General features: G+C 40.5%; 1 protein-coding gene across 4 annotated transcripts; it reads left to right on the top strand.

Moving 5' to 3' along the window:
* The first annotated feature begins 78,532 nt into the window (after positions 1–78,532).
* MAP3K1 (mitogen-activated protein kinase kinase kinase 1) lies at positions 78,533–143,592 on the top strand. 4 transcript variants are annotated; one of them, XM_052777500.1, is made up of 20 exons: positions 78,533–78,790; positions 117,757–117,907; positions 120,386–120,592; positions 122,340–122,540; positions 123,378–123,494; positions 124,060–124,208; positions 126,629–126,750; positions 127,509–127,590; positions 127,721–127,898; positions 128,687–128,977; positions 129,428–129,549; positions 130,608–130,699; positions 130,947–131,136; positions 131,452–132,730; positions 133,656–133,808; positions 135,204–135,366; positions 137,695–137,826; positions 138,823–138,965; positions 139,442–139,573; positions 140,919–143,592. In XM_052777500.1, the coding sequence occupies exons 1-20, from the start codon at positions 78,783–78,785 to the stop codon at positions 141,066–141,068; spliced, it is 4,062 nt and encodes a 1,353-aa protein (XP_052633460.1). In that variant the 5' UTR covers positions 78,533–78,782; the 3' UTR covers positions 141,069–143,592. The 4 variants fall into 4 exon arrangements, with proteins under 4 accessions (XP_052633460.1, XP_052633458.1, XP_052633459.1 ...); XM_052777498.1 differs by lacking the exon at positions 78,533–78,790 and adding an exon at positions 79,495–80,031; XM_052777501.1 differs by lacking the exon at positions 78,533–78,790 and adding an exon at positions 99,580–99,700.
* Positions 143,593–144,179: the final 587 nt, after the last annotated feature.

The raw sequence follows: 144,179 nt of genomic DNA, 5'->3' as shown, positions 1-144,179 counted from the left end.
AGAAAGTCAAAAAGTAAACATGTAGAGGTGGAAATGCGTTCTAATGCAATTTATGCTTCCTCAGAAATGGCTTACGTGAGGTAATTTCACTTTTAGCAGTCAGTACCCACGTACTCAAAGTTTTAGTGTGTTGATGTTTATGGACCTTATTCAGCCTCATTGATTCTGATGGTCTTAATTACACTGGAGAAAAGTGAACTAATAAGAGCTCAACGATTGGCTTCTACTGTGGCAAAGCTGAATTCAAAACGTTAGTCTTTCATAAGTTAATTTAGGGTAGATCTGTTTTCATCCCCTCTTTGTGCTAGTGAGGAAAGATGTGGGGAGGAGAGGCTGGATGTGAGACTGGCTGCTCATTTGCATCTTACCAAGCCCATTGACAAGCCCTGGGCTCACCCAAGGCCAGAAGGCCAGTGTCCTGCAGAACCAAGCCATTCCTGTCCTGCTGCCCCTGATCTGAGTCCAACCCAAACCACTGTCATACCAGTGGAGTATCACATGTTGTTAAGGGAAGACCCATGTATCTGGGCTATGATAATAACTTCAAAGATAAGAGAGAGTAATTTTTCATCACTAATCAAGAAGATCCACAAGATTACACAAGGCTTACTGTCAGCAGCCAGCATTATGGTTTAAAACATAACATATTCTCTGCACAATTTCTATGCCTTAGGAGACGACAGAGAAGCTCTCTAGCCACCCACCACTCTAACTCCCGTGGCATGCAGTAAACTAGTTAACTTTAGAAATCCCAGCTCACCACACCACTTCACCTCAGAGGCTCCACACCCAAAAGACTCCCAGGCTCCACAATCATCATGAATACTTGTAATGAGGAGCTTTTGCTGTACCTTTTGTTTACACAAACTTACTGCTTCAGTGTCAGAGCTTGCTCCTGCTTCCATTCAAATCAATGGGAGTTTTGCCATTCTCTCGAATGAAAGTAGCCTCTAGCACCATGTTACATTTGATGATGATGGATCACTACTCCTTCCTTGCAAGAACAATAGTTTAGGAACCATGCCAACAAATATGCATGTGCTTAGCTGTAAGCACCTGAATAGTCTTATTGGTTCCAGTGGAATTACATAAATTCTTGAATTTAAATGCTTTTTTTATTTGTTTAATCTAGCCAGCCCCTGGAATCCTCCTCCATCAAGTAAACATGTCTTCCACTAGAATACCTACAAACTTGGTATAATCGAGATACTATCAGCAAGCACATGGCTGATCTGGCTTAATACTACAAGTCCTGTAACTGATTATGTGAAATATAAAAATGCAAACATATTCAGTCAATTTGCAGTACACCTAGGTTTATGTTTTCAGGCTTTTACAGCAGAAAAAAAGTAAAGCTAGTGGTGTTTATATGGAATATCATTCTGGAGGGAAGTGAAATGTATTGGGTCATCTACCAAATATAGGAAACATATGTTATTCAACATGGTGATTCACACAATGAGTAATGTAGTCTAGAGAGTATATACTCCCCTGTGAACAGACATAACTCTCAGTAATGCTAATAATCCCATAAATCCCAAAGGGCCTCATCAAGCTGAAAGTATCTGCAGCCTTGTGAACTGTACAGTCTGCACAGGGCCACAGATGTCAGCTCCTCATCAACAGGCCAGCCCAGCCCAGCCCTCCCTACCCCTACTTGCCCTACGAGAGCAGTGGCAAGCAGTTGCAGAGCTGCCCAAGAGCAGAGCCTGTGCTGAAGCTTCCCTCGTATGACTGCACAGGAGGCTTGATGTCACTGGTTCCTGTACTCCGACTCCATAATTCTCCTTGAGGCTGTGACAGCAATGGGGACATTGACTACAAAGCCAGTCTGAAGATGATCTGTCTGCTGAAGAAATCTGGTCTGCTTGGTGTGGAGAGCTTCCAGCTTCTTGCCATATTTGAGGAGGAGACATGTGTTTGTCATTGTCATTGTGGATAATGCTGGATAATAAGGAGTGACTTTCTGGGACTATACTGGCCTCCTCAGACTTTGCTGGAGCTATATTTTTGACTGAAGCTTCTCACTGAGGAAAGCAGAACTATATGTATGTACCAGGGAGCACCAAACTTCAGCAAGTTACTGATGGACCTACTTGGAACTGGGCTGGGTGCTTGGGAAAGGGACAACTTGTGGTACATGCCATAAGGTGGGCAATGACTTCTAGAAAAGGGAATATTTTCCCTTTTGAAATACAGAATAACTACAGCCCCTGTTCTGGAGTGGTAGAAGACTATAAGCCGCAGTGTGCAGCCGAAGCTGATAGGTAGGAATCAAGGAAATCCTACAGTGTTGAGCTCTGCACTCTCCCTGAGCTATAGGATACAGTGATGTCATATTCTTCTGGGCCAGAAGTGCTCAGGGCTTATAGCACTCCTGTAAAAAACAGAAAGTGGAGTTGGTGTGATCTGTTTTTAGCCACATTTCCCTGCAAAAGGATGCATGTGTTCATACCACTCCCATATACACACTTCCCTGGAGCTGTCTCTTAGTCCGATCTCAGTAACCTTTGAACCAATCTTGACAAAATACTGAATGTATCCAAAAAGCCCTGCGAGTTCTGTGAAATTAGGTCTTTGGGTAGAGAGGGGAAAGGCTTATTAGTGCCTCAGCTGTGAGCTTTTATGAGATATCTGGAAAGCTACATGGGTGACACATGCTCACTGCATCCATACTGCTAAAAGAGGTCCATGAAGGGAGCTTAGCCTCTGGATACCTGCTCATGCACACAGCTCGTTTCTTTGTTCACCCCTTAACTTTGCTTTACATGGCCCCAACCAGCTTTCTCCAATACAATGCCTAGCCTTGACTTGGGAAATAGTTTGGCCAGGGGCTGTTCCCAGGAGGTGACATTAATGACCTTTTCTCACTAGACTTGGTTCCTCCCAGCCTATGAGTCCTTCAACACCATCCCAAAGGCATTGAACCATCACTGTCTATATGCTTTACCCTAGGGCATGCAACACATATACTTGGTTTTATATTGTAAAAAACCCATTTATGTGAGCTGCAACAAAGTCTGACTTTTATTTTCAAACACTTTAAAAAACCCCTAGAACACACTAAGAACAATAATTGTTTCTTAGGGACCCCATGCTATGCTGGCATGACAATTCTGCTGCAGAAGCAGCCAGTGGTGTTGAGTGAGTCATTTTGCTTTACTTGTCCTCAGGATGAGGAATCAATCACTGGCTCCCTTTACTCAGCAGCATAGACCTATACACAAAAAGCTAACCCCCATCAGCTCTGTTGCTTGTGGGAGTCATTGGTTTGTTTTGGTTTTTCAGAAGACCTTCATGTTATCCCAAGGAAGTCACACAACTGGTGGAGAAATCTCTTGCCAACCTTGGACTCAGCATTGTTAGCAGCAGCTGGCAATTTTCAAGGTTTACTGTCTGTAGAAAGAGCTAGAATCTTCATCCCGAATGCTGAAATTAAGTCAATGCTGAAGGAATCCCTCTGAAACCAAGATGTGCTGGGACCTGTTGGGTGCCTTTCAGCTCAACCTCTCGTTCAGAGTTAGCATCAAGTATTCCCAGGAGTCCCTGCCTCACACACAATACAAATCATTTGATCAAATAAAGGCAATGTTGGGCAATAATTGGACAGTTAATTGAAACTCTTTCCTTCCCATGGCCTCCCCAACACCCTGACCCTGTTGAGAGACATCTCAAGCCTGTGACATGCTGCTGCTTGGGAGCCTCCACTGAACTGGTGATGCAGCTGCAGTGCCCTGGTGGGGATATGTGGCCAGCTCTGAGGACAGCTTTCATTCTGGGTGTTTTGGGGAGCAAAAATGCCTGGGAAGGTGGGTTCTGATGTTTGTTTTAACTTTTCAAGGACTTAAAAGAGCCATTCCAGCATTAGCAAGAATATTGATTATAAACCTACAATTTTCTGTAATTGGGCCTCATTAATAAATTCCTCAAGTGTTCCCAAAGGCAGGAGAGGTAGAACAAGAGCCACAGGGATCAGAGCAATAGGGAACTGTGAGGATTCCCGACCGTGTTGTTAATTCCACTTAATCAGCTCAGAGAAGCTCTGTATTCAAAAGAAAATAACCATGACTCACAAAATACCCCTGCCAGCAGGGAATGGGATTCTCTCCATTTATAGTAATAATTTCCCCAATTTTTGTCCTGTCTTTCATTCGGGTTTTGAGCAAGGAAAACAACCATTCCTCAGGACAACCTGAGCACCCTCCATGTTCCTGGGCCTTGGTGCAGGCTGGAAGAGCTGTGCTCCCAGGGAAAGTCCAGCACGGGTCCCTCGGGGTTCTGGGAGACCCATTCTGCAATCCAAATGTGCCAGAGGGTTTTTCCATCAGACCCAGACTGAAAAAAGTTTGAAGCAGTCTCAGAGGCACAGTGAGGCAGATTCAAGATTTATTGCTGTTTAAAGAGGATGCAGATAGTAGCAAGTTTCCAGAGACAGAGCAAGTCCCGTTCCCTGCTCTAAACTGCTTGCCACGAGAGGTAGATAAGTCAAACAAAGACAAGACAAATTACAGGGATAATAATTCAGGTCATGAGAAAAGTAGGGATTATGGAGCATGAGAAGGCAGGAGGGTTTGCCAGGAGAAGGGAGTTTTCTGAAGGGGCATGAAGGAGCATCTGAAGGGGCAGATTCCCCAGTGCTATAGGGAGACCCTTAAGTGCTGGCCTTTAAAAACAAGAAAGGCAGAATGGGGGTTGAGAAAGGGAGTAGAAAGCTTTTGAGAAAAAAAGTAGGGAAGAAAAGATTTGGTGGGAGAAGGTTTGCACAGGACTTGGAAGATGCTTGAAAATTGGAGAGCATGAGTCTGCAAGGAGCTGAAAAGCAAGGGAGGTTTGTGAAGCCATCAGAGCCACTGCTCAGGCTGCTTGTAACCTTGTATCTGCACTCCTTCTTCCCCTTCCTTCTCAAAATGGAAGGCTGAGTGTGAAGGTACTGGGTACTGCATGTATGGGCTGAAGGAACGCCTGAATGTGCCTGTGTATGGCCTGATAACTGGGCATGTTTAGCTAACTAAGGATCACATGCAGAGGTGGCTGCGTATCTGCAAGGGAAGGTCCTTGGTTCCCTTAGCAGTTCTGTGTGTGATTCATGTAGTAAACACATCGCAAGGAGTCATTAGGGCAGCCTGCAAGGGGGAAAATCCTCGCTCAAAACACACACTATCTCTTCTGCAGCCAGCATGACTAAGGAAAATGTGCGCTACCACGGGCAACAGGTTTTTCTCTTTAGGCACGCCACTTGAGGTTTTCCGGCATAAAAATCTTCCTTGAAATGTGCAGTTTTGATGTCCTGACAAGAAGGAGGAGGGGAAATAGATATTACAAATGAAAACCACTGACCCCTATTTCTTTCTCTTTCCCACTTGCAGACTTGGTCCCTTACTTGATATTTGGGAATCCTCTAGTCTCAGCATCTATTATTTACTTTATTTTATTTTATGAGTGTCCTTGAATGTAATGGAAGAATAAACATTTTGGTTTTCACAGCCCTGTGGCTTTTCATGGGAGCTTAGCTGCATCCACTCTGTTTACAAAACAGAGCTGCGTCATTGCGTTTGTTAATTTGATGATTCTTGGACTATCTGTATTTTTGGCTGCCAAGCTCCCATTTAAATGTAGAGTTTGTTATGTTTTCATAGGCCCCAAGAGGAATTTCTTGGTCAAAGTTTTAGAGTCAAACAGGACCAGCCAGTTTCATAGCTCACAGAATTACCAAGTTGTCAATGGTTGTAGACCACTGGTGGGAACTCTGTCACAGCAAGGAGCCAGCCCTGCACGTCCCCTCCTGAACCCACACCAGCCTCATGGGGGTTGCACTCCCGCAGGGGAAATGCCAGCAGGCTGAAGCCCTTACCCTTTGTGCAGGTGTGTCTGTGTTGGGATCAGGAGAAGAGCCATGAGTGTGGTTGGGGTGGAAGTCCCTCTTCCCAATCTTCATCATGAGAGGCAGAATCTTGGAGGAGGAGTGATGACAATACAGACCTAACTCTCCAAAAAAACGGAGTGGTGAATTAAGATAACACAAATTTCAACTTTGGGTAAGCAGGAAATATGAAGGTAGGTAGGACATACAGCACCTCTAAGTTGTGGGGAATGAGGGGATGGCTGCACTGGCATGGGGAGGAAGACATGTTGGTCTGTGGTGAGGGGAGAGCAGGTGGACCATGGATATGGCTAAGAAAACTTGGCTGGAGACTCAGGAGGAGAGTATTTGGCCCAGTGCACAGCTCAGCCAAGGAAAACAAAGGAGTGTTTCTCTCCAACTGCCATTTATATACGTATAAGCAAAAGCAAGCAAGCAGTCTTGTATATACTGTGGCTTCTAGAGAGTTAATGGCTTACAGAGGAGTTAAGATGAAAATTATGGTAGTGAATGTATGTTGCAAGATGTGGTGGGGGCAGGACTGATGAGAAGGAGAGATCTGTGTCTTACTATTGTATGAGAGATACTGTGACCATCAAGAATGTCGCTGTCAAGGTTTTTTTGTTAAAAAACCCTACTTAACAGCTTCTGCTTTGCCAGCTGCTGTGCCCTGTAAATAAAATTTGTTTCAGTCCTGTGAAGTAGAAAGCAAAACTGGAAGATCTCTGCAGAATTTCAGCAGGTCCTTTACCTACAACTAGACACAAAAACATGCCACCTGCACAACCTGGGAGTAACGACAGCTGCCTAAATGCATATTAAGGAGAAAATTGCTTCTTCTTTTAATGTCTGAGAAATTTACTGGGAAAGATATGCATTAATGCAGTGCCAAGATTGCGCACTTCAGAGTACTGAGCTCAGCAAAACTTAAAACTTCTGAAAACCAGGACACATGCTAAGCATCTGAGCTCTGTCCCCTTTGAGCAATGCCCCAACTTGCCCGTTGAGCACATCCTGCCTTTGCACCATTGCCAAGCTCCTGAGCCATGACCACGGGAGGCAAAGAGAGGAGAGCTGTGTCTTGATGGGAGGTACCCACACCTGTCCTGTCCTCAAGCACTGAACCTGCTTCCCTGAAACCATATCAAACCTATTGCATTTTATAACCCATCTCTGCTTATGAAAGAAAACCCACAACAAAAAAACAACCATAAAGATGTCCAAGACCATACTCTCAGTTAAATGTCTTTAACTCACAGGTTTCTGTAATATCCCTCCTTGCTCCTGATTCTCTCCATGACAAGAAGCCCTTTGTACATCACAAAGTGGTAAAATGATGTTGTTATACTTTCATTTTTTCCCTTTAACCACTCCCATGGCAGAGGCCTAGAGCAAGATTTGGTTCCTTCACACAGATCTGCCCAGCTACTCTGCAACCATGGCTGCTGCTCAGGGCACCCCCATCACACCACCAGCACTTACTCTGTAAGCCCTTTGCTTCCTGCGTGCTCTGCTTCTAAAGAAAGCTTTTAGAAGACTGAGAACAGAGAAGAGAAAGAGGGACTAGCTTTAGACAATGAACTGGACATTATATTTATGTCTAAATGTGCCAGAAGCAGAAAAGGGATAGAGAAGGATCAGGGTGGATCTCCCTCGTGTTAATAATCACCCTGAAGTGGGCTGAAGTCAATATCTGAGTTAAGGCATATCCACATGAAATGGGGTTTTGACAGATTTTTGAGGGCTAAATATTTAAACTCAACTGATGGTCAGGTAGTACATGGTCCAGAAAGAGTGTCTGAAGACATGGTGGGGAAGGGAAATTGCCTAATGATATCTCCTGTGTGCAAGTGGAGTGCATGAGCATGGGAAGCCTTGAACAAGACCTAAGACCAGAGCTGCACTAATTGCATCAAATGGGAGGGAAAAAAGGGGTACACAAACGGTGGAACAAGAGGAAAGTATGCAGTTTATTTTGAGAAAGAGTGATGAAAGAAGTCCTGCTCTCCACAAGCTCCAACAGGTCTGTGCGTTACTCCTGTCATGCGAGACTCAGCATTTCCTTACGCTCTTCCCCAGGCAGCACAGCTGGGGGCTGTTTGCCATCTGGTCCTCTTCCTTAAGCCACTGAGGAGGCTATTTAAGTAAGGGGCAGGGGGAAAGCAGGAAGAAATGTGGTTTCCTTTGTTCTAAGCAAACCTGACAACCCAGGCTGAGTCTCTTTGAGCTTAGGACATGGCCTGCCAGCCCTACTGGCATATCTTCACTGGAAGCGTACGACCCTCCGCAGATGCCCAGCCATCATCAGCGAGTGGAGACACAGCGGTGCCATTGAGGAGCCCTGAGAGCACTGTTAGCTGCCCCTCTTCCGTCCTCTCCTGTGAATGCATCATTGATGGAGATCATGGAGCTGAGGAGCTTGCAGCCTGCCTCATGCATGGAGTCGCTAGCTGCAGCTTTCCTGGGATGTTACTGCTGGCACCAGCCATCCTCCCAGTGTAGCAGGAGGGAGAGGGGGAAAGGGGAGGGACTTTTGTATGAGGCTTGCACTGCATTGCACTTACAGCTCAATTTTCCTTTGGGATTGCAAACCACAGCCCCAAGCTTCCCAGGGGTTTCAGCACCCAGGCTTTAGTCTCCCTCTTGGCCACCTCAGGGTGGGTAAATCTGCCACCTGCAGCGTGCAGTGTCATCCTGCCTGGTGGAGAGGCTATCTGTCTGCCTTGTTGACCGTGCCTGGGAGGAAAGAGGGGCTGACAGTGGGCCTCCTGTGTGTTGCTGTCATCCTGCCCAGCTTCTAGACACATGTAGCAGGGATGGCCCTGGGAGGCACGATGGGACAGAGCAGAGAAACCCTGAACAGCAGTTGTGGAAGGACCTGGAGAGCAGAGGCCTTGCTTCAGTGGACTCACACCTGAGCCTTGAAGATGATGGAGAAAACCTGGCTTTTCTAGGGACCGGGAGAGGACAGTGTGGACTTTGCTGCAGCCCAGGAAGCCACTGAAAATTGCTGCGCCTGAAGTGGGGCTTAAATCTCTCTGCAAAGAGAAAAATGTGTTTTAGTCTATCTCACACAGCAGGTCCAAGTTTTCCCATGTAAAGACATCTTCCTTTGGTTTAAAATGGGATGTTCTGATAAAGCTAACCCAAAAGACTGGAAACCTGTGGTAGCTTTTGACATGCTGTGCTGTGTGACAGCCATACCTCAAGGCTCTGGCCAATGCAGTGTCCCATTGCATCTTGTGCTCTCCCACCTTTAGCATTGCCCAGACCAAAGTGTTGCTGAGCTCTTTGGTCTCAGAAATAACCAGCAGCAGAGGAACCACCAGGGCGTAACTTAGTCCCTGTCTTGCTCCAACATGAAGCAGTGTGTCCTTACTCCACATTGTAATGGCTTGGCATGATAGTGCACCCTTATGCTTTGGAGAAAAGGGCATTCTTCCTGAATCCCAATGAACAGCTTATAGAATAAGGAAAGAATAAGGAAATTTCATTTTTGTTTCTTTTACCACAATACAAAAGTGCATAGCCATCAATCTGTCCCCTTCACCTATTTCTCTGTTATTAAAAAATAACAAAAATCCATTGGTAGTTAACTAGGAACTGCAGAGTAACAGAAAGTACCACCTAGAAATTTGTTCTTCTCATTCAAGCTAAGATTACCAGTACATTAGCTAGGAAAAGACACAAAATCCATAGTAAATTGTGTAAGGAGTCAGATAAGACACAGAACTCAAAGAATTAAAGATGTCTCCCCAAAGCACGGGATTAGTACCATATTTATTTGACAAATTTAGTGCTTGCTTTAATCTGCAAGTTCTTGGTATATGTCTGCCTTTTAAAAATGCTCAGGGCTGCTGTGCCTTAAAATGAGAGGTGACAGTGAAAAGTGATGGAAAAACGGAGGATACGTTGTCCAGGTCAGAAGAAGGACGGTTTCTAAATCAAGTTCCTGCCTTATCTGCAGGGATGATGTCTCTTCTTAACTGTTAAAAATATTTTCTGCCTCCTGGTTTTACATGGAGGAGAGTGCATTGGTCAGATTGACCGAGATGCAGTTCTCAGGCTCCATTCTTTCCCCACTCTTTCCCAGAGGCAGGTATGTGCTACACCCAACCTGTAATTAGTGCCTTCTCTGGGCCTCTTGTGGAGGAGGTTTGCAGTTTGCCAGCATATTTGAAAGAGCTCTCCATGTCATTGGGAGTGCTCCCATGAAAGCATTCTGGCTTGTTAAAACATCCAAAATCAAATATGTGCCTGCCAGATAGAGGATCATCCCAGCTACAGATGAAAAATGCCTTAGATCAGAGAGTCCATCCCCATGCTAAGGTAAGATATAGCTCTCAACAGACTCACATCTCTCTGTTATGCTTCTTGATTTCCCTGCAGGATGCATGCCAAAGGCTTTTATCATCAATCCAGAGGAGGATCTACACAAGAGAAATTCCAAAACAGCATCAGGGAACTGTATGCTTTTTTCCTTCCCTCTCTTGTTACTTCCTAACATTAAACAATTCATTGACTTTAATTGTGCTTGCCTTGGGCAAAGAAGCCTGGCAAATTTGAAGACCATTTTTATTATTAGTTAGGTGAGTTTACTTGCCAAGCATACTTTCCCAAGTTCTCTGAACATCCTACTCATCAGTAGCTAACAAAGGCCCCATTCACATGAGGGCTACCAAACGGGTTTGCAGCATGGTTCACAACTGGCCCAGGGTGAGAGTTTTCAGACCCCTGCTCTGTCTGCTGCTGTGTCATTCGAGGTCATCTACCATTAAGGAGGGCACTTAAGCCTCAGTAAAGGGAGAGCTCACCTAAAGGAAGTCTTAAGTGGAATTGTGATGCCTTGAAACAGAATTGCAATCCAAAAAGTCCCTGTTCTTAAACACAGCTGCCTCTGTTGTGTAGCTGAGCTCTCCCAAGGTATGCCAAACTCTGCTCCTTCAGGTGTCCAGATCTGATGCATACTGAGCAGTCCCTTCTGTGTGCAGCTAGTAGCTGTTCCTTCCCTAATTTAATAGCTCTCAAAATAGGAGACACAGGTTCAGCTCCATCTTCAGCCCAAGGAGGTTTATTGTCTGTTTCCCATTTTCCCAGGGAGTGCCCCAAGCACCAGAGCATGGAGGGCAGGAAGACATTGTCCTACCTTCTGGCTGAAGCAGGTTCCAAGAGCTGAAAATAAGGTTAAGTCCAAGAATTTTATAAAAGAGAGAGGGTGTGTCCATAGTGGTTAGGAGACAAGGCTTAAATAAGGCTTTTCAGGGTGAAGGAGGAATTCAGCCTGGGTCTGAGTGCTGCTACCGCAGCGATGGCTGTGGGCCCGTTACCAGGAAAAGCCCTCAATTTGTCCTCTAAGGCTTTGAGCTTACACTGGGGCCCTGGCAGTGCTGCGGAGGCAGAGTGTCTGCCAGGCAGCCACAAGGCTCTGCTGGAAATTACCCCCGGGGCAGGGAGCGGGGGTGCTGGGGAGTGCCACAGGGACACACCGACACCTCCGCTCTTCCCAGCAACAGGCAGACGTGCTCGGAGAAGCTGTTTGAAGTTGGGTGCAAGTTACCTTGTTGGTAACCTGTGCCAGAGGAAAATCTTTGCCTCGCTTTTTGATCTGTAATGGTCCAAGGAGGAATTGGGGCTGAAGCGCATGGATCCATGTCTGTCTGTAGCTGGCACAGTCCTGCACAGGCAAGTGATAAGAGACTGCTGCTGAAGCAGCCTAGCAGAGGTGATGTGGCTGCCAGGCAATGTCCTGGTAGGGCCTTGGAGTGGAGGCAGAGAAGAGGTGGAGAGAAGAAGGTAGCTGAAACCTTGCAAGGTGGTGAAGTCTCTCTTCCACTTTGCGCAAGTGTGGAAGTAAAGCTGCAAACTCGACACCAGACTGCTGTCTGTGCCATGTCCTCTCTGTTACCGGGGTTAAAAGATCTGCTTCGTGCTGAAGGGCATGTGGGACTGCTCCCAGGGCCTGAAGCACCAGGCTTGTGAGGAATCTGAGCTAACAAACCTGCTTGGAAACAAGGGTAATGGGGAATGCAGAACCTGACAGGAGGGCCATAAGCCTTCACTGACTCTGTGCTAAGTCACAGGGATCTCTGCAACAGACCACCCAGAAATCCTGCACGTCCCATGTTATCTTGTATTGCCATGAACAGGAGGGTCCCAGACACGAGCCTTCATAACAAGAGTGCATATTTTTAATTAAATGCTGCTGGAAGGAATTTTGCTGAGATTTTCTATGACAACCAGTTGGAATTTTTGGTGTTTTCTGCCCCGGGAAAGTCCAGTTTGACTCTTCAGAGAGAGTGGACTGTGCAGTCTGCCCCTTATGCAACCTCCTCCCCATAACGCAGACTGCGCCTTAAAACCCGCACTCTACCCTTTTATCTGAATATAATGCACGGAGAAATGTGAGATGGAGCTGCTGTTGGAAGAGGTCATGAAGTTCCACTGCACTAGCATTTTGAAATAGAACCATGTAAAAATAAATAGCCTGTGACACGGCTGCGGAGGAAGATCCTGCACTCTGTCAGTGTCTTGGCATGAAGTTAGCAGAGAGTATGGGACTGGACACAAGTGGTGAGTGGGCTTTTCTTGGCATTGGCCACAATGAGTGTGGTTGTCCAAGGAAAGTTTGTGGGGGAGGCTGAGGGGATAGAAGAAGACAGACATGTTAAAGGGAAGTGTGTTCCTACATAATGAGACATTGTAACATATGTTAAAAAAAAAAAAAAAAAAACCCACAAAACAAAAACAGAGAGAAAGAAGTCCCAGGCAGTGAAAGGATTTCCCCAGCAAGGGGGTTGTGCAGAACATAGTTTTGGCTTACCATTATGAGCTATTGTGTCTTTGTAGGCACGGGGCTCTTACACTGGACCAGCCTTTGTGTCAAATCTAGCTGCAATGCTTGAGTTCCCCAAGCTGCCTCTCATCTGTGAATCAGCTTTGGTTTGTTTCTACCCATGCAGCTGCTATTTTTTATTTAGTCTAATTTTAGCATATGTACCAGCAGCTGCAAAAGTAAAGGGTCCCATCTGGTATCCAGTGTGTCCGAACAGAGAAGTGGCCCACATGAGGTATGTTGGGTTCCCTCTCTCTGCATAACTTAAGAAATAGACAAGTAATAAACAGTTTCTGCAAAGTATGATATGACAAATTGTATTGCACAAGTTCATGGGGTTTTATGACAAATTCTGGATATAAATTGTAAAGTTCACAAACAAATTTTTCCTTGCAGAATTGGGAAACAAAGGACTTTGTCCCTGAGCTGCAACACTAGACCTGGAGACTGAAGCTTACTGGAAGCACAGAAATGGGGCAGAAGAGCAGACTTCCTGCTGTGAGTGGTATTTTCACATAGCAGTGTGTTTGTTTCTGGGGAAAGGAAACAAACCATCTGGGAGGAAAAAAGGGATGATCCAAAAAAAATCAGGTAGAGATAGTAATAAAGTGATGGAAAATATTAAATTTCTATCAGCAAGTACTGGTCTGCCAGGTTCAAGACAATTTTTAGGAAAACCACTGAGCTGTCTGGGGCAATTGATATGTCACTAGGATTTTTATATATTTTGATACATTTTGAGATATATGCTTTGTTTTCTCTGCTGGGTCTCCTGCTACCCTGCCTGCAGCTGCCCCCAGCACCCGCTTCCTCCCACAGCGGCCACCTCGCATGTGAGAACCAGGGTGAGTTTGGCTCCTGCATGTGTCAGTATGTGGTTTGTGGCCTGCCAAGGTTTCACACACATCAGGTGAGTGCTACACCAAAACCAGGCCAAGAAAATTGAGACAAGAAGCTTGCATCCATTCTTTAATCACTGTATCTCCATCAGAAAAGGAAAAGCACTTTTATTCCCCTTGCTGATACAGCAGGCTGGTCCTTCCCCACCATGCTGTTTGCTGCTCTGCACATGCTATGAAAGAAATTCAGAGGTGGATACCTTTTTTGCTCAGCCAAATTCAGTTGTTTTAGTTGCTGAACACAAGGTCTCTGACTTAGATTGTCCTTTCCTGTTCTTTCAATAGAACAAAATGAGAAATGTAGGCTCATAATCTCAAGGTTATGCAGCAAAAGGCTTAATGTTTACTTATTCGGGGACATACTTTGAGGTCTTGAGTTCTCCCAAATACGTTTCTGTTTTCTAGCCAGGGACTAGGCAGTGTGTGATGACTGTACAGATCCTCAGATCAGCCCTATCCTGTCCGGGTAGTGTTCTCCCCATCCTGTTATTGTCTTGTGTATCAAAAGAGAGGCCATACTGGTTTCTGTTTGTTTTTATCTATATGCCATGAGACAGACAAATTGGGTGGGAGTTTAAGAATAATAATTATTTAAAAGTCAATACAATAAAATTATTTTGTACCTTTTCTCCTTACTGAACTTTAAAGTTTCATGTTGAGTATTTCAAATCAGCAATCCAGATGTGATCTCCCAGACGACTGGCAGTCTTTGCTCATTAATCTTGCTGAATGAGAAGTGAAGATCTGTTCCAGTCATTGACTAAGGCCTAACATTGATTCTTGCAAGGCTGAAGACTGTGCCTGGAAAAGACTCTGTCAGTTGAGGGAAGCAATGACAAAAATGTATGTTAGGTGAGTAGATGGGGAATTCAGTACCCTTGCCTGAGCACTGAGTTGGCAATGTTGAACAATGTTGTGTTCAGCCATCACTTTTGGTACTCTTACTGCCTGCCTCCTTGTTTTCCATCATGAACACGCTACACACTCCACCTACTTCTCCAAAATGTACTGGTGCCAGGATTAACCCAGATCAGCTTTGGTGGTCCTCACGCACTTAAGCAGCAGGCTGACTTTTGAATGTAGTAGTTTTCCTTTTTGATTCAAGTTTCAACATCATTACAGGGTTGTCAATACCTGTCAATACCAGAATGACCATACTGAAAACAGGGTAAGTACGGCTCTGAAAATCAGCACAGCAGAATCAGGCCTTCAGGTGTAAATTCTTCAGCTCTATCACCTTGTCTTGCATATCACACTATTTATACAATGGAAATAATAACCAGGTAACGAATATTATAACCCAAATATTTTGCACTCTCATTGAGAAGAGGCAATGCAGGTCATTGGCAGTGGTGCACCGCCCACTTTGTTGTCATCACCATAAAATTCTGACATAAATAAGTGTTGATATAAATCCTCCCTGTCATGGCAGCCACCAGCTAGCCACAGCTTCTCACATCCGTGCTACCAGGGTGTCCAAAGGCAGCTGAGAAACAGCACCTTCACGCATTGCGGGGACAGGCACCTTGCTGGCTTTGCCCCTATGACAGACATGCTGCAGCAGGGATGGAGGAGCCTGTGGGGCATCTCTCTGCTGCCTCCTGACTCAAACAGCCGCTCGAGCTGCAGCATCTCCGTGGAAGAGTTTCTTATCAAAGGTGCGGGTTTATTTCAGAAGCACAAGGGTCTCGTGCTATTACTCAGAGCACAGCAAATAAAATTCAAAGCACTGGGACTTTGTGTCTGAATTGCCTACCAGTCATTCTTGGTCAGCAGTCAAGAGATGACGTCCCTTGGTTTGGATGAGTCTCTGGTTTTACACTGAGATCTCTTTAGCCATTTCAAACACTCCTGTTCCCCGTGGTTGTGCTTATTTTCCACCTGACCATTCATTTTAAATACACCCAGCTAAAATGTATCTTCATGCTGGTTGGAATTATTAGTGGTTCCTAGTCTTCAAACACTGAAAATGTTATGTTATTGCTGGCCTGACTACTGCTGCATGTTTACACATAGGAATTTTTTTGAAATATGACTTGTTGCAAGCATTTGTCATTAGAGATATGCAATATCCGCATGTATTTAGATTTGTTCTGTGAATATTTACATGACTATAAACATTGAGTGCAATTTGGGGTGGCAGGATCATATCATTCTTTATTTGTGACTGTTTCACATTTTTAAAATCTGTGAATATAACTCTGTTTCTTGGCTTATAGCAAAAACAAAGTTATACTGAAAATGCATATCAAAAAGCACCATATTTGTTATATATCATTCTCTCTTTATAAAAGTTTCAGTCAAGCAGAAACGCAGAACACACTGGATACTGCATGGTTTATAGGACTGATAGCAAATGGTTAATTATAACAGCTTGTTATTCAGCCGTACATCAACATTGCTTCCATATGCTATCACGCAATTACCTAAAAATAATTCTACCTGTTAAAATCAGATCACTAATAAATAGGGAAAAGTACTCACAATGACATTGTGAAATATTCACAGTCATTTTACTAATTCCATGCTAACATGATAACTGAGACAAAGTTGAATTAATCTACTTTTCCAACATAATGTGCTATATATATAATTGGCCATTTTTCTGTCCTGATGGAAAATTTAATACAATTGGAATAAAAGACAGTGGACAAAAACACTAAACATCTGCAGAGATGGATATACTACTCTGTATCCCTCCATTACCTTACTTGAAAACAGGGACAGGGAAATAAATGTGAAAAAAAAAATCAAGATCAATAGTTTGCTATTTTTAGCAAAATTTAGGAGTTTAATATCCCTTTTATTAGACATATAATCCTATTAGCTAAATCCTACTGAGCCTTGTTCAGCCTTTGCTGGGGAGCAGCCCCTTGCTGAGGCCCCTGCCCCACCAGCCGTCAGCCCCACTCTGCCCAAGAGCAGTTTGGGTTTGGGAGAGGGGAACCATCGAGTCTGGAAATCACTTCTGATGGCAAAGTCACCTCTTGCTTAGGCTAAAAACTTCCACCCTGTCGTCTTCTCAAATTTGGAGAGTAGCTGCCCCCACCCCTTCCAGCTCTCTTTGTGCTGCAGAGGCCATCCTGCCTGGGCGCTGACCTCCCAGCCCAGGTTCTTAACTGCCTAGGCTGCATTTTATTCTCAGGCATCACCCAAAGCCCAGGCTTCAGGCAAGTCAGGCTCAGCTGGCTGGCAGGCTGGTGGCTCCACAGCTCTTATAGCTAGCCTGAAAGGCCTTAGGATTTCGTCTGAAGAGTGATGGACCTCAACAAAGCTCTCTTGTCATTTTTGATTCCCCATCCCCTCCTTCATCTTTGCTGACGGAGCTCCCACATGGGTGGGATCCGAGGGCAGTGCCCTGCCCTGTCAGCGCAGAGGGTTTGTCTGGGGGCAGCACGGATGGGGCTCGGTGCCTCATCTCTCCTGCAGGATTCATCCTTCCCTTCCGCGCCTCCCCAGAAGCTGAAAGGGCAAAGTATGCTCATGGGTGCTTGGCCTGGCTGGAGCCCTGTGGCTCACCCTGCATTGCCCCGCACCTGCACCATACTATCTGGACATACCCACAGCATCACAGTGGGGGCACCCAAAATTGCATTCGCGATATTCAACTGTACTCTCCCTGCCTCAGTTTCCCCCCATTTTAAATGGTGTTACTACCTCCCACAATGGGCTGTTATGATTAATGTGTGAACATCTCTGACATGTTTTGCAAAGGAAAGGTGCTGCATGCCTTCAGCCCTCAGTATATTAATTCGTTAGAACAAAGCTGCTGTAAGAACACAGAACTAGCACCATGTACAGTACACATTTCTGGCATAGCTTTTATTGAGGTTAATATAATATTCATAACACTGCTAAAGGACTATTTGTTGGACAAAAGGATTTTGCTACTGGCATTTATCTATAGAAAAGTTTTTCTGTTTTATGCCCACATACTAGCATATAATTATAGTAATAAAGTCTAGTCCCTCTCTTGAAGTGACTGCTGCCAGTATTATGAAATCATGGCAATGGTTGTAAAAATAAAAGAGGTCATAACCCTTCCACACCCCCCCCCCCCCCCCTCTGTAGCTGACATCAAATAACTTTGGTGGGAAAATGCAGACCTTTAAACTTTCTCTACCAAACTCAATGCATTCTGTATTTAACTTATCCTCTAAAACAGTTTGTGTTATAGGAATTTGAAAACTGCATATAACCATGGAAAAAGTCTGTACTTAATTAGCTACTGAGACTAGCTTGATTTAAGCAAAATAACAACCATTTCTTTGTGCTAACTATTTTTAATGATATGCATTACATGCATCAGCCTGTCCTTATGCCAAGGCTATTCGAGCATCAACTCCTGCTTCACTGTTCTAGTTTTGGCAAAGATAAGTATCAGGAAACGTCTGTATGGAGATGCTTTTTCATGTCTACCAGGGCAAGAACATTTCTTTTGCAGGAATAAAGCCAATTATCTTAGAATTGTAGTGGCATCAAGCACAATATGTTACAAGCTCCCAGGTGCCTCCTGGGAAAGCAGCGCAGGGAGCTGGAGGAAAGGCAAGAGCAGGTAGGAAAGGCTGCTGCCTGTATTCTTTGCAGATGATTTTCAAGGGACTTCTGCAGCAAATACCCCCTTTTCCCCATTATAAATACAAGCAGCAGAAAAAAGGTGTTAGGGGACTTGTGTTAGTCATTCAAGAAGGAAAAGCAGAGCAGGCACAACCTGGCCCCCATGTGTCACAGCAAAATGTAGAAGGCAGCACCCATGTGCAGCACCCAGGATGGAGCAAGGCTGGCTCTGGCTGCTGAGCATGTCTGGATGCAAAGCTGCACATAGGGCTTTTTTGGTGCCTTCCTTTTGAGACACTTGCACTGAGGCACTGATTTCACAAAGTGTTTGAGCTGCCCTGCTGAAGGAGCTTGAACTTTCTCAAGTGTCCAGAGCAAATCTCCAAAAATCATGCCCTGCATGTGAGTCTCGCTTGGGCACCTGACATCACTCGTTACTCAAAAAATCGCACATTCAGATTTGGCTCTGGCTAAAAGAAGACAGAATTGAAGGTGTAGTCAGAGAGTAAGAAGAGGTATTAAAGACAAATCAAACAAGTACAACACTGCTGCATTTGACAGCCTCTTTCTGTTCCCTAAACTCTTCATAGTCTGAAGAGTGTCAGAGGCATACAGTGGAGACAGTTGAAAAGTACAATTCCCAGCACGGCCCTCAGTGAGCTGTCTTGTTTTGTTTTCTTAGCTGAGGCCTTTGGAGCCAGTGGGAAAAGAAAAACAACAACAAAATTCTCCGTTGTTCACTCTTCTTTACTGGAAGTGAAAAGTAAAGAAGAATAAGCAATGTAGAGGGGGAGGAAGGTAGCAGGGGTAATTTACACATTGCCAAAGGGAGAAGAGATGCTCAGAGCGATACAGGACAGAGGTTTTTGAAGAATGCTAAGAACAATGAAAAACTGGAGAATTCTTTAGATTTTCCCTCCTGCTCCTGTGTCTCATTCAGGAAGAGGAAAATTCAGAAAATGAGTGCAAGCTGGACACAAACAAGTTAAGCTTAGAGAACAAAGCAGTAAAGACAAAAATACGTTGACAGATCCTACTCTTGTTTATCCTGGGGTAAATCTTGAATTGTCCCATTGGGACAGCTCTGGGTTTGCCTCAACACAACTGAAAGCAGAATGTGGCCCTTGCACAATATGACCAGATGTTCCTTTTTTCTATGATGAAAATCTGAGAGATTCAAAGAGATATCTCAGACTGATGAAATTCACAGCCTCCACCCTCTCCCCATGTAGCTCTACTTAATTCTGCTGAGTTACACAGGAGACAGCTAGACTTTTGGCTCACGGAATATTTTTTTTTCAATGTTTTACATTGCAAACCTACTATACAGGTTTGTTGGTGCCTGCAATTTAGCAAATCAAAGGCATCATGGTGCTTTTACAAAGAGGGCTGATCCAAGGGAAACCTTTCTGATGTCTAGGACAGCAAAATTTTTTTTGATTCTTACCTTATCTGCAGTCTGCAGAGGCTACCAACAAGCTGCAGAAGGAAATGTTCCCCTTGTCCCTCTTGGGCGTCATGCCAGCAGCAGATAATCAGCAGGCAGAGAGGTAATTATTCATTATTTGCTGCTGAACTGCCTCATGCAGGTATATATCCTTTACTTCAGCTGTCTCTGACACTGTCTTTGGCTGAGTGATCTCATTTTGCACAGATTCCCTGCACTTTGTAAAGAAGCCCAGAGATACAGAAGGAATCCATCATTTTACACTCCTATGCCAAATTCTGGCAGTGTATAAGCAGGTGCTCAGACATGCTGGAGATCCAGAAAATCAAGGATAGTGGGTTTGACTCACTGCACTTCCATGGATGTGCTCATGCTTATCGCAGGAGCCAAATACTGCCCCAATGAAACAACACACAGGATCTGGGGAGAGCAAAGGCCAGGGGAGAAGTTGGAGGGGTAAATGTGTACCACCCTGCCATTTTCCTTCCCCAGAAAACCTTCAATATTGTGAGGCTGAGGGGGTCATGGGTAGGGAGCAAAGGTGCCCTGTCCTGCCTGGCAGTGCAGGCAGATGCCTTCTCTACCTTGTAGTTAAATGCAGTCCAATGGCTCTGCCTGAGGCCAGCTGGACCTGCCCATGACTCAGAACTCATCTGCTGTGGTGGGGCTGGCTGGGGAGACAGCACGGCTGGGTGGCTGTATGATATTCACAATCAGCCTTTACCTCCTTCCTCCAACAGTACCTCATTGACAGTCCCCAGCGGGTAAGTCAAATCTGACATGCAAGATGCAATTTTGTCTGGGCAGCAGAGGGTGCTTCACTGCCACCTTCAAAAGAAGACGAGCTGTGTGTGCTTTGTCCCTCATGAGTCCAGCTGCAGAAAGAGAGGAATTACTCAGTCATCATGGCCAGGGAGCCACCTTCTCTTTGTCTCTATCTTCACCCAAATTACACAACTGCTGGCATCATGCTGGTAGAGTCCCCTTTGCTCTCTCACCTCTTTTAGCCATGCAAACTTCCCTGCACTTGGTCATCTGCTATTGCAGCTGTTGGGCCTGATCCTGTCATATCTGGGGTCCTTTATGGCCCACAAAATGCCTTTGCATTCAACAGGCAGCCCCAGGACTGGTCATACTACCCCAAGATTTGGGCAAGTGAAGACAAAATGCACAGATGATCTGTGGCCATAAGGTTCAGCCCCACTCCTGTGAAAGTCCACAACAGACTACCGTCATTTCACTGGGTGCCAGTGCAGGCTGCTTCCAGTTCTCACGACAAAAGGCATCTTCCACAAAGGTTTAACCTCAGCAAGCCAGGGCATTTTTTTAAGCCAATAATAATTGGGAAAAAATAAAGCATGGTGATGCATTAGTGAAATAATTTACCTTTTTTCTACTGCTGAAACAAGAGTCCTTGCAGATTCTCTGGTGGGTCCTTTCCTGGAGCACCACAACATCCCCTCCTGCAGCTGATAGAGTGTCCCTTTGGTTTGCCATGGTGGACCTGGGCTGAAGCACAGTTGCTTTGCCATCTGCAAGCTGGGCTGCCTGGAGGAGTGGGGCAGGCAGCAGGGCTCCCTGCAGGATTTCCCCCTACCACACCAAACCCCACCAGGAGATGGAGGCATTGCTGGGCCAGTAGGACCAGGGGGCCAGGGAGAACCTGGACAAGGGCTTGTGGGCTTGGGCTAGTGTCACACCTCATCACTCAACATGTGTCCCTTGTTCATGGAGAACCTTCTGTCAGCTGATGAGCTTGGGCACGGTAAGCTGGACGTCAAACTGGATGCTCTGCTGGAACCAGTGTTCCTCTATTCAGGGTCTCTGTCTTAACCTCCCACCCCACCCTGCCAGGGCAGTGGTCTTACATCAGCCCAACATGGCCTGGCAAACATGACGTCATCTGGGACTGCCATTCTGAGACTCATGCTTTGGGCTAAATTCACTTAAACCAGCACTTCTCTGAGCATGCTTCAGCTCCTGCCTCTGCAGAACCAAAGATCCTCAGGACAAGTACCCTTTCTGGTTGTGTGCTTGCATGGTGCCCACCACAATGGTTTTGGGTCTATAGAGGTTTCCCTAACACACTTGAGCAGACTGACCAAGAGAGCTCCCCAGTGAGCATGCAGGCAGCTGAAATAAATCCTCTGTGCCATTGCTACCCCCTTTTTAGCTGCCTAATCAGGGCATAGCAGCAGCAAAGTCAGAATCGTTTAATACCTTTTGCCCAGCATGAAAGGCAGAGAGAAATACCCAGGGAGAAAGAAGTTGCCCGTGGGCACAGACTTTAGATACACAACAATGAGACACAGGAGGGGGGACGACACATGACATTGCCTCTGGCCAAAATCTATTTCTCGGGGAAGTGTTCAGCAAAACAACAACCATCACCACCACAGAGCTCTCTGGGTCGTCACAGGAGATGATTACACTGATTAGCCTTGAAGTTAAAATCGGGAAAAAAATGTTTGGATCGATTCTTGCTAGCAGCTGAAGAGAGAGACTCATACTGCCCTATATGGTAAAAGTGCAGCTCACATTCATTGGGAAAATGTGGATTTTATTTTCTTCAGTTACAGTGGTTAATCCTGTCAGCTCATTTTAATAATGCTTTTTATAAACCCACTCTGATCCAGATGTGGTATGTTATTGTGTTCTTTTCGAGGATGCTGGGCATTTAGTCCGCATTTATAACACATTAATGATGCTCACATAAAAAGAAGGGATCCAAAAGCTATGGTCCGATAATTATTTCTAACGTTTTCCAGCACCTTTTTCAAAATTCCTAAATTCGCTTTATCTCTACAGGATAAGGCTTGTCTGCATACCAGGTTTGAAAAAAGATAAAAGATCCTGGCTTGACCCGAGGTTGACCTTTCTGTACACAAGCTCCGCTATTGTAGAGGAACCGAAAGCAGCAGTGCTTAGCAAAACCAAATCAAACAAGCCCTGAGAAGCAGGCGGAGGGGGGGGACGGGGGGTGCTGGAGCGGTGGCCCTGCAGAGAGGTGCAGCGCAGTGCCAGCCCCGCCCTCCGTGCACCCACCGCCCGCGCCCGGCTGCCTGAGAGCCAAGTGTCAGCGCAGACCTCGGAGAACATTTGCCTCAGAGAGCAGTGAACCCCAACGGGCCACGTTCCTCCCCGGCTTCGGAAAGCCTCCAGACGACTGTGGCGTTTGCTCGCATCCACTGTTCTGAAGGAAAGTGCTTTTTTTGTTGTTGTTTGAGGCAAATTTGCTGTAAGCCTCCTTGGTTTCATCATCCTGAGCAAGGCACGTTCAAAGCAGGCTGCAACTGCTCAGAGATTGCTGAGGAATGTGGACTTGCAATTACTTGCAGGAATTTGGATTATTACTCATCCTTTAAATCTGAGACATTCTATACCCATGCAACTCCTAATTACAGAGCTGCATCAAATTTGTGATTCCCTGTAGGTGGTTTTTAATGGGTCCTGTTATGTGATATGAGGAATTTTCACAAGGACATGGGAATATACTTCTGGCTTCCTGGCCTAGTTCCCACATTTGAACTATGGGTGCTTTGACTTCACTGCAGGAAGCTGCTGACCACGCTTCTGCTCTGCAGATCTCTGCTGTGCTCTGCACATCTCTGCTGCTTAGCAGAACAAATCAGGAAGTGATATTTCCCTTAAGAGAAAATTTCCTCCAACTGAAAAACAAACCACTTTTTAAAGAACTGCTTTGTCAATAACTGGTCAGGTTTTTGCTGGAAAAATCTGAGAAGCGAGTCTCTGTATAAAAACTTAGAGATGAGGGAGTCACAGCTTAGGTGGATACTCTGCGGTAAGGGCAACTTCAGGACTGACTTTGAGATGAGATTCATCTCCCTTCTTCAGTGCTGTGAGCCTCCTAAAAAGGCTGGATGATGCCCTCTGGGGTGCATGGGTCGGGCAGCATTTTGCGGTGCCCCCCCCACTGCCCAGGGCTGGCTTGCCCACAGGGGCTGAGACACCCCCCACACCTCCGCAAGAAGCCCAAGAGGGCATCTTGCTCCAGGGCACCCAGGGGCCACCCTTTCCCAGGGCTCTGCAAGTAGCTGGACAGTCTCACTGATTTTAGTGCAGTCACTCACATGAGTGACATGGTCAGGTCAGGCCAGAGTAGTCCCATTCCTACTGCTGGCTATATAAAGATCCCTGTGTCAAAACCAGTTTTCCTTACAATATTCAGTGCTTCCTTTCCCAGTGCTCGCCAACCCCTGGGCTCCCAAGGTACCTACAAATTACAGATAAAGAGGCTGAGAGGAACAACCTGACCCTCTCAGGGCTCACAAGAGCTGCAGCTCAGCTTGTGCTCTGGAGGAAAGAGGTGGTCTTACTGTATCAGAAATAGTGCACTCACCCAAGCCACTCAAATATTAACATGCTGCATCAATTTATGTGCTTCCTGAATGAACTATATTTTGCTTTTATCAGCCATCTGTTTTTCAGACTTGACATTGGCGGTTTCAGTTCTGCTGCTAAAATGCACCTTGCGCTCAAGAAAATATTTCCTGTTCTGGTTCCTTCCCGGTGGGTTGCAGAAACTGCGAGAGATCAGACAGCGATGGAAACTGTGACCACGTCCTCCTGCAGCTGCTCAGCAGCAGAAAACCAGATGCAGCTGGCTACTGCTGCTGAGAGGAGGCACACACGGTGAAACCACCACCTGCCCGGTCCCTCTGCTGAGAGGGAGCCTGTACGAGAGCCTGGCCTACGTGGAGGAGGGAGTGAGACCTGCCTCCATGAGACTTTGGTAAAACCATGTCCCTTACCCTCAGGGTTGCTCTCCGGCACCCTCTCTCTAAGCATTCAGCAGCAGGGCCAGCAGGAGCACGCCTGCCATCCAGGATGTGTCCCCCCAGGCACGGCTGGACCTGGGATGTCCTCCGGTGCCTTGGCCCCAGCACGTGCCCTCGCTGTGCCCTGACCTAGCAGCGCAGTCCGTGGGGACACCCTGCTCCAGGGCACAGCATCCTGCCCCAGCCCCATGCCCTCCTCTGCTTCCTGGCGTCCCCTGAGCAAACCCAGCTTCCCCCAAGGCAGGGGCTGCAGCGCTTAGGAAGAGATGGGGTGTCCTGCAGGAGGAAGACCTCTGGATAAATGCAGAGAGAAGCCTATTGAAAGCACAGGGACGTTTCCCTTCCCCTAAAGAAACCAAGCTGATTTAAGCCGTAGCAGGCAGTTTCACACTTTAAATTGGCCTGCGATTAGACTGTCTTGTTGTGATCAGGCTTTAAGTAAACTGTGCGTAATTTCACACTTATATCACATTTAGTTCTTGCTAATATTTAGGTCATGTGTAAAATCTCATAAATGAGTACAGAAAACAACAACGTTGCTCATAAGGCACTAATTACAAACCAGGGAAGGGGAAGTCGAAGAAGTCAGTGCACTTGTCAACAGGGCCACCAGCGGGTATGTCATGAATCAAATACCATTAGAAAAAAGTGCATCAAATGGGACTGGGTCATGTATAGTACGCTGCTGCAATACCAATGGGAGCAAAGTTAGTCAGACCAACACTTCAGGTGCTTTATTAAGGCTGAGTGAATAATGTAGAAATAACCATCAATAATTTAACCAGCGATTCCCTGAAACACCGAGGGATTTAAATTATTAAACAAAAGCTCTTTGACTAATTTATAGACATGGATCTATAACATGAAAAATTATTACTCAAGCTATTTGAGTGACAAATTATGGATATTATTTGACCACAGTTAAACAGTACACAAATGTGTCACTTGTTTCTTAGATGTATTTATGCCCAGTGCTGAACCTCTTCTGCTGTGGGCATGTTCATGGCTGTCAAATGCATGTGCCTGCCCTGCAGACACCAGCATGTGTACATGCCATCCCTATAACAAGGCATTCGGGTTAAGCTGTCACTGTCTGCTCCGACACTTCTGGGAAGGCACGGGCCTGGGTGCAGGCAGGTACTACCAGGTTGCTCAATAGCGTACTGGATTACGATCTTCTCTTACGTACATTTTTCCTTAAGTGTTGGGCATCTAATTGCAACTAGAAGACTGAAGAAATTCTTCTTTGAAGTCTCTGCAATTACTTGGTCTGGACTGTAGCGTATACCTATTTTTTTAATTTTGTCAAGCACAGGCTGCTTGCTATTGATACAGAAAGAAGGGAAGAAGGAGAAGATAAAAGGGAGGAAAACCAGCATGGTAAGGTGACTGGAGCACAAACTAAGCTTTTGGATATGTGAAGAACATCCAGCATGAGAAAGCATTCATCTCTTCATATGACTTTTAGATGTTTTTCCAATACAAACACTGATAATCACAACAAACCAACAATGATTAATCAAGGTAGCCAAGCTATTTCCTCCTTACTCATTTGTAAAGTGCAACATAGCTGTTTACACGGCACTCTGAAAAAATACAGATAGCAAGGACGCATTGAAAAAGCAGCACTTTCATGGCATTCACCTAGTTTGCTCTTGAACAGACAGCATTCTTTATAAAACAGCAAACTAAGCAACATGGGAATCTACAAATTGTAACAGACTCTTGCAAAAGAACTGACGCTCTATCTTAATGTACATCTGCAATTATAAAGGTTGTGAGAAAGCCACAAAATAAATTGCAACCCTGGAGGACCTGGTTCTGCACTTCTAACTGAGGGGAGCTGACAAAAAGCTCTTCATATGAAGCTCAGAGAGCACTGAAAATTGAAAAACAAACAACTCGTATGTTCTTCGTGTATCCAAGCAATTTCCCAGAAAGGTTTCAAGTTTTACAGTTAGTTTTCGTACTGAAAAGAAAAAAAAGTAACCTTTACAGTGAGTGACAGCTCTGTGAAAACATAATACTGTGAGAAAACATGTTATATTACATATTGCATCATGAGGTGGTTTAATTAATTAGACAATATTAGTTTCTGTTGACATCAAGTATTTTTACTTTACCAAATCAAATCATAGACAGTTTCACAATCAGAACAACACGTTTTTCACCAGAGGAAAAAAATAGATAAGTATGTTTTAACACTGTGGTCCCAATTCTCAGGTTGTATTAACCTGCATTCTGCAAGAGATTTGTGGAACGGATTTTACCGTGGACCTCCACCAGCCAGGACTTCCTCCGCATTCAGAGAATTATGGTTTCTTTATGTTACGGGAAAAAACAAGCTGTGTCAGAACTGCTAACTGGGTACTCCATTTTCATGAGCATAATTTGTTGGATAAATAATGTGGTCTGGCAGCCAGGGAAAGGCCTGGGAGACATGTCTCCTGGGTTATGTGCCCATTTTTGCTACCAGTGTACTTTATGAACACTCAGCAGTCCCATAACCTTCCTGTACCTCTGTCTCCTGCTTTATGAATAAGGTCAATAATAACTTCAGCTTTGTAAGGAGCTTGGAGAGCCATGGGTAAAAAGTGTTAGCTTCATCCTATAGATTATCATTGTTATTACTAAAAAAAATGGTTGCAATATATGCAGGAAGAAAACTTTCTAAATAGAAGGTTTAGTAGATGGAAGTGTTCTGGATCACATGACAGAGGAGGTTTTGCACAGTAACAGTTCAGTTGACATAAAATCATAGAGAAGTAGATCTGGAGAGGACTCCAGTTACATTCCATGCTATAAAGCCTTATCAAGCATAACCACAGTGTCCCAGATAGTATTTGCACAGGGACAAGGACATAGGGATAGGGAAGACATGGTTGCCAAAATGATCCTAAGCAATCTATTCAGACACTGACTACCTCTGTGATTAGAAAAGTTTTCCTCCTGTCTAACTGTGCTGACCTTTAGTTAACTTAATTATATCTTATCCCACTCTTGCTGACTTTGGCAAGCAATTTATTCTTGTCTTTTGTTCCCAGTATAGCTAGTATATCCCTTTTCAGTCCTCTTTTTTTGAGTCAGAGTATACCCAGCTCCTCATAAGCTGCATTTTCTCTCATTGTTATGTCTGAGCTACTTTGGACTTTCTCTTATTTGTTCATGTCTTTAAGCGCTAAGTCGAAGTGTAGAAAATTCACTCCAGCTGAGAAGACTCACCCAAGCAAATACAGCAGTTACCTCCCATGACTTTCACATGATGGTCCTGCTGATATTTAATGGCATAACATTTGCCATTTTTGCAACAGCCTTGCACTGTTGGCTTCACTACAACCCTGGTGTCCTGTAGCAGGACCACTGCCTACCCAATTTGCATTTCACACTGACCTCTGCTTCGTAACTATAGTGTATCATATCTGTCTTCATTAAATGTTATTTGCTCATTTTTAGTCCTTTTCCCAGTCTAGAAAGGCCTTCCTTTTTTCTTATTCTGTCCTCCAAAAACCAGGCAATCTTCTTCAGCCAATTTTGTAGGTGCACCCCTTATTTCCTCATCAAAATTTTAACTGAAAATATTATATATAGCAAGTACTCAAGTATAGACCACTGTAGGCATCAACAGAACATCAAATTATTGATGGCACCTTTCTGAATACAACTTTTTGGCTAATTATGATAGTTCTTTAAATGAAAGCCTATTACCATGTTGAAAATAAGGACTATTTTCATTATATTTTCATCACATTTTAACCTTAAAGAAAGGCAGAAGTAAACAGAGTTGAAGTAATCCATTACTGTTTGAATACTCAATTGCAAAGCTCTCGTACTGTAGCAGCTAGTACTTCCACAGCCATTGGGTTTTTAAGTTCATTTTCATGAATGTGAGTGTGTTCCAATGAATTTTAAATATAACATTCCCCTGGATTCAGGCTGGCCCCAGTTCAGGGCTAGCTGTGTCTTTAACTTCTTTCAATCTCTCCTGGAGTGTTTAGGTGACCAGTCTCCCATCTCTACCCCCTTACAGCAAAACCTTGAAGCTCATCCCTCATTCTCAGGGCAGCAGCCTCTCCCCTGCCAATGCATTTGCCTCAGGGGCTCAGCCTGGCACAGGTGCCTTGCAAGATGTTCCTTTGGGAGCTGTGACCACATTGATCCCAAAATACGCTTTTCAGAATACCATCATTAACTTCTATAGAGGTTACTGGAGCAAACAGCCCACACTCCCAGAGGCAGGAAGGCTTCTCTAGTTCTGCATCCTGGGGAGGGGGTGGGAGGTTGTTGGGTGCCCCATTCACTCAGGAGCTGGGTGCCAGGGCTGGGCAGGGAGCAAAATGCCTTCCACGTCTGCACCCCCCTTCAGTGGGACTCAGGCATGTCTGGCCCTGCTTGAGCACAAACAGCACGATAACCCCAGCATCTTCAGCAGCTGCAGGTGGAGCTTCACATTGTCCAAAAGGGGAGCCCAAGTTAAACTTCCCAGTCCAGTCCCATTTCCAAAAGCTGTGGGTACCTTGTTGCTCCCACTGGCTGCACTTTGCATTACAGACCCATGATCATACAGCATGGCAGTGTTGGAGCTGGAGACAACTGCTGGCACTGGGGCACATACTGTACCAACTAACCTGGCCCATCCTTGCAAGTGCAGGAATTACATGTCTGTACAAACAGAGGAACTTCCACTGGTGACAGAGACACAGGCAGAGAAAGTCTGTTAGTACAGGCCTTTCCCCTTTGTAGTGCTAATGTAGTTTGTGCCTGCATCCAGCTGCCCTAAAATCCATCTAAAACCATCCGCTTGCCTTTCACTTTTTGACATTAAGTGTGTAAAACAACTAAATGGCAGAATCTGATTCCTGTTTTGCACTGATTTAACAACGGATGGAGGCACTGGAGAATCAGGGTGTCCTCCAAAAATGTACCATCTGACAACAGTGCTGATGTTACAACCTTAATGTGGTAGGTACAGAGTGGTTTATAACATACAAAGTGCATCACATTTCCATGCTGAGCTGCTAGTGCTAGACAAGTGGATATTCAGCTCCCCCAGTCCTTCCCTGGTAACAAAGGAAAAAGACACACCTAGAGAAAACAACAGAGCAAGCTGTTTTTGGATACCACATTAAGGCTAAATGCCGCCCTGCCTCTGCTGAAGACCTTCTGAACATTGCAGCTGAGTCAATAATGCCTTTTCAAATCAGCTTATTCTTTTGCAGGCATTTGCCCAAGCCAACGCTTGGAGTAATCAATCCCAGCTCATGGAACCTGGCTTCTGCAGGCTGCTCGCTCCTAGCCACAAGGTAAAACGCAGCTGGCTCCATGTCTGCATAAAAAGTGAGCACCCTGCAGCAGACATGCTAGAGACTCCCCTTGGAAGGACAACTTCAGGACAGAGGAGCAGCTGCTTTTCACAGTTGTCATGTGGAACTGCTGAAACCCTCATGGGCTGTAGCCTCAACCTTCCCGCACCGCAGCAGTCCCCTACGCTCACACGGTACATTAATGCAAAGTCTGCTCTCAAAGACCCCGTCTGCTCCGCAGGCACTTCACCTCGGATGCTGCCACAGATCAAAGATCTCGCAAGGACCAGGGGAACAGCAGAAGTGTTTTCAAGTGGTTTGCTAGTTGTGGATGTGCAAAATTTGCCTTTAGTACAAGCAAATCCCACATGCAAGCCAGCCAGTTGACCAGGGAAGTGCCAGTCGGTAGGTGCAAACATTTAGCTCTATGTGAAACTCACCATTAGGCTGCTCCAAAAACTTCTCTTGAATGTGTTTTCTCCTTTAGCCCTATTGCTGCAAAGAGCATCTTGTGCATTTCCCTAGCTTTCAGTCAACCTCCACATGGCAGTTAAGCCTGTAGTGCGCAATTAATTTCACTCACTAAGAGACACCTAGAAGAGCTGAAAGCTCACTATGCCCTGGAAGTAGTTTACGGTAAGGATAACAAGCTTTTGGTTTTGCTACTTGTGCTTCTTGCAAACCTGCTCTCCTTTTCAGATGTTTTAGTTATTATAGCTGTTTAATCAAGGTAGAGGAAAATAAAAGCACTTGCCCATCAATCACAGCTAGTGTATCACACCCATTTTAAGCCAATTTTTTTGCCATTGGTGGAGACGATTGACCCTTTGAAAATGTTGAGACATCTCTGGCAGACCAAGAGAACAGATATCTCTCAGGCTCCTTCCAGCCTCAGTGATCTCCAATGCTGTGAATAACAAAGTAACTTTCTAAAGGCAGTTGTGCTGCATGCACTTATAGATGTGGTTAATTCATGAGATTGCCCATTAAATAATAAAGCAGAACATCGCTATGGAGAGAATATTGTACTTATTACCAACAACTCCCCAGAGATCTGTGGGGTGCAGGATTCTGCTTCTCTTAATAAATAATATATAACTCTGTTATTTCTATAATATTATGCCACTAAAGAAGATCTCATTTAACCAGTTCTGCTCATCATCTTTCACCTGCTTTATAATTATTGTGGTTTCTTTAGAGATGATTACTTATCTCCTCTTGCCTTCTCCATAAAACAATCTATTTTCGCTTGACTGTTATAAAACTCCTTTTTCCAAGGCAAAAACATTTATATTGCACCTGATATTATATCCAATATCCAAATGAAGGCTGAACTTGGGCAACACATCTCCACAGATCATTCATCACAATCCTGAATGCTTGTACATATCCATACGGAAATTAATAGTTTAAGTTGCTTTGTATTAACACACTGCACTGTTTCCTCTCTCCCATAGGAGAATTAGCAATGTTTAAGGAGGCAAACCAGAGCCATTGCCCTTTTTAGCTGCTCACACTTGAAAAGGTGGTAGCATACAAAGATGATGTAAGGTAAAAATAGGAAATTTCAGAAAGCTAAATTCTCTTCTGCTTTAACCCTGCGCAGACTTTTTCAATTTGAGGTGAGGAAGGCAGAGGTATATGAGATACGTTCAGGAGTAATTTGGCCCATGCTGTACAGTGCAATCTCATTCGGATTTGGATATCTGGGAATGCAAGACCACTATGTTGCCATGCAAAAAACAGTGGCAAATCTTACCTTGTGACACTTACCTGACATGAAGAGGATAGACACATGTCTGGAGTAGGACCCTGATAATTTGCTTCCTTGAAAAAGGAGTATATCTTTAAACCACTGATATGCTCTGACATGATGTCAGATTATATCAGGGCATTTTCCATAAACCAATTTCACATATGTGTGAGATGCTGTCCATGACAGGCTCACAACAGAACTAGATAAATATTTTGATTATTTAAATGTTTATTTTATGGGTTGTTCACAAATATCAATTTCAATTCTCTTGGCTTTCCCCGGGTAATCCGGTGTGTCTCCTCCTCTTCCCCATGACTAATTGTCTGCAGCCTAAATATATAGAGAAGGTCTGTATTCTGTGCACTTAGCCCCAAGGGCATTATCAACAAAGAAAAGTCTCCTGTTTGGTTTTCACCAATGCTGGTCAACACGAAGATAGAGTACACTTTAAAATCATAGCCATGCTGTTATTTGAAAAGTGCTGTTAGAAAACCTAAACATAAAAAATGTGTTCTCTCTCATCTAGGAGCTGATCTTGATCCCCCTTCAGGCAGTGGAAAAACTTCTGTTAGTGTAAGTGGGGCAGAATCAACACTTTTGGGATAGATGTGGGTTTTTCTCCATCTCTGATTTCTGTCTGTATGGCAGGGCTCCCCTTTTCTCCTGACTTCTACTTAAGATAATGAGGGGTTCCTCTGAGTTTCACTCAATGAGATTTTAAACATCCCTCGTAACTGAGACATCTGGGGGAGAGAAACCTGGGGGGAAAGATTATCTGAACAAAACCCTTCGTGGCATATAATAGTGTATTTAAAACCACACATCATGAATTTATAAGTAGATGTTGACAATATTCAAACCAATCAGACATTTTACAATGGGGTCCAGGAATCATGAAAACTGTATAAGTCAAGAATCAACTGCGGTGAAAAAGTCTGCGTATAGGTAAAATAGCATGTCATGCTAACAGTTCACAAGATTTCTGAGATTTATTTAGTTCTGCCCTTGTGAAAAGCCATGAGCCCAATCTGGTCACAGCTAGCAACTGGATGAAGTGATGTAAACCATAACAGCAGCAATTGCTTTATGAATCTGCAGGTGGGGATGCCCAGTGAGCTCTGTCCTGCAAACGTGGCCACACTAGTGCAGAGAGGGGATGGATCAGGCCCAGAGACTCCCTGCTGCTGCAGAGCTTGCCATGGATATTTTGGGAAAGCTCACTTACTGCCCATTTCAGCAGCATGCAGACCCGCTCTACTGATTCCCTCACTTCTTGCAAGGGACAAAACAGGCACCAGTTTAATGCCACCATGGCAGACAAGCTGCCAACATGCCAGGCCAGCACTGGGTGGGAAACACACTGCAAGCAGAATTTCAAGCTAGGTCTAAATGTCAACTGATCAATCCGTTAAACAAAGATACCCAAACCAGACCCAAAATAGTGCTGAGGAGCTTCAGGGCTGCATACACGGGTTTCAGGTGCCTATCTGTAAGAAAACAATTTTTCAAAAAACCTGTCTAACCTGCTGAGGCACTTGAAATACCAAAAGTGAATGTTTCTGGCGAAAACATCCTCTAGGCAACAGTAACTGTGCTATCTTGCATGCCCAATAGCACCCTTCTTTTGGCTGGTGTGACTATCTAGGTACCTATCTCCTTGCCTATGGCTCTTTAGGTTTCAGAAATTAAGTGCTCCTGTGCCTAAATCCCCTGAAGAGCATGATTTTTTATGCATACCAGAACACACCTAAGAGAAACCGAGAAGCTACCTCTATTCTAGTAAAGAAAATGGTTTCTCTAGCCCTCAGGGCTGCTAGCATAGCACAGCGTGCACTCATATGGCTTCACCTCGCTTGCCTCCAAAGATGGGTGGCCTTGTTCAAGCTGTTCCCTGGGAAAGTGGCCGGCACAGGCTAAACTTGAGCTGCTCCTGCCCCTCTCCTGCTGCAGCCTGGGCTTTCAAGGGCCAAAACCCTGCCAGGGCTCTGCTAATCGCTCAACATTATGGACAGTTGCAAGCTGCTGCTGAGGACTGTGTCTGGCCCTGTTTAGTTTGTTAGTACAGACCCCCTTTCCTGAATGACTCATACATTAGGATGCTTCTGTCTTTGCTCCAGACTGTGGGTTGGGGCATTTGACTAGGAGGACTCTATAGGGGTGTGGAGAAATATAGTTTCATTTCAGATCCTGTTTCCCTGATCTCAAATATAAACAGAAAAAATAAATGGTCATATCTCAGATAGAAACAAGATTCACATTTTGATTTTTGCAGTGCAGATGGAAGTACATGGAGGACAGCATTTGCGACAGGTAAACTGTTCCTGCAGTTCCCTGCCTAGCTTCTTGTTGCCTCCTGTCAAGGCTAGCACTGTTGCTCGGTGGTAATTTCATCTGTTAAATTTGTTTTTGGGTTTTTTCCATTCAAAGACAGATTAGAATGACAAGAATATGCTGAAATGGGCTGTGCTCATTCCCCACAGGACGTAGCAAAAGTCCTTCTTCTCAAAGCTATTGCAAGCTACCAGCTCCCACAGCCTCCAGAAGGCACCTCTGTTTCCTAAGCTTAGGAAAGAGGAGTATGAAATGGGATCCTGTCTAGAAAGGATTTTGATTTCCTGATCTGCTCTGAGGATGGAGGGCCTGCTCTGGAAGTCCTTGCCCTTCACACTATGCCTGGGAAGGCCCATGAGCACTGTGAACCCTGCAGAGATCGGACACTCCCTGGGCTGCTCGAATGACAAACTGCTCGAGGGTCCAGCCTGAGGGATGGGGAGGGGTTCATAGTAACATCTTTTGGTGCTGCTGTGTTTCACGCTGTTCTGCGTAGCGGTTATGACAGAGAAAACTTCCCAGAGCTTCTTCAGCTCTTCCCAGAGCTGGATTAATGAATAACCTCAGTCTGGGCAGAGATACGGAAATCCACCCTTGTGAGCTCTGCTCTCAGCCATTCGAGTTGAGGAGCAACAACAGCGATATTTTGGCTGGGTAGGTTTAAGGAGGGAGTGGAAGGATAAGAAAACAAGAGGATGGGAACAAGAAGGAGGAAGAGTAACTTCCTCGTGATTAGGAATGATTGGTGATGAGAAGCAGGCTTGCAGATGGCTTCCTTTGTGGGAGCAGGGCATGCAAGAGTGAGGAAAGAAAGAAGCCGGAGCCAAGTGGGCTTGCACATTCGTGAAGAAAAAGCTTCTTTATGCAGGTATTATTTTACTATTTAATGGCATGTTCTGCAGCTAGAGCGGGCCACCCTTTGCGTTTTGCCGATGAAGTCCCACTCCTGGCTTGCAGCAAGAGTGGAGAGGCAACCTAGCCCTTCTTAAAGGATGCACTTGATCAGCTGGCTGAAAGAGAGGGAGAAAGCAAAAAAGAAGTATGTTCTCAGAAGGACAGAATGAGAAAGGGAAGTCATCAGACAAATGGCAGACACGAACCAAAGCTTATGTGTCTGTGTTTTAAGATCCTGGCTAGGAGATAAGGTCAAAAGGCAGATGGAAAGGAAAGATGCTTGAGGATGCTTGAGGTGAAGAAAAAACCCCTGCCAAAGGTGAAAAGCAGAAGAGGCAGAAGTGACGAGAGGAGCTAGAAACAGGAGAGGGAACAAACGTGAGTGACACACCTGGGAAATTCATAGCATTCCTGCCAGGTGCTCAGCCAAGCGAGACTGTCAGCAAGAGGGGATGGGGCTGAGGATGAAGGGGGAAAAGCAGTGAGGGGCGAGCACAGCAAAACAGCTGAGCATGCAGCTCCTGGGGACAAAAGAGAGGCCAGTGCCCTCATCTGCAGAAGAAAGCTGCACCGATGAGTGCAGAGGCAAAATGCGCTCATGCGTGCATGCCTGTGCATTAGGCTAGAGCTCCGGCAGCCACCTCTCTGTGCCAGCCCTATTTATGCCTTGTTTCAAGATAAAGCGAGTTGTGCAATGTCGGCATGGGCTGATCTCCATGTAAGGGCCCGGGAAGGAGCCAGCACTGGCAGCCGGGGCGGTGGGGCTGCCCACGGCTCAGGTGCCGCTGCTGGCAGGCACGGCACAAGGGTGGCTGCTGCTTCTCCCTGGGCTTAGCAGTTAAGCAGGGAAAGACTGCCAAGTCTGAGGCCAAAGCTGAAAGGAGGGTAGGTTGCCAAACCGAGCACTAAGGTTGTTAGGGAAAAAAAATTGTCAGCAGTTCTTAAACAAATAACTTTCATAAACACGATGCCACTGGGACTGCACTGCTGGGAGGATGCGTGTGTTGCTGCCATTAGCTCACATACTTGCCTTTCAGAGATTCAGGGATATGTGTGCTACATGGGCCTGAACTTGAAAGATGGTAAGTGCTCTCATCCCAGGGTTGGCAGCTCCACTATGTACTGCATCCTCTGCAGCATCAGGCCGCTGCCAGGGACTGGCCTCACCAGGAGTGGAGTCACACCTTTTGAGAGGGTTGAATGACACTCTCCAAAGAGCCATGTGCCTATATGTGGCCAGTGAGCGATTTGGAGTCATTAAGAGTATTCACAAGTCACTGTTTTGTTATACAGAGTCCTAAATCACAAAACAGAGCCCCCCAAATTTTAGGTGAATTAGGCCATGGAGAGGTTTGGCATTTCTAGAACAGCCTACCTCCATTCCCTCACATACTGAGTGCCTCACTCCCTGACGACTTACATACCCTCAAATGAATACATCTAAATATATAGGTAGCAATATAGCCTCTGCTCTGACATGGCCCTTGGAGCACATAGTCACCAGACACATGATTTGAGCTACTCTAAAAATGACTCACTCCCCTTTGTCAGCTAGCTCTATGCTTTACTGATGTGTCATATTATATATTAAAATGGAACGTAGTTAAGAGGGATAATGGTAGCGATCTTTTTCCTTCTATCCTTCAGGACATTCCTTTCACCCTTACAATCAGATTACCCCTGTTTGCTGGTCACCGAGTCCTCTGTACCGTGTGCTGCTGAGCCTCTTTTCCCCTTGTCTTGGCCAGAGTCACGCACCCTAATTCGGTCACACCACGCCAGTGCTAGCGCAGGTCAGCTGAGGTACCGGTGGCTCTGCACAGTGCAGCTCTCCGGGGTGCGTTTCGGGGAGGCAGTGCTGCCCCGGCACGCCGGCAGCCTCACTAAGGCGAGAGATCTGAGAGTGTTGCCTAAGAGCTGTAGGTTCTTCTGGTGAACTAAGGCTTTTCCTGGAGGTCTTTGTTGCGCAACCCACAGTGATTAAGGCTTCCATGTTCTCAAAAGGAAATGAATATTTTGCAGGCTATGTAAGGAAGAATTTGGGAACTTAGGAGGCTAGGAGGGAAAGAATACACAAGCATGTAATTGGATGAAAGATGAAACACTTAAAAAATGGCTTCAAATGTCAGAGAATGAGAGGGGTGAAATCTTTACTGTTAACAGCAAATTCACTGAAAGTTGTAGTAGCAAGAAGAAACAATTTGCAAATTTTGACTGGATTCACCAATCAATCACCTTCATTTAGAAAACAGAAAGAAATTTATAAAAAAGTTAAAGTGTTTTGAAGGTTTTGAATTGCTATGATTCATTCTGAAAAAGTCAAGTGCTGCTTTTTCAAATCATGGAAGCTTTGTTTTTCCACTTTTTATTTTGTAAAGGCCCTTTTAAAATAGACCTAAGCACTAAGGGAAAGATCAAGGAATAAATATGTATCTTGAAACAAAATGAAACATTCTGGGTGAAAACAAAGAAAGCATTTTGTGGAGATTACTTTTTCATGAAAAATGAAAAATTCCATTTCAGGTTGACCTGCCTTACATCTATTCCTCTCCATTTATCAGTGTGATCATCAAGGCAAAACCTCATAATACACATAGCTCTAATGAGTTATAGTGAGCTCCAACTTCTTCTCAAGAATAGTCTATATAAAAGATGGATCTGTTGCGTGAAACTCCGTTACTACTGTGAAGTGTGCTCAGTACCAAGGTATTTAGCATACCTTATTATCCTTGGCAGCTCTGGTGCACATCGTTGTGCCAATAACGTTACTGAAAACAAAGAGAAGGCAACTTGGCCAATTGTTTGGTAACCAAAACTAATTGCTGAGATTTGAGTCCAATAGTGGGGTATGGGAAAGCTTCCCATAACACTAATGCTTTAGAAAATGTTTATCTCATTGTTCCTTTTTTGAACAAACTATACTTGAAGCATAGCTTAACTTTGTAAGATTTTCAGAGCACGTGCAATGCTTACAATCTTTCAACAGGTCAATTCTCATGTGTCACATTAGAAACACAAACTGAAAATCCTGTTCTTCATCCTTTTACACCCTTTGTAAAAGGTATACTTGTATACTCCCAGTGGAGTACAGGAACACAACACGTAATTCAGACTGTGTAATTTCTGACTGTGCTGCAGAGGTAGTTTAGGTGCAGTAACAGCTCCCTTCTTAAAATAGTCCATAATATATTGGCTAGAAAGTCCAAGGAGGAGGAGCTCAAGCATTTGGTTCAAATTCTTCATAATAACTACCATTGTACTGCTCAAAGTTTAACAAGCTTTAATAGTATCACTTGAAGGAAGGGTGTTTCCTTCCTCTACAGAAACTGCCTTGTGACTATGTACAGAAGTGTCCTATTCTTCCTTCAGTGAACTAAGGCTTTGGTTAAGATCAGTTTCAGTGGTGAATTTCAGGAATGAAAAAAAAAAAACCTAGCACATTTTTTTGCTGCTGAACACACTGGGAAAATTTTGCTGAAAGATCTCCTTCTGTGATGGTACTTCTGTAGCTGCACATGAAAATCTTATTAAAATGCATTTTATTTATTAACTCCTATTTTGAAATAGAGGAGATTTGGGACCAACAAGCTAATTTATTAAATGATAGCAGGAGGGAGTACTTGTTCTTCGATAAGCTCAGATTGCCTTTAAGTTTGGTTATATAGTAGGTAGTGTAATCACGGGAGCAATATACATAACAGTAATGGGTGCACTGAAACTGCATTTAAATTAATATCTAATTCATCAGAAATATTAGTCAGAGAGAACAGAGGTAATATATTGAAAACAAAAAAAATCTTCAAAGGCAAGTGGGAGTTTAAGGCAAGTAAGACATGTCTGAAAGATTACAGTTAATTTAAAGGCGAGAAACTCAAAATGTATATAAATAGCTGCCTGTTGACCGGTCTTATAATGGAAGTCATACCTAAGAAATGAAAGGGCAACCAATTTTAAATGTAGGAACGGGAAATTTTCCTTAGTGTTATCCTGTGACACTCACAGCTGGAAGATAGTTTTGTGGTCAAGAGCTAGCAGGAATTTAGTATTTCTTATTTATCTAGGAAAAAGCATATGAAGAGAGGCGAACTACTGAAGCTTCATGGTACAAATCATCAGCTAAGAATACAAGGGGTAGTTAGTTTGTAGACATATTTTTAATTTGCAAGGTTTCTTGCTTCTTCCTTTGCAGTACTTACCCCTAGCCTCTCTCAGAGGCAGGATGCTGGACATGAAAGGACATCCAACTGACCCCGTGTCGGTTCCTGTTGCCCTCCCTCTAGAAAGAGCCCGTGGATATGGAACACTTCTGAGTGGGAAAAAGAGCCAAGATAACTTAGAAAATGTTGGCCTGCTGTATGTGTGAGATATAAATATTCCCTTGTCATGGATGGAGGTTTGGGAGGCCTCAGACTGACTGGAGACACTGTGTTGTCACATGCCAGCGCATTGGAAAACATCCGGGAAGTCACCACAGAACAAATTATTATTCATGGGGCAAAACCCTAAAACAAAGCCTGTCCTTCAAGTCCTGGTGGCCCAGTAGGATTCAGCATGGTTTAGGATGCTGAGGCATCAGCTGCACAGCCGGAGGACCTTGGTGGCATATTGCCAAGAGCCCAATGGCCTTGTCTCATTTGCATGTGCAGGGTTGGATTTTAAGCAGAGTTCAGTGCACACAGTTAGATTCCTGCCAGTAAACACAGCAATTCTTCAAACCCATAGAGAGAAAAGGTGTGCACGGCGATTTGAGCAGCAGGGGGATGAGATGTACCAAATGAGAGATGGGCACAACACGCAGTCTCTGAAGCCATGGCCAGCTTTGTTTCTGACATGATACATGGTAGTTTCAAACTGCTAGGTGATTATATTCCTTGGTCTTCTTTAGACCTGTGATAGGAAATGCCTGCTCACAAATATATCAGTATTTCCAAAGAGCCTTGTACAAACAGCAGTCCTCACATATAACCATCACCAACCAGGCAGCTATAGAAATTCACCTTGGCAAAGCCTGGGCTACAGCACTGTTACTTTGTCAATTCTACTTCAGCTTTTGTCTCAGCTTCTTCCAGAGTCTTTCCAAGTTGCGGATGCCTCTTTCCCTCCCAGGGTAGGAAGACTCTAACTGACACATGTTCTGAGCTGTCCCATCCACTCCTTCTGCAGCTAGACAACAAGGATTAGGCATGCTCAAACAGTTGCATCTGCTGAGCCAAGAAACGCTGTGACTTCTTGTTGTTGATTTGGAGCCATCTGGACTTTCTTTCTGCACAGAGTACCTGAGCCTTCCCAGCCAGGGGCTAGTGTGTCAGTGAAGCAACGTAAATGAGACATCAGGCATGCTGTTTCTACTGGCAGCTCATGTGCAAGGCTTAATGAAGATAGCAACAAGCAGAGGAAGGCTAGTAGCAGGAATATGGCTTAGAGAAACAGGAGGGTGAGTCCCTGCTTGAGCACCTCCAGTTCTGCACGTTGACCAACCGAATCCAAGAGGTCCCTTCAGCAGACACCTGCAAGTGCAGGCTCAGTGTTATCACTGAGAGAGCACAGAGGATCCTGGGCAGTTGCTGGCCCAGCCCTCTGCCTCCTATGCAAGGAGATATGATGGATGCTAGGGAGGAAATCGTCATGTGCCCATGGGAGGATTATAAAGGCATAATGAAAAGGGTCACACAGGACCTTAAGGATGTTGTCTCGATTACCTCAGGGTCATCTGGTCAAAGATACTCCTAGGTAAGCCAAGGAGAAGAATTGCCAAACTAACTACAGGGGATAGAAGGAGGAGTTAGCATGCATATTGCTGCAAAGGAGGATTCAATGGTTCTCATCAATAAACAAACACACTAGGAATATTTAGGCAAAGATATCCTAGGGTCAGATATACTAGTAGAGGATCTTGGAGTAGGGATGGCTTTCTTCTTAGATGCTCTGCTGGGGAAGACTAGGTACTGAGGAGACTGATGTTCTTGCAGTGGGTGGGTTAAAGTAAAAAGAATTTGCTGTCTGACACACTCAGCTGCTGGAGAAGGGGCCTGAAGTGTGACATTGCCCAGAGTTTCCTTTGAGGTCTCATACAGTGTATACTCTTCTGATCTTATTTCTCATGCAGTGTGGAAAAGATGGAGCATGTTGGAATTGAACATCCCTTGCCTACCTGTGCTCTTGATCTTGTCCTTAGCCCTGGTGAGCCCAGGAGGACTTATGTTCAGCAATGTTCCTCCTGAGATAATTCTCCAAACTGTTTGGGGACCAGCAGCCCGTGGGCTAATTTCAGCCTCTGGTATGTCTTCTTGTTTACCTGCACAAATCAATGGCTCTGCAAAGAACTTGAACAGCTGAAAAAATGTCATCTTAGAAGAAAGATACAAAGCTATTTCATTCTCAATCCTGAGGTTACAGATTGAGTTAATGTAGATACACAATCAATTTAGCTGGTAGGATCAGAGTTGCTCCTATTATTATTGCCAACAGAGCAATTCTTCTCACATGTATATCAAAGTGCTGAGAGAGGTAGTGTACTGGCTAAAACCTGATGCTTAACTACATGGTTCTAGCAGAAACTCACTTAGGGATCATATTATCCTTTCTGTGCCTCCAAAGCTCAATGTCGTTTTGGGATAGTTATTGGTTTGTTGCTCCAGTTGGGACACTTTCTGACCTGCAGCAGCTGATGTTTTATTTCATCCAAATTCCAAACATGAAGCAGTATGGTAATTTGCTATTGTTGGTTATGAATCTTAAAAAAAACCACAGAAGAGCTATCATTGCCTTGATTCTCACAGTTTCTCATTGCCATTTATGGTTGATGCTATCTCCACTTGCAAACAAGGCAACACATTTTCTTGACTGAATTTAATTTGTGACCTAACTACGCTCATTTTAAGCTTGCTCGACTTCCTTCATAGCAGAGTCACTTACCATTACTGTCACATGCAGATGCGTCTTTCCTAAATGGGTTCACCTGCAAGATTTTATGGAGATTTTTTTCCTACATAATTTAGAACTCTTGAAAAATAAAAAACATATAGGCTAAAAAAAGAACACGGAAAGCTTAGAGAGCATTTCAGTGCACGGAAAGCACTGGGGGAAGCTCCAAACTGCTACAGGAGTGCTATGGTTAATGCAGAAGCTTAGTACGGGCCTCAGCTGCATGGGAGTGGAGTGGACTCTGGGTCATCTGGAAGACCGTGGCAGCAGCCTGTGGAAGCAAGGCTGCGTGCAGAAAGCCCTAGAAAACCAAGAAAACATTCTGAAATAGCACTTAGGGAGAGCAGAGCTTCCAAAGGAGGATGGAGAAGTACAGACAGGAGATGAAATCTCCTCTTCACTGACCTGGATAGAAGTAATACCTTGGGTTTCTCCCTGCATAGCATACTTTCTGGTCCTTAGTCACTCTCAGCACACTTCTCTGAGCCACCTTCACCACTTCAGCATCACTTTGGGTGTATGGCTATCCAAACACTCCAAGAAGAGATGCACGTGTACCAAATACGGACAGAGGAACAGTCTGCCTGGTGACAACAAATGACAGTTTGACACCTCCTCCCATGACCTCCTCCAACCCTCACAAGTGGCCTGTAGACAGGGTCTTCCCCTCCGCACAGCTGATAGGGAACCCTGTGCTGGAAGAGGACAGGGAGACCTCACTCACCAGGGAGATTGCAGATTTTCCAGTAACCCCGTGGCCTTTGGCCTTGGCTACAGAACTCATGGGTCCTCTTGCCTTGTATCTGATTATCTACCACACTTTCCAGCTCCTTTTTCCAGTGTTTGCTTTCCTGTCCTGTAAGCCTGGTTTACATTTGTCCCCAGGAGCATGATCTTACCGTTGGCTTTTCTGAAATGCATGTTGCTTGCCCACTACCAGCCCCGCAGAGCCCTCCAGGGCACTGTGCACCAGCAACCTGTCCCTCTTCCACTTCTCAGTCTTTATGTCAATTTCAAATTCTATTTGCAATGGTGTTACGTTTTTTAAAAGCCACTGATCAAATTATAAAATGGCACAGGCTGCAGTGGAAATAAATTTAACTGGTAAATGCTCACATGGAATTATATTTGTGATATATGAAGTATTTAATCTATTTAATGCATTGATGCTTAAATAAAAATATCATATAGAACCAAATTAAATGTCTTTTTATGTCAACGTTTCTACTAAGAGCACTCAACACACAATCTCAAAAAGCCTACCTTGGGAAGATTCATTTGCCAGAACTCGGTGTATTTTGGCTTAAATTGTATTGCCATCTCTCTAATTTTTTCTTAATTGAAACTTATATCAACATTATTTTTCCTAAGATCAAGATCAGGATGAGTCCTAGACTTACTTAGCTGTTTTCTCCTTTTAAGTATTAGCTCCAAAATAGCTGCCTCCCCATTCTCTGCAACTTCTCTAGGGCTCCAGAATGTATTAAAAATAAGCAATGTTGATCCACAAGGTTTTTTTGAATGTTCAGATAGAAATTATCTTGATTTACTGATTTACTAATGACTTTGGAATAGCTTCAGTTTTGTATTATCCTTTAATATATTTGCAATGAAGAGTGTTTCATTGTTATAAATCATTTTTTGAAAAAAATATGTACTGACCAGCTGTGACATTCCATCATTGTTATTGACAGTTCCTCTATTTCAATGCACAAATTTATGAGTTACTTTTGTTCCTGAATATCTGCTGCTACCTGCATCGGATTCTTTCTTGTGGTCTTTTCCGTCCTTTATTAGCCTTTTACAACATCTGGCTTCCTCTTTATATTCATTGTTATCAAATTTCCCTGTTGTTTTTTATTTTGTATTCTCTCTTTTTTTTTTTTTGGTCTTGCACTTTACTTTGGTAAAGCTGTTTTTTAATGAATGTAAATTTCTGTTCTGATTATAGGTTGCTGGTTTTAAGCTATGTATATGTATAAATAAATCTGTTGCTAGTCACAGTTTCCTATTTATATTTTTCCTCTGATTGATTTGACTTACAATTATTTTCAAGTTCAAGAAATAGTTCCTTGAAAAGGCCTTATATGTACATTTATTTATATATGCAAAACATACCAAATACATACATATTTGTTTACACAAACAATGACAAAATAATGTGTCCTGATCACTTTTTTCTAAACAAACATTAACTTGTAAGTTTACAAGCAATTTTTCTTTATCTGATAATATGAGATGCAGAATTCCCTGGGTTGGATATAATGTGTTTTGAGGCATTCTTAAAATTCCAAGGACACTGAAACACTGATAGCATGAGACCACCAAGAAGTCAACAAGAGTTCACTGATCTCTGTGACAGAGGCTGTCATTTTCCTTTTTTAGTGGAATTTGGTCAATTCTAGAAGATATCTGGAAAAACTGTTAGGCATATATTTAAAGTTTAGCACATCCTGAAGAACTTTACAGAATAAAACTGAATTTAAGCACATTTTAAAATTATTCCCTGGTACCTCTAGCACCCATCTGAAAAAAAGTCACAAAAATACAGAAAGATCAATTGCCATTATTAGATGTTATCCAAATGTTTAAAATTAAGCATATGTTTAACGTCACTGCTATACTGCAGCATGTTTGTTCAGACTATAACTTGTTATACAATATAGTATAACATCCATGGGTAATTAAGAGGTCAAATATAACTGTATCCCAGGTTCACATCTGCAAGCTTGCAGATGAAATGCTAGTGGTCTGCTCTCCACAACCTTGATCTACAAAAGTACTTGGAGATCTTCAGAAACAAGAGCAAGTAAATGATCCCACTCAATCATGGGGCTGTTATTGCTGTGTTTAAAGGCCTTACCGATTTAGGGCTATAAATAGAGTAACACTATGAGTACTAGTCATCCAAATTTCTGTCATTAAACCCTGCCATCACTGTTTTTGAAACAGTGCCTGTCAGAGCTCATCAGTGTCCTGGCTAGCACATCTACCACTGCTTAGCAGTCTTGTATTGAAACAGTTACTCGCTGAAAATGTGCCTTTGCTGAAATCAAAAATAGCAGCAGATCTGATGCAGCATCAGCTCATCAATCAATGCTCCTTGGATCCTGGAATGAGTTTCTAGAGAAGAAGAATGGCAGAGAGATTGAACGCACAAGCCCTGCTGCAGGATCATGGATAGGCTGATGTTCAGAGCTTCGCTTCACCTGGAGTGGGAAAAGCCTCCTGCTGTGAGTGATTTACTGCTCAGGGCAAAACTCACCTTTCTAGCCCAATGAATATTTAATTACTTACACAGTGTGAATCAACAACAGCAGAAGAAAGTGTCTCCTAAACAATTTCCCAGTATTAATCAGGTGGAGCAAGGACTCAAACCTGTCTCCAATGCCCTAAAAGGGTGCCTTGATGAGCAAGTGAGTTACTAGACTCTTGTTGGCAGGGATTGGAGGTAAGGTTTGCCTCCCATTTCTGGCTAAGGAAGGAAAAATATTAAAAGGAGTGTTAAGATTAACATGTGCAGCCCCTTTGTTGCAGCATTATAGGGCAGGACCACAAAAAAAACCCAAAACGGCTGATATCTCTATGTTTATCTAACCTCTAGAAGAATGTGGAAGTAAAGAGCAGAATGGAGGAGAGCTGCTTGCAAAGCTGAAGCAGATGTACCCCTGACCAAAGTAATGAAACTGTGAATTTGCAACCACACCACAAGAAGTGAGAGCATGTGCAATAATACCTGTGCTTTGAGGGAAGGGGCTGAGGGGCTGAAACCCCAGAGCTCCTTCTTCAGAGGAATTGGAACCTTGCTCAAAGCAAGCGGGGCGGGGGGAAGAGTTAGGAGTATTTTTTGTTTTCTCTTCTGTTCCTTGTCTTGTTTTAGATTGAAGAAAACAAACCAAAACCTGTGGAAGGAGTGGTGAGATGCTTCTGTTCCTGATGGACCTGCTTGGCCTCAGAAAGCAAAATGAAAGCATGGATCATCTAACCCTTGAAGTGTGAAGTTTAATGGAATGAGGGGCTGGGGCCAGCCTCTGAGCTGGCTGCCATGCAGCATCGGTGACTCCCTTACAGCTAGATCTGCTATAATAACCCCTACAAGCCCTGCCTTTTTGGAAGATGCTCTGTATTTTTAAATCATTCAAGACTTCAGTCTAATTTGAAGAATGTTCAGTGAAGACAATTAATTAGCTCCAAAAACATGTGAGGTGCAAACATATGGTGAGCCAAGCTGCTTATGCAGAAAATAGCAAAACCCTAAATAACATTTAAAAGCAAGCCTGAGTAAAACTGTTTGGGGGTTTCTCTCTTTACAAAATGCAGACAGTAGAGACCAGTTAATATAAGCATTAACCAATACATACTGTTGATTAAGGAAGGACAAAAGTAAAAAACTGGTTTGCACTGGCCTGTTGAAAATACCTAGCAGTACTGCCGGATGCTACCTGCACTGATTTGCTCGTAAGGCAGCTGGCCCCCTTTGAGCAGGGTCGCTCTCCTGAACCATGCACCAGGGAGCATCCGATGGGCAAGGCGCTACTGTCTCAGGAATGCCATGCTCCTGCTGCTCTGTTTTCCCAGTTGTCAGCTCTGTTTATAAATTGTCCACTTATAGAAAATCCAGCACCTGCTAGGGACACCTCAAGCTGCCAAGTGCTTGAATGTATCTCAAAAGAAGCCATTCCATGCTTAACCTGTTATGCTCAACTCTTTGGTTAAAGCAGCTTCGCAGGATTTCTGAGGGCAAGTTTAGGCTGTTGTGAACAAACTGGACAAACCTCTAGAGTTGCTTTTGGGTAGACCTAAGATGTGCAGTATTCCCTTTCAGAATAAAATAGCAGATCCACTGGGCCTTGAACATACCACCCTCTGTAAGCGTAGCACGTTTACCCTTTACACAGCACTTAAAGATGAATTCAGAGTGGTAATTCAGAAAAATCAAAATTTAAAAAAAATCCCCCTGAATCTGTTACTGTTTAGTTCAACTGATTTGCAATTTTGATATTACAAAATATGATGATTATTCATTAATAACTCCCAGGTGGAAAGTATCAGATGCCTGGATTTGTTCAAACTTGTTCACCTCTTCCTTTAACCAACCTCCCTCATCCTATAGGTGTTCAAACAGCAAGGAGCAAACGCTCGGTTACATGCGACAGAAACCACAAAAGAGTTGTGTCAGCCTCATTGCTTGGCTGGCCCCAGCATAGCCCAAAACAGGGGCTGGCTGACCCAGCTCCTGCTGCAAAAGCAGAGCAACCCCGAGGAAAACTCTAGCTGCCAGTCAGTGAAGACAGAGATCCCAGAGTTTCTAATAACCAGCTGAGGGGGGAGCTGGGCCTGGTGCATCTTCAGCTGAAGGAGGACTTTTGGGAGGCTGCACAACACAAGGGCTCCTGGGTTTTGGAATTCATTCCTCCTCCCCTGTGGCCAGAAATAGCTCCAAATTCTTGACCTTCAGGCATAGTATAATCAGCCCATTTATTAGTCTGGGCTTTTGGGGAGGCTTCAGATGTACAGGGGATGACTGGGTGCAGAGATTAATGATTTTTGGGGGGTGGTTGCTTTTCACTGGGGTTAGTGAAATGCATTTCTTGCATTTTATGGGGCATAACTGGAATAACTTGAGGCTGCCAGAGTATGACATGGGCTTTCCTCATGTAGCCAAATCAGAACTCACACAGAGGTAAATGAAATGTGGCCTTGAATGCCTTGAGTCTTACAGATTTCTGATTCTCTCTGGACTGTTCATCTCATTTGCTCCAGTGCAAAGTTGGCCCAAAATGCTACCGAACAAAAATTCTTGAACAATAGCAGCCTTTTACCAAGGTCAGGCTGGTTGCACAACTCACCAGTGACCCTGGTCTACAAGCCCTGTGGTGCTGCCTTGCAGCTGGACCACGCTTACTCAGGAAGGGACTTCGCACCATGAACAAGGTGGTCCTGGTGGTCTGTCTTCAGGGAAGCTGGCACCTAGTGATGCTAAACAGCGACCGTCTAGAAATACTTCATTAATCTGTGAAGCTAACTGCCCCAAGATAAAAGGAGGTCAAGTGCTCGAGAGGACTCCAAATGGATTAGCTTTTGTACTGCCCCTGCAAACTTCTAATTGTACTTGACATTCACAGACAACAACAGAGAAAACTTCATACAACAAGGCATTATCCAACCTTTCCTGGAGTTAAGCAAAAAAAAAGACAAAAAAAGCCATTGTCCACACAATCCTCTGACAAGGTCTAGTAAAACAGAAACAGTCCACCAGAGAGACACCACTGCCATATGGCCTCTCCCGAATGCCTCCCAAGTGCCTCCTGACTTGCCGAGGGGTAAGCGCAGGGGCAGCGAACACTGCTGCAGCTAAACAGCAAGTCCTCATCACTGCTTGGCTGCCCCAGGAGATGGTGACTGTGCCAATTATCAGCAAAAGGTGGAAGGAGAGGTTTAGTGAGATGAGGCTTAGTGCAGTGTGGATGCAATAGGCTGGCATGACCAGCCACGGCAATCCTGACCACTTCCACCTCGTGGGAGTGGCGGCAGCATCCTGGGCCCTTTGCAAGGGATGGCAGGGAGCCAGGAGCTGCCTCCTGACACGGTGCGCACCTACCATCAGATACCTGTCCGCAGCCCCAGGCTCGGGCACATACCTCAGAGAGGGCTTTGAATTCATTCCAAAACACTGGTAAAATGATTTTAATTACATTGGTGTGGACGGTGTTATCACCAGCTTCTTCTTCCCCTCTAAAATCAAATGGACTTGTTATATTTTACAGGGACAGTATGCAAAGAAAACGATATTTATCAGGTTTCCCGGATATTACTTAAAACACTGAAATAATATTGTTTTAAGCATATGACCCAGACCTTAACACACAGTTTTGAAATATGCTTCTTTCTTCTATATTTATTATGCAGAAGAGGTCTAAAAATAAATTCAGACACTTGAAATATACTTTAGACCTTTGATGCTCTAAATTGACCCATGTCTAATTTTATCCTAGTTAAGCTGAAAAAGCTTTAAATTGAACACTTTATCTCCAATTTTAATGTTCCTTGCTTTTGCGGTTATGTTTTCAGACCAAGATATTGTAAGAATACAATACAAAGTATTGTAAAAGTACCAGCTCACTGGCAGACCAGTCTTTCACACCACATACCTGCTTTTCAGACTTCAGAAGCCATTTCTAAGCACTTAGAGACGTCTAAAAATGCATTATTTTTCTGAGCATGGATTAGTAAAGAGAGATTAGGCAGATCTAAATTCACCTTCTGTTACCAAACATAAGAGAAGGGAGCCTTTGAAGCCCAAGAACAGCTAAGAATAATTGTCAGTAAGGAGAGAGTCACATGGGCAGGAAGCAATACTCATGTTGCAGCTTTAGGCAACTATTAAACTGATATAGGAAGCCAGAAAGTTTTCATTTCATCAGCAACACTTAGGTTTACTACCCTACTAAATAGTACTCCTATGCCTGGGGATCATTTCAGATGAACTGTTTTCTTTTGTTTTAGCACCAGTGATTAAAAATCCTTTCTCAATAAAATCCTGAAATACTCAATACGACATACAGTGATGTTAAACCTTAGTCATCAGTGAAGTAGTTCAGAAAATGCCCATTGAGGTGTACTGATGCAGGTGAAAATGTTTACAAGGGCTTAGAAACCACAATTAAATCTATTTTCAAATTAGATTAGCTCTGAAATGCACATTAGCATTTGCTCCCAGATCTTCAGGACAGCTTGAAAAGTTGTGTGTCAGGAGTTTTTTGGAATGCGGCCATCAGCTCCACTGTGAGAGTGGTTAGGTGTTGAGTGAGCGCTTCTGGAAGTGCTTTCCAGTCGTGTCTCAGGGCTGAGTATGGGAGAGCATGACCTACTTTAAAAATGTGGCCCACTGCTTAGGGAGAACAGAAAATATGGTGACTGTCAAGCAGCATGTGTAAGCATCAAGCAATACATCTTTACATAGAGTACTGTAAACATTCACTGCTATGGCAGTCATTATATTGGAATGGGTTCATAATGGAAATACATTGAGGAAATCATTCTATCATCTACCTGGATGTTGGTGAATTGTGTCCAACAGGCATCCAGTGACAGAGAACGAGTAACTGTTGCGGACTTGAGGACATATGCATTTTCGAGGTTAAGCTTTTCCAGTGTGTTTAGATATTTGAGAGGACACAGTTTTACTTATCACATTGTGCTGACATGACAGATACCTGCACTCATGCCACACAGCTTGTGCAGGCATGTAGTCCTTAAAAGAAGCTGCAGCTTTTGGCTCTGGTCAATAGCACGTGCATCTTGACACATTACTTTTGTTTAAGATCTTGGCTGAGAGTCCAACCTTTGGGTCACTGAGCTGATACTGCACAGAAGATATTTGCCTGTATTTGGTAACACCAGTTTTTCTTACAAACATATCAGTAGTGTTAAGTGCACATTTCATTTTAATATTCCATATTTTCATATGTGCATCTCAGCGGATGGCATCATATATCACCTATGTAGGCTGACTTGCAATGGCTCCACTGACCTCTAGTATTTCTCCAGTGCCAGTTCCAAGGAATTTGCTGATGAATATCTGGCCCCTGATATGTACCTTCAGTAGAGGAGTTTCTGTGCAATTGGTCACGCTCTGTTGCAGAGCATATTTCAGACCATGCTTTGGAATAGGTAGCCCCACTCCTCAAATCTCCCCTGGATTTTGCCTGATGCATTTTTATCTGCAAGAATTAATATCCTCATTGCCATAACTTGGGCATCCTTTTCTCTTACTACAACCCAGTTCCATGATGTGTGATATTTCCTCCACCAGTCTATATGGGAATACTCTGTCTAATAATATAAAACTTTCTTAACTACAACTTTCCTTGAAAGCAATGGAGAAAGAATCAGGCCTGAGTTGCCCATGCAGAACAGAGATAGCCAAACTATGAGCAATATGCAACACACCTCAAAATGCTGCACACATAGTTCCCATGCAACTAAATGCCTCCTTTTTAAGAAACAGGAGAATTAACATTGCAGCACACATACAAGACAGAAGTCTTCAGCAGCATCCCTTTAGTGTGGTGTTCATCCTGACGGCTGAAAGAAGCATCACAAGAACATCACCAGAACCAGCTCTAGTCTCACTGTCTGAGATCAGGGGATAGCTTGTGAGATCAAGTCCTTTGTAACAGGCTAAATCCTGCCATGTTAATTCACCTTTTACACAGCCTAGTGGTGGGATGCAGCTCAAGACACCCAAGTTTTCTTTACAGCTAACTTGGCCAGGAGCTGGCTGGGTCACCTCACACAAAGCCCTTTACCTCCTCAGACTTCAGTTTCACCATCTCTGAAATAGGGCTAGAAATTTTTCCTTGTAGTGCTTGAAGATCAGCTGCTGAGAAGAGGTATTTTACTATTATTTAGGTAAAAACATGTAGGACTTTGTGGGAGCTCTGCACAAATAAAGATAAGATGAGTACTTCCCCTGAAGTGCCCATCACAGGACATGAATCTCTCTGAGGCACAGAAATGCTACTGTCTCCCTATGACAGGCATGAAACTGATCACAGCCTACCACGGGTGCTTTGCAATGAGTGCACTAACATTATTCATACACTGAAACTACTTACTACAACACCTGAGAGATGCTTTCAAACCTAGCCTCTCATTAGCTTGGATACCTTTTACCATGACCTTGCATAGTACTTACCTGGATTTCCTGGTACACCCAAGCAACACAACCAGCAGAAGTCTATGAAAATGGAAGAGATAAAAAGAACACTTTTGTTTTTTCAAATTCTTCAGCTTTCTGGCCATTCACAAGTGGCCAGAAGGCCCTCTTCTAGGAGTGAGGTACTATAGTTATGCCCTGCACACAGCTCTAAAAATGCTATAGCTATAAAATCGCTCCTAGTGAGTCCTAGTTACTTACTTGTGGGAAAAGGAAAACAGTGCTATGTCCCACAGCATGGTAAGCAAAACATATTTCATTTTAAGAGTAGACTACTATAAAAGCAAATACTGAAAATTGCTATATGAAAACCTCAGGGTATTCACCAAAGCATTTTCTGATCTTTTTTTTTTTAATAAAAATGGTTGTGTTTTTCTTCCTTTTTTATATATATAGAGGACACTTGTTTCTCAGGATGCCTTCCTGGGGGTAAGTTTTGGGATGGAGTAGAATTTAAAATTAGGCTTATTTATTTATTTATTCTGGCTAGATACATGACTGGCACTTGGTTGCATTGTTTCCTTTTATAGTAAGTAATCAACATTTTTCTTTCTCATACAGCATTTCAATCTTCATTTGGCAGTAGTTTAAACATATCAGTATTAGCAATTGTAAGCATATCCTGAAATAAACACACTGAAGTGCAAGATACCTCCTGGTCTGCTTTTAATTCCAATTAAAGGTTTAGTAGAAACTCTCCTAGAAGGAAATATAACCTCAAGCAAACTATTTTAATGCTGTAAGGACAAACAAACTCTCAGGCAAAGCTAAACACAGCTCACTGTAAATTACAGGGCAGTCTTTCCCAGAGTATGGAAGGATATAAGCAGACTAAACTGACTTTCTCCACTCTCACAAATGAGGAAAAACACATAGCAGAGAAAGAAGTCACTTGTCTAATCCTGAAATAAAGACCCAAGGTAATGTTATTATGATTACAATTGTGGATATTCTTGATAGTACTGCTCTGTTTTATGCCCATCCTTGCAGACAGATGTCGGATGTGCAACCACAGGGGATAGCAAGCTCCGTTATAAAAAGATCTGCCATAAAAGATTAGAAAATACTCAAAAATGGGTGAGTGAGGAAAACCCCACTTGTAACTTGCCTAACAGTAGGCCAGGATATGATAGACCTGTAGCCTGACTGAGGTCAAACCTAGGAGAGAAAGCAGACCCTGTAAGGCCATTATTCTGTGTTTTATATAAACAGCTACTCCTATGTCCTGACCTCCAGGCCCAAGAAGATATTCTTGTTTAAGGTCACAAGGAAAACAGAAGAAGTGAATAGAGCCTGGTAGTTTTTGAAGGAGGAACGCCTTAATTACATGGAGACAGACAGATTGCATGCCTGTGGAAACCTAACTCTGCTAGCTAGGCTTGATATAAACTGGCCACCTCCTGAAGAGCTTTCCCATTTAGTATTCATGTACAAGATAGCTAACCAAAGTGAAATCCCCTATATTTCATTAATAGATGTTGTTACTAAAATGAAACTCATTTCCTGGACTCTTTTAAATAAAGCTACCAAAAATAGTTACATACCACTGCCAGAAAGTTAATGCAGTCCAAATTCCCATGGAAGGCATCAGCATGTGGTATTTTCTTCAGCTAGTGTATAATAACTGCCCAAATGAAATGCCATGTACCTCACCTGGAGTCCAGGAGCCACTGCCATCACCCATAAAAAGGAGGGTGTATAGCACGCTATTCCTGTCTTCACATGAGTGTTGAGAGGAGAATGCTTATAATAATGAGGCAATTGAGGCAATGTTGTACTGTTAGGGTCATTAAATAGATCAAATAGAAAATACGCTCTCTTCTAAAAAAAATGCAATGGCTCTATATCAAGACTAATAAGGTTAATGGGAGTATGTATAGAAATCTGGAGCCTGAGGGCCAAATCTATGAGATGCTGAGTGGTCTCATCTTGCTCAGAGTATCAAGCATTTTTTAGTCTCTGTAACTAGCCCCAGTGACTCAATGGAATAACTCACATTACCAGGTCAGAAAGGCTGATATTGATTCTCCTTAGCCCTTCACTAGAAAGAAAAAAAAATAAAATCATGGTTTCTTACATATTTTTAACTGACTCAGGCCCTTAGTTGACAGTTATGGGACACTACTCCTTTAATCGAGAATGTGTCTTCTCATTTGAGTTTCAGTATAAGTCATCTCGGTGTGCTCTGTATGAACCTAGATGGCTCTTAAGAGCTGTTTTCAAAATCAGTAGTTCTGGCTAATTTTGTACATTCTGACATCTCTGGTAACTGCAGCAATTTGTTAGTGTGATAGGCTGTGCTATTAGCATTGAATTTCAGTGTCTTTTATGAACTTTGTGTGAGGCTCTAATCTGTGCGTTTCTTTGAAATAGGACAGGATCAATATTGTTTCAGTTGTGATTTGGTTCTTTTTGTGTGCAAGGTGTACTAGAAACTCTCATCCTTAAAAGTATTTCCCTGCAAGACAACACTGTTCACTGTGACAGGGAGCAGGAAACACTGTGGGAACTGTGGGTGGTTAAAGTCAGAAAAATTTTAATTATATGTATAATATATAGCTATACTAGCCGGAGCAATGCTTTTCAACCTCTTTCTGCTTGGAAGCCCCTAAAAATCTGCAAGTGGGTGCAAACCACTTTTCAGAAAAAAAGAAGTTACTTGCTAATGCACTTGTGTTTGGGTTGTCTTTCACAAACCCTTTAGAAGAGTAACTGCTAAGCTACGACATTTGTATAGAGGTTCCTTCTTCAGAAGCTGGGAAATGTCACAGGTTCTTTATGACGTTTTATGTTAAGAACCTCAGTTACTAGGATTTTAACCACTGAAAAGATATTTCTTTCAGCAATAGCATGCTCAAGCACCCTCTCTGTTTGAGCTGTTGCAAAGAAAAACCATATTGATATCTTCTGACAGTTATTTGGATTTTTCCTGGCTAATTGCTATACAGCTTTAATAATACTAAATTTGGTATTTCCTGTCATTATGGACCGAGATGATCTATTTCCAACAGAGTAATTCTTAATTCTCAGTATTAGCTAGCACGCGTTCTGATGTTCAATGGTTACATAGCTACAACTTTGCTGAATAGTGCTGTATAATTTGAGCATACTTACTGAACAATTTATATCCTAGAACATTTACTTTTTAATTTTTAAAATATAAGGGGAAATAATGTCAGCTTCTGTCTCCTTTTTTTCCCTCCAACTTTATCTAGTAAAGGTGCTATCTACATTTCATCCCTCTGTATATCTGAAAACAAAGATATAAGTTCTCTCAGAGATATGTGACAGAGATGATAAAGTATCACCAATGTATGATCACTCCCTACTTAAGGAAGAGCCTTGATCAGTTTGCATCTCTGCTCCTTTGTATTTAGAGGACTAGACTTCCAGAATCATTATCTCGTATTTTGGAGCGATTTTAGACTGCAATACTATTTCTTATTCAAGCACAGGAAGCATCTACATTGTAGGCATTCTTTCTTTCATAAATATTCAGCAAAGATTTATTTCTTGCATACAAATGCCCTGCTCCTCTAAGCTTTGAGAAATTGTGATTCCTTCCCAGGGTGAATCTAAAAAAATATTCTTCCTAGACTGAATTTCCACAGAAGAGCCTCTAGTGTTCAGCATTAGTAATCAAGCTTTGTTACTAAAATATTTGGTTATTTTTGTTTAATGAGAACTTTTGAAGTTACACTTGAAGGTAATTTTTTCCCTTTTCCTGAATATCCATGTTCCTAGCATTTTTCATTCGCAGTTGTGTCAACATGGCTTAGAGAAATTGAAAGGAAACAAGTTGGAAGGCTTTTACATATAGTCACTTCGTCGTATAAAGATACTTACACAGATCATTAAAAAATTTTTAAACGCCTGGTGTGAGTAAGAGAAACATGAATTATTTCTGATGGTCCAAAATCTGCATCTATTAAATCCGCCATTGGGCTCTGTTTGGAAATAGAATATAGTTATTTACTGTCATTTTCAGTAGAAAACAGTATTTCCTATTTAGCTTCTTTAGACGGCCTTAAAATTGTGATTTGATTCTTTTTGTGCGCAAGATATATAAGAAACTCTCATCCTTAAAAGTATTACCCTGCAACACAACACTGCACGTGGAAGGTGGAGATTTCTGTGAAGAAATGAGAAGAAAGGAAACAAATTAGCATCACAGATTGGCAATTTTAAAAGAAATGTTAAAACATAAAAACATTTTTATGCTCCATAACATAGACCCACATTTAAAAGTGATTACACAGACCATCCAGCTTTGTGCTGGAACCAGGCTGTCACAGACACTGTCCCAGAATTTCTCCCTACAGCTGGAGTCTACATCAGAGCTGTAAGAAGGGATCACCAAGCATTTTTCTGCTTTTGAGCACGCACATAAACATGTAGCTTGATAGTTTTAAATTTATTACGGAAAGATCATTGTCACTTGCAGTCACTGTGAAGTTTGGGTTTCTATCATAATTTTAGTAGGATGATAACGTGTAACAGAGAGCTCCAAGGCAAAAGGGCAATGGGCTAGATTATTGATTGTAAAATAAGGTGTCCTCGTGTGAGCCCAGCTTGTGAGAGGATGGGTTTTGTTCTGACAAAGAACTGCTAGAAGGCTTCTCTTAGTTCCTGATGTAGAGGCTTCAGTGTTGTGTGGAAATGATCTAGGATAGGTACTGAGTGGATATGTGCAAAGCGAGTAGTTGTGTGATCTTTCTTCACATGGAAACAATCAACCTCATTTAAAGAAGTGGCTTGAGACAAATGAAGTTTAAATCTGAACTCTCTGGAGAAGTAACTAACCAACAAAACAGCTAAAGAAATAGTCATCTGAAGATTTAAGATAATGGAAGGTAGGTAATTCTTAGAGGCAGAAAAAATTAGAGAGATGGCACCTTTTAGAAGGTAAATTGTGTTCAGAAAGTCAGTGACAAAGAAAGGATCCCAAACTCTTTTGTCAGTAGAGATCCTGATCTCGGAGTGCTGAACCCAAATTTGTAAAAATGTTGTTGTTTGATTTACATATTTCTTGAGCCATGTAATGTGCTATGTGAGTCAGCTGTTGTTTGCCTGGAGAGAGAAAGCAGTGAACTGAAGCACTCCCTCGGTCACACTCCTAGAATGCCTGGGTTGCATACGTGAAGCTTTGGTGTGGGCACCCAGAGCATGGAGTCCTGTTAATCAGCTGGACAGCGAAGGACACCTGGGGAAACTCAGCTCAACCACCCCGTGATGTGGGGAGCCAAGGATTTAGCAGAGGGAGCACAGACCACCCCAGTCCTTGTACCTTTGCAATTTGAGATTGAAAATGCTTTGGGGCAGGGATTGCCTCACTGTTTCTGGTAGCACAGTGGGACTCACATCTCAGCTGGAGCCCTCGAGCACCACAACAAAGCAAATAATGACAGTCATCTCCCATAAACCTACTGAATCCCTAAGACTATTTCAAGGAAGGCACCAGGATTATTAGTTCCTTGGTGGGTAACAAGTATAAACTCTCATCACTTATTTTGCTCTCTAATAATTTTAAGCTTATTTTTTCAGTTAACTGCATTTTATGCAGGTAAATACACAGAGTGGTTTTTTTATTAAGAGTGAATTAGCTAATTCTGTCCTTACCTCTGTTTTAAATGTACTTGGTCAGAAGGAGAATCTATAAATAATGCAACCTTGCGCTTTCTGTCTGTAGGACAGAGAAATGCAAATGACAGTCTAGTTGTACATGCCTGAGTGAGAACTGGATCTGAGCAGACTAGCCCTTATTAACATTTTAAGATATTTGAATCAAAGTGATATTATAGGCTTAAATCTAACCAAAGGTGGTCATGGATTTTCATGTTATGCATAATCCCATCTAGCTCTTTAATAGTGAGCAAAACACTTGAAAAATAATCTACAGAGACTTTTGCAACAGTGTTAATTTAAAAAACAGGCTCTTCATAAGATACGCGTCTTAAGGACTACTCACTGTGAGCAATACAAAGATCAAATTAATTCATTTATAAAAATCATGTTATTTATTTAATTGCTATGTATGGATTTAGTGGCATGAATGTAAACACGTATTTGAAAATCCTAACTCATATGGCCTTTTCAGATATGGAGCAAATTGTGATCAGGCAGTCATGTCCCTCGATTACGTTCAGGAAAGGCTGCGGCAACACATTTGACACTAAAGAAGGGCTCAAATGGTCCAATACTTGTATGAGGAGGGAGGACAGATATTGCATAGGCCTTCATGCCTTGCCTTGTAATCTCATTCACTGGGTCTGATCTAGTTGTAAACCTGCCATTAGTTCAGTGCCTGGATGTGCTGGAAATCATCAGTGGGGTCACCGCTTTGACAGTCAAAAATGTTGTTATGGCTGATAATGGCTGAAGAATATGGCTGAATGTCTCCCACTGAGTACAAGAGAGTCAACAGCAGGCTCTCACCTGGGATTTACCTGCATTTCCATAGGGTACAACATCTTTCAGTCCTATTTTGTGTGCCTTGCAATTATTCCGTGTATGTACAAAACCAGGCATCCCCTGAAAGACTTTTAAGGGGACTACAAGCTACTCTTTCTACCTAATTACAAGAATGACTTGTAAATAATTATCAGGACTTGTTTACTTCCTAGCAGTTCATCCGTTCAGCTGTATTGATGCTGGATAAGCTCCTCATTTCATTTCTTTTTCAAGGTGTGGCCCTGGATCATGTTTGCCAGTGACCCAATCATTGCCTTGAGGCCAGGGGTCCCTGTCAGTCCTAGGGGTGGCCCCCTAAAAGGACCAGGTTAATCTCCAATATCAGGTAAAATAAGAGACATTTGGGGTTTTTTTGGAGGAAATTACAGATTTGCAGTTTTGGTCTGATTCTGTTCCATGCCATCCCTCATTCCTCAGAATATAGCAGAGAATGAGCACTCCAGGAGCCAGTGGTCTGAAATCAGCCAGCTGCAAAGGCAGTTTTTCTCAAATCATAAATCCAAGAGACAGAAGTAGATGTCAGGCTGTTGGGTTCCTCTCATTGACAATTTCCAGTTGTCAGAGTATTTTCTAGCTGTTGTCTGACAAAGAGCTGTTAACTAAAAGGCAAACATGATGCCTTTCTGAACTAATTTAAAACTTTCAGTTTTTCTAATGGGTGAGGAATCAAAAAATACATTTTGAAAGCCAAACATATGTCTCTGTTTTTCATCCAGTAAAGGCTGGAATCTTGCTTTTTGAAGTGTACAAAATAGTAACATATGGTGACATTTTAGCAACATGTCATTTCTACTATTGGTTACGCAGCATTATTTTATCCCGGTTGCTTTTGAGGCACTTGATTTAGTTACTGACAGCCCAGGATGAGCATGAATTCTGTTTCATATTTTGTAACACACAAATAATCTCAAAGAGGAGAAACGCAAGGCTGTCTCCATTTTGTGGGGCTGGTAATCCTGCAGATCTTTAAAAAAGGCTGCAAGTTATAATTTCTATTAATATAGAATTACTACTGCGGTTCTCATAACATCAGTGGTCTCTAAATTAATGGAAAGATGTAGAAGACTGGTCTGAGGAAACCCAAGTGTGTAGCTAATGTTTCTACAGCCAGTCACAGATTAGAGGAAATTCCTGCCTGAGATACTTGGACTATAAAATTTCCCTCTGTAAGAGCTAAGTAGATCATTCTTGTCAAAGAAGCTGGTATTAAGTGAAAAGTGCAAACATATAAGCCTTTCATGTTTTGACACCCTCAGTAGATTATGTTGTTTTCTCATATAATAAAACATTTATAATTAATCACAGGGATTGTTCACAGCACATTTTGTAGTGCTTATGGTTTTTACTGCTGACGCTCATATGACAAAAGTTTTTGACAGCACTCACATTTTTAAAAGGCTTTCTGTGAGTTCTTACCAGAGTTTAAAAATAATACATGATGATCAATCCTTCTACTAAATTCTGGAAGAGAAAATATTTAACACTTTTAACTGCATCCTCTGATCAATCAAAGGAAAGTCGTAAATATACAGTAGGTGTGAAAAAGACATCTTTTTAGATCTTCTTCATCACTTTTCTCTTTTACTAGTGTTCAAATTTGCTTCCCAAAGTGTAGGCAAACAACATCCTGAACTTCATAAATGTGTGTTTGTGATCATAGCACATGAGTTCAAACCTTGCAGAAATAATGTGTTCACTTATAAAAGATAAGGCTCATATCTTTGGTCTACCCACCTTCTGTCTCCAGTCATGTATTCTTGCTTTTCTGTCTTGGCATTTTATCACCTCAAAGTCGCCTTTAACCATGCTGTATTTTCTCCTCCTTTTCTTTCTCCCCTAAGTATTGATTTGGTCCTGGGTGGCTTAGGGTATTGCCCTGAGGTAACTTCTTGTCTGAGGACAGAATAGGATGAACTGTAAAACGCAGCATAAGCATGCACTCTTACAGCTCATTGTAAGCCTCTGGTTTGTAGGGCTACCCCATCTTCTCTGCGATCAGTACACAACATACTAGTAAGTGTGCATGATGCCCTTGCTACAGCCTTGCATCTATAGCAGCACATGAGTGTATAGGCATGCACATCTTGAATAAAATTTACCAGTGTTCAGGTCCACAAGCCTGCAAGAATATAATCTGAAGTGTAACTTTCTAACAGATGTACTAAAATGTGCTTCCAGATTTTTTTTTTCATTGTATATATTGAAGCGCAAATGCATAGGGTTTTACTTCAAGTCAACTAAAGGATTAATGATGTTTAATCACACATGTACATCAGGTAAGTTAAAGTCCAGGAGAGCGACTTTCTTCCCTTTGGTTCACAGCCGCTAGGAGCATGATATGCACGGGTACCTCTGAAGTCCTCAGCAGTGCTTTCAGCAGAGCAGGTTCAGCCTGATGAGAGTGATGAGTTTCCTGAAAGATAAAATAGCCTGTTGCAGTGAAATTCCAGCTAACTGGAGAGCCTTCAAATCACTTTCAAGAAATCCAGATATAACATGCTCTGTAATCCTTCAGGACCTCATGATCTAACTCCCGTAACTGATTCATAGACAACCTTAAAGATTTTTCAGGGCCATGTTAAACTCTGCACGTGCTTATGTAGCAAGTACTTCCTAAGTAACTGCGATATAACAAATTTCATGGCCCGTCGAGTAATCTGTCCAATGTTCCCCAAACAATGGGACATCAGGCGGCATTCTAGCACAGATATTACCATGAGCGCCAGCTAATTTAGTTCATTCCAACAACATAAAGCAGTGATAAAACTTTTTGTAAGCCATCTCTTTAGTATTTTGCAAAATACGTCTTGGCCAAAAGGAAGATTCTGAACTTTGTATTCTCTTTTTGACTCCAGGAAAGTATGTTTCACCTTGAACAATCACACTAATATAGAAAAGACTTCTGTTTGGATTAAAAACCACTGCCTTCTCCCATGTCTGTATCCATGTGTTACTTTATGTTTTTAATGGAAAATTAACCTTCCTCTGCCTTTAATGTAAGTGCCATGGGAGTATGTTTTCCCATTCATTCTAATGCAAATTTTATTCCAAATTTCATAATGAAGACAGATATTCCCTAATCTGTCCCTCTGAACCTAACAATATCTGGTACATTACAGAGGAGCAGACCTGAAGACAGTATGGTCTAACAATAGAGTTCAGGCAAGGCACCACGTGCTGTGTAGCAGCAATGTGCTATAAGAACAATCTGATCTTATATAAATTGTAAACTCCTTTCCCCGAACATAAGGCTTTCTTGAGCATCAAACTGCCACAAAAAGAAAGTGTTTTCAAGTGTTTTCCTGGGGGAAAAAAAAGTGCCTTTCATTGATTATTTTGTTCTTCTAGACATGAGGATAATTATTCCCCCAATTTTCTGTTGGGGTAACTGGTACAATGAGAAACAAGTCAAGAAGAGATGCATTAAGCCTGAAATTTCCCCTGCTATGCCACAAAGCCATATATGGTTTGGCAGAAAATAAACAACTTACTTAAATGAGGCTCCAAATCTCTTTTTGATAAAGCCTTTTCATCATTTAATAAAAGTACTACATTATTGTGACTGGGGCAACTATGAAGTTCCCTTACCTAAACAGTACATCACAGGTTACATTACAATAGTGCCAATTTCTGAATACAGTGCTACTGCTGCAATCCTTTCCTGCCCTGGAAGTGTCTTGACCTCTCATTTAGAAAGATGATCTCTTCTCATGATCATTCCTTAGCCTCAGGCTGTCAGCTATATAGCAGTAGAAGTGAGGATGTGTAGCCCTTAAGAAATGGAAGAAGATTGGCATTTAGAAATCAGACAGTAATCTCTTTTAATTACTACCATGATCTAATAATTCTAATCCAATCTAATTGTCTGCAAAATGACCAATACCTTTTACTTTTTATTTTCAGACATGGTCAGCCATCACTGACTTTTGTCTAACAGTTTACTTAATTGACTACCTCTGTATAAAGCTATAAAAGAAGAAAAGAAATAGTAATTAAAATCCATGCATGGAATGTTTTAAATTTTTTCTTCCTCTTCTTATTACAAGTTTTAGAGGGTATATTTCCATGAACTTTCTGATTTTTCTAAGTAGGTAGTCGTGAGTGATTCATGTGAGTAAAGGATAAGTTATCAACCCCCTTGATCATTTCTTACATTCAGTGAAGAAAGTATCATATGGAGACATAAGCTTCATTCTTGCGTGTTTTTAAAAGCTGTTTTGCCTTCATTTTACACTTCTAGGAGAAAGAGGATGTAGCTGACGAGTGTTTGTACAGATCACATAGATCTTAGTAGGCTTTAAAACTGGCTTAATTTTAAGTAGTGTAGACCCAGAGCATGCACACCTTTAAACCAATTTAACCCTTGTTGAAATCTGTTCAGCTTGCCTAAACACAGGATGCTTCCTTTGCACATTACTTACAAGATAATGATTGCTGAAAGGGACTCTGTAATGCATATTCCTTTTTAGATCTTTGAATTTTGATCTCCAAAATGGCTTTGGTAGAACCGTTCTTATGTTACAGGTTATTAAAATACCTGAATGACATTGAGCTGCTAGAGCGTGTCCAGAGGAGAGCAACCAAGTTGGTGAGGGGCCTTGAGCACAAGTCTTATGAGGAGCGGCTGAGGGAGCTGGGGTTGTTCAGTCTAGAAAAGAGGAGGCTGAGGGGAGATCTTATTGCTCTCTACAACTACCTGAAAGGGGGTTGTAGTGAGGTGGGTGCTGGTCTCTTCTGTCAGGTGGCTGGAGATAGGACAAGAGGAAATGGCCTCAAGTTGCGGCAAGGGAGATTTAGGTTAGATATTAGGAAAAATTTTTTTACTGAGAGGGTTGTCAAACATTGGAATGGGCTGCCCAGGGAAGTGGTTGAGTCACCATCCCTGGAGATATTCAAAAAGCGAGTGGACAGGGTACTCCAGGGCATGGTTTAGGGGGCATGGTTAATGGTTGGACTCAATGATCTTGAAGGTCTTTTCCAACCGAAATGATTCTATGATTCTGTGATTCTATGATTCTATGAATGCATTGTAATTGAAAGAATACTGAAATTTTGCATGGCTATTCTGCATTTACATAATATACAACATTCAACACTAAGTACGTGCAGTGCTGTATCTGTATGATCATGATTCATCTTCTCTGTCTTTCTCAGCTGCTAACTCCCTGCCAAGTTTCACTGCTGGCAGTTTTGGATAGTATAAAGATCTGAAATCAGTATGCGGTTGGCAATAATTACAGAAATAAGTTAAAAGATCCCAGTGTGTTATTTATTTTTAAAGTGTCTGGACAGTTTTCTTTCTCAAGTTAGTAGCACAAATCATCCCTTTTGTGTATTGGGCTAGGCTTGTTTCAGTTGCTGTTTCACAACATCAGTTTCACAACATTGAGGCAAGAGACAAACTAGTCTGCCTTGGTGACAGGCATTGCTATCCATTTACATTTCCTTTAAAACATTGCTGGAAAATTAGGGAGGAGGGTGGTTGCTGCAAAAATACATTTTAATATCATTGCCATTGAGCTAGATATGAAACTAATGGTTATCTCTGACTATAATTGCAAGAACTTAATATGAGGCATAATTGATAAATCTGTATGTGACTTCAAATGTCTTAAGCATTTTCTCAGCAAGTACGAGAGATTGCTTGGGTTTTCTCACCTCACAGGAGGCAGATGGGATAGCACAGGTGATGAACATGGGCTTAGGTGACTGGGACCATATCAGTAGGTCAAAACCCCAAAGAAGGGGATGTGCTGCTGGAAAACACATATTCTCTGGCTGTCGTAACTGGTCTGCCAAGGGACTGCCTTTGCCTCTTGGCTTCCCAGAGCAAAAGCAAGCATGCTGTGATTTGCTGCCCATGCTGGTGTCATAGGCCTGGTGTCGGTTGGGCCCGTTTGTAGCTATCAGTACATTTATAACAAGGACCTGTCCATCCTTTGCAGTGAGCTGTGGAGCCCTTCAGCACCCTGCCACTGCCATGGACAGAAGATTTCCTGTTACTCCAAAGCACGCAGGTACAGTGATTTCTTTGTCCACAGACACTAAACTGGATCTTTTTCTCATTCTTTTTGTTTACGGAAAGAAACACTAGAAGTCACAAATATGAACGATGCTGTGGTGACGGTCATCTGTATTGCCTTCTTCAAGGCCTTTGATGTTCCAGTCCCAGATAAATTAATTCTTTTGTGCATCATGTCTTCAGGTCAGTAAGACTTTGATCTACATTTAAATGCATGTAGTCATGGCCTTTATTTACATAGTTCAGCTGTTAGGGAAGAAAGGACACTTCTGACCTTGAACGTTCTGCCACTGGACTATTAAAACTCTGCACATATGGTTCGTATGTGACTAGCTCATAAAATGCAAGCAGACTCTGTTTCTTACCTCTGTTTACTGGTTATTGTGGTTGGGTAGAAGGAGGTTTAGAAGTGGTTTGGACAGAAACGAGGGTGATGTCTCAGTGTCCCACAGCTCTGTTGCAGGCTGGGCTGTGTCCAGCCCTTTTGCCAGCCTGTGTTGGCTCATTTCTCCTCAGAGGGAAGGGACCTGGCTATTTAACACACTCCATGCCAGCACACCCTGCTCTCAGTTGGTTTCAAACCTCACCCTTCAAAATTTCCCCAGTGTGGCAGCCACAGCCCACCATGGCAGACAGAGCTGGGTATCACCATGTAGGAGGACAGTCCCTCCCTGGAAAGCACGTCAAGGTGGGGTGGGTAAGTCTATGCAGAGCTCCAGAAAAATCTCAGGTCCCCCAAGCCTCATACCACCAACTTCTCTACTGAACTCTGCTGGGACTTGGTCACGCCAGGATCTCCTGCAGTTGCTGTCCTTTGCACACATGTGCCATGGGCACCGATGAGGTTTGCGTTGGGAAGAGCTACCTCAGAGCATGAGAATGCTTGTAGGGTCCATCTGACAGAAGGTGACATTAACAGGGTGGGGACAGCAGGGCGTATCTGTGTGTAGATAACAATGACTGCATATGTATATTTGCAATAAGTGGACTGAATTGTCATATTAGAGCAGTGGTGTGGCTGTACATCAGGACTCTGTCAAGACAGAATGTTGTTTTCAAGGTTATCAGCCATGGCCCCTTGTTTCTGCCTCCTGGGCTAGAAGCTGCTGTCTCCTCTGCTGTGCCAGTAGCTGTTGCTGGGGCTGCTCTTTAAACTGGATGTGCTTATGATCTGACTCAGTAAATAGCAAGCAAACCAAAAAAGTGGCCTTTAAAAAAGGTTCTAATTCACCAGGGGGGGAAACATAACTCAGGATAGCTGACAAGGCCATTATTGACAATGTCATTTGCCACTCACCAGTTGCAAGGACGGCTGAGATGTACAGGAACAAGCTGCTGAACCAACACAGTTTATAGCAAAATTTGAAGGCAAATGCCACGTTGTAATCTACAGTATTTCAGCAGCTGATCTGCGAGCAGCTCAGCTGTCCATGCACGGAAAGCAGTGTCCTGAGCTGCTAGCCTCAGCCATGCTGCATCTGCTCAGGAGTCAGCGCTCTTGGCAGAGTTTGTTGGGTTTTTGAGCAGGGTCATTGCACAACTTTGGTTTAGACAAGCCATATAAGAAACAGAATAGACACAACTGTGGGGACAGAAACTTTTGGGATGCTGAGACCAAGCTGCTGGGGTCAGAAGTTTGGTAATATCTTGAACAGATCTGCTCCCAACAGATTAGTTGTGTAATGGAAATCCTGTTTGGATGCAGAGATAACCCAGATCAGAGTGCAGGATTTGAGTGTGATGCAGCTTGTGATTCAGCAGGCTATAAAAGGAGAATATATGTATTCTTCAGTGCCAGTGTTCAGAGGTTTATGCTCCCAAAACTTTCTGGGTTTTATGTGGTGAAAAAAATCACTGTGTATAAAAGAACACCCAACCTAAAGTAAGAGACTAATAAGAAACATAAGTTTATTTAATTTAAAATGAAGCAATGAAAGAGCTTTCTTCATACACCAACACTTTAGGAAATGTTAAATGTGAACAGTTAGAAATCCATGGCCTATTCCTGCAAATTTTTATTTGTAGCAAGTTCTTCCACATGTATATCTTAATCTCCTGTACTGCATTCTTCTTTAAATATACATTGTCACAAAGCTTGCACACCTCTTCCCTTCTGAAAGTATTTTAAAGCATCTTTCAGAATTTCCAAAAAGATAAGATTATTGAACTTGAAACTTCACTTATTTTATTATATTTCTTGATGTATCAAGTCATGTCAGATGCATGAGATGACAGTTTTTCAGCTGTTCTTCATTTGATGGTACTGTGAGCAGTCACATAAAAGGATGAAATATGATTTTTGTAGCAACAAAACCCAGCAGGACCCTTGATTTAACATCTTAACATATGCCTAATATGTATCTGTTGCTATACTCATAATTTTATTTTTCAGCACAAAAAAAAATTGGGGAAAAACACCCCAGGACTTTGAATATATCTTCTTAGCATCTTGCTACTTTTCTGTATCTGAAGTGATGATTTCTAGAGTTGTAAAATAACCAAATAAATCTATGCTTAACAAGAACTCCAAAGTACTCATGTTGATACTGTCTGCTTCTGATTTTGTCTTGATTTATGCATATTTCTTCTAGTAAGATACTATTCTGTGAATGAGCTTAGCAGGAGACACTGAATAAATACCATTAACTTTCACTCTAAGCAAAATAAATTTCATAGCTTTGATAAATGTCCATCCTAATTCCACTTTATTGTTGCTCCACAAACTGTTAATCATCAACTGCTCTGGGAAAACTCAGCAGTATACAAAGATTGTTCGCAGTTGTATAGCAATATATAGAAACGTTTGAAACCCAATATATTTTAAGTGTCCCCAAAGAAAGGCCTTGAACATAAGCACCTCATTTGTTTAAAAGATAATACTTCTACCCAAAGGTTACTCCTGTGGTCAGAGTAAAAACTCCCAATGACTTAAAGGAAGCCAAGATTTCACTTGCCTCTAAGAGCTCTCCAGAATCTTGCAAACATGACTAGTAACAGACCTGAGCACAGGAATCCATCAGCAGAAGGATTTCCTCCATTCAAAACATGGCTTTCTTTTGAATTTGAAATTAACAATCCAAATGAAAAGCCTGAGGAAAAAAATTCAGCTGAAATCAATGTAAACATTTTGTTCTGATAAGACATTTCATTTCAGGTCTGACTGCTATATGATTAATTTATATACTATAATATGAAATAAATAACTTAAAATGCACAGAAAAAAAATTAAGAAAACAGCAGAACAGGACATTTAGACCTTATCAGAATCCTTAAAGGGCTTCTTTACCCAAACAAAATTTAGCTAAATAACTATGTGCCAAACACTTTTTGTTTGAGATGTGATTACACTTCCAGGTAAAAAACAGTTCCCTTAACTCTTTCCGCCTGGCTCTAATTAGCAGTAATGCATAGTATATATGTTAAAACGGTAGCTTCAGATTAGATATGCCCCACATAGCATATAACATGGATGTTTGTACTTCTCTTGCTTTGGCTTTTTCCCTGTGACAAAAGAGGTAAGTGTCTTCCCAGTTCTAATAAGGCATTGATAATAAAATGAGACTGTGGTATCTTACCCATAATCAGATCTTTCTTGCGAGTTAGTAGCCTTTAGAAGTACTGGGCAAAAAAGGTAAGACAAAGAAAAAGGTTACAGATCACAATACTTATGCCAATCTGCAATTTTTGCTCTTTTATCGCAAAGGGACAGGTGAGCCAGAATCCAGAAAATGGCTAAGTATCATTTGTAACAGGAACTCACGTTCTTATTCATCTATAAAACTGGGTTAATGACTGTGACCTATTAATAAAATGCTTCAGCATCTCCTCATACATAATACAAAACCTAGCTAATATAAAAATCTGATTAATTCATCTCCTACTGTAACAGATAGCATACTATAGCAGATCAAGTGTTTCCATTTTTCTGAGATGAAGAATTTTACTAACTTGGCAATTCTGCAAGAGCTCATCCATTTTCACACTTTTTTTCAGCTACTACAGGCCAATCCAAATGTAAGATGCATTGCATTCACACCAAGTTTAAAATTGCAGAACTGTTGAAATGTTTGGAAGGGCTCTCTTGGGATTATGTAGTCCAATCTCCTGCTCAAAGCAAGACTATTGCCAGCATTAAATCAGGTCAGCTGTAGTGTTATCTAACTGAGCCTTGGAAACCTCCAAGGATGGAGATGTCACTACATCCCTCAGGTTCTGTGACAGAGGAAGAATGTTCAATAGAAAACAATAGCCACCAGCAGCCCACTACCTGATAGCTCAGTGTTAGGACAGCCTTACTGAAAACGTAAGCTAAGCTTATCTCTGTATCTTGAAGGCTGGATGGAAAATAAGGTAGTGTTTCAATACAATCATTTTTATCACTTCTTGCTCCTTGTTAAATTAGTTGTATGCTCACACTTTGGCTGATTTATATTCCGCTATAGCACCATATTTTGGCTGTTAGATGGTTTATTTATCATCTGAACATAAGTTTGGAGTGAATTTTCTGTGGCCTATCTTTGATGGAAGAAGAGAGGCTCTAGATATTTTACAGATGCTTCCAATATTTTTTGTATGGCAAAAAGTAATTTCTAAGAGATGGAGGCTCTGTTAGGAGTTAACATTGTATAAAAAATACTTTAAAGTACACCAAATAAGACCTATTATTTTGTATTTTTGCAAGCTGATTATGATTACCATGAAATCACTGGTTACATCATTACAAGGTTAGCAGAAATGTGATCCTCAAAGCACATTCATGGCAGGAAAACTTGGAAACCCCATGTGGCTTTGTGGCTGAAACACTGAATTGGGCAGACACAGGTTTTTATTCCCAGCTTTCTACTTGCCCACAGTAGGCAAATAATTTCATCTGTTCCCCATCTGCAAAACAGAGTAAATGGCAGTGACCTACTTTATAAAGTGGTTTGAGACTTATTGATGAAAAAAACTAAATGAGAGACTTTGACTGATAGTAAATAAAAGTTCTTATCTCTGGGAATTACTCAGGAGGGCTCCGAGTCTTCATAAAAGAGGATTGCTCTGATTTAAATATGTTCCTTCAGAAATGGATTCAGTTAAATCATTGCAACTTCTGTGGTACAGACAAGACCAAAGAAAAAGCCTGAAGCAATAAGTACAGGGGAAAGGGAATGTATTTGTAGGTCAGGCAAAGCAGAGCAAAATTATCTGAAGCAAGCACTTCAGTCGCAACCAGTTCTCACTTGCTTTCACCTCCTCCTGTTTTGACTTTGGATCACACTATACAAACGAATGTAATAGCAAACAAGATCCAGCCCTTTTACCTGAAGTTCAACCACAAGTTATTCTGTGCTGCAGCAGAAACCATACTTTACACTTTCAGTAGATCGTGCAGTCATGGAGAACAATTAAAAAGAACTAAGGAATGACCTGTGCCAGACATGGACTTCCTAGTATATTTTAAAGTAGAGATGATTCATTTTGGAAGCAGTCCAAAGCCTGGGGATGGGGGGAGGAGGGGAACGACAATGACTTAGCCTGAAGGATAGATGGTGTTGTCCCTGTCATCCTTCCTCATAGTTTTGTCTGGAACAGCTTAAGAGCCTTTTCAGCAGAGCATGCTGAATCAACTCATTCTTGGCCAGCTCAGTTTGCTTTTTGCTGAGTCCAGTGCAGGCAAAGAGGAGGGCGTGACCACCACAGCCTCTTTATTCTGCAGACTTCCTAGCCCCTTTGTCATGGTTTCTGCTACCTGGACCTAGTGAAAATTGAACCATGTCCATTGTCCAATGTGTCTTGTGATAGGAGTTGTAACTTTTGTGCATGTTCTTGAAGTGCAAAAAAGCTGTGTGAGTCACTATGATACTGCCACAAACCCCCTTATCTGACTTATGTTATAAAAAAATTATTTGAGCTTAAAAATATTAATGTGGGGGTTTTTGACTGTAACAAGAGGGAATAAGTGACATAGAATGTAACTACCTAGATCAATTAATTAAATCCTGCATGACTTTCTGTTCATTTGTGGGAGAGGCACATGTGTTTGCAGCTAAGAGAGTTAAACATATTCTGCTTTAGATGAGTAAGGATTCCATTAAGAGTATTTTGATGCTTGAATCCAAGAGAAACAGTAGCTACCCAACCTACTATCTTAACCGCAATCAACAGCATTTAGACTAAGCAGCACTGAACAGAGCACTAGATCTCTCTCTTCAAAACATTTGTTGCTGAGGCAAAGAGGAAGCCCAAGCCACAACATGGAAGCCCTGTTAAGTCCTTTATCTTTCCACAAGGAGATGTGCCTGTGCCTAGTGACCAGAACAGATATCTCATTCAATTTCACTTCCAGCTTAGGCCATGAGTTTTCTGTGTGATGGTAAGCCGTTTCACTTATCTGTGCTTTAGGAATTGCTGTTATACAAATAAAGTCTGGATATTCAGAGAATTACAGTGTTAAAGGTGTGGGGCAACCTTAACACTTTACCTTGCAGTGAATGATTTGCTTAAGGAGATCTTCATATCAGTATTAACACAATATGCCACACACCTTTCATTAGACACATGGGAGGATGACACACAGTATTTTGATTTACCTTTGCCTCATTGAGATAAAAATACCCTTCCTTTTTTAAGAGGTTCTTCTAAACTTGAACTTCTCATAGGGACATGATCCAGAACCCTTGAAGCTGGGCTCTGGGCAAGAGATGACTTTAGGCAGATGTTGCCTTCACTGGGCCCAGGGCTATAGCAGGAGTGGTAACAGCATCCTTCCCCTGTCACTGGAGTTGAACCATCTGTACTGTGACTGGTGCTCTTCAAAAGCTTAGAGATTGCAAAGGACAAGTGGACAGATGTTGTCTCTTCTCTGTAATTTTGGACCATCCATATATCCTCTTCTAGATCGATGAATGCCAAAATACACAGAAAATCATATGGTAGTCTTGGGTTTACTAGCAAAATTTTCATTCATAATTTCCCATCTTCTGCAGCAAGCCTAGAATGCGAGACATCAGTGGAATTCAGACCTATGACCTTCCAAATATTCACAATGAACCAGCTTTGAAAGCGTCATACACTTCAATCTCGGGACAGCTTTTGTTGTCTTTGGTATGGTACAATTACTAAAATAAAATGGTTGGAATGCCTCTCCATGTACCACCAACACAGACTACAAACACCCTCATGCAGTTCTGTAACATGCATCTGATATCAAATCTACTTTTGGTTATGGTTTTAAACAAATTAATAGACAGGCTTATAAAGCTAGTCTAAGTCTCGGGTATGAATCTTTATTATTCCAAATAGTAGCTATTTATCTCGCGCTTTGTTGGGGGCAGGGGAAAAAAGAAACATATTCTTTTTATAGCTACAACTTGGGCTTTCATGACATCATCAAAATGCATTGGAATTTAGCTTCTCTTCTTTCAGTACTTTAAAAAAAGAGGGAAGGAGGAAGGAGACAGGAGTTTACGTTACATACCTCCCTAATATGCTGTCATTAGTAATAGTTCTAGAATGAAAAAAAAGAACAAAGATAATTTTAAGGGAAAAAAATTACATACAAAGGATTTTGTATTTATTGACCGATTAACGCACATCTTCACATAAGTTAGAGAAATAATCCTGTTTTATTTTAGACATAAGTAAGTTGTTTTATACCACTCACATTAGGGGAAATTCTGGATTTTAAAAATAGGATTTTTGTCTTTCTGCAGACATTTCCAATTGGCCACATTCTTCTTTCATTATTTTCTCAAGTGATACTCTTTTGGCGCTCTTCAGCTTTCTTCAAACATTGGATAATTTAGAACAGTGAAAAGATGAGCTATGATGTTCTTTGATATCTAGACTCTCATATAGTAGTGTATACACTACCCCAAATCCTTCAAAATCTGAAAGAGAAGCTTCTGGTGCACATGTATAGTCCTCTGTAGAGGCATCTATCTGACTGTTGTGTTGAGACTGAAGATTCCCCAAAACAAAGTTGAGTTTCAAAATTCTGGGGCGATTTTTGGACATGTGGAAAAGAACAGGGACTCTACTAGTCAGGGAGACAAGAGAGCTATGTACTGATTAATGATGCAGTGAATAGCAATCTATTCAATTAAAATCTAATTGGCAGGATAAAAGAATAAAGACCTAGCCTGAACTATGAGGCTGTTTTAACATATGAAGAGAAAAGTACCTTTTCTTAAGGTTTAGTGAGTTTAATGTCTGCCTGTAGCTTAACTGACATAGAAAGCTGGGCTTTCCTCATTCTTAAAATAAAATGTTGCTGCAATTATGTGTAAGTGCTTCCACTGAACTAAACCCAAATAAATGTGAGTTCTCTGTGAAAAAGAAGGAATATATATTCTCACAATTCATAGTAAACATGGGGGGTTAGAATATGCAAAGGAATTTGGGAATAACTCAGAAAGTTTGGGTTTAGGAATTTAAAAATAAGAGGAGATGCTATTTTCTTTATTTAGCTTCTTCACCTTGCATTTTATTTTCACATTTGGTTATCTCTCCATACTTCAAATATAAAGTGAAAGAAGTTATTAAAAAGGGGTCTGCAGTAGTTCTTACTGTAGACTGAAAGGTATATTACTGCCCTGAGAAGCATCCTTTGTTCTGGTTAAACAGAGCAAACAAATAGTTATAAACCCAAGACTTCTGTGATTAATATGTAAATGTGTTAATACACATTCTTATTTGGGACAGAAATTAAAAGGAAGATTGTTCTTTTCAACAGAAAGGAGACAGTTCATGCAGCTTTATGATTAAGATGTTAGAGACTACCTAATGAAGTTAATATAATTAAATTGGTGTTATCATTTATAAATAAAATCACCTCCAAATCTTGTGTCTAGAGGACAGGAAACTAAAAGCTGCACCTCAGTAGTGTTCATTTGTTAATGAAATTTAAGAGAAAATAGTGACATGTATTTTTTAATTGATCTCTCTCGCACTATTAGTATTGTGCACAATAAACTTGATTAAGGCACCATCCTTGAAAATCAGTTACGCAACTCACTGGAAGTGATTTGTGTGGTTATACCTTCAATGGTAAGTGGTCAGGTATGCTCTTGAGACTTGCAAGCCTTTGTTCAAAATCTGAAAAGTTTTGGCTTAAACCACAAAGAAGAAGGAAGACAGGCAATCTGTCAAAATAAATTATGTATCCTACCTTGGCAAGCATTAAATTAATGCCCTCCCCCAAATCCACACAAACATCATCTGCCAAGGTCATTCTTCACTTCTCAAGGCCTTTCATAGTACAAACATGTAGAGCATGTGAAGTCAGCTTAGTTTTGTACCCTGACAATGTTTTTAGGTTACATCAGCAGGATGAAATTAAATCATCAAAATTAAAATTGCAAAATATAAAACCAATCTATCAAAGAAGCAGCATATATGTTATACATATATTTATAGTATATACATGTATTTATATTACATGCAAATTAACTTTGCAAATGTCAAAGACGATCAACTAATACAAATCTATTTTCTGTGATTTCAGTATCCAAGAGAAAGAAGGTAAGTATGCAGAAAGGAGGGGATTTATCTACTGATGATTTATTGATAGGTGAAATTCATTAGTCTCTACAAACACCATAAAAAATGTAAATGAACTGGGTGTAGCAAAGAAAGCTATGATATAGAGCAGCAAGAGCCCTATGAACAATAAACCCCGGGAACAGCAAGCAAATTCAAGAAGTAGGTTTATACTGTGGAAGAGATAGAATATTTTTTTAAATATCTTTTCAGTAAATCAGATCTCAAGAAAGGTAAGAAATTTGTTTTGCAAAGATATCTTTTTTTTCATTGTATTTCTTTTGGAGCCAGCTGCTCATGCAAAGTGGCTTTAGAAACAACATTCTCAGGGACTGTCACTGACACACAAGCAATAAGGGAGTGTTGCACCTACCATAATTGCCAGAGGGAGTAACTTAAATTTAAGAGCTTAGGAAAAAAATGATGTGGCCTTTTCTAAAAAGGTGGGTATGATAAAGATCTGACTGTTTGGACATAAAAGATCCCATAACTATTTTTAAGATCTGTGGACTCCCTGACATCATTACAACAAAAAGCTATTTGATTCACTTCTGCCATGGTGCCAGAAAATCGACAGGCTTGGCATAAAGGGATCCCATGATGAACTAGGCACTAACGTCGCTGCTGAGCTGTCTTATTCCCTCTGACAGCTGTGAGGGCCTTGGCAGTTCTGCCTGCTGGATTTAGGAAGAGGAACAACACTGCCACCACTGCTAGCCATCATGAATGAAGGCATACAGACAGTATTACTAGAGGGGCAGGGTGGGAGGAACAGGAATAAAAAGGAGGGAGAGAGTGTGTCAGGCTGGATGCCATTACTGCACCCAGAAATGACTATTCAGATAGATAGGCTCTGGCTCTGGAGAAAGCAAGTAGGGTACTCTGTGGCGGGTGTTCTTGCCAGGTCCTTGCCTGTCTGGCGATTATTTAGGGATATTGTTCTGGCTGTTATCCAGAAGCAGCTGTCAAATTGTGTCACTTTTGTCTGCTCCTCTTCTACAGGATGCTCACAAGGTTTGTGCGGTATGTCCTGGATGTACCGATCACATGAGACTGTTGGTTTGCGGCCCACAGCCATGCTGAGACACATCAACAAGACTTGGCCTTGTTTTTATGTTTACTGATGGTTGAATGTTTATGCTATTGTCATGTTACTGTCCTCTAGTAACTGCAGTTTATTGTTGGTACCGTATGATTCTGCTGCTGACAGAAGAAGGATGACTGAGCAGCAGGCAGAGGAAAAGATTAACTGCGGAGTCCTCTTTGGTGGGCCTGAGGAAGTGGTCCTTCTTCCATCCTGACCCTTCATGCTCTCTTTCAGTAGGTTGCTATATGCCCTTATTAACAAAAATAAGAGTGAAACTCTTGCATCTGTTCCCTTGTAATTTGGAAGTCTATAGCTTTCAGTGGAGAAAAGTTTCCACAGTTTATTAACAGCTGTGCTCATGCCCCATGCCTTTGTTTCACAGAACAGAAGGAATAATAAGCACCAAGGCTGAAAGAGATGTAACAGCCAGTGGTAGCAGTAGGGTAGAGGAAAACTAAGCTATTGCTGGTCTCCTGAGTCTGAAATGGTACAGTGGCTTTCCCCAGAGAGGGAACAGATAGTGGTGCTTACAGTAGATGTAACTGCTGATCTGGGTGAGAGCTATATTGTCAATTTAGTAGTCTGGAAGAATATAAGAAAAAGAGCTGACAGCTGCAATAATTTTGGTAGCTCTTCATAAGTGATGTACGAGAAGAAGTTTAACAGGTCTTGCTCACTTCATTACTGTACTTTCTTTGAGCAAGGGTTCACCTGGAAACTCAATAATATTAAATCCCTCAGCCTTCTGTCAGGCCTGAGGTAGGTAAGTATATTTGTTGCCCAGTTACAGTTAGGAAAAATTGAGCATGAAAGAATGGTGACTTATTCGAGCTCAGAAAAATCCACTGTAGCACAGCCAGGAAGAATATCCAAATTAGACATCAAAGTATAGATATTTTAAAGACTACCTGACATCACAAATTTGACCTAATTTTAGTAGTTAATGCAAGATGTACAAACTAGTGACAAAAAAAATCAAGGCAGCAGATAGACTTCCACTGTACAAGGACTGTAATCTATCTTGCTGATTGCTCTGTTTCTTGTCTGTCCTTCATACTTAAATTGCAAACTTTTTGGGAACAGATGACCTTTTTGCTCTGGATCATATGGTGGATAGACCAAAAGGCTCCCCAGTTCGTGAGCAGATGCTATGGGAAAAAAATTGATAACTGTGATGAATGTGACTAGACAGTGCAGGGCTGTTAGAAGAAACATCAGTATTGTTAGTTCTTAAAATGAAACAGAGAACTGTTATTACGTGCTTTGGCAGAAAAAGGAGGTTTAAGTACAGCTCTTTTCTTATGTAATGTGTCTGACACCTAGCTCAAGATATAATCTTAAGTTTTGTGGATTCAAAATACATTTTTAACAAAAGTTCAGTTCTGTGTGAACTGAAATGTGAGGGAATAAATCTTTAAACACTTTTCCCATGGAAATCAATGCTGAAATTAGTAGGTGAGCCAGTAAGAAAAATACTCAAATAACAGTGAGACTAGACATTCCCAGTGTCTGAACTAAACCTATAGAATTCCCTGTAACAGATTCTGGTTTTACCTGGCTTTCTCTCTCCTGAAAAGTGATATGGCATCCTGATTTTCTGAGATGGAATTTCTTCTAAAAGGCACACCTGTTACACTGTGAAGTAAGAACTGAGCATCAGCAAGATGGCAAAGCATTTCTACAGGCAACAGAGACACCAGCAGATTTTCAGCAGGATCTAGGAAACGAGAATGACAAGGACCTCAGACTCTATGTCCTCATTTAGTTGCTTGACACAGAGGAGTAAAGAGGAAAGGATTATGGCTTAGGAGCAGATTTGTTTTCCCTTTCTCACAATGGAAAGAATGAAGATCAAGGTGGGGATAAGTCTTTCTACACAGAAGAACAAGACAGGGAGAATCTAGTTTGTATACAGTATTAAAGCACTTTTTGCATGTTTAGTCAAGACCAGAAGCTACAGACTGTGTTATCTCTCATACTTATTCTGTTTGTGGATGATGATGCCTAGGTTATGTATTCAGGGGCATGGCAGATTCCTATCTGTAGCATGTTGAAAATTGTTGGTTATTCATGCCACTGTTACAGGTTTTGTGCAACAAGGAAACTCCTTGGCTTGCAAAAACTTAGTGTGTTCCCAAACAGAAGTTTCTTTGTGTACAACAGTTGATGTTCCAAATGTTGCACGATGCTAATTTGAGGCCAAAGGCTTCTGTTTCATAACAAACCCTGGATGCCGCTCCTTATGACTTAGGGGAAACAGGCCCGCTGAAAACTTCTAAAAGTCTCAAGTTACCCTCCCAAGCTGTATTTTAGATGGTCTGAGAAATAATCTATGCAAGAGGTAACTGAGTATCTTTCTGAGCTCTTCAGTAAGTTTTATGCTTTTTACAATCAGGTCAACTCACACTGATTGAGTACAAAAGGATTTTTAAGAGCAGATCACAAGAAAACACAGATGTCAGTCAGCATGTTCAACTACTGATTTCAGAACTTAGTACTTCTAGCAGACCCTCTATATTGTGCATAAATTTATGTTGCATACAGGCATTGCATTACCTAGTGTTCTGGAGTGAGGCATGGCAGGTGTTTCCTTGTGTGCTGCTGTGCTGCCCTGGTCAAGGCAGAGTGGAGAAAAATCCGTTTGAAACAGTAAGGTGAATATAAGGATCACAGGCAAAATGTAATTTATTAAGAGTTAGATTTCAGCCAATAATCAGGGGATAAACAGCCCTTATAAGGCATACCATGTATTCTTTAACGACTAAATAGTGAGGTTCTTCCACTTTCCATCTTGTCCGAAAGTAACTCAAAACCTTGACAGTACTGGCCTTACTTACAAGACCAAGTCGTGCCTTAACAGGGATGGTGACATGTGAATGTGATATTATGGCAGAGAAGAATGCTTGAAAAGATATAGTACTGCACTGTTTGTTTGTTTGTTTTTCCTACTGAAGACCAGAGGATCCTGTGTACATGCAGGTTACACTGCCAACAACTGGTAATAATTTGAGTTCATTTCAGCCATCCGCTTCAGAATTTGCATGAAACTAATCTCATGCTGCTTCTACAAAGCGCATGCTTTGCTCTGTTCTTCCCTGCATTTAGTAAGATCCTCACTTTGGCAATAAGGCTTGGTTTAGGAATATTCCAGAAAACTGTCTCTAAGTTATAGTAAAGGCTGTAAATAAGCAATGGATTGTATCTTTATGAAATTCAGAATTAATTTATCTTTAAATGTACAACCCTGAGTTGTACATTACAAGAGGATATTTAGATCACCTTCTTATCCCAAAGGTACCCTACATACAAGATGACACCGAACACAACTGACTTTCTCACAGCATCCTTCACTGAAAAACCTTCATAAGGGTAGTTACAGCGTGGCATCTTGACAGACCACCTAAGCGATTCACTTAGGGTGACCTTAAGGCCACACGCATACTGATACTATTCTGCAATTAAATGGAGTACAACCAGTCTCCTCCGGCTTTTCCTTTTGCAAGTCTAGAGGGAAAGGCCTCTTTAATCTGGTCTGCACATCCTTCAGTGAAGACTCTACATTTAGGTCAGCATCTGATCCCATATGTAAGGCAAGAAAGAATCTGCTTCTGTCAGGAGGTACTTCTCACTCAACTAGTGCTTCAGATCAAAGCAGTGATCCCAGCCAAGTGACCATAGTAACAATCGATTGTTGAGATGCTTAGTTAGTGTTACACTTGGGGGATACATAGCAAATTCTGAGAAACAAGCCTAAGATATTCAGCTAAAGAAAAGTGCCTTGAACTCTGCGACTTCTACTGTACTCAAAATAACACCATCCTGAAAACAACCTGGTATGTATAGCGACATTAGTTTTCCTTTCCTCATCTCAGATTAAATCGGCATTCAAACAGGCAGGCTTGTTTAACGGCAGCAAACCAGCACCTTTCTGACAGCAACGTACACCCTTCTGCTCTTGCAAAATTTTAAGTCCCTTCTCCGCAGCTCGGAGGTTGAAAGCAGAACCACCCAATTGTGGTCGAGTGGAAATCTAGACCAAGAGCAAATTTTGCTTGGACCTCCCCAAGGTTCTGGTCATGTGATGCCTCCTGCCTTTCTCCTCTCTCCCAGTCTCTCGGGAAACAGCCGCAGCGGTAGGTATATGTGGCAGGCTATCATCTAAACTAGATGCGCGTACTTTCGCACATAGGGGAAGGAGTGTGCTCCGACGAGACATTAACGCTTCCAAGTAGTTACAGACATGGAAAAGTATCTGAGGATGGGCGAAGCGGCGCCTGCCAACTGAGGGCAGCGCGGGGAAGGACGCCTAAAGGCTGCGAGCAAGGATGTGCATTGAATTTCGTACTAAGCCCAGAGAGGAATGAGCAGGTAAGCTCGGGCGCAGCAGCCATTTCCCGGCGGCTCGCCGCAGCGCAACAAGGCACCGCAGGCGTTCTACTCCCCCCTCGCCCCTCGGCCGGCCCCCGGGGAGGCCGCCGCCTGGGGGGAGTTTTCGGGGTGCTGGGGAGCGGGGGCAGGCGGACGGGGTGCTGCGAGCTGCGGCGCGGCCCGGAGCCGGCCCGAGTTTCGGGAAGGGCTTCCCCGCGCCTCAACTCCTCACAGGGGGGCGGCGGCTGCCCGGGGCCGCCGGAGCCCCCGCCGCTCTCCCACACGTGGGAAGGGCCGCGTGGGGGCGGGGACGTCCTCGCCGCCCGGCACCTCCACCGGCTCCCGGGCGCGGCGCGGGCCGACCTGTCTGCCTGTGTCTCTCTCTCCGTCCGTCCGTCCGTCCGTCCGTCCGTCCGTCCGTCCGCGGGCAGCCCGACCCGGGCCAGGCCCTGCCGCTGGTGAGCGGGCACAGCGCGCGCGGCGGCGGCGGCGGCGGCGGCGGGCGCGGCTCCCTCCCATCGCCAACACCTGCGCGGGGGCGGGCGGGGCGGGGCGCCGCGCGGCCCCGCCCCGCTGCACCTACAGGCGGCCGCCCCGCCCCGCGTCGCCCGCCGCCGCCAATCCGCACCCGCCTCCCGCCCCCCTCCCTACGCCGTTTGCGTAGGCAGCGCTGTTTCCGCAGCGGGTCGGAGTGCTGGCTCCCCCCGATCCTCAGGAGCCCGATGTGACCCGCCAGAGAAAATGGCGGCGGCGGCGGGGAATCGCACCTCGTCGTCGGGATTATCTTCGGGCAGCGGCGCCGAGGCGGCCGCCGCCGCCGCCTGCGGGAGCCTGAAGGGCGGCGGGGTCGCGGGGAGCGTCGCCGGGAGCGGCGGGGGGCTCCTGCGGGAGGCGGGCGGCGGCGGCAGCAGCAGCCGGGAGCAGCGCTCTGACTGGAGACGGAAGCAGCTGCGCAAAGTGCGGAGCGTGGAGCTGGACCGGCTGCCCGAGGCGCCCCTCTTCCTCGCCGCCGCCCCGGCCGCCGCCGCCTCCTCCTCCTCCTCCTCCTCCTCCTCCTCCTCGCCGGAGCCCCCCGAGACGCTGCTGCTCCACTACCTGCCCGGGCCGCCGCGCTCCAGCCCCGCCAGCCCGGCTGCCTCCCCCAGCCGCTGCGCCGAGCTCCCGGAGCCGCTGCCGGCGGGGAGCCCGGCGGGGACCGACCCCGCCGCGGAGCGGAGGATGGAGCCGTCCCCCCCCGCGAGGTGAGGGGGCGCCGGGGAGGGTGGGCGGGCGGGTTGTCGTGGGCAGGGCTCGACCCCGGCCGGCGGCGGGTGACAGCGGCGGGGCTGTTCCCGCGGGGAGGGCTCGGGGTGTGCTCCGGCGCCCCGTTTCCCCTCGCGGGCGCCCGGCCGCCGCCTGGCCGCGGGCCGGCAGCGGATGCGGGGGGCGGCGGGAGCTGCCCACGGAGCGCAGGGCCGGGGCGCGGCGGGCAGCCCTCGGCCGCCGCCTTCCCCCGGGGCGCGGGGGCACCTGGTGCGTGGGTGAGGGCTGCCCCGCCGGCCGGCCGCAGCTGTCAGCGGCGCGGGGCTGCGCGGGGCCCGGCGGCCGGCGCCGGCGGAGCGGGTCGGGCTGCGGGGGAGCCGAGGCGTGGGGGTGGGGGGGTGGCGTGTGTGCTTGCGGGGGGTGCTTTTGTGTTTAACTTCTGCCGGAGTCCCGAGGGGCTTTGGAGTGGGAGGTCGGGGTGGCGGCGGGGGCCGGATGCGTCAGCCATTGGGGCTCGGGGCGAGCCGAGCCCAGCCCAGCCCGCTGGCTCTGCCCGCAGCTCCGCCGTGCCGGGGCAGGGCGCGGGCTGCGCCGTGTGCTTCAGGCGGCGGCGGCGGTGCTTCGGGTGCTCGCCGAGCACCTGACGGCTTCCTGCGCTGTCCTAGCAGTTTGCTGCACAAAACTGAGTGATTTTTGTTTGTTTAAAAGGACTTCTCCGCAGTCTAATTCCAGTTTGCAGCATCGTGGTATTACTGCAGAACTGATTTCTTTAATCCTTGGTAAGGGGGGGCAAAAGGTTTTCGAACGTAAATGTCCTCTCCCTGTTTCCAGGGGAAAGTAATTTTGCGGCGGTTTAGTCTAGGCGATACATTTCAGTGGTTTCATTTAGTGCCCTGGTGTTCGTAGCTCGTATTTGCCTTCCGTATGTATTATTTGATAAGTCCATTTTCTTGAAGGTTTATAAAACGGCCCATATTTTGCCTATTTGACATGTGTAGAAGTATTCAGGGTGAAAGCGAACTCATGTCTGTGGTGAAGCAGTTAAGTACTTATGAGCACATTTCAGCTTTAACGTGCGCTTGCTAGGTCTAACTCGTAGGTATGTGTGTGGGAAGGCACTGCAGTAGTGACGGTGTAATTTTGATGTGAAGTTGACAATTTCATATGGATTTCTTGTAAGGTTTTATATGATGTGGACTGTGTAGTTTAAGGACTTAGTGTTAGCATCCACAGACCTATTTCAATGCTGCCTTCCAGTTTGTCTGGCTAATTATTTAAATCTCACAAGAAATCTAGTTCCAGTTTGGACACATGACTTGTGTATTCTTTTCAGTTGGTCTTACACGGGTTAAACCTGAAGGATATTTTTTAAAAGTTGATTTATCTTGGGACTACTGTAATAAGAACTGTTTTCTCGACCAAAGTCCTGTTTATATGAATTCTCAGCAATTCACATGGATTTTGGTCTTTTTCTAGGGCAATGTAAAAATACTTGATATGGTGTGGTCATAACAGGTAAGAAATGCCTCTGTACTTACAGAAGGATTAGTGGGAAATCTGAAGTGTCTGGAGAGGTGGGAATAATTATGAATTTGAACGAGTAGCTTGTCTTTTTATGACTCTTAGCACCATCTTTGTCTCTATCAAGTAATGAAATTATAATGGACTGTATATTGTATCTCATTACTGATTGTAACCAGTTTCGTGGCTTTCAAGGAAAATAATCAGTGTTGGAACACATTTAAAACAACTCAGAGTCTCATGGTGATAGCAAGTGGGAGTTAGGCTGATATTAGGGGTCCAGGAAAGTCAATATATGTTGCACCAATAGTGAAACACTGGGTCCATCCTTGCTAGTCAGTCCCACAGCAGCAGTGAGAGAGCAGCTGTGGATTTTTTTGCTTTCACATGGACGGTTTTGCTTACTTTTAAGTACCTGCATTTGGACAAGTCAGTGTTTTGAGTGTTAAGTTAAAACCCTTCTCTTAAATGCTCTGATATTTGACTGGGAATGTTAACAAATCACAGAAAATACTAAATGCCAAGTGCTTTTCTCTTTAGTATTTTGGTGAGGTAATCTTCTTTGAATTTATCATAAGTAGAGTTGAAAATACATGGCAACGTTACTAGTGATTTTTCTTCAGAAATATCCTATAAATGCTCATGCAGAGTATCTCAGTAATTCTGTATGTCATGTTACCAGTAAACAGATGTTAGACAACGTACTAGTTTGTCAGACCGTATCAAGAATTTAAAACATCTCTTTTCCCTTTTTGTAATATTGACTTGTTCTAGCCGAAGGAGGGAGGTTAATTTGTATGTGAGTAACAGCGTATTACACGTCAAATTTGTGCATGAAGCTGTTGCCCAGGCATTTATTAAGAGGCAAACTGAAGGACATAATCAAAATAATGTATTTTGTGGAGGTTTTCTAGTCTGTTTTTAAATACAGTAGTTGTACTTTCCTGTAAGGATCTACTGTTAGTTAAAAGATACTGTGCTTACTCCAAAGTCCCCCTATCAGTCTCTTTGGTATTACAGTTACTTTGTTTTTAAATAGATTTTTTGTTTCTGTTTATGCTGGGAGACCTGCATGAGCCTCAGAGTGACGCTGAGAAGGGAAATTGACTCTGTTGTTAACTCCTAAATGTAAATACTACCTTTTTTCTCCAAGCTCTCAAACATTCTGCTTGTCGCAGCAATACAGCAAATATATTCACTAAAAGCTGTGAATGTTGTAAGGTATCTTTTTGTATCACTGTAAGAGAAGGGATTTTTTTTACTAGGAAATGCAGCTTCAACATAAAGCACTTCAGGCCTCTTATCCCATGTCTGTACTGAGAGTATATTGATTTGGTTTATGTAAAAAGATCCAAACAGTGAGTTCAGTGATAACTGTAGTATGATTTCTTGTAACTTGAGGGAAATCCATGAGGGCAAAATGCACCTTCTTCTCTGCAACCTTGACAATGTTCTTTTAAAATATTCAGGCCCTTTAAGCGATGTTTATTGGTGTCTGCAATTGATGTAGGTGGCTTATTACATCCCCAAGTACAGGATTAGTTATACTGCTGTAATCATGTTCTTATAAAAACGAAAAGCAGGAAATGCCACATTTCATCTCCTCTGCGTACAGTAACCATGTACTGTGTGTCTTGAGTGAAAACTAAGTGTTTGAATTTGAAAATCTATATGCTAGATATGGCAGACTTTTCATATAGTTCAGCTGCAAGACAACCTTTGTAGATATTTATACTGTTTTTTCTGCAGTTGCTGTTTGATGCCTGCTAGAGACACTGAAGACACACTGTGAAACTGAAGTTTTGACTATATGCACAAGTAAATGCTTGTCAATTTTAGCTCTGCTTATCAATTTGTAGCACCTTTGATGACTTTGAAAGGAGGGCATGAATGCTTTAACAGAGCACTGGACTAGCCAGTGGCATGGGAACAGCAGGAGAGCACGTACAGTGAAAGCACAGTGTGGCCAAGGTTTGACTTGCTCTTTTTTTTTTTTCTTTTTTTACTGAAATAATGATAATTTTCTCTGTTCATGTTGTCAAAATGTAGCTAAGGTAAAAAACATACCTTATTATTGACCTTGGCTACTCTTAGCTAAGGTAAAATATAATTTAATATGTTTTAACCAAGTCCATAATGCTGGATATTTTTAACCGGCTGCTTAAATAAGCCACCAAATTTTCTGCTTCCAGTTTGAGCTGGATGGATACTACTGTGAGAGAAAATTCACTTCCTACCTCTTCTGTGCTCTGTGGCTTGAGAGTACTTCTGGAAGAGGGTCACCCTCTACTGTGTCTGATTTTTATCACTCTTAGTTATTGCAAGTGGTAGGGTTCTGCTTAAATGGTCTGATGTGGTATGGCAGTTTCTTTGTTCCTATGCAAAGTAAATAGATTGTAACTAACTAATCTGGAGCTTTCTGTCCCATTGGATTTAGTGATACTAAAGGTTCAGTCTCCACTGTCACTCAGTGGAGTCTAAGTACTACTGCTCAGTGTGATACCTGTGTGTAGACATGTGCAGTTCTGCCTTACCCAAAGGTCAAATGTGCAGAGCACAAGATTTGAAGATCAGTTTTTCCTTCTGTATGATGGATTTGAACTTCATGAGATCTTTTAGTGTGCTAAATCATTTGTTGTTTTTCTAAGTTGGAGTAAAGGTAATGGTGCAGCTCTGCAATAGTTTATCCTGGTGCAGGAGAGGATGAGATGGGAGTGGAAACAAGCAGGTGGGAGTGCGGTGACTGTGGGAATGCTTCTGTTGGCTTTTGCTGGCTTCCAGTATTGGTGAAACTTGGGTTAAGCTTGTTTAAAATAGCAATTATACATTGCCATGTAGCTGCTGTTTAAACAAACTTGTAAAGCTAGTTTTCAGCAGCAGTGGTGATAAGAGAGCGGATCTGGTTTGAGTTCTGCCTTATCTTGGTGTTCTTGGAGGATTCTCTGCAAAGACCCAAGGGTCGTCTTATTTTACTTTTTATCTGCTCTGCTCTCGCTTAAAACTCTAGAATTACAGTTCTTTCTTTTGCTTGAGGCAAAGTGGACAGAAAGCCTTTACGAGGGCTTCATTACTTGTCTCTAGGTGACTAGGAGAATGTGGTTAAGTGGAAAGTTGCTTTCTGTTGCTTCCCTCCCTTTTTATCTTTACCCGGAGGCTGAGTGTGTTGCTTGCAGGATGCTTCCAATTTCCTGCCTCACCACACTGCAGAACTGGAGAATCCTGCTTGGTAGTGAATAGTCTTGATTATTTTTTTTTTCCTATAAAATATGTTTGGGATTGTTTTGTGTTTTGGGGTTTTTTGTTTGTTTCTTGGTTTGTGGATTTTGGGGGTTTTTTTGGTTTGGTTGTTTTGGGTTTTTGTTGGGGTGGTGGCTTTTTGTTTTGCTTTTTTGTTTTGTTTGGGTGGGGTTTTTTGGTTGTTGGGTTGTTGGGGTTTTTTTAAGATTAGTTTTGTTGGATCTTGGCTGAAAAATGTCCTGAAAAACAGCAGTTCTATTTACTTGATACTTAAGAGTCATTTGAAATTGGGAATTGTTTACCTTATGTCTAGAAACTGAAGAAATAATTTTCAAATTGTCTTAATGAAATCTGATAGAGCCATCACTCCCTCTCAATTTTGCTAAGAAATGTCCAATTTTTTGATAGGGCTCAGCACCTGATGACTAAGGATTTGAAGGTGTTTGCAAAAATTGTTTTTTTTCTTTAAACTTAGAATGTAATTGAGTATTCCTGTTCCTCTGCTATGGGATTAAACTGGAATTCAAGTCAGTCTACTTTTGTTTCACACTGTCTCCATAGATTTCTTTTGTGTCCCTGAATTGTAAACTATTCACATCATTCATGGAAACATAACCTAATACTGCTTGTTCTCATCTCTCTTGTCCTAGTAGTCTAATTTGTAGTGGAATGGCTGCTAATATACTTATTATGCTGGGTGACTTCAATTCTTCCCTAGTATTTCTCATCAGTAAGATTTCACACTGCTGTTGATACTGCAGCTCCTTGTAACTTACCCAGGGACACTGTGGAAGGGGGGAGTAGAGTGCTGGAAAAATGAGTTGTGTCTGCTAGACCACACTGACATCTGACCACATCTGACATCTTGTTTTCTGAGCTCTTTTCCATCCTCTGCTTGAGGATCATCGAAGTCATCTTGCTTTTGAGCAAACTGGAATGAGTCTTTGCTCAGCTGTCACCAGTGAAGATCAGGTCCTTTTGTGAGCTGGTAGTAAACCCTCAAAGGTATGCAACTAATAGTCCTTGTTTTGGCCCACGGATACGCATTTCATTTCACTAGTTATTTCTCTCAAATAACTTTCTTACACCCTGAGGATTTTTTGTATGTCCTTCATGACCATCATGCTTGTACTTTCAGGATTGTTCCTTTCAGATACTGAAAGGGCTTGGTGTAAACATTTTAAGTGTTGAAGGAAAAAAAAATGTAATTTGTGATAATACCAAATTGAGAAACAATTGTTTTTTAAACAAATTCAGTGTTACCTCCCATTCTACTGCCAATAAATGCCTGCAGAATTTTATTTTAGTAATTCTTTGTTTCTTTAAAAGGGAAGCTTCAAAGCTCAGTGGATAATAGGGTCTCCCCATTACCTTTGGGTAATATTTAACTGTTCTGCATCTGGAGAGGCATACAAAATGCAAATACCTGACACGCGTGGTGAAACTTGCAGTGACCTCCAGTTTGCAGTTCATGTAGAGTTTATCGAGCTTGGCAGATTAATACACTCTAGCAGGCAAGTGTTTGTTTATTGTCATTGTTAAGACAATATTCTGATTGCTTTGAGTTATGGCAGTACCTTAATTTCTGGTTGCTGAATATGTACTTCGACAATTCATGTGAGTCAGTGACAGTTTTCTCAGTTTATCAATATTTTACCTTTTTTTTTTTTTTTTTTTTTTTTTACTTCCATGTTTTTAGGCTGCAGAGTTGCCAGGTATGATACTAATATTCCTTTCAATTTTTTTCTCTTGTTGCAAGTTTTAACTTTGCCACCAGATATGTAATCAGTATCTTAAATGTCCCCATGAAATACATCTTAAATGTTTGTTATTTCACTAAAGTAAAGGCCTCTACAGATGCCTAGTCTATGACTAAAGACTTGTTTGCTTGATATAAGAAAATATTGCAGTTGTGACTAGCGTGGAAGCTCACTGAAACAGTACTAATATGTTCGTAAAAATTTGGAAAGGATCTCCCACATTAAGGATCTGTATGGTTTATTAATTTTATTGGATTATTCATATAAATAAAACATATGTGATGGCATCTATAGTTGTGTAAAGTTCTTAGGCAGTTCAGACTCGAAATGGAAATGTGAACAGCTGGTTTTTAAATGGAGTGGAGCTGGATGGAGTTGCTCTTAAAACTATATTGATATGCATAAGTTTATTTTTAAAAACTTATTTCAATGATGTCTGCCTATCGTTCGGGAAGATGAGCTCTTCTGTAAATATAGAAGAGACATAAATCTTTTTGGTTTTCAACTATAATTTGTGCATTTATTTGTAATGAACAGCTCGATACAGTAGGTTTCTTGATCTCTGCAGGCATATCGGATGCCCCAGCCTGTAGGAAGCGCTGGGGCACCTGGGTTTCTGTTAGGTTTTCCATGGTAAGTGTGGAAACTAGTTCTTCTATATTGTCCAGCAAATGCAGCCAGGCTCTTCGCTGCCTGCCCTGCAGTGGTGGCTACTGGCTTCTGGCAAGGTCACTGTAACCAGCAGAACTATTTTTCTCATTGAACCCCCAAGGTTAGGGCCAGGATCTCCTGCACTGATGTGTTCTGTTCCACATGGCCTTGTTCACACCTTCTTCAAACATTTTCCTAAAATTAACTGAGAGTTCCAGTTTCTTCCCCTGTCAAGAATTTACTGAGTTGCAACTGCATGTTTCTTATACCTCCCAGAGTCTTTTGGGAGGAAGAGCAGGGGTATGTAGGGAAGAGGTCTTAAAGACATGCAGATTGTTCTCTGTATTTGTTTTAAGCCAGTATTACAGGAAGAGGGAGGAGAAGGAGCGCCTTCCCCACCCACCCCCGGCCTTGTGTACAAGAAAGCATGGAATGAAACTCCTTAAGCCATGCAGGTCTCTGGCAGAGAGCAATGCGGATAGTCTTCAGGCTTGTCATTTTAGAAGTGCATTGTGCCAAACTGATACAGAAAAGATTGGATCACTGACTGATCTATTTGGTTTCTCTCACTGTGAAGACTGACATGCAGACTGTCACTCAGACTGCCTTTTTTGTGGGAAGAAGGCAGATAATCCCCATCAGGGAACTGAGTAATAAAATATTTTGGATTAAACTAAGATGTCTTCCATCTGTGCAAAGCTGTAAGGTGCTTTCATGTGAGGATGTGTTCAGTATTGTAAACCAACATACACTGATACCCTCAGCAACCTGAGTGAGGAGAAATATTAACAACTGGCACAGCATTTGGCTTAGGTGATACAGGGCAATTTAGGATTGTTGCAGTGGTTACAGTGGTGTAATGCCTGACCATTGCTCTTGGCTTCTGCTGCAGGTCAGCATGCCTCCATTCAGAATGGTTACTGTTGTCATTGATTTCAGCTATATTGTTGGTAGTGAAGGATTCAATTCTAAAAAGAAAGCTTTTTCCTTGTATTGGTACTTCAAAGCCAGATGGGCCCAAGTAACCCTTGGGAATGGAAAACACCGGGGAAAGGGTTAGAAAGCAGCAGATCAGTAAAATAAACAAATGTTAAGTGTTTCATTGTACCTGGGGTGCTCATCATTTCAGCCCAAAAGAAATCCTCAGGCCAAGCTTTTTTCTATCCACAAAAGAACAGAAGTCAGGGTTTGCAGAGTGCATTCCTAAACTCTCCTACAAATTCTATTTCTTTTCTACAGTGGAAGCTGGACTTCCCTTTCTGAAGGAAAAAAAATATAATTGTTGGAAGACTTTGAGCTGAAAGTTGCCCTGTGAGGTGTCTGTGAGAAAGGTCTTGATGACATCCATGGTGGGTTGACCCTGGCCGGACACCAGGTGCCCACCAAAGCTGCTCTATCACTCCCCTCCTCAACTGGACAGGGGAAAGAAAATGTAACGAGGGGCTCATGGGTTGAGATAAGGACAGGGAGAGATCACTCAACTAATTACTTTCATGGGCAAAACAGACTGGACTTGGGGAAAATTAACTTAATTTATTGCCAATCAAACCAGAGCAGGGTAATGAGAAATAAAACACCTTCCCCCCACCCCTCCCTTCTTCCCAGGCACAGCTTCACTCCTGAATTCTCTACCTCCTCCCCTCAGTGGTGCAGAGGGATGGGGAATGGGGGTTGGGGTCAGTTCATCACACGTTGTCTCTGCCACTGCTTCCTCTTCAGGGGCAGGATTCCTCACACTCTTCCCCTGCTCCAGCATGGGGTCCCTCCCACGGGGGACAGTCCTCCACAAACTTCTCCAGCATGAGTCCTTCCCAGAGGCTGCAGTTCTTCACTAACTGCTCCAGCATGGGTCCCTTCCACGGGCTGCAGTCCTTCGGGCACAGACTGCTCCAGTGTGGGTCACCCGCGGGGTCACAAGTCCTGCCAGCAAACCTGCTCCAGCGTGGGCTCCTCTCTCCACAGGTCCACAGGTCCTGCCAGAAGCCTGCTCCAGCACAGGCTTCCCACGGGGTCACAGCCTCCTTCGGGCATCCACCTGCTCTGGCGTGGGGTCCTCCCTGGGCTGCAGGTGGATATCTGCTCTACCGTGGACCTCCCTGGGCTGCAGGGGGACAGCCTGCCTCACCATGGTCTTCCCCACGGGCTGCAGGGGAATCTTTGCTCCAGTGCCTGGAGCATCTTCTCCCCAACTTCTTCACTGACCTGGGGGTCTGCAGGGTTGTTTCTCTCACATGATCTCACTCCTCTCTCCAGCTGCAGTTACTGGTACCGCAGCAACTTTTTTTCCCCTTCTTAAATATGTTATCACAGAGGCACTACCACCATCGCTGATGGTCTTGGCCTTGGCCAGTGGCAGGTCCGTCTTGGAGCCATCTGACATTGGCTCTGTCAGGCATGGGGGAAGCTTCTAGCAGCTTCTCACAGAAGCCACCCCTGTAGCCCCTCTGCTACCAAAATCTTGCCATGCAAACCCAATACAACATCTCATTCAAACGTCTACTCTCTGTACCAAATACATCAGTGTCAGTAACTTTCCTTGGCTGCTGCTCTTGGGATACTCTATATAACATCACAAACCTTTGTGAAAACTCTAGCATTTCTCAGAAAGGTACTGTCTTTAACCAAATTATTCCCCTATTTTCTCTAATTAAGGATATTAAACTAAAGAAACTGTTTAATGTTCATCTTTCTAAATTCATTCAGAGTATAATTATACTTGGTCTTGAAATTACATTATTTACATTGAAAATTTTGAAGTATAGATTAGCTCTTTAGAAAGTTATGTGTATATATGGTAAGAGGAACAGTGCTACTCTATCTTCAGTTTTGTCTTTTAAGCATGTGGTTAAGTTCCAGCATGTTCAGGTACAATGATAAACCATCTCGTCCTGGTAAATATGCTGAAGTATATAATTCCCCTTAGTACCTCAGCAGAAAATTAGTATGCTCTCCTGTTTGCTTGTTCTGACCTGCTCTGAGCTGCATGTTTGTGGCAGTATTTTACAGTTCTGCCACCAGTGAGCATGCCCAGCAAAGCCAAGTGGGGAGGGACAACTGTTTTGGCATTTTGAAATCACCTATGTATGAATTACATTCCTGTATTTTAAAATTGACTGCACATGAGAATATAGGTCCAGTGCCAAGGCAGGCCACTTGTAGACCCTGGGAATCAAGATTGCAGGGGAGAGCACAGCCAGAACTTTTAGGCTTTTGGCTTGCTTTCAGCCCAGAGGGTGGACTGCCGAGGAGCTAGCAAGGGGAACTAGTAGGAAATCTGCCAGCTTCTACCACATAGACAAAGTTCCATAGGAGCTTCATCAAAATGGGTCTCTGAAGTTTTCTGAATAGACAAGTAATTTTTTTTTTTTTGAAGTATCTCTTTCCAGGCAGCAGCTTAGCTGTATGCATAAGTATTTCCACTGTCTTTAAGTACTTGCATGTGCATAAGTAGTTGAGACCTAAATAACCATAAATAGCTGGGACTTAAACAAAAATACAGGTTTTAATCTTGTGAGTGAGCCTGTAGTAAAACGCTTATGCAATGGTGGAGCCTCATGGATTTTATTGGTATTCTTTGTGAGCAAGTGTTCACTTAATGTTTATCTATTCTATTTGTGGTATTGGTGCCTTAGGCTGAAATAAAGCAAGGTTTATCATTGAGTAGGTGAAACTTCTCTAATCTGTGTTTCATTCAAAACGTGAATCCCAATTCAGAGGAAAATCAGGACCCAAATTACTTACCACTATGCCCACCTTGGTGTTACATGTGACTCTTGCAGTATTCCGAGTGAAGCTTCTCCGCTTGTCAGCTCTGTCAATCTAATGGCAGCAGGGTGATCCTAGCATAAAACCTGTTTGTACTCACAATGACTAGGTAAGTGCTGTGCATCTTGTGGCCCTCAGCTACGTAAAACTTGGTATGGGACTCATAAGGTTAGCAAGGTGGACTGTCTCTGATGCTTCAGGCAACAGGTGCCTATAGAGCTTGGGGAAAAAGAAAGATGCAAGATCTGGTAGTGTAGTTTGTGTTACAAACTGCAAGACCTCCTGATTCTAACAGAATCTTGACATATAAATGTATTTCAATTTACGTATGTTTAGCACTCTTAGGTTGATTCTGCCTAGGCCATGCTGATTTGTGAAATATCTAAAAATGGTAAGTTTCTGCCATGATTAAAATGTCATTCAAAAGATGTAACAGTGAAAGTTGTCAAAAGTAAGAATATGATTGTTTTTCCTTTTTTCTTTTTTTTTTTCTTTAATATACTTAGGACCTTTTCAACTATGAATAGCTATACTTAAACAGCCATAAGATTTTGAAAAAATACTCAGTTTGCTTCTTCTGGCTTATTGGGAAATAATTCAGCTCTATTCCAATTAATGTTTGTAAGGGAAAGACTACTGAACAAATTTACCTTCTCTGGTTACCATTGGTACAAAATGAACATTAAGTTTCTCTGATTGTAGAGCCAAAAGGGGCTACACATCTCCCTGATTTGGACGACTAGTCAGTAGGTAAACTGCATTGGAACAAAGCCAATGCATCATTTTCAGATCTGTGAAATGTCATCTGTGCAAAAGGGCTCTGCTGGTTATACTAGTTGAGACCAGCTGTGCTCTGTCTCCCCTCTGTGGGGAGAACAAAACTTGTGTTAGGGGAGCTGGTACCTTGACAAGGACAGGCTCTTTTTTCTGCTAAGTATTTTCAGTTAATCTCTGGGGGAGAAGACACCTTTGCCTCCAGATTTCAAAACACTTTCTTGTGCAGCAAACACGATGACAAATACATTTATGATTTGGTGGAGGCACAAAGCAGGCCTATGGATTTTGCCCTAAAGAAATTTTTTAAACTTTTTTTTTTTTTGCTTGAAACCACCAATAATTAGTGTGTAAGCATAAATGCAGTCCAAGTTTTCATTGTAGTTATAATTGGGTAAGGTTTTGGCATTTGTCAGTAACAGTCTATCCAATCTTTCCTCAGGTTTCTTTACAATCACTTTTGGAAAATAAAAAATACTGTGTACAGTATACAAGTGTAGGACTTGCTCTTTTCCTTCCCTAAGTTCACTTTAGAGACCCAACATCTCACTTTCTCTCCTGAAGGCCCAATGTCTGCTTCATTGCGTTTCTGAGGCTTATTGTGACAAGGTCTGCATTTTGATACCTAAAAGGAAATGGGAAATGAGACAATATGGGTCTAGCACTGTTACTCCCTTTCCATGTTCAAATAAATGGCATGTTTTTATAACTGGGAGGGGATAAAGCTGGCTCTCACAAGGGAAGTGGTTAGCGTAGCTGGTTCTTACCATGGTGACTTTTGATAAGGATTTGTTACACTGTATAGTTATTTGCAGTCACTAAAATAATCTATACTTAAAGGGTTTAAGATGTTTAACTCTTTCAGTTTAACTACATTAGTCCTTCAGAAACTGCAGATGGGCAGTCAGGGTATAAGAATTGAGAACTGTGCTATTCCGTCTTTGTAGAGCAGCTTGCTTCTAGCTTTGTGTAGATGCGTGGCTGGCTGGCTAATGCTTAACCCAGATGTATTAAGCAAGTAGATGGGAAGGCTGTCTTCTGAAAGCGTTGACCTCCCCTGTCTGCAGTGTTTGAAGAGATACAGTTTGGGTCCTGCATCTGAATGTTCACGTAGTATTTGTTGTTAGAAATATGACTGAAGCTGACTATGCAAATGCCTTTAGTTCTCCAGGATAGGATTACGTGACAGTGTGTTCTTTGCTGGTCCTGTGCAATCTGAGCTGAAGTCAGCCTTGTTCCAGCTCCATTTCAAGCGCACGTCTTCCTTCTGATGTCTGCATGGACTTGTGGCTCCGTCACCCTAGTCACAGATTGCCTGTCAGTTTAGTGTAGCAATTAATTCAATGGGTGACATCAGTCTTCAGCTTCTAGTTCACAGCCAGGTCACTTCCAGTACCTAGTATAAGATTAACTTGTTGAGAAAAGTATTTCCATAAAGAGTCCATTAGTAAGACACAAGGGCATGACTTGTTTTACATGTAGACTCTCTCCTACCTATAGTTCCACTAGTATTTCCTGGAAAGTAGTTTTTATTTCTGGTCTCATATATGTGATGTAGTTTCATAGTTATTTAAAAAGCACTTACACATGTGTTTAAAGAAGTGAGACTGCTTTCTCAGTTTACTGTCCCATCTTTGAGAGGCTGCTACTGTGATACAAGCCCTCATGGTAAGAAGTAAAATGAGTCTGACATGTTTAGTGATCACAGATGTTTGCTTAATCTTTGAATATTGTATTAAAATTTAGTAAGGAACTTATCAGAGTGTTAAAGCAAATGCTTTTTACATCCCCTTTTCTTAGACATTGTCTTCTAAAGGTCTTTCAGAATAGTATGCTTTTCGTTGACCTTAAAATCAGCACATTGCAAATGTGTTTCAGTGATGGTAGTTAAACTTGTAAGACATCTGATCACGCATTGATTTGACACAAGATTCCTTTTGTAATATCTTAATATGTGGCAATGCCATTAAACTAGAGCACCTTCCAGAGTTGTAAGAGGGGTGGATTTTTTCCCCACTTTTTTCATTCTTTCAAAGTAAAACTTACATGGTGTAGCAAAGTAGAGAAAATTAAATTGGATTATGAATTTGTAATAATCTTACTATGTCATGTTAACACAAGTTGTTTTTCACTAAGGCTGAAAGTCTGTTCAGAGGAGTCATAACACAGCAGGGTGGTCACAAATGGGACTATTAACTAGTACAGCTGCCTTGCTGGTCAGACTGCTTGGCAATCACCCGTTTAATTTGTTGCTGCTTTATCCTTTCATATACTGAAGCACAGCTGATGAGTAAAAGCTTTCTTGGTGGCAGCTCAGGGAATTACTTCAGATTCAGTTGTTGTTATTGATTTCCTCTGGGTGAAACGTGTTTCCTCTGTATCAAGGGGGATAATTCTCCTTTCTTAAGTTGGTTCAGTGAAACCTTGCACTCTTATTTCCCACATTTTTATGACTATTTCTTTTACCAGAATAGGTATTACTGCTTCAAGTCACAGTCCTAGTTTGTGTTTTGTGTTTCTTATCTTTAAATGTGTTGCATTAAAAAAAAAAACAACCACCACCTAACAAAAACAAACAACAAAACCAACAACCCACTCTGCTTTAGGTTACTACTGATTTTTATATAGATTCTGATTTTAAATCCTCAAAGCGATTGTGGAAGTGTGGACAACATGCAACTTAATGAGATTTCACTTACGACTTTCTGCAAAGAAACCCTGTGAAACTTCTGGAGGAAAGCTTTATAAAGCAGATTTGACAATTTGATCTTTCCAAATAAGAATGAGTGTTCTTGAAGATAATTAGCTCTTCATTTTCATTTCACTTAATTTTGAGTAAGACGGTTTTGGCTGCTTGCAAATATATAAAATCAGTTTAAAAATTGTAGAATGATCTAATGAGTCTAGTACAAAGAGTGAGCAACTAATAGCTTGCTTCAAAAGGAAGAAAAAAAAAAAATAAAGCCACAAGGATAAACAGTCTTTTGAGCTGTGCAAGTTTAGATTTTTACAATGTGAAGATACTTTAACCTAATTGAGCGTACAGAGAATTACAGAAATTGGCTCAAACAGAAATGAGTTGTGCTTCATCAAATCCAAAAATCAAAAAAGGATTAGGTGAGTTGGGCCTCACCTGTGCCTTAAGTACATGCTGGTTCTTGAATAGGATCACAAAACATACCAGAACTTCTAGCTAGCAATTTCTTCATGTTTTTTGTATCCAGTTGCATTCTCATTCATTGTAGTCTTGTTTTCCTTGTGATTAGGCTTTTTTTTTTTCCAAAGTAACTGTCATATCCCTTATTGAGTGTTTTTTTTATATTGGAATTTTAAAACATATTTTTGTCTTCTATTGCTGCTTTCTAGATTGATATACTTCTGTCTGAATGTTTATACAAAAAAACCCACTTGAGTTACTCAAATTCTTTTAAAATTTTAATTAATAGTTCTGAATTTCTCTTGTCGGTATTTGATTTATGTGTTTTCTGGAGATGAATGCATCTTCTGTTCTTTCTTCTTTACTGTGCCCTCTTTGATTAGAATTGCTTATGCAGAAAGTGAAGGTTGGATTTTAAATACAGCTGAAATATAGAATTAGTTACTTAAATGTGAAGCCTAAATTTGGTAACAGTTTTGGGAGGCTTGGCATTTCTTTAGAAAAACCAAATTGCTCCTGTAGATACTTCCATATGAATTGGGAAGCTTTTGTAATGTGAAGGCAAAGAGGGGAACAATCCAGAACAGCAGTCACTGGTAGTCTTTCACCTTCTTCAGAAATGTAATGCTCTTTTTCTGAAGCTGGCAGTGGGAACAAATTAACAGAAGAGTAATTTATCAGCCAGTTTGCTCAAAGTGATGTGGTGTATTCTGACTTTTTTAGGATTGAGTGCACAATATTAAACATTATTTGCATTATTAATTTGAAGTTGGAAGTGGTTAAGAATTCTGAGAATAATGCCAGAATTTTAGTTTTCTTAAAATACATAACTTGCTTGAGGTGCCTTTTGTTCAATGTTTTTGAAGAGAGACTAGCTGGCTTTTATCCACCAATTTTGAAAACCAATAAAGTTTAAGGTTGTCATTTTAATGGACCAGAATTTGTTGTTGCATGAAGAAATTATAAGATGGTTTTGAACAGAAATACAAGAGTCAGTCAGTGTTAGTTTAACCTTCCCTTAGACCACTGAAATAAAATGAACTGGAAGAGCTCCGGAAACCAGATTAAGACACAACTGAAAGCACAGATTTACTTAGTGCCTTTCTTACTTTAGGGTATCATGGTGCTCAAAACTACTGGAGAATTTTCATGAGAAACTGGTAATAAATTGAAGTAAAAACTTACTGCAGGAAGGTATGCATTAGTTTCAGAAATTCCTGTTAAAACAGCACTGCAGACGGAGTCTCTCAATTGGTGAATTTAATGCTGTGAAGTGACTGAGGAACTCTCTTACGGGTTAGTCCCAGAGTGAAATGCCAACACTTGCAAATGATCAGGCTTTTGGACCTTTTGTAAGAGAAAATGGTTTCTCAGCCAGCCTCAGAACTTGTAGTCTGTGTTGGTAGGGATTTGTGTCTGACTGTGGGATGTGGAGAGGAAAAGAGACAGGTCTTAACTTTACTGGAACTCGGGAGCTCGTTCAATGTTGTCATTTATGGCCTATTCTTCTGGGTTTGCCTTCGTTGTACACATATGTTTCAAGTATTTTGCATTCGTTGTTCTTCTGGAGTTAACAGTAGGGTGAAAGTTAAGGAAAAAATATTTCTGTAATTTAGGTTCTGTACTAGGTTTTGGGAGGTGGGTTTCTGATTTTGGCTTTTTTCCTGAAAGCACAGACACCCAAGGAATGCTAATTTAAATAAAGCTGTTCTTGTAGGTGCAAAATTATATAGATGGCTTTTAAACGTAAGATTAAAAAATAAAGTGCATATTCTTCTTTAATTACACCCATATCTAGGTCTAATACTGTTGTTTAAAACCCCTTAAATTTATGAAATATTTTTGAATAGTGTCTGCTACCAAGGAGGTCCTGCAAAGTACTTTTATTATTTTCTGTGATATTTTCTTAAGGTTTTAAAATCAGAGAAATTGTAGAATTATGCAGTTTGGTTTCATTGCAGATGCACAAATCTTAACCTGCCGATTGGTATGAAATCTTCTGTGAGATAACCATTTACACTGTATTTCATACGTGAGTTAGAAAGGTGTCCTAGATACACTGGCATAAAAACACTACACAGGATTTGCTATAAAGTGAGAAATCTGGAAGCCACTTTTAAAGAGTAATGGTTTAAAAAGGTGGGAAACAAATATAGAAGTTTAAATTATAACTTGTTCCACAAATTCAATCTAGTATTTTCTCCTTTTTTTAATCTTTGAAATGCTTTATTCCCAATAAAAGGGGAAAAAAATTGAAGCAGATCTCTCTTGCTCCCAGACAGCAACATGGTCAATGTTGGGAAAATTTTGCACCAAGCAGAAGTAAGGATGCCTTTCAGGCCTGTTGTGTAGGTTGGTTTCTCAAGTGAAATATGGCCGAGTAGTGCAGTTCTAGCTCATGAGAATGAGGAATAGTGTAATAATTATGATAGTATGACATAATTGCCTCTATCAGTAATTACTTCACAAAAATGCCTAAATAGTCTCAAAGGATCATTGTCATGTCTGATTTTAAGCACTTCATGGAAAAACAGTGCTTCAGTCTTTTGTCTCAATTTATTTCATTGCCTATTAATAAGTAAGCAGTTTACCAGCAAACTTGGGCACATACCTCTGGAACAAGTGACAGTTATCAGATATATGAATACACGGAATAAAGTGTAAGGCAAGTTTGGGGTTGTTTGGGGGTTTTTTTTGAGGCAGGGGGGATATAGATATTGGAGTGATTTCTTTTAATGTTCTCTGATATTGTTTCAAGACTTTTTTGTTTGCATTTTTTTCTTCTAGATTTAGTATTAATAGTTTGTTTGCTTGCTTAGATAGGATTGCTTGACTGATTTGTGGGGCTGCAATTAATACCAGCATAGTTCTAATGTCTTTTGATCTGATGGCAAGTTAACAATATGTTTCAGTATGTTTTACACTAGAAGTGTTGCTTTTAATGATCAAATCAATTTGTGAAGCACTTCAGGGGTATACAGTGGAATATCGTCTTGTTTGCTTGTAGTAACTGGAGAACACATGAAACCAGGAAAAGATTCAGACAAGGATGACTGTTCCTCCCCCACACCAGCACTCCACCCCCCCCCCCCCCCCCCAGACATTAGTGGCACTTGTGAATTGTGTTAAATTAGACATAGACCTTTTTGCTTATTCTCATACATTTGAATTCTACTGCCCTTCATAACGGAGAAAAACTATGGATATTTTGATTGAGTAAACTAAAATAAAAACTCCAGATAACTAACTTGCTTCACCATTGATCATAATTTTTGTTGGCAACACTTAGATGCATAGGTTAGATTTCATGCTCTGCTTTCTTAACAGTAAGAACATTGCTTGTATACTAATGCTGTTACATAGATGTGAACACCTTGCTTTGCTTATTGGGTTCTGGACTGAGGAGAGAGTGTGGTATACTGTCCTATGGATAAGAGATACTCATATCCTATGGATATGCAAGTAGTTTACTCTCAATGCACTGTGAAGCTGGAGCTGCTATGTTGCAGATGGCATAGCCAGCTGCTATTTACATAGTAACATCTCCTAAATTAGGTAATGTTTTCTTTACTGTACCACTTTCAACTAGATGTATTATATGTAAATGACACAAGATTTCTTTTGCTGTAAAGAGAATAATTTTATAAGAAATATTTGCATTTTGTGAACTGTAAAAGAACTCTCCCTGAAAAAAAAAAAGGCAGATCTGAGTTTGTTGCTCCTAGAAGAACTTTTAAAAATACTACTGTAAAAGTCTTCTGAGATAAATTGCAGGTAACAACTGCCTTGTACTTCTTTTTTAGCTTACCTCATGCAGCTGTATCTTTAGCAGATGGCGAGTTTGCTGTGGACTTGATTCGAAGTAACCAAACACTTGCTGCAAAGAACAGTCCCAGTGAGTGTATTCTGTAGCACAAGAAAACAAAGTCTGATCTCTAGCAAAATGCTTCCTGTTGCGTTCTGAATGGCTCTCGTAGTAAATTGTTTATTACTTAAGTCGTCTAAGGGGAAGCTGAATTGTGACAGATTGTATAGTATAGTAAAATTCAGTTCTGTGCTGATCATATCTACTAAGTTTATTTTATTACTACATACTTTAAATTCAGTCAACTCTGTACTGTGCTATTCATAACAATTCAGTACAAAAGTAATGCAAGACTGTTTGTCACACACGTTTCCCTTTTTATAATTGTTGAAACAAACAGCTGTATTTCTACATTGCCCAACCATTTTGATTTTTTGAATGTAATGATCCGTAGAAAAGAAATAGCTTCATAAAACATGCTCAGATGTTAGAACCACACTTGAAACTAACTTCTGTTTTCCAGATTTCTGCCTCCCATGAACTGAGTTTCACAGAGATGTTTGTGTGCTGCAACAGGAGAGAGAAGGATTTTTTCTTAGCCAGATAAGAGAAACTGAAAGCATGCAGACTTCTGTAAAATGTTTTTTCATTCCCATTTCTGCAAGGGGAGGAGTCCTTACGAAGCCTTCTTTAACTTCCATTAGCAACTACCTTTGTCTTCATGCCATCTGTGTTATGTCAAATATAATTTTAATGCATGTATTGAAAGTTCTGTCCTTTTTGTGTTTATGTTTCAGAGAGCGCATGAAAATGCATCTTTCTTGACTAATGTCTGGTCTTGTTCTGTTTATGCCTTGGGAAGAGATTGCCTTTTTGTTGTTGATGCCTCCAGGAATTTGAGGGTTTTAGGTTTTGTTTATCTGTAATTCAGCTGCCAGCTTTCCTTCATAGCTGAGGTACCACTTTCACTGTGCTAATGAAACACTACCAACATCGAGGTACAGTAATCTGTTCCTGTCTGCCTGTTAGAGGTTGAAAAAGTGTCAGTCGTTTTGTTAGTTTTGCAAAGCAGGAAATTACAGACTTTTTACTCTTTGTCAGAAACTTCAATGCCCAGAGCAGGAAGAACTGCTGAGATCCCTAAGAACATGTTCCAAGATACAAACACACAGTGTTTCTGTTTTAGCTTCACTGTTTGTGAGGAAACTGATGTAACTGAACACTTTTTTTATAGTTTGTAGTAATTGATAATTGTCTTCTGATTTGTTGAGGTATGACTTACAAGTCATTTTTTTAACACAAGCCATGGTTCAATCTGACCTTATTTCTGAGAATTCATTGCTAGTATAGTTAGCCCAGGGAAAGCCTTCATGAAATGGAACTTGCCTGCCTTCCTCTCCTCTTCTGGGCAGTATGTATGTGATAACACTGACAAGATCTGTTTGTTGAATGTCTGCTTGCATTGACAGCTTCTTTCAGTGTTTGATTACAACTTTTTTCAACTTGCCTCAGGATTTTAAAAGAAAGCAGGGACCTCAAGGGGGTGTGGGGGGGTGTTTTTATGGGAATTCTTTCTTAAGTTACTGTATTCCCAGGCCTTCAATTTTCCTGTTTTCTAACAGTGGGTTTTGTTCTCTGACCTATATTTGTACACAAAGGTGGCATATAAATTGGTATAAACAATGTGCATTTACCTCTAACATGTATCTTATGTAACTTTCTGTACTACAATTAATTTCAGCTGTCATCTTGCCTTTTTTTTTTAGTATTACGGTGTGCTGAGTAAACATCATTATTTCTTTTTCCCCTGAGGTCAGCTCAACTTCTTTTAAACATCTCAGGTCATTTCACATGACATGCCTTTGATTTCTAGAGTGCAGTCTACATACAAACAAGCAGATGAAAACTTACAGCAGGTCAAAAATCAGTTGGGCAAATTCATGTGGCAGCATCCTCCTCTGATTCCTCCGTGAAGCCACACATTGCTGGTGAACATGGGGAAGAATCTAGGGGTAGGAGTTGATCCATGGTTGTTCCTGTAGTTTTACCACAGCATGCATAGGTAGTTGTTGCTTGACGTAGCATACTGGGCTAGGTGGACTTCTGGTTTAGTCTTATAAAGGTGCTTTTATGGGGAGATCATGTGGAGTGAGAGACTATGCAGCTGGGAGCCTTGTCAATGCACAGTCTACAGTTGCCTGTAAGCTCTATTCTTACATTTATCTTTGAGTCATACTGCCATGCCTCCTTTCTGTCCTGAAAATGTAGCTTTTTCTTCCTACCGTAAATAGGAAACAAAGGAAGTAGTTATTTTTTGGGAGTAACCTCTTGAAGAGAAAAACCAAAAAAAAGTAGTATTAATTGTTTTCAGAGTGTTAAGCTTTCCAATACATCTAATCTCGTGGGTGCAGGTCATAACCCCTGCTACCTTGCTAAGTAAATTCAGGCTGAAGGAGAATAGACTTCAGAATTTGGGGGCTGTAGTTCCTACTTCTGCGGCTTCATTTTAATAATAAAACTTTCTTCATCCTATGAAACTAGTTTCCAGTGTGGTAGATTCCATTGCTGCATGCAGGGCATCTTCTCTACTGGAATAAATCTGTATTACAGTGCATGGGTACTGTGACAATGGAAGACCTTACTATTATGTCTTAAAAGACTGACTGAAGCTTGTTCATCAGAAATGCCATCCTGTCTGTTTTCCTGGGAAATTATTGCAGGACCATGTTATGAATTGGATTGGAGATCAAATCTAGTTCAACAGTTTTCCATTTTCTCTTCTCCAACTTCAAGTTTCAAAATGTGTGGTGGTTTTTTTGTTTTTTTTTTTTTGTTTTTTTTTTTAAGTCAGATCCACATCAGCAGGGAGGAACAGAAATGAATAATCGAGGTGGGGAGTAGGAACTCCTCAAACTGACATTGCTCCTGGGAAGATGGTATATGGAACTGTTTCAACAGGTTACTTACCCAAGTTAGGACAACTTCTGGCCCCTTCTTCCTCTGTAGTGGCATATATAGCTGTTTATTCAGAGCCTAGGTATTTAAATTACCTAATGTGTTTCTAGGCTTGTTACCACTCTAGTTCTAATGTTAGTACTTGATCTAAGAGTATTCTAGCAGCAAATTCAAGATCCTACTTGCATATAAATACTTTATGGACTCTTTGCTGTTTGATTTATTATTTTTTTTTAATACTCAGTGTATTTTTTCATGCTTAAAAGCATCTTGTTCTATAAAACTTAAGCATTTATGGCTGAAATTTAGATCCATAACCAAACTGAAAAACTTGAAGTACCCACAGCAGCACTAGCTTGGCTTTTCTTTGATGGATATGGAATGGCAGATGGGGGAGTGGTAAGAAATGAAATCTGAATGTCTTGCATTACTGAGTTTGCTTTTAGATTAATACTCTGAAAAACTGTTTCAACTTTTTTGCATTTCTTTCCTTATAAACTTTGAACGCTGCTTAGTAAAGAAATAAACTTGCAATTTTTACTTTCTCTGTGTTGTCCCATGGAAAAAATTTTCAGTAATATCTCTGAACGTCCAGTTTTACAAATGTTCCACGTGATTTTCAGTTTGGTAGCATTCTCTGGGATTCAGTTCAGCTTTTTTTAAAGACTACATTAAAATGCTAAAATAACTATCTCTGTCACATACTGCTAGTGGATTGAAAGGGTTTAGAACTTTGTTGCAGCTTGCTGTGAGCTGATTTATGTTGCAAAAAAATGCAGTACTTCTGATTTTTCTTTTTTATGCTCTAGTTCAACTCTGGCCTATAGACTAGACTTTACATGTCCAATTTCTCTTTTGTTGTATGAGTATATCCTTTAGTTGGAATATTAAAAATAAAATTGTCAACTTTACTTGTGGTTTTGAGTTAAAATTCAACATTGCTATGTAATTGATTTTGTGTTTTCTGACGAGCTAACTAGGGAAAATGTTGCATCTTGTGTTTATGTATGACAGGTTTTACAAGATTAATTACACAGGGTTTTTTCTTAATAGCCTAACGTTAGTATTTCTTGATAAATTGACCTTTAGGAAGTTGAATTTAAAAGTTGCCATCAGGAAGTAGTTATTTTGGACTGAACTGCATTGAAACCACAGCTTTCAACTGAGGCCTCGGTTTGAAATCTGCTGCTTTTGTGTAGTAGCTAGCTCTATGCTGACAATATATCATCTCTAGCTGTGCCTCTTCCCTGAAAAGGGGAGCACAGCAGTCTTCATGAGTCTTAAATGCCTGTCACACACTGCTGTAACTGCATTTTGTCATTAATACTTGAATTAAATTTAAGGATGGCATTTTACAGTAGCACGGACTCCTAGTCTAACTGTATGTTTGCACATTCCACCCAATGCCGAATTTTGTGTTACATTGGTTGCACTAACGTTGTTGGGTGGTAAGTTGAAAACTGGTCTGCTCTAGGAGACAAGGGCTGCAATGTTGTTGTATCCGTCTAGAGCAGGTTAAGTGTGGCTGTAAGCAAGACTACATTTTCCTACTTTTTGTCATTGCAGTGTTGATTGTGAATTAATTGCATTGAAACTATCTGAAATCCAACATTGCTGGGGGGCAGCGTTAAAGCTTAATACATAGGCAGGTACTGGTAATGGATAAAACACCTCTGTGCATTAAAACAGTATTCGTGTTAAAGTTTTCTTGTAGGGAAGGATACATGTGATACACTTGCAGCAACATCCAAAGCTCTTCTGTCTTGGTTTTGAAACTTGACGGAACTACAGAAATACTGTCCTGCACAAAGGGCTTTGTGTAGTAGGCTCTCTGCTTAACATGTGGATTTTTAAAATGTTTAATGTATTGGCAGCAACAAAATTTAAGATGAAGTACATTCATTTTATGATCCCTTCATAAATGAGACATTCATACCAGGGACTGACACAGTTTACATGCTTTTCCCGTAGAGCTTTAACTTGCTCTGCAAGAACTTTCTTCAAAAAAAAAAAAAAAAATTCCAAGGACAGTGCTAATACCTGTGAAACTGAAAATCAAAGCTCCAATATTTCTTCACTTTACAAAACCAAAATCATGTAGGGATAATTTGAATAAAATCTCTGCTATTCAGGACTGAAGTTTCTCTTGAGCTGTTTTAAATAAAATGCAAAAATGTTTTCAATTCACTGCTGCCTGAATCATATTCACCAATTCCTAATAGTGATTGTTCTTGCTGATCAGGTGGTGGTGATAGTGACAACTAGGAAGTAGGGGAATATAAGCAAAATATTTGTAATCAGGCTTTCACTTATTTCAGATGGCTTCAGAATGGTAGCACTTGGGCATATTATTTTTTAGGGAGGCATGGTGAGAAATGTAGAAAAACAATAGTTGTTACAAGGAAGTGCTTTCACTTGAGTATGTTGTTGGCAGTGGACTTCTGTGCTAAAGATTTCAAGGGTCAAATAACTGAATGAAATGCATTCACATAAGTTATACTATTTGTCTCCAAATCTGCTTTAGTGATGGAAAACACCTTAAAAAAAAAGGGGGGGGGGGAGGGGGGGGGAAGTGGATGTTGATATTTGACTCTATTGTTTTTATGTTCTAGAACAGGCACTCCTGAACCGGGGGCCTACATGTTTCTCCAGGGCTTATAGCTTAGTTATATTTCACAAGTTCTGTAAAAATAAGAAAAGCAAGGCTTTTCTGTACAAAGGTATCATTTTAAAATTAAAAATAAAGTCTGCAAATCAAGATGTTTGAAAACCATGCTGTAGATTTGGGCTTGGTAAGAAAGCCTTCTAAAGAAAACTTAATTCCTTGTAATTTTAATTTCAGTATGGCCTTGCTTGTCATGTGTAATAGTGAAATGTCATCTTGCAGACAGATGATAGGAGGTTTCTCTTTTGTTTATACAACTTTCTCAAACATGTATCATGAAGTTTGAGAAAACTGGAACTACTTTGTATGTATGTGGAACCAAGTGATTGTTTAACCTATCAAAAATGTTTTTAATTATTTTAATTTTGGCACCTTGAATAAAGTTTACTTTTACGTATACATTAATTTTTATTAATAAAGTTACTGTTATAAAAGCATTATTACATTCTGGTTTTTCTTGTCTCAGGGAAGCAGTACACTGCTTTCACTTCACTGCAAAGCTCAGGTAAGCATTAGTGCTTCATGATAGCCTTACCATGTTTTATATCAATTTTTTAAATTAGTTCCTTTGGGTGGGGAGGGAGGGATAAAGCAAGGAAACCTTGTCATTTTTGTACGTGAATACTTAGGCAGTGTGAACTTCATGTGGGAGCATCCCAGCATTCTTCCTTATATTGGGAATATTCATGAAAGGGCCTTGCTATTATTATTTTAGATTTCTTAATGTAAGTTTATTGATAGTGTCAGAATTCTGGAGAACTGCTCCGTTAAATTTTAGACTTGCTTTGTTGAGGGCGAACACAATTGTGGACAGAAGATGGATGTTTGAGGATTGCATTGATGAGCTTACATGAGTAGTCCACAAAAGCCTAGTGTATAGTATTGCAGAACAAACACAATCTTTGTCTTTTGGGCTATGTGGGAGAGCAATTTAAAAATCTGAAAGTACACTTGTATGTTAATGTTTTTCCTTTGAAGCCATGGACTTCACTGGGTGCTGCTATCTCAGCTGTAGCAGTGCTTGAGGGTGCTACAGAAACAGTTAATACTGCTTCCTATCTATACCTTTCAGGGTCCTTTAGCATGGATGAACTGCATGGCAATTCTTAACCAAATTTTTCTTGGTTGCTGGTTCATGGCTTGGAGTCTTTCTTGCAGTTCTGCTTTGACTACCTTAATTGAAAAGCTTGAGTGGGCCTCAGGCTTATTCTGTCAGCTACCTGAAAGATGGTCTGAGTAGTTGTAGATTGTATGTGATTGAAGAAAAATCGGTGTCACTGGTCTTAAATGGTAACTGATACCTTATCTGGTCAACAACATACAGGAAATCGGAACCTATTAGCTTGAATGCTGATAGTCAATTTCTGATTAAGTAAGCTTAAATGGGCAGACAGTTTAAAAGAAGGATCTGACATCAGGCACTTGTAAAGTACTAAATACTCTATTTATTCCATCTCTGATGATTGTCAGTATTAAATATTTAAAACAAGTCCCAAGTAAAGTCAAACTCTAATTTTAAGTCCATCATTATAATTCTGTTTCTCAAGTTCCCTTTTTAAGGGAATCTAATATGTGAGAGAGAGATCTTTGTCATTGAAAACGTCTCCTCTGGCTGAAGTATACATTTATCTCTATATTCCCATGCTCCAGATAATTATCTTACAGATATACTTGGTATGCATCCCACCTAAAATACCTTTGGTGCTTATCTTATAACCAATGCTGTGAATACAGTTGTCTCAATAAGCAAGTAAATGCTTTTTTTTGTAATCATAATTATTTTGTAGCTTCAGCAATGCACAACTACTTCCTCTTCTTCTACGACAATGGTTGTTTCTTTTCTGTGCTTGTTAGGATAAATGAAAAAGCTTTCTTACAAGTCACTTTAATGTGATGCTTATCCATGGCAATAAAGAATACCACTTGAGTGCTGCTGTTGATATTTTTTTAAATATGTGTTTTTGAGATTTTTGACAGTTTTAATTTTTTGACTTTTTATAATTTTTTGCAGTCCCTTGTACATCCACAAAACTTGTGTACCATGATTGCCTGTGCTTATTCCCATTTATAAATTTCATGGTTTTCACAACTTTTTTTTCCTCCTTCCCTGATTCCTTTGGATCAATAAAAAGATGACATTGGTAAATTTAGCTAGTCTGGTTTTGTTTAACAATAGTATATGAAAGTTTGAGTTACTGTTGTAACTGCTTGCCAGCCAAAACCCATACAGTTACCCTGGCGAGGAGATCTCAGAATGGAGAATGAACTGGAATTGCTCTCTTACTCAGTTGTGCTGCTGATTAGACAGCACAGTGAAAGATTAACTCCCCAGTTCTGGAAAACTTTCCTCCATTCCACTTCAAAGAGGTTTTTTAACAGCAGTAAGAATTTTTTCAGTCTTATGCCAAACAGATACAGTTGGTATGATCCAGAGTTCATTATTACTTTAAAATATTACTACTTATTTTCAATATATTTTATGGCCTCAATGTCCCACATGATGTTAGAAAACAGATTTGTTCCAACTACCATATAAGTACATATACCAGGATGTTTGAATAATGCAGTAGTGGGAGATGGGTGAATATCAGTGTAGATTTGGGGTTGTTCAACAGTGCAGTTTATTTTGTCCTGTTGGTCATGTCTTTTAATCTTTCCGTTGTTCCTTAGATACAGAATTGCTTTCAGTGTTCAAAGTGGCATGGTGGCGTAATCAATACAGTGATAATATTTTACAAATTTTTACAAACCAATCACTTTACACAATCTTGATGGAAGGAAAAGATTTCTTATAACTGTCAAGCACAGGAATCCTAAAGAGTGCTATCCTTGAATCAAAAATTGCTGTTTAATTTCAAAAATAAGTGCAAGAAATGAAAAGCAGCCAAAGCATTCCCTGGTAGACTGCTGGAAGATGGAAGTGAAGGCACCACCCCCATCTCCCCCATAGCATTTACTTGATTTGAATTCAGAATCTTATCAGATGACTTTTTGCAGGAAGTATAGGTTTGCTTTTTTGGGTTTTTTGTTTTTTTTTTAAATTTTATTTTTTCACTTACTACTTTCCCTGTAATGATTAATGAAGCCATTGGTCTAGAGAACTCAGGAGTGTGGTCAAAGTGGGATGTAGGGAACTGGCGTGTAGAGCTGTATGTACTGAGCACTGGTTTTAGTAAGCAGAGATGACAGAGTGCTTTATGGCCCACAAAACCTGCTGAAGGTTGGCAGTAGTCCACTGGAAGTCAGTATCCTAACTGAACTCTGAAGGTAATGAAGGCATCTTTATTCACTACCAGTGTCTCTTTAAACTAAGACTTCGCACTTTATGTCAGATACTGCTACTCTTTTTCATGAACCTGGATTTAGTAGGACCAAATACATCTCACTAGATAATAAATGAAACAAGCAAAATTAATTTAAGATTGTTTCACAGATAGCAAAAATGATATCCATCTGACACAATAGCTCTTACTTCTTACATCCTCCCTCAAATACTGTATAAATGCTTAAAATTGCTTCTAGTTGCTCTTGCATAGCATGCCTTGATGAAATTAGACTATTCCTTTTAATATAGAATGGTTTGGGTTGGAAGGGACCTTAAAGATCATCTAGTTCCAACCCCCCTGCCATGGGCAGGGACACCTTCCACTAGACCAGGCTGCTCCAAGCCCCATCCAACCTGGCCTTGAACAATTCCAGGGATGAGGCAGCCACAGCCTCTCTTCCAGTGTCCCACCACCCTCACAGTAAAGAACTTCTTCCTTACTTCTAATCTAAATCTACTCTCTTTCAGTTCAAAGCCATTACCCCTCATCCTATCACTACACTCCCTGTTAAAGAGTCTCTCCCATAGGCCCCCTTTAAGTACTGGAAGGCCACAATAAGGTCTTCCTGGAGCCTTCTCTTCTCCAGGCTGAACAACCTCAACTCTCTCAGCCTGTCCTCATAGGAGAGGTGCTCTAGCCCCCGATCATCTTCGTAGATACATAGATAGATATATATATGAAAAAGCATGTTTTGCATAAGTGTAGTGTCTATCTATATAACTTCACGCTCATGCATCTTTCTAGATATATGTAATGCTATTTTTATCTTTTTATGATGGGGTGCCCATGGCTTGTGAAAGAGTTTTCCCCAGGTGCTTGCTAACAGAACAATATATTGTCCCTAGGAGCCTGGGAGGGAATGACTAAACTGAAAGTTGAATGCAAAGCCTTTCTGATCAGATTCTGTTCATGTGGAACATTGTGTCCTTCCTCAAATCACTGGTGACAAGCTGGAGCTCTTGTAAAGTGATGCTGCTTCAGTGTTGTGCTTTCACACTGCTATGTGCATGTGTCTGCAATTTTTATGTAAATTTTTAAGCTAATACTGAACATACCCCTGTTCCTTTAACTAGGTCCATATCAAAGGGATGTGAGCTTACTGCATTTTTACTTTGACTATGTAATTTGTAATTAGTATCAAGAATTAAATTTCTAAAGATGTATGCATTACTATAAATTAAAAACTTCTGTACATTGTTATAAGTGAGATATGAATGCAGCGAAGTTTTAAAATAAAAAGTCAGGAATACACTGAGGATGGTGAGAAAAAATGGTATATTTTTGTAAAGTAGTCCATGTACTTGCTGTCCTGTAATTGCCTTCCTTTGTTATCACAGACCTATTTAGTTAAGGAATTTTTTTTTATTGCTTGCTAACTAGATTGATTTTTAAAATTTTTTTAAGTTACCTCAGTAAATACTCTGTTCCTCATCAGATATGATTCCTTCGCTCATTTTCTCTATAGTATGGTTTTTAAAGAAGCCAAAATAGGAATTACTGAAACTATAACCATTTTTAGCTATATGCTTGCAGAAGTTTTGAATGCCTTTTCCTGTCATTTTTTTGTCTTGTTAACTTGTTATCTTACAAAAATAAACATTTGTAATAGTAGCTGCCATTGTTGAAGTGGGTGTAGTTACTGTATGCTTGGCGTGTGGCTAGACTAGTTGACAGATATCAGCGAATGGTCTCCTTGTTGCACAGGGGGGAGACAGTGCTTTCTTCATCCAGCACAGAGCACTCTGTATATGTGCGAGGGGGTTATATGTGTAAGAGTTAAGGAACTGAAGAGCCTAAGTCTGGGTCTTCATGGTGAGAGCCAGTTCCCCTGTGACTTTCTGCTGGTAGAAAATATGCTGACCACTATGGATGTACCATAAGTGGGTGAAGGGTTCTAATATGTTGCTATAGGGTTGTATTTCTTCACCTAGCAGTTACTCAAAATAGGCTTACAAGGAATTTTTTACTTTATTTCTGCACCTCAGGAAAGCTTTTTGTGTCAGAGCCAAAAATATGTGGAAATGTTTAGTCCTCCTTGACTTTTGGAGCAAAATTCAGCATATGCATAAGTCTTCGCAGGACAAGGATGTTTTGGATGGGTCTCTGAGTGTCAGTGAGCAAGACATCTCTCTTTAGCAAGGTTTAGTGCTTACTTAGTACAGCTGCTTATTCCTATATCATAAGAAATCATATTAATAATATTAATTCCCAGTGTAACTCGGATTGTTTTTTCTTCTCTTTCTGTATTTCTTGTCAATATATTTATCAAAGTAGAGCATAAGGTTAAAAAAGTTTAGTACCAAATAACAAAACCAGACACAGACAAGATAGATAAATAAAAAAACCAAATTGGGATGATTAGCATACTAAGGTCCTGCTTCATGACTCCTAAATGCTACTTCAGTACAACTAGTAGATGACAATAATAATTTGTTGTAATTGTCAGCAGTGTATACTAAGAAACAAATATAACCCTGGTGACAAATAATGATTTTTATCATGGAAGCACGGCGGTTGAATCATTCTTCAGAAAAGAAAAAGAGCAAACCTGTTAAACATCTTACTCGGTCTCTGGTCTCCTTCTGTAAGGCCAGAGATTGTTGGGTTTTATAACCTTTTTAATTTAAATCATTTAAATACTTACTTGTTTTGAAAAGAGTAAGTTTGGTTCTCCATTTGTCTTACATACCATTTACTGCCTAACCAGTTATTAAGACTTAAAAATTTTAGAGTGTGTTATGTTTCTTTGCTAGAAATAACATGTTTATAAGCCTTTAATTTTTTATTTGCTTTCTTATGTCATTTATTTTTATGATCATCTTTTGCTGAGAGAACTTTAAAATTCTCTTTCCAGCAGCAATCTTGGAACATTTTGGTATCTGCTGATAATTCTGTTTTGAACGCTGTCAGAATGGTCTAAATTTCTGTTCTTGTTTATAACTCCTCCAGAAATGATTTAATAAGCTGTAGCTTTTGAAACTGTATGTAGCTCATCCTCTCCAAGTTACTTGTTTGTATGCTATCTTATTTCCACCATTCTAATTGGAGGTGGAGAATGTAGTATAAATGGTTTTATCTGCTTATCCCTATCGTCTTAAGCTGATCCAAAGTATAATTTTTTTTGTATAAAATATCTGATGTTCTTCTGCATTGGGGATAGGGGATTTAAATTGTCTAAGAAACTCCTTATCCTGTGCGTTATGTGTGGAGACGTTTTACTCTGCTCTTGACAGTCATCCAGTATGCAATAAGCAATTTCATCTTTAAAAATAGGACAGACACTTAACTCAAAACAGTGTGAATGTTCTCATATACCAAATATATAGGCATATAAAAATAATCTGGAATGAGAACTTTGCTTTAGGACTTGTATTTTGGGTTTTACTGTACTTTTAATCCATCTTTCTGTTAATGGCTTCAGACTTTTACATCAGCAAGGACCATATCTGTTCTGACTTGATGCTTTCTATGTCTTATCCAATTGCATTTCAGCTAATGCTCCTGTTTTGGGGTATGACAGGCTTAAAGAATCTGAATCCAAGTTCAGTTTGGTGCCTAAGAGATTAAACTGTATACTACAAGTAAAGAATTCGATTCTGTTAAAAGGGGAGTTGACTTAGGTGATGTATGACCAGATAAAAACTTGGTCTTCAGCAAGAGATAGAGGGCTCTGGTGGGCTAACCTGGGAAAAAAAAAATCCCTTTCTAACACGTATGCTTGACATCCTATAACCTGGTGCATATGAACTAATCACATAACAGACTGTCAGTGAGCACTCATATTCCAGTCTATTTAATGACATTACTGCTGTTCTTGGAATAAGGCCCAGTAGTATGTTGCACCAGGATGCAGAGAGGGCTTGTATATTCTCTTCAGTTGCTGTAACATGAACTGGACATACTAGATTCTGTTCTCTCTTGGATACTGAAATTTGTCATACAGTAATAAATTTATGGATCTTTGTGTAAGCTGTGTTACCACACTTCAGATATATTAGTCTAAACACATAAAATTATGAAAATAACAAAGCTGCACAATTATTAGTAGCTTTGGGTCTTGGGTATCAATCAAAATTATCTACTTCTGTAATTTCTAGAAATTCTGCTCGGTAATAGCATAAACTTTTAGTTTTGTAGAGATAAAATACCAAATTCCCTCTACAAACCTTTTAGTATGAAAGTAAAGAGTCTGAAGATCATGTAATATAACTGCTACTTTTACATCTTGAAAATACCACAGTATGTGTATGCCTTGATGCATCTGAGTTGGTACTGGGAGACTAAGTAATAGCAGGAGGGATTAGAGAGCCCTAGAGCTTTTATAATACTTGTTTCAGATGTCTGATAGCCTTCTTGGGAAACACGCGGAAGAGAGAAGCCCATTTCATTAGCTTTGTAGCAAGCGTCTGTTGCAAACAGACTGGTATTTCTTGGCTTGTTTTGTAGGAGGGCTCATTTTGAGTGGCTACTGAATAGCACCAAAATCTCAAAGTATGGCTAGGTGGCTTCAGAGCAAGCAATCCAACCAATATTTTACATATTTCAAGTAAGTGGATTTGACTTCATAGGAGCTAGAAAACCCAGGCAGGTAATTTACCTCTGTAACTTTAGACATCCATCTTTGGAGATTTGAGCCTTCATCACTGAGGGGATGATCCTTCTTGACCAGGGCCTGTGAGGTTCCACTGAAGGTGATGCCTCAGTATGTGGAGTTAGAGCTTTTGTTGTGAATATTGTCCTGTCAGCAGTGAAATACTCTCTTTGACAAATGCACCTTTTGACATACCAGTCTTCAAGAGAGATGCCTGATAAAATTACTTTACAGGGAGAGAAGATAAGGGGTGTATCAAACTGGGACTAAATAATGATCATTACCAAACTAGTAGAGGTGTAGGCTCAGTAGTTCTTGTTTTAAAGCCAAATAACTGAATGTGTTTTTCTTTCATGTTTTCACATTCTGTACAGGTTTGTTTCCCTTCTACAGAAAAATGGTGGAAGAAATATATGTTTTAGCTTCTAAAACTACTTTGATGTAAGGATACAGTGGCTGTCACCAGATGGTGTTTTCCAACAGCGGCTCTTGCACTGCAGCCTGGGATCCCCAGGGCAGCAGAGGTTCCACAGGAACCTGCTGGGTGTTACGTTTCTCTGTTATAATTATATCTGGGCACCATTATGCTTCTTCTGTATTTTTATAACATATAAATGTGTTTATAGTTTATGTTTCAAAATATATGTAGAAGATGAAAGTTTATTTGAGGTAGATAGAATGATGTTTCTAATGCAGAATGCTTGTTAATGATTCATCTAAATGACATAAGAAAGTGGCAGTTTTTTAATGTGAGTGAAAAGCAAACAATGGATGTAGAGTACCACTCAATATATACTCCTTGTGAGCTTCAGTGGATGGTGTGTTGGCCAAATGAAGAGAGCCTAGGTTGTTCTGAAGGGAAGATGAAGAAGAGCTATTGGAGAAGCTGAGGCAGCTATAAAAAAGAAATACGGTTATTGTTTTGTCTTTTGTGTTTGTCAGGTACTCTAACAGAAGAATAGAACTTAATTTCACGCTTATATAACATTTGGCTAAAATCCTCATAACTATTTTAGGAAGCCAGATTCATTAGTCTCTACAAAGTAGTGTGTCTGATGGTGTCTTTAAGTGGCAGTTGCTGCCATTTAGTACCAGGTGGAGAAAGTTCCCTGTTAAGTTTTTCATTGTAACAGAATGTGCCATACCTGGTCTTTTGCTTTGTTAGGATGGACACAAATGGTTAGATGATAGATGCCAGCAGTAGTGGATCAGGAGGAGAAGGAATGGGAGACTGGCAGGAGGACAGACCATGATGCCTTGCCCATCTTGATCTGATTTTTTTAACTGATCTTGATATCATTAAAAATGCTTAATGGCAAAAGAGAAACCGTGAGCCCTACTGGAAATGTTAGTGGCAAGAAGTTATCTAAAACACTAACAGCTGACGTCAGTTCAGGGAATGGCTAACTCTTTTGTCCCCACTCCCCACACTGAGCACTGCTCCTACCATGCCTCCAGGCCAGCTGGCTAGCGCAGCGTTCGGAGGACCTGTTGAGGCTTGGGTTGCAGGTAGCTGCTTGCCCATATTCTTAATTCTTGCTTAAGGTCCCCAAAATGAGCTCTGTACATCCCATCTAAGCTCACCCCCAGTATTGGCTGTCACCAGGTATGGCATTTGCACTGAGCAGATTATGTAATTTCTCCCATATTAGTTCCTTCTCGTTCAGTGCTTTTCCATCAAACCCTGGGGCTCTTCTCCTCACAACCTGTTGTTAAATGTGTTGATTGTTCTAATAAAGCTGCTGTGTGACCACTTTTGTTCATGAATGTTTTCCGTGGTCACCCATGGTTTGACCACTGCTGGTATGCAAGTTACCTTTGCTAACTTGCTTCAGACAAATGTTTAAAAAAAAATATCAGCAGCTAATAACTTTTTTCCTCCCTATGATTGGGTATTTGTGGATATAGCAGACAGAGCTTCCCTTGTCTTGGTGAATTGACTCTTTCCTCTTTCGGAACTTGCCTTTTTCCTGTTTTCCTGCTGCTAATAAAATCTCATCCAGCATGTCTATTGGATAAAGCTGTTGGCTTCTCTGCTGTCTTATTTGAGCAAAGACATCTAACTGTTTCTAAACATTGAGAAGCACACGAAAATGAATTGGAGCTATGATTTAGCTTTCATATACCATTATATGCCCTTTGTAAGAAAAATACTTGCAGAGAGTTAGTATTAAACTCACTGAGCTATTCAGAAGTAAATCTTGTGTATTTAGCAATAGTTTGCTAAATAACACATGCATACCTTGTTTTAAAATATTGAATCATTGATCCATAGAGAACAAGTTGTTAATAATCTAACTATTCAATTACTGTTTGCAAGTCTTCAAAATTAAGACACAGAAACAAAGGACAATGTTTTGCCGCCTTTGTTGCACAAGACGTTGCAGTAGACCGTTTCCATGCAGTACATTGATCTGATTGTATTTAGTTTTATAGTTCATGAAGCAAATAATCCAAAGTGAATAATGCAGTTATTAATGTGCAGACCACTGAGCTTATGCATTAAAAACAGTAGTCATCACACTGAGCTTGCTTTGTACTTTAGTATTACAATTTAGATCCATTTCTTTAGAATTTCTTGACTAATAATACAGGATTGATGTCTGTTGGTTTAAAACTCCTAATAAAAAGAATTTAAAAGATCCTTAATGCTGCCTTTTGGCGGGGGGGGGGCAAAGTTTAAAAGTTAAAATTTATCTGGAAAAGAAGCCTTGTATCTTTTCTGCTTGATGCATGAAAAGCTGAAACATTTAAGAGTGAAATCCTTTCTTCCTGATGAAGCAGAGGGGTGGGCTGGTGAGAAATGTCAGGCTCCCTGGTCCAAGCTAGCATGTTCTCTGAGATTGTCTTTTTGGCCTGCTCCTTAGCTTTGTCACTGCTGTTCAAATAAAGCACCACCTGGCAGTCACTTAAGCATATTGTTACCTTGACTTACGAATAGGTTCTGCTGTATGAAGATCAGAATGCTCTGTACCCTGCAGGATCAAGTCCTGGGTAGAATACGCTCTGGATTTATTGGTTTTGTTTTGTGCTGAGGTACAGTGATGTGGAGATGGGCAACCTAGCCATTGTCATGTAGGAAAACATCAGCTTGCCTGGAATAGGTGAGGGGGCTTGCTTTAGATTAAAAAAAAAAAATAAAAAAACCCCTGCAGGTTCAGGGCCACAAAATGAGGATGTTCTGCAGTATGCAGGAGCTTTATGCAGTCACAGGAAAAATATTTTTTCCACAGACCCAATATTTAATAAATATTTTAGCCAAGCTTGAGTTAAAATACAAAGTTTTCTTGAGCACTTCAGAAACTGTTCGGTAAAAATACACATAATACTTAAATTCTGTGAAAAGTTAACTGTTGTTTACTAAGCAAAAGCTTTCAGACTCAGTTGGTCTTTCCCACCTGCATGGTGAAAAAGCACAAGAGTTCTTTGTGCAGGCAAGAGTAGATTGGTTTAGCTGTCACATGAGAGGAAGATAGCTGCTTCTGCTTTTTACAGAACAAGCACAGATTGTAAAGCCTCCACTGTTGTATTACATTGTTCATGAATTCAAGTCCACAGGCCTCTAAAAGACTTTTTTTATATCAGTTGGGAAGTTAATCATGGTTATAAGAACAAATGAAATACTGTGTCATTCTTTCACTGTTGGGATAGTGTTTTCTGTCCTGTATACAAAGTATTCATACAACTGGGATGGTTCATGCCATGGAATCACTAATATAAAAAACAGAGTAACTATATTTTTAACTTGCACCTATATTATTTCAGAGCTGTACTGTTCTTACGCAAAGATTTCTGTCTTTGAACTGATTTTTTTGACTGAGGAGAAAATGTAAAGTTTTTACACAATAGTTTTTTCTCCTGTTTTAAACTTAGGCACTCCATTTGGACTCTACCTGCTGCTGTAGTATCTTTGTGTTTCATGAATTATCACTATTTTTTTTGTCTCTGTTTCTAGAAAGCAATAGTATGGAATTCAATGCTGGGACAAAAATATTTTTTATGTCACTTCCATTAGTTTTGAAGTTGAGCAAGCATTAATGCTTAACGTCTGAAAAAACATTTATTCTTAGGTGGATTGTGTTTCTATTTATAAACACTTTTAAGTCTTTAATTGCTAGACACAGTTTTAAGTGTCTAAAATTGGTTATTAACAGTAGGTTTAGATGTTGCTTGAAAAAAAAATTATTTTGTTTACAGTATCCATCTGCTTATTACGTTTCAGCACTGAACAGGAAGAGTTATTTCCTGCCTCAGAATACTTTGTTTCCCTTGTCTTTACAATGAGAGAAAAAAAATAACAGGGGTACTCCTGACCAGTGAAAATGTCTCATTTTTCTAAGCAGGGATTTGTGATAAATGAACCTTAGTGATGAATATAGGAATTGTAATTTTAACATCATCTTATTGCAGTGAATGTTACAGGGACTATGTTGTAGGTCATCATCCAGTAGATAAATGTACTTTTAACTGCATAGCTAAATGTTTCAGAAGCTGAAGACCACATGCATGAAAGCAGCACTTGTAACTGAATTATTATATAGTCCTATCTTCCACTTTAAGTTGTGATTTTATTTTTTAAATAAAATTTCATTCTGAGAGTTGGCTTGATCAAGCTTTCTTATTTTTAAAGATGGCTAACTTCAAGAAAATGGGGGGGGATCATGTGCTGCTTAAGAATGTGGTTTTGTTGGTGATTTAGCAGATAGCTCAACAGAATCAGGAAATCTTCCAGACTGTTCATATTTGTTTTTCAGTGTCTGACAGTATTTTTTTCTTTTTTTTGTTGTTGCCAGCAATCACAAGCAACTACTTTGCTGTAGGTCAAAAAAAGTACAAGCCCAGATGAATTACACTTTCATTTTACAAATACAAACTTGCTATCAGTTTTGCTATAATTATAGCTGACTTGAAGAGCTTTTGAGTCATCAGTCGCTCAGAAAGCAAGTCTCAAGGCCACTAGCCTCACTTTCATGACTTCTGTGTCTAGTTTAAGCATACTTACTGTGTATTAGTTTATAAGTTCTCTTTTTTGAGGAAGAGCTCGTGTATAGTAAGAGGCACTACATACCTAGCTTCTTGCTTGTGCATGGTATGAAGATGGAAAATTTTCACCATTAATTTATATTAATTTTGTAAATTGTTTTAAAATAGAGATTGTAAGCTTTGAATTGCCAAGGAATGCATGAACCATCACAACACTTGTGAAACCTTTGCTGAATGACATGACATATAGGGTAATTTTTGTATTGGTTTAATATTTGCCAAGACCTTCCTTTTTACTGGGTGTCCAATGTTACAAGCAGTGTACACATTTTAAACAGGTGTGCTGCAAACGGCAGACTAGTGAATTAGTCGTAACTCTTAAAAGGCTTGCTGCAGTCAGTTGGAAGTAATGTTTTAGCAGCTGTGTTGTAAGGAGAGGGAGACTAGGATGGCACAAAGTTTAAGAATGCTGTGGTATTATACTTTAACTAAAATTAATTGTGTTTATGACTATTTTTTTTTTCTTTGCTGTAGTCGTGACATGGAGAATAAAGAAACCCTCAGGGGGTTGCAGAAGATGGATGACCGCCCAGAAGAGCGCATGATCAGGGAGAAACTCAAGGCAACGTGTATGCCAGCCTGGAAGCATGAATGGCTGGAAAGAAGAAGCAGGAGAGGCCCTGTGGTAAGTGGCACTGATGGAAGGGCAGTATCTGTAACAGCTATTACAGATAAAAATCCCTTAAATTTCTTTCTATTAGAAACCTCTTTTTCTTAACAATCTGCATACTATTAATTATGGTCCTCCTGTTCATTTTTTGTGAGCTGTTTAACAGAAAACTGTGGTTGACTTTCTGAAATATACACATTTATTAAGCTTTATTTTTAAGAAAAAGGCATATAGCTGCGCGGCTGATTTGTGTTGTATAAAATAACACTGTGACAACACTGCCCTCTAATGCCAACAACAAATGTAGCTCCTGTTCATTAGGTAAGAACTTGAGTGCAAAACTGCACTATAGTGCTTTGTACTCCCTTGATTCTTAGGGGTTTCATGACTTCGCTTTTCCATAGTTTGAAAATGTTAAGTTTTCTATGTATTGTAATGGAAGTGCATGGAATTTTTGCTAGATCAAAAAACAAACTGCAGTCTTACTAGAAGCAGAAAAAAACCAAAGCTGAGTAGTAACTCCTTCACACAGGTCTCAACTCTGCTAAACTTTGGATGCCAGAGTATTCTATAACCTTTTCGGTAACACTTTTGTATAAATGGTTCAGAAGTGGTTTTAAGAAATTGTGGGTGGATCAAACATGAAACTTACTAAACATAGTTAGAATTCTATTCAGTATAATACTGGTTAATTAATAGCCATTAGTTACCTGTACGTGTAGTTGCGTTGCTTGATGTGACTCCCATGTACCATTTGATGGGAGTGCTGATTTAAAGCTGAGATCCTCTGATGCAGTAAACAAATGTTTGTGGACAGCTTTTCAAGACTAGAAATAAGAGGGTTCTGTTGGCAACTTTCTGTCATGGCAAAGAACATTGAAAATACTTACAAGTGCACCAGAAAAGCAATACCTCAAAGGATCAAATAACCCCAAACAGTTCTTACTCTAAAAATTTTTAAATGCATCTTGGTTACTGCATAGCTTGAAATTGTTTCCCTGCTCAGCCCGCTTCCCTTGAGGTTTCTGGGTTTAATACACCTTCTGACGCTCCAGATTCTCCCATTTTACATTTTAAATGTTTTCAAGTACTAGCAGCTGGTAACTGCAACTTGTCTATAGGCCTGTGAATTTGCATTATGACTGTCCAGGAAAGAAAAAGCATTACAGTAATCAGCAGGAGAGAAAAAAAAGGCTGCACTGCTTTTTATAATTCTTCATTATCCTGTTCACTTTCATAATCAGATAGCAGTATATTTAAAAAAAATAGCAGCAAAGGTTTCTGAAAAGTTCAGGTTTGCAATACATTAAATATGTTGACTTCTTAAAGTAAAATGAGCAGTGCTTGGACCAAGGCTGTAAATGCAGATTTTTTTTCTGTTAGGCAGTGCCTAAGTGGAATAGCTTCAGTTGGATGAGTTAAACGCTTCAGTTTAAAATAGCATTTGACTTTGTGGATGCAGTCCAAATCATCAGGTAGAAAGGCACAAGTCTGGATGTCTCTTATTCCCCTGAGCAGGAAAACCCCTTCCATTTTTTGCCTAAATCAGAGAGACCTCTGGAACTTTATAGGAGAGGTCTGCTCTGTTAATCTGAAGTGTTATTTGGAACTTCTTCCAGCTTTGAGTCAAGCCTCTAAGACATGGAGAAATGTAGAATTAAAACTGAATCTGCTGTGACTGCTTTTAATTTGATTCCCAGGGGCCTTACTATTCTCATGCGTTATGTGGGTCTGAGAGGCAGGCAGCTGAAAGTTGTCTTGAAATATTCTGTACCTCAGGGTCAAAATTCAGTGTTCATGCAACAAAGCACTGTATTAGAAGTGTATGTACTCGCTCTGCTTGAGCACATGTGTATATTCCTGTAGCGCAGCACTGTACACAGTGATTAGCTCAGATACCAGATGTAGTGTAGCTGTTCCACTTGTACGGCAGGAAGAAAACCCACGTGTGGTTCTTACAGGGTGCAGCACACCTTAATTTTGCTGCATTGCCTCCAGGTTTAATGTAATTTTTACTTTGCAACAAGTGTTGTGCTGTAGAAATAGCAACCCTGGTATTTCTCAAGTGATACTTACTGTATATAGCAGAGGGATCCAACATTATAGGTCTTAATAATCAGACAATGTCTGGTAAAAAAAAAATAAAAAAATTTTTGGCTGCTACTATCTAAATGGGGGAACTGCTGCCCTTTGAGATCATGAATGACAATTACAGAAGTACTTTGAGAATCAAATCAGTTGCTGCCACAACTAACATAAGCAGGACAAATGGGCAGGAAAAAGGGTTCTTGCTTTTGTGTTGCGTATAGATTAACTAAATAACCCCTATTAGATGTTAGTATTAGAACCTAGGGAACATGCAAACTTCAGATGTCTGGATAATGGCTTAATTATATAATGCTAGCAAAACAAGTTTTGATTAATTTGTTTTGCTTTAGTGTAAAATGATCAATTTGTAATTCTAACACATGGTTTAATTTTAATTCTTGCAAGGTGGTGAAACCTATCCCTGGGAAAGGAGATGGATTGGAAATGAACAAACTCTCTCTAGAACCTCAAGCTGAAGGACAAAGCACTGCTTCTTCACCTACACAGAAAGGAAGACGTAGTCCTTCTCCTAGTAGCTCCTCTTCATCATCTTCTAGGACGGTTAAATCTGAATCACCAGGTGTTAGAAGAAAAAGGGTATCTCCAGTGCCTGTAAGTTGCAAGCTGTGATGTAATTTTTAATTTGACTATACTCTGCAATCTTTTGCTTATAGAGGCAATTAATCCTCCCTGTGCAGGGCAAGATGCTGATACAAAGGGCTTGTGACAGGGTATCACTTGTGAGATATGCAGAGCATATCTCATGTTACGATTCTCATGTGTGGACTTTTATTCTCTACTCTTAGGTGTGTGTTTTCTTTTTAATTCAGTCCTGCTTTCAATTTTTATTTCTAGGAAATAAATGAAGAAATATAGATATTCAGTCGTGAAGACATGTATGTTCCCTTAGCTTGATTTGCACAAAGAGGTGCTAGTAGTTTGGTGGTTTTCCTGTAGTTTTGCATGTCAGTTCTCCAGGCAGATATATTCCACTGGGGATACGATTGTTGACTGGATTATGATTCCTGTAGAAAATTGTTACTGGTATGCTATTTGTGATTTTCTATTCCAGAACTGATCTTTATGTACAGATAAGGGAAGATTTAGGTATGTGCCTTGTTAGAAGACTAAAATCTCTATCATTACATTTGAGAAGATCTGGAATAGAATGTTTTGAGCAATAGTAACTGCCTTCATTAAAGAAGGTCAAGAGTATAATGTTTTGAGCAATAGCATCTAACAGGTTTGCTTGTTTACAAAAATGCTCATCCACAGTTAAGCTTCAGTTGACTTGTCTACAACTTCACAGTGCAATTAGAGTAAGAATAGGATCTAATTGATTTTATTGTCCCATTGCTCTAAACAAGGTTTCCAAAATCAATTAAAATATGTACTGCCATTCCTCTGAACTAGGCACGAATATCACACGTTACAGCACTGCAGCACAGCTCCTTTCCTCTTGACAAGAGAAACTGAAAGGTTAAAAAAACAAACACCCCCCCCCCCAAAACAATGCAAACCAAACCCACAACAACCCACCAAACTATTTAATTTATCCTTTGATCCATTTTTACTTGATTGTTTTTCTTTGTTTTACATTAAACTTTCACATCAAAAACCTTAGAAGTTCAAGCTACCTTTTACTTATTGATTGACAGGTAGTCAATTATAACCTGCATCATAACATAAAATTCAAAGTGGATATAAGTCAAAGCAGAAAATTTGAAGTTGGACAGAGCCATTAATGCATCTCATAATGTTAGAAATGTGAAGAATTTAAATGAAAGGTTTGGGCCACTGAATTTTTATCATGGGCAAACAAAATAAAACAGAACCATCCTGAACTGAAAGTTGCTTTAATTGTGCAAAGGAGAGGAAGCTGTATCCTTTTTCCTTTTCTTTGGAATTTCTTAAACTTTTGTTCATCATTGACCATATATTCCCTTTTGTAAACTCTAGTCATAGGATTTCTTCATTTATGAAATATATTAGCACTATAACCTTATGTAATAATTTCCTGTATTGAGTCACAAGTCTATGATTATCTTCCAGTTGAATTATACTTGCTAATTCAGTAGTAATATGGTAAGGCAACCAATGAAGACTTGAAAATAGAAGTAATTTAAAAGACTCCTTTTCTGTCAATGTCAGACAAAATTTCAGTTTTTCTCTGTCCTCGAGTTCTGGACATGGAAGAAAAGTAACTCTTTTAAAGGCATATAGTCTAAGCAGGTTGCAGTAGTTTCAGGCTGTGGGGACTCTCTTATTCTATGTCATTTGGAGGGACAAAAAAACCCCCCAACACCTAATTAAACTTACTGTTGTCCTGGAAATCCTTATGATGGAACCACTTATGTAGTTTCAGAGTGGACGAATAACACCACCTCGACGAGCCCCATCTCCAGATGGCTTCTCTCCATACAGCCCTGAGGAAACAAATCGTCGTGTCAACAAAGTTATGCGAGCCAGACTGTACTTGCTGCAGCAGATAGGACCCAACTCTTTCTTAATTGGAGGAGACAGCCCTGATAATAAATACAGAGTGTTTATTGGGCCTCAGGTAGAGAACATTTTTGTGTTGTCTGTGGCTTTTATTAATTTATAGTTAATCTTGGAAAACTGTTCAAAACCAAATTAGATTAAGTTAGTCACCAACCCATGATAATGGTTCTATTAAGTAATGTTTAAAAGTTTTAATCTGTGCTCATGTAATGATCAGCTTGTATTTTGTCAAATATGTAGCAAGTATGTTAGTTTTCTCTAAAGTTTCTCTTTAAAAAAGAAAAAAGACTCTAGTTTGGAAGTAATTACTGTTGTCCTGTCTATTTCTCATTCCTAGAAGTGGCTCTGAATTACATATCTTTTTTGGCTAAAATTTGGCCACATCGTTTTCCTAGTTTCTCACTCTGAAATGCTTTATTTCCTCTCTCTATATAAATGACAAGCACATGACACAATTCCTTTAGTGGTGTGATAATTTCATTAATACCCATAGTGAGGTCCTTTTCATAGACTTTCGTAGTACTGATGTGATGCTGCATTGGGGAACATTTAGGTTTTTGAGTAAACAGAAGCATCTCATTCAAGCTTGATTGCTGTCATGTTATTAGATATACGATGATTATATGCACAAACGCCTTCTAGGATGAAGCATAGCAATAACTTCAGTTGATTTTAAAAAAAATTCAAAGTGGGAAAAAAAGTCAATTGAAAACTGGTGTAATAATTATTTGCTTTTCCATATATATTCCTGAATAATATTTGGGGAATTCACATTTTCTGTAAGGCCATGTAAGAAGATAAGAAGATATTTACGCCTATGATGCAGTTAAATGTGAAAACATTATCTATGTAATTATCAATTCAGTAAAGCCTTAGCATATACTTTTCCTTGCAGACTTGTAGCTGTGGCCGTGGGACATTCTGTATTCATCTGCTCTTTGTTATGCTGCGGGTGTTCCAACTTGAACCCTCGGACCCAATGCTCTGGAGAAAAACATTGAAAAACTTCGAGGTAATTGATTTCTAATAGATCTAATGGCAGATCTAAAATACACTCCAGGTAAAAGTCTTCAGGACTTTATCTTAAAAATGCTGAAAACTGTTTCAAAGCAACAAGAATATATGTTTTTAATTATATCTTTAATTCAGTCTCAAGACTGAAATTTTTTTAATTTATTTATTTGCATAGCTGCAAATAAAAGACGTAACTAAAAGAATAGTAGAGAACGGTAGTTTACTGAGTGATTCAAATCTTGGATTTTCTACTCAAATTTGTATATCTGTCTCACCAATTACCTGTAAGGTAAACAGAACAAGGGTCTTCAGAAATAATTGTGTGTATACTTAAAGCTGTTGTTTATTTTTAATAAGCAAATAAGTTTTTGCTGTAAAGTGTTTCATGTGATCTGTTTATTAGTAAGACCTCTAAAATTCCTGCTGCTGCTGCTACTGCTAATGCATTACTGTGAAGGTGAACAGACCTTTTTTTTGCAGTGGTTAAGCTTCAGTAATACTACTTTTAATTACAAGCTATTCATAGCATAAATACGTCTGTTGCTATCTTTCTCTGATGTTAGGTTGAGAGTTTGTTCCAGAAATATCACAGTAGGCGTAGCTCGAGGATCAAAGCTCCATCTCGTAACACCATCCAGAAGTTTGTCTCACGCATGTCAAATTCTCATACATTGTCATCATCTAGTACTTCTACATCTAGTTCAGAAAACAGGTTAGTATTTTTCTAAAGGAATTAAAAGCTTTATTCTGTAGTTTTCTTCTAATTTTGGAGGTTTAGAATCACCTACATTCTTTTTGTTCAAAGCTGCTTTCATTTCAAGCCACTTTAAGTCTCTATTTGCAAACGAACAAGTCAAGCATACATTAGTCACCAAGTGGGCATATTTGCTTTGTAACTTCTGTTTGAAAAATGTTAAGTGGAGTTGTGAAAAGAATTTTTTTGAGTCTTTATGAATTTGGGAAACAAACTTTTGAAATGTAAGTGCAAGACTGAAGCATGTATTAACTTTGGAAACCTATTTCTGTGCATTTGTTCAAATACAGCACTTGTGCAAATGTTGACAAATGAAGGAACATGATTTTTGTTTTTCTCTTGTCCTACTTTGTCATCGTCACAAGCATTTCTCCAATACGCTGAAAAATTTTGGGGTAAATGCACTTTGTGTAAACTTATATAAAAATACATATATACAAACATAAGTAAGCATATATTTAAAAAAAACATTTCATGTAAAATGGGTGATTAAATTATTTTAAGGGAGCTATTAAACTATTATGATTTTCATAGTTTATACAATATTAAACGATGCCTTATTTACCAATTTTAAGTGATGTTTGATTCTTTGATTCCCACCCCCCTGACTTCTGCTATTTGAGTGATTTTGCGTGTTCTTTTCCTTGATTTTGAAAAGTTATTAATTTTTTTAAACAAGTGATTTGTGCATGCATGCATTAGTGAGTGAACTAGACATCCCCTATAGAGGTCAAACCACAGAAGGCAACCTAAACTGAAGCTTTCTTTTGTGTAAAGTGAAACCTAACTTAAGGAGTACCTTGATATGTTACTTTGTGATAATAAGCATATAGTCAGATGAATGTATTCAGACAGGTTTATAATTCTGATGTACATTTTGTGACCTTAATTTCCCATCAACTTTTACTACTTTTTTCAAATTGCCAAATTGTGTTACTGTAAATAAATTGCATAAACAAAGCAGTTCAGTAGTTCTAGAGTAGATTATGTGTTTATCTGGCAAGTCAGTTCCTTTAATATAGATACCTTGTGCAGGAAAATTTTTTTTTTTTCATAGAATTGGCTTCACTGGATTGTGAACTTCGCTGCATTAGTTTTCATTTTTTGCAGGATGAAAGCTTTTTCAGTTGCTTGCCAGCACACCTGATGATTAGTTCCTAGCATTACTGGTTCAATGAGATAAGTTGCTGTTTTGTACAAGTCTAATCTTGCATGATATAAGTGTTGGAGAACAGTGAGCATCAGATTCATTTGAGATAAAAGTTTACTCAGTGCTGATAATTACTGTGACTTGCAATTATTTTAGGTTTACTAAAATTCTTCAAAAACAAGTTTTAAATTAATACTTGTGTTTCTATACATGCTGTGGAAATGAATTTTTCATTGTAAGCTTATTTTTGTGGATTTTTCAAGGAAAAAAATAGTGTCAACCATTTGCAAGGAAATAGAAGTGAATATATGTGTATAGAAATAGTGTACATACAAATTAATTTTATTCTAAAAATATATTTTTGGTGAACAAATGCAGGGTTCCTGCAAACTTTGACACACACCGACTATAACTTAAATTTTTGTTATGAATAAGAGTTTTGCACATTTAAACAGTATTACAGAATACTAAAATCTGTGTTTTTCACTACGTGTTACTTAAGTTCAGAATAATTTTTCTGGCTAAACCTCTGGTTATATCCAATTAAAAATTAAGATGGGGGTAAATAAAATGGAAGAAACATGTAAAACAGGGAAAAAGGTTTTTTAAAAATCTACATGTGACATGTAGGTATGTTAGTGTTCCTGTGAATCTATAGCATCTGTTTCTGTTAGTGGCAGAAAATTATTGGGTGGCTGTTATCTTCTGTTAATTTTTTGAGTTTTACATATGTTCATCAAATAGTATTTACAGTTTCCTGTAATGGGCTAAAGACTACATTGTGACTCAATGCTCTGAAGGAGTGTAATGGAAAAAAATGTGGGTAGCTTTCAAAATATAAAGATTTCTTAGTTTTTCAAAACCAAATGATAAGTAAAAAAGTGAAGGTTGGTTTGTTTAAAGAAGCCTTAGGGGGAAAAAAAAAAAATGTAAGTGCCTGAAAGGCTGGGCCTTTCAATCTCTAATTGGTATCTGACCTAGTTTGAAAAAGATGTCATGTGTTTTGTGACTTTCCCTTTCTTTTCAACAAAGTGTTTTCTGTACTCAGTGCTTCTAAAAATTTGGTTGCTTACTTATTCAGACCAAGGTTTAGGAGAATGATTCATGAATAGCCTATAGTTATTCAGAAGTGACTGTTCCAAACTGGAGGGTAATCTTTTTTCACTGTTAAAGCCTGTTCTGAATTCTGATATGCCACTTTTACAATCACAAATATCTATTTTTATAGTATGAAGGATGAAGAAGAACAGATGTGCCCCATTTGTTTGTTAGGCATGCTGGATGAAGAGAGCCTAACTGTGTGTGAAGATGGCTGTAGGAACAAATTACACCACCACTGCATGTCAATATGTACGTTGTCATCTTCATCTTGTTAAGTTCTGGTGCCTCTAAATATGCAAAAATATTATAACTTAGTGTGTTTTTGTTGGGGTTTTTTGTTTGTTTTAAAAGGAAAAAAACAGAAACCTGCTCTTAAGTGATGACTCACAGCTCTTTGTGAGAGTTTGGTATCATTTGGGTACTATTGATAGGCCTTATTTTATCAGTTATTCACAAATCAAGTTTGCAGTTTGATGCTTTGAGAAAAAAGTTAACTGCAGGGCTAGAGGTTTGAGCCTCTCTTACCCGAGGGAAAAGATTATGTCCAATTGGAGCAAGGTTAGGAACAGACTTTTAGTCCCCTGTGACTTGTCATTAGAATGCATGAAAGTCATCTGGTATCACCTAGGATTATGTAGTGAATTATGGAGTATGCTTACATAGCACATTAAATAAAGTATGTAAATTATTACAGTTTGCTTTAACAAATAAAATTCCATCTCCCATATTTTAATGCTTTTGAAAAAGTATTGCCTATGTTTGAAGTACAAAAGGAACTGCAGTTCAGTTCATAACTTTTAATATTAGTTGTAGTGCTAAACTGAAGCACTTCTGCATGCAAAAAATGTTTAAATGCCCATATTTATCAGGCTGCTGCAAATGGCTCAGTTCAGAAGTGTTTATCCTGAAACTAACATTCTTCAGTAAGACTTAGAAATAGTAATGCCATCTTCTGGTTTTATACACTGTAAAACTGAAGTACGTATTATCCTGTTCCTGTGTTCCAGGGGCAGAAGAATGCAGAAGAAACAGAGAGCCACTTATCTGTCCTCTTTGTAGATCTAAATGGAGATCTCATGATTTCTATAGGTAAGGATTCAGTCTGTGTATAAGAAACTATCTGTTTCTGGATCCTTAGTTGATGTTCCTAAATATGCTGAAGTATTTACTCTAGGAAATGTTTCATTTGTTAATCCATGTTGTTTGTTGTAATCTGCAGTCATGAATTGCCAAGCCCTGTGGATTCTTCTGTTCTGCGTGTGGTTCAGCAACAAACTCAGCAGCAATCTACAGCTGGATCACAGAGAAGAACCCAAGATAGCAATTTTAACCTTACTCATTATGGGGTCCAACAGATCCCTTCTGCCTATAAAGATTTAGCTGAGCCATGGATTCAGGTAATTTTACTTTGTAAAAGAAGCTTCAAGGTAAAAACTGATTTTGAACTGTTCTTCTACATTTGTCAGGTCAACAGTTCAAAAATCTATTCTGAATCCCATCAGCTTTATGATTGATCCTAACTGGAAAGAATTATGTTTAACTTGCATCTGAAGAGAAGGTTTTTCCAGTCCTGTTTTAACTGGGGTTTCAGTTTTGGACTTCACCTCAGGCCTTGTGTTAAAGGTCCATGTAATAAAATGTAGTATTCTTAACTCTAGTTTTGGTTTTGCAAGTATCACATAAATACAGTTGGCACTTATTGTTACCTGAGTTGTGTTGCAGGAGCCAAATGACCTAAATAACCTCTAGTGTCTAGAGGTGGGTTCAGTGGAGCAGGGGTCACGCAGTTAAAAGTGGGAGAACTTATATTGCCTGTATTTCTGCTGTAATTTTTTGTCTGGTATAGCTGGACCTTGGTTTCAGGGTTGCTTATATCAATGTCTAGAAATAAACTCCATACTGAATAATTAAAATTCAAAGTGAATGAAACCATCCACACAGTCATCCTCCCACTTCTCTTAACAGGGTTTTTGGAGAACCAATGACTTATCGTTTATGATGTTTCATTTCTATCACAGAATCTTTTTTTAAGACACTGTACCTTCTGACACATTTTTGCTGTCAGACTTCTTAAGGTGATTTTTCACCAGAAACATTTCTTTGCTCTTTTTGATTTTTCTTCTTAGGTACTTAAGTTGCAGTATTATTCAGTTTAATTTCTGTAACATTGCTTTTTCCTTGGCAGGTATTTGGAATGGAGTTAGTTGGCTGCTTGTTTTCTCGGAACTGGAATATACGAGAGATGGCACTTAGACGTCTTTCCCATGATGTTAGTGGTGCTCTATTACTAGCTAATGGTGAAAGCACTGGAAATTCTGGAAGTAGCAATGGAAACAACACAAGTGCTGGAGCTCTGGGAGCAGCTAGTGGGTCATCTCAGACCAGTATCTCAGGAGACCTGGTGGTGGAATCCTGCTGCAGTGTGCTGTCCATGGTCTGTGCCGACCCTGTCTACAAAGTGTATGTTGCTGCTTTAGTAAGTAGTTGTTTACTCATTGTATTCTAGTAATTTCATAGTTGCTTCATTTTTGAAGGGGAGGGAAAGGGAGGAGATACGTGAAGTCAGGAATCCTAGTAATTGTTGTTGAGCACCACTGATGGCTTAACTTTTAACCATCATCTGAAAGCAGGATGAACAAAATCCTCGGCAAGAGTGGAATGGCATGGCTCCACTGGCCAAATATAAGGAAATGCTTGCTACAGTGCTACGTATTAACACTACTTCTATGACTAGGTTCTTTCCAATCTCAAAGAATACATGACTAATTCTAACAGTGATATGTAGTAAGCTATTTATTCTTTGAACATTTCACTGATGCTTTGAACACCATTTATGTAAAACAATTTACAACTCTCTAAAAAAAAAATTTTTTTAAACGTGTAGCTAATTCAATTTTGTATGTATTGCTTTCTTCCTTTCTCTTAGAAAACTTTAAGAGCCATGCTGGTATATACTCCCTGTCATACTTTGGCAGAGAGGGCTAAACTACAGCGACTTCTCAAGCCAGTTGTAGAGACGATATTAGTTAAATGTGCAGATGCCAACAGGTATGGTGTCTCATGAACTTCAAATTTATTTTGGATTGTTACTAAAATGTCTTGAAGCTTCATTTGTTGCTATTTATGTGGAACTAGGAGACCATTTATAGTTGGTGGTGAAATAAAATGTGTGGATCATAAGTATAAATTTATCGTGTTTTTTTTAAAGTCTAATTGCTACCAGCAAACTTGAAAGCTTGAAAGATGTGGGTTTTGAAGGCACTTGATTTTATTTTTCCAACTCTTAGAGATCTTAAATGATACTTTGCTTTTACAAGGCCTTTTTCCCCCCCCTCTTAAAATAAAAGAGCATGTTGGGTGCAGTCATCAACTATCCCCTCCATCTCAGTTGATATTGCTTTAGTCTAATTCTCAGGACTCACCTTTAAGCAGTCAGCAAGTACCAATCATGTATGTTTCCTACTTCAATAAAAGCTGTTGTACATCTGTGCCATGAAGTGTTAATGTAACACTTCTACTTTTTATTTCACAGTGTGATGTTAGGAGATGGCTATTCTGAGTGAATTCCCTTGGCATTTCTGGCTTGAGTAGGCCTTGTCTTCCCATCCCAAGCTACCCTGTTTGTTCTGCCAGACCAACCATTTCTTCATCTGTACTGTAAATTCGATGCAGAAGTTCACCAGCTTATTTTTTGTCTCTTTAGGTTTAGTTCCTAAGCAGCATTTCTTCTGAAACTGCAGCTAGAGATGCCCCAGCAATAGTCTAGCAGTAGAATATCTAAAGTTAAAGGAATAAGTGAAATAGAACTGCTCCTTGTGTTGCTGAATTCCTGGATTTGGCCTGTTGTTGCAAGAGAATGAAGTCCTATTGGGGGTTTTGTTTATTTATTAGTGATAGACATGACATTTCTGGAAGTATCCTTGTAAAACATGTCACAACTATTGGTAGCTTACAGATAGAGGATTATAGAAATGTATTGGAATAAAGTGATATGAAATTTTCCACACACAATTCCAAGCTAATGATTATTGAAATATAATGATTAGGATGTTTTTCCTTGAAAGCATCTGCTAAAAGAGTTATTTTTTGGTTTTAATTTCTTATAGTCGAACAAGTCAACTTTCAGTCTCAACGCTATTGGAGATGTGTAAAGGCCAAGCGGGCGAGCTGGCAGTTGGGAGAGAAATACTTAAATCTGGTAATAATAGCTCTTCATATATAATTGAATTATAATTACAAACAAATATACTGAAGTATTTTAAATTTAATACAGGATTTATCCAATATTAGCATGGCAAAGGGAACAGTATTGCTCTTAGCAATTTGGGAGGGGGGTAATTTGGGCACGCAATGTGTATTCCTGTATGATACATTTCCGATCTTTATTTAGATCAGAATTTAGATGGTGAACATACCTAATCCTTATTTTATCAATTTTTTTATAGGGTCCATTGGTATTGGTGGTGTTGATTATGTCTTAAATTGTATTCTGGGAACCCAAACTGAATCTAGCAACTGGCAAGCACTACTGGGGCGACTTTGTCTAATAGACAGACTTCTGTTGGAATTTCCTGGTGAATTTTATCCCCACATTATCTGTGGAGATGTTTCACAGGCTGATACCATAGTAGACAGGTACTTGCTTACACTTTGTGACTATTACTCTTTGTAGTTGAATGTGGTGTTGGTGATTTCTTAAAAAAAAGTTGTTCTAATTCCAGTAAACAAGTAGTATATATGTATATGCAAAAGTGTGCTTGCTTTACAGAGTAAATGGTTGCCTTTTTTAAAAACTTTTGACCTGTGAATGAATTTTGAAGCACCAGTGCAGCAATAAGTGTCCTTTCTACTGCAGAACTGACAGCTAAATACATTGTCTTGAAATGGCTTTCTTGGCACTAGTTACCTAGAGTATCTCAGTGTATAAAACATCTCTTTTCTTTTTTTTAGGTATAAGAAACTTCTCTCCCTCTTAACTTTCGCCTTGCAGTCAATTGACAATTCCCACTCAATGGTTGGTAAACTATCGCGGAGAGTATTTTTGAGCGCAGCAAGAATGGTGGCAAGAGTGCCCCATGTTTTTGTAAAGCTGTTAGAAATGTTGAGTGTGACAAGCTCAACTCATTATGCAAGGATGCGTCGACGTCTGATGGCAATAGCAGATGAAATGGAAATTGCAGAAGCCATCCAGCTAGGCATGGAAGAAATGCACTCTGGGGAGTGTCAACATGAAGACTTTTTGCAGCTACCTGTACCAGATAACTCTCCAGAAGCTACAGAAAGTAATACTCCTAACAATACTGTCCAGTTATCAGGGAAAAGTGGGAAAGGTTTAAGTGACAAAAAACTGAGTGCCAGGCCAGAGGACATTTCTGAGACACTGGCTGGCCTTGCTGTGGGACTTCCTGTTTCATCAGTAACCACTGAGCAACCAAAGCCAGCCATTCAAACAAAAGGAAAACCCCACAGTCAGTGTTTGAACTCTTCTCCCTCATCCAGTCATTCCCAGTCACTATTCCCAACACTTGTGTCTCCTTCAAGCCCATCTGTACCAGCAGGAACTGTAACAGATGTCTCTAAACTCAGACCTCAGGGATTTGTTCCCTGCAAAATCCCCTCACCTTCTCCTCAAACACAGCAGAAACTTTCTCTGCAGTTTCAAAGAAACTGTTCTGAAAATAAAGAACCAGAGAAACTTTCTCCAGTTTTTACCCAAGCCAGGCCATTGCCATCCAGTCACATACACAGGCCAAAGCCATCACGACCCACCCCCAGTGATGTGAACAAGCAGGGAGAAACCTTAAAAAACAGTATGACACTTGACCTGAATGATATTTCGCAGTGTGACGGCAACAGTAGTAGTAGTAGCAGTGCAGTTATACCAAGTGAAGAGACAGTGTTCACACCAGTAGATGAAAAATGCCGATTGGATGCTAATGCAGAGCTCAATTCCAGTATTGAGGACCTACTGGAGGCCTCTATGCCAACAAGTGATGGCACAGTTACATTCAAGTCTGAAGTTGCAGTTCTTTCTCCTGAGCGGGCAGAAAATGATGATACTTACAAAGATGATGTAAATCATAATCAAAAATGCAAGGAAAAGATGGAAGCTGAAGAGGAGGAAGCTTTGGCTATTGCTATGGCAATGTCAGCATCTCAAGATGCCCTGCCAATAATTCCCCAGCTACAGGTTGAAAATGGTGAAGATATCATAATCATTCAGCAGGATGTGAGTATACGTATGAGAATTTAGCATAAGTCTCAACTGACGTTCACTGAATTTATAAAGCAGTGCTGTTATATTTCCAAAGTTATATAAAACATAAAGATACCCAATACCCTCTCGTAGGAGTTGGAGTATAAACAGTCTGCCAGTTGAGGGTGCTGACAGAATTCTTCCGTGGTTATTAACAAGCTTAGAGAAGGTATTTGGAAGAGAAACATCATGTCATGTACCAACTTTTAAAATGGCAAAGAAGGAGGTGTAAAAGTGGGGAAACCAGGAAATGAGGACAAAGGTTTTAAGCAGGAGTAGAACTGTACTGAGTCTGTACTGATTTACTTTGAAGGCAATTGTACAAAACCAAACTAGTTTCTGAAAGAAAAGGCAGAGTTGTAAGAGATCTTGTTGTCAGCACATCTTGAGAGAGATGTGAGATACTTTAGAAGTCACAAGAAAGATGCTTGTTTGCAAGTAGACAAAAGCACAAGAAATAAGAATAGAGAAAGGAGTATTTTCTTTGTGGTCCTTTGCATGAGGTAACAACATGTGAAGCATAAAATGGGAGCAATAAATTAAGTAGAAAATAACATGATTTTGGTCGTGTTTACTATAGGTGCTAACTAAAACCTTAATTAGACGTGAGATCAGGAATAGAAAAAAAGGCTTGCTCCTGTTTGTGTCCTTAAATCTTGCCTTTCACCTTCAGCTAGTAACATAGAGGAGGCTCTCTGTTCTTGCATACAGTAGGAGTATGCTGATTATGGAATACACTGGTGTTCTGGTCTCAGCTGAAACATGTACAACATGCAGTACAAAGAACTGTAAGGGAGAGAAGAAGCATATAAGCTTGGATATTTCATAACCTTCCAGAATGTCTACATTTTAGATGCATGCTAGTAAACATGGAATTGATTTGGAATTCAATTTGCAGACACCAGAAACCCTGCCTGGACATACCAAAGCAAAACACCATTATAGAGAAGATGCAGAATGGCTTAAAGGTCAGCAAATTGGTCTTGGAGCTTTCTCGTCCTGTTACCAAGCTCAAGATGTAGGAACAGGGACATTAATGGCTGTAAAACAGGTAAATACTTCAAATACTTCACTTTCTTGAATATATTGTGCTTGTTCTTCAATATTTCTTTGGAATATTAAATATAAAAGCTCTCTGTCCTCACAGACTTCTTGTATTCCTTGCTTCCTCTGCTCCCTGTCATGTGTTCTCACATAATACATAATAAAAAGTCGATATGTGCATGGTATTAACATAACATTTTCAGGTTTTTTTTCACTTCTTAAAATGAAAAAAAAACCCTAACCTGTAATTTTTTTTTTATATGCCCATTTTCTTTCATAGTTCTTCAAATGCATTTTTACTTTTATCACGTTCATAAAACAGTGACAGTTAGGAATGGAGCCCAGATCTCTTGATTCCAACTTACTGCCCTCTTTGCAAGGGAGCTGTTAAAAGTAGTTTCCCCTTACTTGTCAAGACTTTTTTTCCTAAAACAGTTTAAGTGGAGGAAATGTAGTTTAATGCTTGTTTCCTCTGATCCAACAGCCAGCTTTGAGCCAAGTATTTTTAATATTTAAATTAACAGATACAGAAGTATGACTGAGAAAACAGGCTCAAATGCACATGCTTCACTCAAGATTTTTGAAGGTTCTAGATGTGAGTAAATCTTTCACGCTTTAGGTGCCCTAGGTCTGGATCAGTGATACCAATATAGAGAGAATCTTAGTCCCCACATTTTCTTATTAATTCTAGAATGAACTTATACCTATGGAATTAAGCAATTTCGAAACATTTCGTCAGGGAAAGAATACCTGTCATCAGCTATTCCTCCTCTGAAACTGTCTTACTTGTGAAGGAGTAGGATAGGACTGTCCATGTAGTCCTTGAGGCTCCTCCTGGAGAGATGATACTGATGATTCTGATGCCCAGGGGAAATTCTCTGCAGCATACCATTATTTGAGATTTACTATGGGTCAGAGCTGGGCTTGGCTCCAGTTCCATTACGGGACTTCTGATATGCTTTCCCTGTCCCCCAACCCCCATCAAATTTCTGGGATAAGAGGTTTAGTTATGAAACAGATAGTATGGTTAAACTGGTAAAACTCTTACAAATAACAACACTGTCATAATCCCATTTCAGGCCTTATCTTACTTCCTTTTCTTCAACATCTGAAAAAGGAAAAAAAAAAAAATCCTAGTTTAAGCAGGAGAGTGAAGAGGGGAGTTTCCCCACTCCATACTGGGAGAGATTTTTGTTGGTATTTCCCCAGAAGATCACTCTTAATTTTCTATGACTGTCTAACAGGGAGGTATGTTCTCAGCTGAAGGGGCTTGAGATAAAAGAATACTTGCTATTTCCAGATGGTGAAAAGGGATGGAAAACCATCCATTCTTGTTACTGTACTAAAAGGGAGGTTATGGCACTGGTAATTATGTAAGTCTGAATAACATATTTCAAAACAGGTGACATATGTCAGGAACACATCATCTGAGCAAGAAGAGGTAGTTGAAGCACTGAGAGAAGAAATAAGGATGATGAGTCATCTGAACCATCCTAATATTATTCGAATGTTGGGTGCTACATGTGAGAAGAGCAACTATAACCTCTTTATTGAATGGATGGCAGGTAAACAATTACTACACCAAAGAAAATTGAAGTATCAGTTGTGTCTTGAACTATGTAGTTTCATACTGCATTTTGCATCACTTCAGTTTGCAAATTTGTGTTTTCATTCCTGTTGGTAACCAGTATAAGGGTCTACTTACAGAACAGTTTTAAGTGGTCATATTCTTACTGGTGCATCCTTTTTTTTTTTATTTGGAATTTTCCATACCTAATCTGTCATACAGTTAAAGCAGTTGGAAGCCCTGAATAAAAATTCTACTACTTTTTCCTCAATTTCTGAATCTAATTGAGGAGTTAGAAACTTGACACAGGCACTTCACTTGGAAATACATCACACTGTTGCATTTTCAGTGTATCTGTGTAACTTTAAGTTATTATTAAAAATAACTTTGCTAGAAAGTTTGGAATACCTGTCACTTGTTTTTGTCCCAAGCGTTTTCATAAAAGTTGTGCAAGGTGACGTGCAAAGGCATTTAAGAACTTAAAGTAAATGTCTAATAGTAGGTAGTAAGCAGGATACTTCAGGAAAAACATGTTCAAATCGTAAATGTGTTGAGTGGTAATTTAGTAACAAATAGTGAAATCTTTTCATTATTCTATACAGCAGGGACAAGAAAGTCTATATCCTTTTTTTAAGAAGGAGCTTTATTAATTTTATGAATGGGATTATATGTTGTTGCCATCCAGTTATCAAGACTAGATTTGGTGTTTTATACATTCTTATTTTGTATAAAAGAAAGCATTGCACTTTAACTTACGTTCTTTGGCAGAAACTGCTTAGCAATACCAGAGTGCTAACAAGCAAAGCCCAAGTATGTGTTATTACAAGCAGTAGTGTAGGAAATATTTTCTCAAAACTAAGGGTGTTTTAACTTTTTTAAATTATAATTTTTCTGAAACAATATTATTTAGGTAATGAAATGTCAGTAGGGAGGCTCTACAAAGAGATCTGGACAGGCTGGATTGATGGGCTGAGGCCAATTGTATGAAGTTTAACAAGGCCAAGTGCCGGGTCCTGCACTTCAGTCACGGCAACCCCATGCAGTGCTACAGGATTGGGGAAGAGTGGCTGGAAAGCTGCCTGGCAGACAAAGACCTGGGGGTGCTGGTTGACAGCCGGCTGAATATGAGCCAGCAGTGTGCCCAGGTGGCCAAGAAGGCCAACGGCATCCTGGCCTGCATCAGAAATAGTGTGGCCAGCAGGAGCAGGGAGGTGGTTGTTCCCCTGTACTCGGCACTGGTGAGGCCGCACCTCGAGTACTGTGTTCAGTTTTGGGCCCCTCACTACTGGAAAGGCATTGAGGTGCTGGAGCGTGTCCAGAGAAGGGCAACCAAGTTGGTGAGGGGCCTGGAGCACAAGTCTTATGAGGAGCGGCTGAGGGAACTGGGGTTGTTTAGCCTGGAGAAAAGGAGGCTGAGGGGAGACCTTATCGCTCTCTACAACTACCTGAAAGGGGGTTGTAGTGAGGAGGGTGTTGGTCTCTTCTGTCAGGTGTGTGGAGATAGGACAAGAGGAAATGGCCTCAAGTTGAGGCAAGGGAGATTTAGGTTAGATATTAGGAAAAAGTTTTTTACTGAGAGTGTTGTCAAACATTGGAATGGGCTGCCCAGGGAAGTTGTTGATTCACCATCCCTGGAGGTATTAAAAAAGCGAGTGGACAGGGTACTCCAGGGCATGGTTTAGGGGGCATGGTTAATGGTTGGACTCGATGATCTTGAAGGTCTTTTCCAACCGAAATGATTCTCTGCTTCTGTGATTCTCATTCAAGCCCAAGTTATATTAGAATACTTTGAAAGGCACAACAGAAATCCAAAATCTTGAGGATCTATATACTAGTTGTGGAAAACAGAGGAAGATACTGCTTTTCCTTGCTTGTCTGCTTGCTTGTATGTATTGGTACTTGGATGGTAACAAAAGTAAATTGAGATCCTCAGAGGGAACGCTTACTGGAGGCTGCGTGTATCTTTTGCCCCAAGGCAAGCTAGTGTTCTGCTGCTTAAACGTTAATGTGAAACGTGGATAAATATGTGTATTTTTTTCAGCAACAGTACTTTGTACACTAAGGTATTTGTACATTCTTTTAAGGAAGTATAAAATTATGAGGAAGCATGAAGAGAATGTCTTTAATGTGTACAGTTACAGGTAGAAAGTAATTAAGTAACCAAGTATATTACTTTTTGCCTATGAAACTTTTTAATGTTTGGGGGGGAGGGGAAATCTAGTTATAAATTAGGAATACCAATACCAAGTTCCAATTTTAGGAGGCAGTGCTGCATTCTACTAATACAAAATATAAGCATTGATAAAATACATTTTTTATCTTCTAGGGGGTTCAGTTGCTCATTTGTTAAGTAAATATGGAGCCTTCAAAGAATCAGTTATTATTAATTACACAGAACAACTATTACGTGGCCTTTCTTACCTCCATGAGAATCAGATAATCCATAGAGATGTTAAAGGTGAGAATTACGTAGAATGTCTTTTAAAAAGGAATGTTCAGAAAGCAGCATCTATTTTGGCTTGAGACCTATTGCTTCTCTCGAATACCATCTCAAGAGTGGTATTTCTATTGGGTTTGTCTGATCATTCTTAAGAACTTTTAATTACTGAAATTAATCAGAATGTTCATATCCAGTGCTTGGGGATGTTTGCTACCTATGCCAATAGTTTAGAAAAATTGTTTTTCTCAATTTGTTCAAATAAAATATGAAGTTGCCATATAGCTTTAAAGATTGCTAGTTAAATTAATGTAAATGTTTACACTGAAATGATAGTAAAATCTGTGAACAAGCCAAGATAAAGACGTCAGGTTTCTAATGTATAGGAATATTGTGATGAGTTTTCTTCCTTCATCCTAGTTGAACATAAATACAGTGGTACTGTGTTTGAGCAAAATGTGGACTTCATTGGGAAATACCAGTCTTAATAAACTTTTCCCTTTAATGTCACTATAGCTGTCCATGAACTGGAGAGATATCCAGATAAGTAGCAATATAGCAATTGCAAATATTTGTCTTTAATATTTCTTCTTAAAATAGAACTTTCAGTTGCTCTGTAACTCACTCCAAGACAACTCAGAGTTGCTTAAGCATGAAGTAAGTTTAAATTTCACAGGGAGCTGCAAGCAATGAAAACCTCCAGGATTTTAGGTCACCATTTTCATTCATTATTCCATCTCCAGGCATTGTTCCAGAACCCTGTGTTTGTCCTACTTTGAAAGTTTGATTGCTTCTCTGTATCTCTCAGACAGCCTCAAGCTGTGTGCAGTATCATTCAGGCATAACAGAAAAGTGACATTATTAGACTTCGTCCTTGATTTTTAGATTTCCGTTATACTGGGGGTGGGGAACGTCAACCTATTTATAGTTTCGAAATGGAGTGAGGAAGAGTGTCTGTTCATCCTTTTGCCTTTAATAGAAAGCCAACTAGCAGTAATTTTATTATGCTGTTGACAGGTGCCAATTTGCTAATTGACAGCACAGGTCATAGATTAAGAATTGCTGATTTTGGAGCTGCAGCCAGGTTGGCATCAAAAGGAACTGGTGCTGGGGAGTTTCAGGGACAGTTGTTGGGAACTATTGCATTTATGGCACCGGAGGTAAGAAACCCATTTTGGAAGTTACTTCAAAAAGTTTGTTTGAGCTCTTTAAGTTAATTCATACAGCCAAAACCCAGAAAATAGCTGTAAATGCTTCACATATGTTTTAAATGTATTTGTTCTAAAGAATAGGAATGATTCCAACATGATGATAATGACATTTCGTTCTCGCTGTCTAAGTTGGTTTAGGTAGTTTGCTACAAGTTTTATCTATCATAAGTATTGCTACTAAGGCCCAGATGACCATTTGGTCAAAAGCTACTATTGCAAGGTACCTTGCTTTGCCCCTTGATCACGCATTTTATTTACTAGCTCTCTACAGCTGTATAAATCTTATGGCATTTACACCACTGATCACTCTCTCAACCTGAAATGTTAATCAGAATGCATTTGGTTGATGATATTTTTTGCATCTAAATTACTTAGAATTAAGAGACTTTGAAGTGGATAACCTGAGCTTTGGTCTGTCTCTTCAGGTTCTGAGAGGTCAGCAATATGGTAGGAGCTGTGATGTGTGGAGCGTTGGCTGTGTTGTTATAGAAATGGCTTGTGCTAAACCTCCCTGGAATGCAGAGAAACACTCCAATCATCTTGCTCTGATATTTAAGGTGAGGTGCTTTGTTGCTACCAATATGCTACAAAAGACGCTGACTAATTTCATATACAGCAATGTGAATTTTAGAAAAGTATACAAGTAGTAGGGGTTGTTGCAATAGCTCTTCTTTATATTGGAGCTGTTAGTGCAAAATCAATACTGCTATCAACATAATTATACTTGCTTGTTAAAAAACCCCAAACAGCTACCAACACAATAATATGCAGAAAAAGCTCTTTTGTAAGATATAGATACTTAGTGTAACAGGCAAAAAAAAATGTGGGAATACTGTTGATCTTGACTCTAGGCAGAAGGCTGGGATTTGAACTCTTTCTTACAATCCTGTAAAATACGGGAGCAAAAGAAGTTGTTTTTTACCATAAAACATTTATGTGTGTATTCATATTTCAGAGCGGGGAATGTCCTTTGGTAAAAACCTGACGTTCCACGTTCAGATTTTGCTGAAAGATATTTACCGTTATGCCATGCTATATATAAAAATTGCCCCTTCCTTCTCTAGGACATCCATTTTGGCATTCATATTTCTTACTAAAATCAATCAGGTATATTTAATTCTAAAAGTTTAGTTGAACTGTAGGCATGAATGAAGAAAATACTGCCACAAGTGAAGAAAGTGATTATTAGCATTTTCACTAGCATGAGTGAAGAAAGTGTTTCCACTAAACAGAACTACAACAGCAGTATTCAAATACGTTCTAATTAAGTACAAATCACTTGTGATAAGAGATGTAATTGTCTTGATTCTGTGTCTGTGAACCTGGTGGTGCCACTCTAGTGTTCTCAATCACCTCACTTAACCTGATCTAGAGAAGATCAAAATTAATTGGTGGGGATTGATCTGTGTCTATCTGAGAAAGATTGCCCTTTGGGGTAGTAGCAGAAATACAGCAAAGAAAATGCAAGAGAGCATACCCAGCTTAACGTATCATAATGTAACATCACTCAGCTTAATATATCTCCATGTTGGCTTATGCCAGTTAACAGTGATGGCAACTAGTAGACTAAAGAATACCCATATGTATGGCATAAGAGCTTTTCTTGTGGCCTGCTCAGCAGATGGTCACTGCAGAATCTTGCTGTAAGAAGAAAATTTAAAGAAAAGTGCAAGGAGAGAGGCAGACTGTGAAAGGCAATAGGTATAAGGGCAACTTAAGACCCATTTTATAATATGGAAGCAGTAATGTAATCTTCAAACTGCAGTAGGAAATACGCTAAGTGGAGAAAAGCTCATAAATAGAACTCATTGCCTGAAAATGATCAACTTGTGGAAGAGTTTGGGGTAGGAGAGGGGACTTAAGAATCACTGACTTCTAAAAAGTTATTTTCCCTTTGTTCAGATTGCTAGTGCAACCACTGCTCCATCAATCCCTACACATCTGTCACCTGGCTTGAAAGATGTGACTCTTCGATGTTTAGAACTTCAACCTCAGGACAGACCCCCATCAAGGGAGCTGCTGAAACACCCAGTCTTCCGTACTACGTGGTAGCTACTTATGTATAAGGCTGATATACTGAAGAAGATGCTACTGAATATACCATAACTGTCTTGCAGTGCAGTTAAGCACAGCAAATTGTATTGTTCTGCTGGCCTTAATGATAGATACATCAAGGACTTAAGGCCAGTGGAGGACCCTACCTAAGTATGTGATTGACAAATCGAGATCTTTACCTAAGCTCAGTATGCAACATTTCACAATTTGTGCAGAGATTAGTAAACTGTGCCTTTTCAAACATCTGGCTGTATGTGAACACAAAAGCATTTTTCCTTAAATCTGCATGATTATTTAGCAGATAAGTGATTTTTATTTTATTTGGAGCACTTTTTCAGCAATATTAGGAGCTGAGGGGCTCAGGATCTATTTTAATATAGCATTCACTGTTCCATTTCACATCATGTAGATGTAAGCAGAGGATTCTGCAATTAGTCAGTTTTCAGCACTGGTTAAAAGGAAGTTCTGTATCTGTCCATTTTAATTACATAAAGTTCTCTGAGTAACAAATCCAAACATTGATGGATACTTTAAAAAAACATTTTGCCTTCCTTAAAGTAAGAGCAGGCAGTTGTGGTTCACTGCATTTACTGCTGGCCATGTAATTTCTTTTGAAATTAAAGGGTTTTTTCATTGTATTTTTAACTTTCAGGGAAAGGTGATCTTTTAAAATAGTCTTTAGAAAAAGATGCAATAAGTGTCATGGAACATCTTGCTGACACAAGAGTTTTAAAAACAGATTTGCTGGAAATCTGGAAAAAAAAATGCTATCTTCAACAAAGCAGTGTTGAAGGCTTTGATAGTATAGGTTATTTAAAAAAACAAAACAGAAAAAACAAGATTGTTCTGCAAAGAACAACTTAGTCTGAATCATGCTAAAAGTTGGTGAGCCTTCTTTTCTTATAGCAGTTTCTTCTGGGAAATTGTGTAGAGAATTTTCATGTCAAAGGCTCCAAATCCAGCTCCCATTAAAGTTTATGGGAGAATTCATCCTTACACTTCAGTGGGAGCAGGTGCCAACTATGAGCAAATCTCATTTTTTGTTTAACAAAACTGAGGTCACATTCTCTACTGATAATAACTTTCACGTGCTGTTTTCCTTCTGCCATACATCATCTATTTACTGTAGCCATTAGTGATAATTTAATTTGAAAATGCTAAAAATATTACCATAAGAAAGGTATTTATTTTAACAAGAAACAAACTTGGACTTGAAAAGCAAGATAAAGTATAATGTGAAGTAAAGCTTCACCTGTAGTGCAAAACTTGTGGTTTTTAGCAGGTGTGTTTTTTTAAAACAGGTTTTTAAATTTATTTTAAAGGCAGGTTATTAGATTCTGATGCATGCAATTCTGAAGGAAAATGGCAGCTTTTCTTTTGCTTTTTTAAGAGGGGATCTTTTTAAATCAAATATTGATTGTGTTTATTTGGAAAAAAATACTGTTCATGTTTTAACTCTTCAGAAGCCAGTTGCATTGTTGGACTGAAATAGAATTGGTTATTTTCAAAGACTCAGGACAAACTAAATAAGCTATAGTACATTAAAAATGTACAATACAAATTGGAAGTAAAACATCTTAAAGATAAGTTTACAGGAATGATAGTGCTCATACTAATAAAAAAAAAAAAGCAGTGTCATTAGTTGTGAATGTGTTTCTTTTGGAAATTTTACATTCCTTTGTTTTGGAAGACTGGCAGACTTTGAAGAGTTAAAAAAATAATACCGAAATGTGAAGTTTGGTAGCTCTAACTGTTTTGTACTTGACTTTTTTTTTTTTTTTTTTACCACTTTAGAATTTCTTGTTCTAGTAAGATTGTTTCCAAGTCTTTCTTATGTGCAAGCTTTAAAGGATGCACTCTTGCCAATTCATGTACTGGAAGATCAGTTGTCAGATTAATACTGTTTCTGGTGGAAATGCAAACTGTATAAACTGATGAACCTCAGCTAATCAGTATTACTTTGTAGATCACCATGCCTACCACATTTCAAACTTAAACTGCCTCTAGGTGTCCAAATGCGTGTGTTTGCATTTCCCTCAGCTTGCTGGTAATTGTGGTGTTTTTAAAATGCAGATGTGATGTAATATTCTTATTTTCTTTGGATCAAAGCTGGACTGAAAATTGTATTGTGTAATTATTTTTTTGTGTTCTTAATGTTATTTGGTACTTAAGTTGTAAATAACGTCTACTGCTGTTTATTCCAGTTTCTACTACCTCAGGTGTCCTATAGAGTTTCTTCTACCAAAGTTCACTTTCACAATGAAATTATATTTGCTATGTGACTGATTCCTAAGACTTCCAGGGCTTAAGGGCTAACTTCTATTAGCACCTTACTGTGCAAACAAATTTTACAGAAATCTCTGGGTTAAGAAATTTGGCTTCATTGTATCCTTTGTTATTTTAAATATATCAAGATATTTTAATTAAAAGTTTTTACCCCATTGAACCAATTTTATATAGTATAATTTGTACCTATTTTGGTGTTTTTTGTCTTTATAGTAAATAAAAGTTTTTGAACAAATTTTGTCCTTTGTTTATTGTAGTGTGAACACGTTCAGTTTACTGATGTAACATTTCTTCTAGACTTCACTGTTTCTACATGATTTCATATGCAACACTCAATATATCAAGACTTAGTTTCTAATATTAAAGGACACATATGAATGAGTATTGGCTGATACATGTATATCTTACTTGTATCAATAAAGAATGCTTAGATAAAGGGCAGCAACAAACACTAAATTTTTCTTAATCGATAATAAAGGTAGGAACTTCTCTCACAACAACGTATCTGTCAACCTCACTTGCTTATGCCCTCAGATCAAACATTAAATGTCTAAATTTTGCAGTACTGCAAATGTAACTATTAATTACCAAGCCAGGTGAGCTGATTTGGTTAGATCAGTTCTGGAGGCATAGAGGTGTACCTTGGAAGTTAATCTGCTATTTTGTTTTCAGTTAAATGATTCTGTTGCTTGTGATTTAAGTAGGAAACATAAGCCTTTCCTTATTCAGGCAGTCTGAATATGTATTGCAAAGATAGGGCTTGTTTCAGTTGCTTGTCTTTCTCCTGATTTTTTTAAATTTTAAAAATTAATCTATTTTTTG

This window comes from Harpia harpyja, chromosome Z (assembly GCF_026419915.1).
Source record: "Harpia harpyja isolate bHarHar1 chromosome Z, bHarHar1 primary haplotype, whole genome shotgun sequence".
NCBI classification, from domain to species: domain Eukaryota; kingdom Metazoa; phylum Chordata; class Aves; order Accipitriformes; family Accipitridae; genus Harpia; species Harpia harpyja.
Note: the sequence above shows the minus strand (reverse complement) of the source record. Positions and strands in the feature narration are given on the sequence as shown.

What these genes read in the sequence shown, in the direction of transcription:
- MAP3K1 (XM_052777498.1), top strand. Translation starts at nt 79,532, where the DNA reads ATGGCGGCGGCGGCGGGGAATCGCACCTCGTCGTCGGGATTATCTTCG. An exon ending in CCACCACTGCATGTCAATAT is followed by an intron (nt 126,751 to 127,508) that starts GTACGTTGTCAT and finishes CCTGTGTTCCAG; the next exon opens with GGGCAGAAGAATGCAGAAGA. An exon ending in GCTGATACCATAGTAGACAG is followed by an intron (nt 131,137 to 131,451) that starts GTACTTGCTTAC and finishes TCTTTTTTTTAG; the next exon opens with GTATAAGAAACTTCTCTCCC.